Source organism: Xenopus laevis, chromosome 5S (assembly GCF_017654675.1).
Source record: "Xenopus laevis strain J_2021 chromosome 5S, Xenopus_laevis_v10.1, whole genome shotgun sequence".
Taxonomy (NCBI): Eukaryota; Metazoa; Chordata; class Amphibia; order Anura; family Pipidae; genus Xenopus; species Xenopus laevis.
The window spans coordinates 37,635,161-37,779,339 of record NC_054380.1 but is presented as its reverse complement, the minus strand read 5'-3'; the positions used below and the strand labels follow the sequence as shown (position 1 = coordinate 37,779,339).

General features: G+C 38.5%; 1 long non-coding RNA gene and 1 pseudogene across 1 annotated transcript; both read right to left on the bottom strand.

Moving 5' to 3' along the window:
- Nucleotides 1-29,843: 29,843 nt before the first annotated feature.
- Nucleotides 29,844-116,759, bottom strand: LOC108717405 (annotated as a pseudogene).
- Nucleotides 116,760-117,182: 423 nt separating this feature from the next.
- On the bottom strand, nucleotides 117,183-133,315 carry LOC121393098. Its single transcript, XR_005961543.1, has 3 exons — nucleotides 133,167-133,315; nucleotides 132,951-133,078; nucleotides 117,183-117,276 (listed from the first exon to the last, which is right to left on the bottom strand). It is a non-coding gene; the product is annotated as an uncharacterized LOC121393098 (long non-coding RNA).
- Between the last annotated feature and the right edge of the window lie 10,864 nt (nucleotides 133,316-144,179).

Sequence of the window (144,179 nt, the reverse complement as noted above, 5' to 3'; positions counted from 1 at the left end):
AGAGGTCTTAAGTGGTGACACCCCATCTGATCCCAGATTGTCCTTAGACCGTAAACCCAGGGCCTTAAGCAGTTTATAGCCGTTCCAAGGATGGGTTAAGGTGTGCGTTTGGCCTTTGTAGCTAATAATGAGCTTGAAGGGAAATCCCCAGCGATATGGTATTTTACAGTCCCGCAAGATTTGGGTTACAGGCCTTAACTCCCTCCTTTTGGCTAAGGTGACTGGCGACAAGTCAGAATAGATTTGTATCTTGTGATTGCGAAAGTCAACTGAATGGACAGACCTCGTTTTGGACAATATGGTTTCTTTGTTTCATAATAGTGAAAGCGGACAATGATGTCACGTGGAGGTTTAGTAGATGGAGGCTTAGAGGCCAGCGATCTATGTGCTCTGTCCAATTTCCACAAGTCCAATGGAGTATCGGGGCAGAGATGTACAAATAAAGCAATGAGATAGTCATTGATATCAGGGCCCAAAACTTCTTCTGGGATCCCCCTGAATCGCAAATTCTGCCTACGAGACCTATTTTCAAGGTCTTCACAAGTCTCTCTAAGCTGGTCTATTTCCTCTTTAAGATCATGATTATCTTGTTCCAATTTGGCCATTCTCTGGACCATATCATCAGTATAGGTTTCCAACTTGTCAGTGCGATCTCCCAAATCAGTGAGATCCCTTTGTAAGTCCTTTACAGCCGCAGCCACTGCTGTAGCAATGGACTGTGTGAGAGAAGAATTCAGCTGCGTATGTAACAGCGTCAGCTGCTCCTGTAATATTCTAGCAGTAACCGGTGCCTCCTCAGGTGTATGTGTCTGAGAGGGTAAATAAGAAATAGACAGACCTGGGTCATGAACGGGCTCCGTCCTCGCTGGTGATCCGGCCTGCGAAGGTGTCGCAGTTCCTGATGGAGGCGAAGCAGAAGAGACGCTATGCTGACAGGCGCCATCTTGGCTGTCTTCGCAGCTTTCCGCGCCAGCAGTTCTATGAAGGTAAGGAGAGAGCGTAGATTTCTGTTTCTTCTCCTTTTTTTTCCCCATCACCATGTACCAGAAGATGTCTTTGCTCTGCTGACAACCCGAATCTCAAATGTAGGCAGAAGATAGCTTAATCTCGGGTGAAATATAGGCTTTAGTCACGGAGCCTCAATCAGTTGCGTGTGTCTCGTTCCATGGCAAGCCACGCCCACCGATTTTAAATCTTTTAATACAAAGAAAACATAGGTAAAAACTATCACAACAATTTTAGTTATGTCTTGAACATCTGTATTGGAAGGATGTGGAGACTTGTAGTCTTACTGCCTGAATCAGTGAAGGCAAATCACAGTTAAAGATGACCAACCTATGTTAATCAAATGTGGGGAAAAGTTATTTTTCATTGCCTTAAGAATATACAATAGTTTATATCTATGTGTAATAACGTTTAGGAATTTATTGATATTATTATCTATTAGTTTTATAATATAACTTGATATTAAAATGATTTCAGAATCTTCTGCTGCATAAATTCCTAGCATTGAAAAAATATAGTGCCTTTCCCTTTGCATTGTAAACTCCAGCTGTACAGCAGATGTTACAATCTTTTTGCCTCGACAGAGTGGGATTATTATAGTGCTCCAGAAAAAAAAAACTGTCTAGACTTCCAGATATGACACATGTTGCTCAATCATTTGAGCTAATCAAAACAATTCCTTGGTGCAGGACCATATAACATTTAGAAGATGCACTATTTTGAGGCAGAGATGTTACTGTACTAGTCATGCCATTACCTATAGGGGGGGGAATAATGATGAAGGGGGGAATCAATTAGCAAGGAATAGTGATAGGGGAATTGCATCAAAGTCAATAGGCATCAAAACGCGAGCGTCAATTTTTATATACACGATTATTTGGTCCAAATGCATTAGTCGATGGGCGCCTGAGTAATTTTGACATGTGTCAAATTTTGTGTGTGCACCAATTTTAACGAGCGCCAAGTTTTTTTCTTACGCAAATTCATGTCTGGCGAATTTATTCGCCCATCACTAGCTAGGAATTACAACAGAACACATATTAAGGTTTAGCTGCCATATCTGCCAACAGTTTCATGTATGGGACCTGTAATCCAGAATGCTGAGGTTTTTCAAATAAGAGGTCTTTCAGTAATTTGGATCTCCACAACTTAAGGCTACTTAAAAATAATTTAAATTAATTAAACCCAATATAATTGTTTTGCCTTCAATAAGGGTTAATTATATCCTAGAATCAATCAAATACTGTTGCCATTCTGCTTAAGAGATGGTAGCTCAAACTGACGTGAACTTGCTGCTTTCTTTAGACAGAGTAGAATCTGCACACAGACACCATGCTTCTCTTGCTTCAAGAAGACAAAACTTTATTAACACTTCTGCATTAGCAGACAAAGATCATGTGACATGACACTGTCAGTATCAGATTACTATGGGAGCTGTATCAGAGCACACCCATTAATACATATCTTAAATACAATCTGAATTTGAATTGACGATGAATTGATTAAAATGTAGTCTATGGAAGATGGATAACAGGTTTCTGTGTAACGGATTACATACCTGTATTATTTCAGTATAATATTCTAATATGTAAATGTTCAGACAGCCGTTTTTATCTCTTTAGAATTTTAAGATAAGGATTCAATATCAGGTATTGTAAAGCACGTCAGGTGTGTAATACAAATATATATCACTGAAAATCTAACAGGCTGCAGCCAGTACAAATATCTAAAACAGATCCTGCATCAGGATTGATTCATAAATGTTGACATGTAAAGGTAAGGTTGGCATAACCCATTTCTATAAGAATAATATGTTTAATGTCTGTATTGTACAGTCCTGTGTGCATATCGCTAGCTACAAACAAGGATATGCTGACAAATTGAAGAACCAGCATTGGCACTTTAAGCAAAAGGTTTCCTTGGAGGGTGCCCTAATATTTGGCATCCCCCATCGATTGGACCTTTCCTTGTACTTTAAACTAACTTTCAGTATTATTTGAGACAATTGGTCTTTATTTTTTTATTTGTGTTTTTTTAATTATTTAGCATTTCTGTTCAGCAGCTTTACAGTTTGCAAACTCAGCAGAATAAGCAAATAACCCTAGCAACCAAGCATTGGTTGGAATTGTATACTAGGAGATAAATAGGAGAGGGCCTGAATAGAAAGATAATGTCAAACTGAACAATAACAATAGATAAAAACAATAACAAGTTTATGGACTTCTGGGGTCAATGACCCCCATTTAAAAGCTTGAAAGAGTCAGAAGAAGAAGGCATATAATTAAAAAACAATTAAAAATTAAGACTAGTTGAAAAGTTGCTAAGCATTAGCCATTCTATAACATACTAAGGGGGTTATTTATCAAAATCCTAAAAGTTCTCACTATTTTCTGAAAATGACTCAGGAATAGCAGAGTCCAGAAAAACAGGCCAAGTCGAACACAGAAATCAGAAATATCAGGAACAATGTTTAGTGTCTCACCAGGAGCGACGATCACTTGGCAATTGAGTCAGGATCCCGGCCTCCTTTTAAACGCATTGCGGAAAATGCACGGACGTCTGCTCCGTGATGCCTATGACGGACGTCTGCGACGTGACGCCGGAACCAGACACGCCATTCTTAGAAGGGGCAGAGATGGGTCCGGAGGTAAGTTCCTTACCCACACGGGACTTCCCTCCCCCCATTTATCAATAAATTTTCCTTGTGTGGTAAGTCACGATAGAATTGTTAAAAAATCAGTTTTTTCTCAGATTTTGTGCCCGAAAGCTACAATTTTTTTCATAAAATCGATTTTTTTCAACAAAATCTTCCAGTTGTTAACGGGCCATCTGCCACTGACATATATGTGTTCTTGTCTGAGTTGGAGTACTTTTTTCATTGGACTTTTAACACCAAGAGGGGAGATGTAATAAAGTCGCAAAGAGTAGTGATGGGCGAATTTGCGTCGTTTCGCTTCGCCGAAAAATTCCCGAAATTCGCGAAATGGCGAAAAATTCGTGAAACAGCGACGTTGTCTCGTTTTTTACGCCAGCGCCCGGCGATTTTTTTCCGCGAATTTTCGCGGGCCTTTTGCGAATTTATTCACTGGCGGCGAATCGCGCAAATTCGCAGCGAATTCGCGCCTGGCGAATAAATTCGCCCATCACTAGCAAAGAGAAAAACATTTCACACCAATAAGACTAACAATCCACATCTCGCAATGTAATATTTCTCCTTAAACTGTTATTGCATTGCGAATTTTAGTTGCACACTCTTAAGGTGCTTGAAGGTGTCATAATCTTTTGGAGCAAACATAACAAATTATTTAGTAAGAAGTTTTATTACATTTACTGCACATTGGCACAAACTATAAAATTCGCAAACTGTCTTCCATTTTTGGAAGTGGTTGCTATACAGTTTCCACAAAGCAAAATTTGTTTGCGCAAAAGCATAACTATTCGCATTGCGAATAACTTTTCCATTACCGACTTTTCCTATATTACCGCTTTGGACTTTAATAAATCCTGAAAAAGCTTAGGTTTTTTTTTTTCAGACAAAACTGTATTTTCCCCTTAAAAAGTCAGACTGGTTTGAAGGTGAATCACTTTTGTTGAAGGTGAACTAAATTGTTGTTGGCCTTGCAAAAGGAGTGTAACGTTCACAGTGGGAAGCCTCTGTAACAGGAGTAAAGCTGGCCATAGACGCAAAGATCTGATCGTACGAATCAAGGATTTGTATGATTTTCGGACCGTGTGTGGAGAGTCCCGACATTTTTTGTCCAACAGAGATCGGTCGTTTGGTCAATCAGACAGGTTAAAAGATTTCTGTCGGCTGACGATTTTCAGAGGGAGACTGTCGCTAGTTTTTGCCGGACATAACTTTCGTACGATTGCTGAATGGTTAGTGGCAGGTCGGGAGATGGGAAAGTCCGATCGCTCAATGATTCGTACAATTGGATCTTTGCGTCTGTGGCCAGATTAAGTCTCACACTTGGTAGTGGGTGTGGTGGAAGCCCAGGGAAATAGCCATATACAATTGGATCAGGCATAAGGACTTTTCAGGTTTAATGGTAACTGAAAAACAAAGTCATTACCAGGCAGGCGAGGAAAGCTGAAACAAAATCACAGGAACAAGAACTCTGGAACTAGGAACAAGGAACATAGTTTATCCAGGAACAGACAAATTCAATCACAATGACTCATGGTTTATAAAGGGCAGGTGATTAGGAGACACAAAACACATGAGGGTAACAAGAAGGGAGGAGACAAACTAGAAACAGACAGAAATACAGAACAACAATAAGACACGATCAGGACCAGCCCCAAGAGCCACCAGTGGCTCAGTCGGTAAGTGCACCAAATGTGCACCGAATGTCTAGAAACAACAGTCCCAAGAGTTGAAGTCCCAGCTGGTCCTTACAGGGAGCTGCAATGTAATAAAAAATCTCCAAGGATCCCCAGATTCCTATGCAAATTTACCTTTTTCATTTTCTTTATCCTTGCACTGTTTCCACACAATCTGGCATATGCTTTCCATATTCCCACATCGCTAGAATCTTGTGATCAATTCCAACAGTTTTCCTTTCAAGTTACTCATGGGCTCTCCTATGCGGTCCTCTATTCCATCAACAACTGCTCTAACCAAAATCTTAAGGACCTAATTAACAGCATGAAACTGCTCACAGCACAATGTGACTGATGACGAGCAACCAAATACTGGGGGGGACAAAGAATTATTCTGTAACCTTATCCCTTAAAGTTTAAAGCTTGTTGACTATGCCCTGTGCAAACCTCTTTATTTAATATGGCAATTAACAATTCAAAATACTAAACTTGACTAATTACACTAATAAACAGATGCACATGTCATATTACTAATAAAACTGTGCAGGAAACTAATCAATAAAAAGCGGTTAAATACAAACAAACCAACATTAATCAATACCTAGTGGTGCAATTACTTTTTAATGAATAAAAGGTCACTGATCATCCAATTACCAATCACCTCCTTTCTGGATCATAATCCCACACACACAATTATGAGAGTATGCAGCTTATTTTTCTAATTAAAAAGTTATTAAAGGGATATTACATATTGTAAACGTGCTTGGAAATATAGGGCAGAAATGTAATGAAACCATTATTCATCCATTAGCAATTAACGAGTTATGATTTCTCAACACATAAGAAATGCTTCTGCTGATATATATGTAGTAAATGTATTCAGCAGGATCACCCTAAGGCATCAAGGGGGAGGGGGGGCAGGCAGTCTGTAAATTTGCCTGAGGGGGGGGCAGGCATTCTGTAAACTTGCAGGATCTTGGTGTAACTTTGTGCAGAAAAGTAATACAGGTTAAATAAGTATTTATAAATACTAATAAGAACAAGGTCTTTTTTTTCTGGCAAAACAAGCATTAGAATAACAACTTTGTCTAATTATATATATATTATGGGGCACTTTATAAGAGATTGAATATGTAATCCTGGAGATTTCTTGTAGAATTTCTATTCATTCCAGTTTTCTAATTGCAATTGTGATTGAAACAAACAAATTATCATAGTAATTTAATAGAACAGATGCGAACAAGTGATATAACTCAATGATATAATTCAGGCATCGGAGTTTACCGGCACCATCTTCTTCTCTTCGGAAATCTTCGGAATGAGACTGGCATGGCGGCACATGCAGCAATTTTCTGTGCAAACACCAAAACTGTAAACTGAAAATTGTCGAAGCTCTGGTCTCATTTAGAACATTTAGAACATTATTGAAGCGGCTGAAGATGGTGCCTGTGAACTCCGATGCCTGAATCTGCACAGAGGGATAAGTAAAACGTATGGGGGTAATGCTTAGGCTGGGGGGAGGAGGGAAGGTGGTTTATGTAGGGTAGAGGGAGTCTATGTAGGGTAGGGTTTTTTAACTTTAGGGTTGAATTCTCCTTTAAAGACCCGATGAGTGCTATTCTCTGTTTTCTTCTACACTGATTGTTCGTCTGCACCCAGGCATTTGATTTTTAGCGGTGTGTGCTCCTTTCGAGGACAGTGCTTGTGTGCTATCATCTATCTATCTATCTATCTATCTATCTATCTATCTATCTATCTAGCTCTCTCTCTCTCTCTCTCTCTCTCTATATATACAGTATCTATCATCTATATATCTATCTATCAAGTTTTACACTGATCTGGTAGGGCCTTGATTTCTTTACCTGACTATAGCTGGAAAGGGTGGTCACACCCTCATTGCACCCCCGCCTAATGGTTTTAAAAAATAGTGGTGAGCACAACTTTCCCTTGTTTGTTATAGTTATACAGGAGCAGTGACCAGCTCCATGTTGTAGCTCCCACCCTTCCCAGCTATAGTCAGGTGATCCCACTGGTGTCTAATAAAAGGGCAGCCAAGTTTGGGAGTTTTACTTTGAAAGCAGCTAGTAAGTTGCAGGTAAAACTTAGTCCCTTTGTAAAATGTATAATTAAGCAATAGAATTCTTAATGAATCAGATGAAAATTAAGCGTAGGACTGGCCAGATATGGGATGACTTTGACGTATTTGGCCAGCTTAAATATATTGCATGGACAAACAATCCCTGTGTTGTTTAAAGGGTAAGGCATTTTTCAGTAGCAGTATGCACAAAATGTCGCTGTCTTAAATATAATGATAATGGGTTGAGTGCAGAGGACCTCTTGTAGTTGACTATATGTATTTTGTGGTCACACCCTCATTGCACCCCCGCCTAATGGTTTTAAAAAATAGTGGTGAGCACAACTTTCCCTTGTTTGACATAATATTCTTGCTTAAGACTCCGAAAACTATAATTATAAATACATCTATATCTTACATTATTATATAATTGATATCATATCTCCAATATATGTCATTGTTTGAGTTGTGGATAACGGTCATACGTAAAATAGTACACTTTTCACTCAGATTGAGGATTTAATGTACAGCCTCTACTACTGAATACATTAATCAACTTATATTTCCTTATGCTGACAATTCAGTATTTTTAAGTAAACCAGAAACAGCATTGTCTGACATAAGAAAAATTATGCACATTCTTTGCACAAAATACAAACATTTGTTAGAACTTGGCTTTTGAGTGGAGATATCACATTAATGTTATTTGTATATTATTTTAACGGCAGGTGGGGGAGTTGAACAATTACCTTCCTTTTCATGAGTGTTGACCAACAGAATACTGTGTTGCATTGTGACTCTTACTCGCAGCTAGGCCCTCACAAGGTGGTGAAGGAAAGGAATACTCAACGTAACTCTCTATATAAAAGTCCTTTGAGAAATAATTGGGCACCAGTGTTTGTTAAGTAAAAAGATGATTTACTGAACAATAATAAAGTACTTCCTCAGTACAACAAATGGTACGGCAATATGAGAGCATACATGTATAAAAGTTAATTTTCTCCTTTTAGATTGAAAACTTTTTGGAACAGGACTCTCTTCACCCCTTGTATTGGTTATTTTTCATAACAAAAACTCCCAAAGACTGTCATATATTGTATAAAAAAAGTCACATGATTTGAAAAATGTTGCAAGGCCATTGATATCAATGTATTTGATTTGAGTACATTTTTTGCAGTTTTGCAAATTTTCGTCATTCATCATTATCTGTAGGAGATGGTAAGAGTATAAAGGAACATTCTCACCAGTAGAGAAATTTTCAACAATGAAAATATTCCATTTCCAAGCTGTGGAGCCTACACCTATCTGCTAATTTTTATGGTTGCCAAAAACCCACGAGCAGCAAATCTCTCAAAAGATAACTTATTTAAGGGAAAAAAAAAACCAGCAAAATTTTCCCGTGCATATTCTCGCTTAAAAAAATTGCATGCTACTGATAAGTACATTTTCCATTCATTCTCAATGACTCCAGAGAGAATCATATACTGTGTCGCTTGTTTATCCGTTAGCAAATGAACGGTTTGATTTTATTAAATTCTGTTCTGGTGACTTTTTTCAATCTTTTTTGTTGAAAAAATCCTGGCTATTCGAGGTTTTAGAAAATAATTGTGTGTATTTTTCGTGTCCAAAATTTTTTTCTCTCGAATTGAAGCAAAAAAGATGGCTCCTTAGGCAGGTGTTGCATGGGAATAGTAACACACTACTACCCTTGGTGGAACTGCTTTCGCTAAATTGACTTGTCTAACTCACAGCTCCTATGACTGTGCAAGCCACTGTGTTTTCAAAGGGTCCTTTTTTCTGTAACTTCTCTACGGGTGTTAATCTCCTTAGTGTCCCAAGCTTTATACTAGGGCCTTATGCTAAAGGAACCAAGCACATCCACCCCTAGTACTAGGTAATGTTCCAAAAGCATGAGCCATGTGCTCCCCCAGCTTATATTACGTAGAAATAGGAAATGGCCATTAAACCATGGGCAAATATGTAAAACTTACCTCCCACTGGACAGAGATTACAGACGTGGGACCTTTTGAGAAGTAGGGGGAATTAAACCTTTTGGTCACCTGCATTTTTCGGCATCAGTACTAAAGTGAAATTTTCATTTTTGTGTTGAGTACCAGAACTGACAGAAAATATTTCTCAATTAAACAACTGACACAAATATATTCAGCACAAGCTCTATTCATTGTGCTCATGTTGGAAAGGGATGTTGGAATGGCTTGAGAAATAGGTGTTGTTTATTTAAATAAACTCCACATCTGTTTTTTTTAGGGTAATGCAATGAAAGAACATGTTCCATGAGGGTGGGGAGTCACTGATCTCCAAATTTCACTTAAAGTAGACCAAACAACGGAAAGGTCTGGGCACCTCTGTGCTAGACAATGGGCCTTGATCTTTAAAATCAGTTTAAAAATCTGTACTTAAACAAGAAAATCCACATTATCCACAGAATTCCTTGGAATGCTTTTTCCCCTCTATTCCCCAACATTTATCATAACTATAATATGCTAAGCACAACCTACATTCAAATCAGAACTTTTGCATATGCTATTCTGAATACATTGTATTCCAGTGAAGCATCAATTTTATTTCCAGATTTTATGTTTTCCCTCATTTTACAATGTTTTTTTGTGGTCTCACCTATATTGTTTATCCCTTTCTGTTCTCTGAGTGGAATGTAAAGCACTGAAGTGAACACTGAATCTGGGGCCTCATTTACCCCTGAGGCTTTACATAGGGACATTGACAAATGATAAACACTCCTGTGCCTGTGTTTACAAACCCTAAACCTAGTTCTGAGCATTGAAGCACCCAAGAGAATGATCTTGATACATAAATTGAAGTCTACAAATAGAACAATAAGCACCTTTTTTCTCTCTTGATATTGTATTCTTTGTTTTGTCTTCAATTCCCAAGCCCAAAGCATTCTAGCCAACGTAATTAGTCTTCATTATAAATGTATTGTTGGAGACAGTACACATTCATTGATATAAAAAGTGCCATTATAATAACGAAGAACTACATTGCTTTGTCTGGATCAGGCTTGATTAGAGGTCCCAAAGAATGCAATTTGGAAAAAGCAGACAGAGTTCCTGGAATACATAGAAGAAACAGATGCCTGGAGCAAGCTATCCAAAAAATGGAAATATGCATGAACATTAGGGAAACCCTTCCCTTTTGACAGCTAAACAATAACTGCTTCAGAAAATATCCACCACTTGGAATGCCATCAAATTTATTTCAACCATTTTAAGCTGTTTATCAAAATTCTGAACACAAGTTTAAGGAGCACAATGTACCACTTCATAAACGCACTGGCATGCTCAAACGGCTGCTTTTAAGGAACATTATATTGCACTGCTTCCATCTAAAATATGTTACACACATGTTAAGTGTTATATTGTGTGATTCCATCACATATCACATGGAATCTGTAATTTCATATAACTTTTAGACATACAGTACTGTGCAATAGTCTTAGGCAGACAGGTGCAGATTTATCAAAGGTCGAGGTGAAGTTTCGAAGTGAAAAACTTCGAATTTCAAGCTATTTTTTGTGTACTTCGACTAGGAAATAGTCATACTTCGATTCGAAGTTGAAAAAAACTTCGAAATTCGAAGGTCGAATTTTTTTTGAAGTACTGTCACTGTAAAACTTCGACTTCGACCATTCACCACCTAAAGGCTACCGAAGTGCTGTTTTAGAATATGGGGGACCTCCTAGAATATGTATGGAGGCATTTGGGGGAGTTTGGGAGATCGAAAGTCGAAGTTAAAAAAACTTTGAATCAAAGTACGATCTTACTATTCGAAGTACGATCTTACAATTCGAAGTAGGCCGTATTCGACCTTCGACCTCCATTCGATTGGTCTTTTTGAATTCGAAGTTCGAAGTTTTTTTTAACTTCGACCTTTGATAAATATGCCCCTAAGTATTGACAGAACATAACATATGTTCCAAACACTCCTTTTGCAAAAACAAAGAAGTCCAGCACCACTCACACTTTCAGAAACCACTAGGACCCTGGCACACCCATATACAGTCTGAATTTTTTTTTTATCAGTTATGGTCTTCATTGAAGAATTGTGGCCATAGACATTCTTCCAAGGTGGAAGCCAACAACTAAACACAAAAGAAAACACAAAAATACAATGAGCGGGGTGCAGAAAATTGTCTAGTTTAAGAAGATTTGACTCCAGCAAAAGGCAATTTGTTTGCTGATTGGATGGATAATGGTACATGGATGAATGTCTGTGGGCAGCAGGTTTGTGGATGTATTTCAGCAAATGGAATTTGGTGCCAATTTATGTCACACCCACTGCTGAGAAGCAGATATTCATCATTCAGTACCATCACGGAGGCATCTGTTCTGTCCTAAATTCAATGTGTATTCAAAGTAGTAAACCACTAAAGCAAAAACTGTTGTGCAAGAGAATGTATGGCCCTGGTTTCTTCATATCATGGAGCCAGTCTGTGATTACTTGCAGAGAAAGACACAAGACAAGCAAAATGTATGGTTGAAACTGTCACGTTCTCCTCGGTCTTGGAACAACCTACCACAAGTGCAGAAAATGTGCAGTAAAAGTTTTAGCTGTAAAGTGAGAATACTTTCAAAAATAAAAGCTACTCGTGTTATTGTTTTAAAAGCAATTTTGCTTTACAGTGCCCCAGACATTTGCACTTGCACAGTACCTTATGCACTGTTCTATAGCACCGGATATGGTCATGTCATGCGACTTGTGCTCTGAAAAACTTCAATCACTCTTTACTGCTGTACTGCAAGTTGGAGTGATATCACCCCCCTCCCTTTTCCCCCCAGCAGCAAAACAAAACAACAATGAGAAGGTAACTAGATAACAGCTCCCTAACACAAGATAACAGCTACCTGGTAGATCTAAGAACAACACTCAATAGTAAAAACCCATGTCCCACTGAGACACATTCAGTTACATTGAGAAGGAAAAACAGCAGCCTGCCAGAAAGCATTTCTCTCCTAAAGTGCAGGCATAAGTCACATGACCAGAGGCAGCTGGGAAATTGACAAAATGTCTAGCCCCATGTCAGATTTCAAAATTGAATATAAAAAAATCTGTTTGCTCTTTTGAGAAATGGATTTCAGTGCAGAATTCTGCTGGAGTAGCACTATTAACTGATGCTTTTTGAAAAAAAACATGTTTTCCGATGACAGGATCCCTTTAACTTTTACTGCACCAGATCATATTTGTGTTTTTAAAAATTTAAATCTATTGATATACAGTCCAGAAAAAAATGACTCACTTACAAACATTAAAAGGAAGTTTTGGCTGAAGTCTAAAGTGCCTTGAAAGACTTTGCGGTGGTAAAGAACTAACCCTTTACCTATTTCAAGTCTGCATTGATAAATATTACCAAGTACCTTACTGGGATAAAACGTTTGTGTTACAAAATATAAATATATATCCATTTTCCTTCTGGCAAATAAGTTGTTAACATGAAGCATGTGTCTGCAAAGAACCATTAGCAGCAGCAGAAAATTGCACTGCATCCATCGTATTGTACTTGAACCAACTCATTTTACATGTACAAAAGCTATAGCCTCCCTCCTTGTGAAATCTGGAGGAGAATGCAACAGAGATTTGAAAGCTCATTTCAAAACAAAATTTATCATTTTTATGTAGAGTCAGTAAACGCTAGAAAAATTTGCAAGGAAATGAGGAGCCCTCCGACCTACTGCTTAGGTGTAAAATGATAGTTATTGTACTCACTTTGATAAATGATACTGGAATAACAGTTTGGTAGAACTAAATGACCTATCAGCATTGACTGTGCTACTAGAGCAGTGGAAATGCCTGATATTTATTAGCACATAATAGTGTGCTTTGCAGACTTTTCCCATTACAGGCTGTGCAACTCTTAAGTGTGAACAGTGAGAAAGGGCTACGGAGGATAAGGTAGAGCTAGTACTAAAAGAAGTAGCAGTCTGACCTACAGCTCTTTATTAGTTAGATGTGCTGTATAGTGATGGGCGAATTTATTCGCCAGGCGCGAATTCGCTGCGAATTTGCGCGATTCGCCACCAGCGAATAAATTCGCGAAACGCCCACGAAAATTCACGGAAAAAATTCGTCAAAAACGGGCGCCGGCGTCAAAAAACGGGCGCCGGCATCAAAAACAAGACGCCGGCGCCGTTTCGTGAATTTTTCACCGTTTCGCGAATTTCGCTAATTTTTCGGCGAAGCGAAACGGCGCAAATTCGCCCATCACTAGTGCTGTATCTGCTTCTTCCAGAATCACCCAAATTGCTAATAGCTTTTGAGGGAATGTGGGGTGCTGCTTTGTCCCAATGCTAAAACTTAGACGCTTATTTGTATAACATGAGTGGAATACACCTACACTGTTCTGATTTAAAATGGTTAAACATTACTGGTATATTTATTTTCATCATAGTTATACTGATTAAAAAGGGATGCAAAACCTTCCTTAAATGCAATTTTGGGAAATGAAAATATCCACATGGTTTCATAGGAATGGTACAACTAGTGTACTGTACTACGAAACGGCTGCTCTCCTTACACATGAAAATACCAAAAACTGTAGCTCTAAGCCATACAAAATGAACTTAAAGTATTTTCTCATGTTTATGCATTACCATTGTCAGAAGCGTTTGATGTATGATCCCAGCGGGTGCAAGCTAAGGAATGGGTTGTGAAGCATTTCGAATATATGGATGTAAAACTAAAAGTGCATAATACTTTGCATATTTTACTTCTTGTAATCTATAACGGCATATTTCAATTGTACTCTACTGTGTTTTGCAAAACATATGTGGGATCTATTGTTTGCACTGTTTGGCACCTGGGGTTTGGATTTACCATGTTTTAAGGTAACTAAAAATATTTAACTGTTAAAAAACTCTACTGGGGAAGCTTAATAAAGTAGAAAGCAGGTACAATAAACCATGGCAACAATCAACTGCTGACAAATAGGTGATCTGTAAACATGACTTGCTTATAAGTGATGCATTTTTGGTCCACTGACACATACTATTTTCAGGTGAAAACAATATATATATATATATATATATATATATATATATATATATATATATATATATATATATATATATATATATATATATATACACGTATGTATATTAGATTGCAAGCCCTTCTGAGCAGGGACCTTTGTCCTGTATCTTTTAGCAAGTCACTTGATCTTTGTAACTGTATTTATTATAATGTTTATTCTTCCTGTTTGCACTTTTAAGGTATTGTAAAAAATAATAGGGCTCATTCACTTACCCTGATGCAGTGAGCAAAGTGCAGTTTCCGACACAGTCACCATGTTTTTTTCACACAATGCAACGAGCAATGCAGGCATTGAACTGAATACACATGTGTCTGTTTCATCAAAATAGATGCAACTGCGTGTATGCTTAGCAAAAAATAAGACACAGTGTCAGTGAATATATTCAAAATCTGTCTGGCGTAATTTCCGGTGTTCAGAGTGCGAGAGATGTCTGTGCCTGATTCTTTAGGAGCAAGTGTGCTGCGCCTATTGATGTAGGGATCTAAGGGAACCCACCTGGTCAGTAGGTAGGCGCAACTATGTGGAAGTGTGCAGAGCACATTTGGATGGAAAGGTAGTTTTTTGTGCATCTCAATGTGGGGAAAAGTGTTGCCCACCTCATCTGCAGATGTAAATGAGCCCTATTATTTGGGCCAATTTACCTTTCCATGCAATATGCAATAACTATTGGTGGTTGAGTGAGTAACTAAATAATGAAGTTAGAGCTCGCCACAGTCATCTAGAGTGAAATTATGCCACTCTCCTTTCTATGGGATTTTGAAAGGTGTATTTATCAAAGGATGAACTTTTACTTTCACCCTTTGATAAATAAGCCTTTAAGAAATCCCATAGAAATGAATGGAGAGAGGCGGTAATTCACTCTAGTGGACTGTGGTTATCTTTAGAAGACCCGAAGATTACCGAAGCGCTGGAAGATGGCACCCGCGAGCTCCGCTGCGCTGTTCTGCAGGTGCGGGTCAGTGTTCCTAGAGGCGACACATAATCTGCTGTAGCCCTGTGCAAGGGGGTGGCAGGGAGGGAGGCCAGTGGATGGGGGCCAGTGGGGACTTAATGAGGGGTTTAGTTCTCCTTTAAAACCAAATGATCTACACACATAGGGGCCTTCTATCATGCTATGTAAAAAAAATAGTGACCAAATACACTACGCCCCACCAGCTGCCACTGTGTAAAAAAAAAAAACATACATGCCACTCGAATTGTCTCCATTGCCTCCAATGGATTATGCAAGGTTTGAAGTGGTGTAAAATAATAGAGTCAAACCCTGTGATCAGACAAAAAACACGTCTTGATAAATTAGCTTTTTACTTTACACTGCTTTTTATACAATGTTTCTGGTGTCAATTGTTTTACAGAGTTTGCCTTATAATGTTAACTCTCAAAAAACAGAATTCACAGCTCAAAATGGTAAAGGTTTCTATAGGAAGAAAGTTATATTTTCTAACAACCCCTGTATCCACCAACTATTTACAGAACGCCAATATACAGTATATAGATATATATACAAGTTAATACAACAAGCTACCATGTCTACACAAAATGAAATATGTAATTAGTGATGAGCGAATTTATTCGCCAGCCATGGATTCGCAGTGAAATTCCGAATTTTGCCATGTGCGAATTTCTTCGCAAAACTGTGGCGAAAATTCGCCCATAAGAAAATACACCCATTGACTTTAATGCATTAGGACAAAAAAGTTGCCATAAGAAAAAACGCCCATTGACTTTAATGCGTTTCACTGAATTTCGCCATTTCACTGATTTTTCGATTTTATTTCCGCAAAAGCAAAAACAAGACAGATTCGCGCATCACTACATGTAATACAATACTAATGTCTTAAATGTTTTTGATCTAAAAGATATATATTCTGTTATTCAGGTAGCATTTACTGGACAAATGGTTGACAAATGTTGACTATTTGGTTTCTATAGGGGTTATGTAATAAAAGGCACTAAGTTTGCCCTGGGTCAGTAAACCATAGCAACCAATCAGCAGGCAGAATTTACTGGTCACCTGTTTAAAAGCAACCATCTTATTGGTTGCTATGGATTACTGCTCCTGGGCAAACTTAGTGCCTTTTATTACATTTGGGGGTATGTGTTTCTAGATGAGAACAAAGTTAAGACTTTTTATTGCTCTACCAGAACTGATACTGTGAATGGCTTTCATATGTGAGTTTGGATTGGTATTGTACAGTCAGTCTTTGGGCGATTCTGCATAGTAATACACAAGTGCCATATATACAATATATATATATATATATATATATATCTATATATATCTATATATCTATATATCTTACTGGAAACATTTTAAAAACTATTATAATCAGCAACAGATCCATTGCATTAAACTTTTCTGAAAACCGGCTTTGTTTAATTTACACTATTATGATAGGAGGTCTGTGGGGATATTACAATTATGATACCATTTATGTGTTACAGACAATTTAATATATCTACAAATTACACCCTAATTTAAACCAATGTGAAAGTGCTATTATGCTATTCTGATATTAACATTTTGACATTGGTTTTGATTTGTTATCAGTTATCACGGGCAAACAAATAAATATATGGAGAATAGAAACAGACATAATAGTTTGATAATAACACAAACACGTTTTTAATCCATGTGAAGAAAGAGCATTAATCGATCAACATACTCCTTGAGTTTTACAGAATTATTAGGAATGGCTTTGGCTTAGAGACTGTCAACAGCCAGGAAGATATGATTAACCAAACAGAGTTTGGACAAAGATTTGTAATTGTGCTGCTTTCCTCCTCTTACTGATGTTACCATCAGCTTGCAATGCAACCTAGTGCAATATCGGTCGGCTCATGATTCCAGCAAATCTGGTTCCTCTTTGCTGATTTAATGTAGATATTTAAAAATCTCAGTGGTGGACATTTCATCCAAAACATGTGCAGAAGATGTGGTAGGGGCATCTGGCCTAACGTTCATTTTTATGGGAAAAGGGGTAGGAAGATGAACATATCAGGTCTGCTTCATCTACAAGTGAGTAATGGCAAAGCATGTCTCACTTACTTTAACACAAATACCACTTTAATCATGTCATAGTCTAAAGTAAGACCATTAAAAATGTTGTCTCTTGTAAAAACAGTCTTTTCTAGGAAAAGGAACCTCCTAAAATTTTCCAGGTGTAGAAACCTTTTTCAACCTAGGAAAAGCATGTTATACCAGTTATACAGTTCTTTTTATGGCTCCTTCTCTAATTTATTTCCAGGTTAAAAAGTGTTTGGATTAAAGGAAAAAAAACAGCTAAGCTGTCTTCTTATTTCCTGCACGACTGTACTACGTTAAGGTGAAAGGCACATAAGCCCCATCTGCACAGGTGTGTTTTAAAGTAAGTATTCATTAAAGGAAAACTCTATCCACAAACAATGTAGGTCTCCATAAAATACATTGTATTAGCTCACATGTAAAACCCTGCTTCCTCTAAATAAACCTTTTGCATAAAGTATACCTTTTTAGAAGTATGTGCCATTGGGTAATCCTAAACAGAAAATTTCCATTAAAAGTACTAAGGTTCACCCCCCGGGAATCTTATGATTTACAATGCACACAAACTGCAAGGAACTTACCCTGGTGTTCTAGCGGCAGCGGGGTCCACGCCGCGTCCTCGGCGTGGACGCCCGTCGCGTTGCTCCCTGATCCATGCCGGTTCCTGTCCTCTAGGGCACACATGCATTATTTAAAGGCGCAGTCGCGCTGGCGTAACGACGCCAGTGTGTAATTGGCGCGAAATTCAAACAGTTTAAAAGGGGAATTTGGTTTTCAGCAAATTGCCGTTGTTAGGTTCAATTAGCTTGTTCCTGGGTGTTTGTTCTGTGTGATTCCTGTTTGATCTACTGTGTTTGACCCTTGCCTGCCTGCTTACTAATCTGACCTCTCCAATCCTGACCTTGCCTTTCTGAAACTACGTTGTTCTCTCCAATCCTGACCTTGCCTGCTCTCCGACTATTCTACGATCTCTAATCCTGATTCTGGCCTGTCTGACTATTTTAACTGCTTGTGCTGGCCCGGCCTGCCTGTTCCTGGTGGCTTCCTATCTTCCAACATCCTTGTAAACAGTTATGCCCCATTGCCTGCCAGAACTTACGCTTGCACCTCTCGTTAAGTCCAGGTGGCATCTGAATAAGCCAAGGGCTCCTCCCGAGGCCAAAGGAGGTCACTTAACTGGTGAAGTACGAGCCGAGACCAGGGTGCTTGGCATCTGTTCTGGTGTTGGGTGCCGACCGTGACACAAACAAACTAAGGGCACACATATATGTTAGGTCACATGAGCCAATTAACAGACAGAGTTCTGTATTTTACTCCCACACTTCTTCCTGCTACCGTCAGAGCTGCAGTATTTCTGGTCAGGTTATCTCAGCAGCACACAGACCATCACAAAATGGTAGTTCAAGGGAAAAGATGTAAATGGACAATATTTAATGTATTGGTACAATTCTTTAATAGGTCACTTAATATGACATAACTATTAGTGATGGATGAATCTGACCTGTTTCACTGCGCCGAAAATTTGTCAAAGGGCGAAAAATTCACTAAATACATTGAACTCTATGGGCACTCTATGGAACTCTTTTTTTCAACCATTTCTGTCTTTTTCAATTCGAAACCTGCAGAAAATTTTAACTCACCATCAAACTGGTCAAACTGGTGCAGGTTGACTCAGAAGTTATTGTCAACAGCGATGTGCAATATTTTGTCGCTCTAAAAATACATGTTAATAATAATTAACTAAAAACACATCCAATTCATCTGCATTTTAAGCAAATAAATTAGATTTTTTTTTAATGATTCTCTTTTTCTTTGTGACAATACAACTATATTTGTGGCAAAACAATCCCATTCGGTTTAATTAATGCTTAAATGATTTTTAGCAGAGTTTAAGGTATGGAGATCTGAAAGACCCCTTATCTGGAAAACCCCAGTTCCCAAGCATTCCGGATAATATATCCCATACCCAAGCTGGAGAATGAACTAGGACAGACAGTAAAACAACATAATGCCCTTACCTTTTGTAATAGATCAGGCAAGACTGGCATGATTAATAGAAATTATGTTGTGCCTAAGCACTTTTAAAAATGAATTTGTTTAAATTAAAACAATATATTTAATATTTAAAAAAACAGGTGGAGTACCTCTAAACATCCCCCTTCTGTTGAGAAGAAATACATACATTTTTCTCATTTAATGATCTTGTTAACCTTATGATTCTTTGCAGATGTTTGGGGCAATAACTTGTTCTTGGTGTTAATTCCCAGCTGGTTTCACAGGTGCATGCTCCATAACTTAACCCATGACTAAACACTAAAGGATCCTTTTCAGACAACTTAATGATGCATGCAGGCTTTGACTGGTGGTGTATTTCTTACTTAGCATACTGTCAAAATTCTAATTGTCTAGTGAGAAATTAAAAATACCCATGGTTTTAAATTAATTCATAACTAAGGATCTAAGATAAAATTAGGATGCTCCTACTGAATAAACATGTTTCTGGGTTGGGTGTCACAGCTGGGTACTTTGCCTGGGTATGAGAAACCAAATTTTAAATATATATAGTACTACTAGTAGTAAATTATTTGAAAGGTGAATCAAATGTGTATATTACCTTCATACATGTGCAAAATTGTTTTGGACTAACCTAAGAACCCATCAGGCTTTTAAGATTTTGTGTATGTGTGTATGCTAATAATGCTATGGGACCTGCTATTCAGAGTGCTTGTGACCTGAAGTTTTCTAGATAATGGAACTTTCCATAATTTGGATCTTCATACCTTAAGTCTACTAGAAAATGATTTAAACAATAAATAAGTCCAACAGTCAGATTTTTCTTCCAGTAAGAACTAATTATATCTTAGTTTGGATCAATTACAAGGTACTGTTTTATTATTACAGAGAAAAAGGAAATCATTTTTCAAAATTTAGATTATTTGGATAAAATGGAGTCTATTGTGAGATGGCCTTCCTGTAATTTGAAGCTTTCTGAATAACGGGTTTCCAGATAAGGGATCCCATTACAGTACCATATATAATTTTTTTTATTATGCTTTAAATAAAATACATTTAGTAAAAAAATAAAATATCGACGGTGCAATATTGTTTGGGACAGTAATCAAAACACACAGGAGCAGATTTCCTAAAAGGCAAAGTGAAAGTAACGCTGGAGACAATTCGCTAGCATTACCGCTTTCAGGCACTTCACTGATTTACTAAAGGATGCATAATCATAGTGGGAAAAAAAAGTTATATGAATAGTGTGTGAGAATACTTATTTCTTGGTCTAAATCTATTATTTCATCTAAGGACTGGCTCATACAAAATGCATTATGTGTACATTTGGGGGCCCATTTACTTAGCTCGAGTGAAGGAATAGAGGAAAAAAACGTCGAATTTCGAATGTTTTTTTTGGCTACTTCGACCATCGAATGGGCTACTTCGACCTTCGACTTCAAATCGAATCATTCGACCATCCGATAGTCGAAGTACTACCGAAGTCAATGTTAGCCTAGCTTTTTTTGGTCGAACAAAAATCTTTGGAACGATGGATTAAAATCCTTAGAATATAACGATTCGAAGGATTTAATAGTTCGATGGAATGATTTTTCGTTCGATCATTCAATAGAACGATTAGAACGAACGAATAACTCTAAATCCTTCGACTTCGATATTCAAAGTCGAAGGATTTAACTTCGACAGTCGAATATTGAGGATTAATTAATCCTTGATATTCGACCTTAAGTAAATTTGCCCCTTGAACCTGAGCCAAACTAAGATATAATTATATATTTAAATAAATAAATATATATATATTTAATATAAATTAAATATATATAGTGATCCTAGTGGTGATCCTATGCTTTTAAAATTGGGCGTTTGTTTTGGGAATATCTCTCCTTTAAAAGCCTGATTGCTGGCTGGGGAGGATTTAGCCCTCAGTGAAAAAACAGCGTTCAATGGACATTGATTACAGGTAATGCTAAAATGCACATAAAATATAAAACAAGTTAGGGACCGCCATTCGGGGTTTACCTTGACGTGGTATGGTGGCTTATCAATTTTATGATCATAACTTTGTAACAAAATAACCCCTGTTTTGGGTACATATGCAATAGCATTTATTATACTTATATATATACTTTAAAGCCTTTAGAGTGCTCCCACAACCCCCCTGTTTTTATATATATATATATATATATATATATATATATATATATATATATATATATATATATATATATATATATATATATATAAGCAAAACCACCAGCCTATTGGCTTTATTTAATATCTACATGACTTACTAGTAGGCTTAAGGTAATATTCTGGATAACCAGTCCCATAACTGTAACTGTAAGGAAGCAGGGCAGTGCTGTCCTCAATAAAATGTGCCCCAACTCAATCCTATAATGACATTCCAATGCTATATCAAGGTTTAGAACAAGCACTGCTGTCAGATGTTTTCAGTTGTCCCTCTGTTAGGTTATGATTGGAATGTAGGAATGCCAAAGTGAACAGAAAAAAAAAAAACAAACAAACAAAAGCAATAAGCCATTAAACAAATTGGGCTGAGATATATTAAAATGCCAGCAGTGATTAGATGGGATTTGTATTAACTATTCTATTTGCCTTTTATGTCAATACATATTACTGCATCTTGGTGTAAAGCAATCCGAGAGGAAAGGGGAAAAAAAGGTATTTCGCTTTTATCTACACATTGAAATTTGACAATGATTGACATGTCAGACTCACCCTTGACTAGCATTCACAAAAACTGGAAATAATAATATAACTTCCACTGCTTCACTTGACAAAAATGTTGAATATTCTGTTTTCCAGCTTACTTTCTTTGCCTTTCACATCATTTATATGATACCCCTGAAGGAACATCAATAACCTGCTAATGAGTCAGCATAGGAATTGGAATTGAACGGAAAAGTATAAAATAAGGTTGAAAGACATTCACCCTCTATTATGTCATTTTATAAGAATGCTGGAAATAGAACTAGAATCTTTCACGTGGTGTTTCTAAATACAAAAGATTTAAATCGTCTTGACAACACCACCCTCCCCGTTTTCAAAAAAAAAAAAAAAAGATATTGAGGATAATGACTGAGATCAGGTCTGTTCAGATTCCCCCTATTCCTGCAGAAGCCATAGAGGTAAATTATCACAAATTGAGGAATAAGACTGTGGTCAAGGTGGCGGTGAGGAAATTAAAAAAGCTCCAGATTAGATTTATGTCACTTATATTTCTTTGCATTTTGGCCAAAAACCCTTTTACTCAACATCTCTTTCACGCTTTTTTCAGGAAATGTTTAGTAGTCAGACCAAAATAAAGCTTTTGGCCATCGCTTTACCATTTTGCATCTACCATAAGGTTACATGTATTGAAATGTAATTAGGAACACCTCTTACAAACCAATTAATATGAACTTTAACCATGGATGCACCGAATCCCCTATTTTAGGATTTGGCCTAATACGCTTTGAAAGATTTGGCCGAATACCATACTGAATCCTAATACATTAGGGAAATGAAGAGGAAAAAGAACCTTGTGTGGTTAAAACATTTTTGACTTCCTTGTTTGAGTTATGAAAAGTCACAAGATTTTTTTGGATTCAGTTCGGCCAGGCACTTGGATTCAGTCAAATCCAGCCGAAAAAGGCCAAATCTTGGGCAAATCCCAAACTGAATCCTGGATTCAGTGCATCCCTAACTTTAACACTTTTGTGCAAGCACACGTGGCTACGTATCTAGTAATATGTTTTAATTGTATGCAAGATCCTATGCCATTTATTATCTGGGTTCAAGCCATACTGGAATTCTGAATGTCTTAGAAATCGAACTGGATGACATACAATATGCCACAGTGCATCTATCTGTACTGTCCAATAAGTATGTCAATCAATATAAATGCTAACATCCAAACCTTGGTTCAGAAATCTTTGGCTGTCCAAAATACCTCTCAGAAAGTATTAACTAATGCATAACTCATGCAAACTGTCATTCATATTGACTTTTATCAAATATTGCACATTTGGCATTCTTTCTGAAGTCTCTGAAGGTACATATTTTCTTAGTCATACGGGGGAATGTAATTAAAGTCTCAAATTGAATTTGTGGCAAAAAAATTGTGAAACGGTGCTGTCTCGTTTTTGACGCCTGTGTCTGTTTTTGACGCCAGCGCAAATTCGCTGGCAAACATTTTTGCAGCGGTTTCACAAATTTATTCGCCAGCAGCGAATCGTGGGAATTCACCGCGAATTTCATTCACCGCTAATTCGCGCCTGGCAAATAAATTCGCCCATCACTAATTTGCACCAATAAGAATAAAAATGTACATCTAATAGTGTAATATTGTTCCTTAAATGGTTATTACAAATTTTAATTGTGCACTCTTAAGAAGTGCTTGAAGGTGTTGTAATCTGTTGGAGCAAACATAATGACTTTTTCAGTGAGAAGTTTTATTACATTTACTGGGCATTGACGCAAACTATAAAATTCACAAACGATCTACCACTGTCAGAACTGGTCGCTAAACAGTTTCCGGATTCGAAAAAGCTATACCTGTATTAAGTTTATGCAAAGCAAAATTTGTTCGTACAAAGGCAAACTTTTCGCATTACGAATAGTTTTTCCATTAGCGACTTTTATTACATTTCCCCATTGGATTTTTAAGCAATGGCAAATCAATTTAAAACCTTTCATTAGTGGAGTTTTCGTTACATGGACAGCCTAGTAAGTAGAGAACAACACAGTGTTTTACACAGCAGCAGATAAAAATGTTATTCTAATGGGTTCGTCTGAGGAGAACTGATAAAAAAAAGCAATTTAAACAGGCAACTGCAAGTAACAGGTGATATGATGCCCAGAGAAACAACAATTTGCACATATTAAATGTAGAAACAAATCTGCATTTTTGAGAATGCCTTTGTTAGTAAATGAAGTTAAATCGATGATGACAATGCATTAGCCTTTTCCACCTATTTAAAGGTCTATGTTATGTGTGTTCCTTCAATTAATAAACCAGCCTTAAAAACATGTTCCCTACTTTCAAAGAGCCTGTGTTCATTTTAAAAATCTAAGTAACTGAAAAACCACAAATAATAAAAAATTAAAACCAATTGCAACTTGTCTCAGGATATCACTCTCTACATCATACTAAAAGTTAATTCAAAGGTAAACAACCCCTTTAATGCAAATAAGTAACCAGAGTAAGAAGAGACCAAAGATGTACTCAGTATCCTGGCAGCCATTAAGGGCTGTGAGTCTAAATAGAAGCACATTGCAGGAGAAAGGCCTGCTATTAATGATGGTATGTTAAAAGCAAATGAGCAAAGCCAGTGTAAGAGCCTTCAGAATATATACTGCCGTATATGGTTGTGAGAGATTATGTTACAAGAAAGAGTCTGTGGGAGAAGCAATGATCCCTTGCCTGCCCCTGGTGTGTTACTGGTACCTAGAATATTCACAACAGGCCTGTATAACCTAGCTTGAACAAACTCAGAGCTTGGTATATGATGACCAGTGATGGGCGAAATTGGGGCGGAAAATTTTAGAATTTTTGCGCCGGTTTCGAGATTCGCCGGAGTCGAGTTGCGGGAATTCGCCACTAATTCGCGCCTGTCGAATAAATTCGCCCATCACTAATGATGACTGATGATAAGAGTTCTGTGATTCACTTTAGGTAATTGTTTTTTTTTTTTTTGTTTTGTTCTGTCCCTTATATATCCTCAACTTATGTTTGCACTGATAAGTGGGAAAGTTACAGTACTAATGCAAAGGCATTATTAATAAACAATCACAGAATAGCACAATGTATTCATTACCCTAATCAGGTGCTTTACTATAACAATGTATGAAAAACACCCCAAAACATGTAATATGGCAGTTCTCAGTTATGCATGAAAACAAATATGCAGATAAGAAAGCACCGATAAGACTTACACATTTGCCTGCTTCTGTGGAACTATAGGAAAGTTTCGCAAGGGTTCTGTGTTTTAAATAGGGATGTAGCGAACGTCGCGAACCCCATAGACTTCAATGGGAAGGCGAATTTTAAAAGCTAGAAAAGACATTTCTGGCCAGAAAAATTATTTTAAAGTTGTTTAAAGGGTGCAACGACCTGGACAGTGGCATGCCAGAGGGGGATCAAGGGCAAAAATGTTTCTAAAAAATACATTGTTGACACAGCGCTGCGTTTTGTGCTGTAAAGGGCAGAAATCACACTACGTCACTCAGGTGATGTTTCTGGACACGGAATGTGAAAAAGCTCACACAGCTAGGTGGCACTTGGTTAAAGACTGGGCAAACAATGCCTGCAAGGGCAACGTATACAGTAGTGGATACGGAATATATTATTGCTGCTGTAAAAACATCACGCAGGTGATGTTTACGGACACGGAATTATTATTGGATGGAGCAAGCAAGCATATGCTTAAATTATAAGAACATGTACCAAACAAGAGCGATTTTTTTGAAAATGTATCTCTAGCAACAACTTGTAAAGTAAAGAAGTTTCAAAGGTTAAAACATCCCATTTAAACACAATATATAAAAACATTTCTACAGAAGATATTGCAACATTACTTTCTATACTCTGAGAAACAAGCCTGGATAAAAACAGGGCTCCCGGAGGGTGTTATGGACCATATGGGGTGCTAAATACTCCCATTCAGCAGTTTTTATATTTGTTAATGAGTTCCCAAACTTTACTGCACAAATTAGCAACCGTGAAAGAAATTCAACAGTGAAAGAAAACAGCAGACTGAAATCTAAACCAGAATGAATCTACCCAGTGTTGGGGAGCAGCAGAAGCAGAAGTATCTGCTAGTTTGCCACTGTCTCACTGGGGAAATCAGCCTGCAATCGCCTCAAGCATGCATCGGCCAGGTTTTGGGGGGGCAAAAAATGCTTTGGATCACTTCCAGTTAAAGTGTCTCTCAGTTAAGATACTAAACTTGATCTAAGTGATCAAAAAATAGATAATGACATTCAACCTACATTACAATAAAAAAGGCAGCTGCCTTTCCATAAATCATGAACTCTAGGACCCAGTGGCATCCTACCTGGTCTCCCACTAGGATACACCTGTTTGACTGAGGAATAAGTTACCTTGAGGCCACGCCCTCTCTAGGCAGGTAATTTGTGTTTTGGTCTTTATTCCTCTGCACCCTGTGAGTGCCACACCCTCCTCCTCACATCATCAGATCATGTCTTAAATGAGTTTAGTGTGGTTACAGTCAGGAGCAGCAGTGACAGGGTTATAGGCTGCTGCTACTAAAGGCAAGTGTCACCTTTTTCCTAATTAATTTTCCTTGTCTGCAGCTCAATATTTGAGATTCACACACTTCTCATCATCCATCATTTTGGGGCCCTTGCTTCAGCCAATGCCATCAGATCAGCAGGAAAGGTAAGATGGGACCTGTCTAATGCTGGGACCTATAAACTGTGCCATGGTTTAACCCTGTGGTGTCTGGCTGAATTCTACTCTCTTGCTTTGTATGACTCCGGATAGAGATGGATTTTGAGTCTGACATAACAGTGTACAGTTTCCATAGAATAATGAGTTGTTAGTATTGTAGTGCAGGTATGACATGCTGCCTGACACCCGGAATCAGCTGCAACTGTTCTGGATTGTGCCAGTCCTACCAGCATAAAGTGTCCTCTGAATGTTATTTACGCTAATGATAGGCTGTGATAGTAGAACTACAGCTCCCAGCTCTCTCAACTCCTGACACCCATTGGTTTTTAGTAAGAAGATGGGATGGCGTTGTATTTCAACAGCAGCATCAGTCAGAACCGTGACAGTTAAGGTTTGCTGCAGCCTTGATAGACTCATTATTTACAGTAAGGCTAGAATAAAAGGCAAGGGATAATTTATTTATATAAGTAGCTGTGTAAGTTGTTTAAACAATTAAAAAAGAAATATACTGCTGTGGGTTGCATTGTTAGACACTTCATTGGGCATTTTCGTTATAGTTAACAGCCAACAAAAGGGACTGTCATCTTGTTTGGTTTGTGAAGAGCTGGATCTACAGTTGCTTTTCCATGGAGAATTCCATGGAGGGAGCGAACCCAAATTGGCGAACGTCGCGCGACGTTCGCGAACATTCGGCGAACGCGAACAGTCGATGTTCGCGCGAACAAGTTCGCAGGCGAACAGTCCGCGACATCCCTAGTTTTAAATATATCCATTGCAGCTCCAGAGAGCATCCCATTGTCAAGCCCATTCTGGGGAGTTGTAATATACTCTGCCAATTTACCAACTGAATATATACAATACAGCCCCATGTTACTTGAATAATTTGTGAATTGTCCAGCCAGAAAGCTTTGTTATTTTATGATTGAATTGTGTCCTCCCCACTTTTTTGTCTGTTTGTTTTTGCCACTCACAACCTCCTACACTTTAGCAATGTGTTTATTTCAGATTAGCAAAAAAGTGGTCACAGCCTTATGCACCCCTGACTAATGATTTAAAAATTTTGGTGAGCACAACTTTCCCTTTCTTTCTATTGTTTATACAGGAGAAGTGGCCAGCTACCATCCTTCCCAGCTACAGTCAGGTGATCCCAGTGGTGGCCAATAAAAGGACAACAACTTGGGAGTTTTAACCTTGAAAGCAAACAAGTTACCTAAGCCTCTGTGCAAAATGTATAACAAAGCAGTAGAGTTGTTAATCAATCAGAAGAAAGTGAGTGGAGGACTGGCCAGACAAGGACGACTTTATATAGTTGACCAGCTTGAATATATTACAATATATGGACAGACAATCCCTGTTTTGTTTAGTAGTTTAATGCGCAAAATGTCTCAATGTCCTTAATATATTTATAATGAATGGAGTGCAGAGGACCTTATGTATCTGTCTGTATTTATCTCAGATTTCAACCGTTAACTACTAGGAGCTCCAAAGCTTTGGAAATAACTTTGGAAAATTGCTATTTATGATAAACTTAGGCAAATGTATCTATCTCTCACATGTATGGAATTGATTTTGAGAGATTGCTCACACATTGTTTAAATTCCTTGTTGCGGAGATGGAGCAAACCCTTAGAATAATAATAATAATAATAACGCTGAGAACGACCACTTGGACAGCTCTCAAGCTTTGTCATAATACTGATGATCATTTAATATATCCCCAAGAAGGCAGTAGAGATGTGGTGTCTCTTTTTTTCTCTAGTGCTTGTCTCAGAATTTCTTTTCTTAAAATAATTTCTTTAAAATAAAAGAATCCAAATTCATTTGGGGGTTTTGATGACATATAACTAAAACAGATGAGGCACAATGCCCTAACTAATATAAAAAATAAACCACAATTCCTTATTGCACCCTTTTCCACTGTAGAGAAGACGCAACAAGAAACAACTTTCAATTAGTATAATAATAACAATAATAATAATAATTCATAATAATATGCTTGCAGAAATAAATCTGTTGCAAATATGAAATACAACTAAATGGGGGAACATGCATTTTTTATTTAAAATACAATCTATTATTTTCTTCCATTCCAGTTTTTTTTATAGATGGCACAAATTGCATTACAATGTTCCTTGTATTCATTATTTCCTTGTGGACACAAAATGAAAGATATTAGGGAGTCAACTTGCATGAATGCAAAACAGATTACCCAAGCAGCTGCTAACAATAGGCACACAAGCACGCACAGGTGAATTATCTAGTTTAGATTGTTGCTGTTGTTAACTATTTATTATGGACTTTTGTCAAGAAAGTTTTGCCTTTAAAAAAGTGTAAAAGGTACATCATTTAAATATTACAGCCACAGCTATAAAAACAGAAGTTGTAACTATATATTATCTGGAGAGAAGCAGATGGTCTGCCTTAGCCTTCTAGATTTCTAGAACGTCTAGATTCTAGACCTCTAGATTGTCCTTACCTTGCCATGTTGCCCTAATTGCTCATAACAGATCACAACATAAAATCAAACTTTTAAAAAATCGTGAATTATTCGGAATTTATTAAACCCAGAGGATGGAAAAGTCAGAATCAGAAAATCCGGCATCTCAGACCTGTCGAGGTTGCATATAAGTCAATGGGAGAAGTGCCAATGATTTTTTGATGTGCGTTGGGTTTTGTGCAATACCCCAAAGTTTTCGGGTGAAAAAACCAAAAATGGTGAAAATCGGATAAAAATCCCCCAAAAAAACCTGTGAAAATCAGATTTTTTCTGCGAAGCAAATTTTCTGCAAAATGTTATAATAAGTAAGCGTAAAAAACCCAAGCGGACTTGAACGGAGTTTGTAGCAGAAAATATTGAGATAAATTCAGACTTTGATAAACACCCCTCTAAATAAAAAAAATATTATTAGAAGAAGTGTAAGTTTTTAACATTCATAAGGATACGGAGAAAAGGAAACATATTTTATAATTAATGAGCAAAAAAGCAAGACAATGACATTTGTGGGGTATAAGATCATGGCAGGCATTTGTGAACAGTAGAATATTTTCAGCCTTTCTACACAATTTGCCTCTTTTTGTTCAAACTGATCTGTTAGTGCCTAAGCAAACAAATAGAAAAAACAAGAAACAAAGTTAGCATATTTATATACAAAATATGTTGTAATTCAGGCATAATAAGATATTGTCACTACTTCACTTTTTAGCTCCTTACATTTTTATACAATGTTTTTCTACTATTGGTCACCTTTATGTACTCATTTTACCTCAACCTATAAGTTATCATCTCCAACAGCAACGCGCATGTGCATTTTCATTTATGATGAGTTATTATGAAACAGCTAGGAGCTCATCTATTTATTTTTGAGTTGCAATTTTGCTATGGTTTGCAGCAAAATTCAACTGTATGGGTTTTCTTTATTCCCAACTGCATTTTTTTCCTGTAATCTTGGCAATTTTTATGAAGGATTTAGGAAGGATTTTACAGTTCCTATTTGTAGGCTTTTCTGTAGATTATCTTGGCTTTATGTTATAAAAGGCAGTACGTTTACCCAGGAGCAGTAACCCATAGCAACTGATCAGTAGGTAGGATTTACTGGTCACCTGTTTAAAAGCAAGCTTCTAATATGTTCCTAGGAGTTATAGCTCCCGGGCAAACTTAGTGCCTTTTATTACATATGGAGGAATTACTCATTACTGAGTGAATTTATTAATATGCCTTATATTTTAGCTCTACCTTTTTTGTACAAAATACAATCCCTGTTGCAATTTTCAATTATTTTCTCTTGTACTTAGGCTATTTTCTTTTCTTTTTTTTTTTTTTAAGTTTTTTTTTCTTTGACATGGACTACAGTGCTGGGTCGACTGGGTGCCCTAGGCAATCCAGCCGACCACGTCACCCCCCCTCTCACATGCACAGAAAGAGGGAGCGTGAGTGCGCATGCGCAGAAGGAGGAAGTGTGAGTTTCCAGTGAGTGTTGGTAGACATCACAAGAGACAATGAAGCAAGAGTGCGCATGTGCCAAAGAGCGCGCTGATGCAGAGTGAACTGATGCTGCAAGTTCTGCACAAAATGGTCCGAACTAGGGGAAAGCATAAAGAGGTATGTGCCTGGCGCCCCCTGCCTTTGCGCCCTAGGCACGATCTATGATGTCAGCGGTGGTGGTTGCACAGAATTGCTTTGAGAAAGACTGTAGATACAGCTGAAATGTCAACCTAAACCATGTCAGCAGGTTGTGTTTTAGACATTATCTACTGACAAATTAAGCACTTCAACCCTACACAATGAGAATGTTCTGTCAGTTGCAAAGCAACAGCTACAAGTAGTTGATTGAACCTGTAACTAGAATGCTGAATACACAAATGGTTCAGTTGACAGATTTATTGGGTAATAAACTTAAAAAGACAATAGAAGATACCTTCTGGCTAAAGAGGTAAATGGACATAAATTAATTCAATGTAACTAATTAACTAAGGCCAGTGGCGGGCCAAGCCACTGGACGCCCTAGGCAGGTGCCTCTTCTGCCTACCCCTAGTTCTGGCCCTGACTAAGGCTCAACAAAACATGAAGTCAGAAATGTCCCTCCTTATGTTTTGGGCTTCTACATCAGCCCTAGCAGTAGGGATGCACCAAATCCACGTATTTTAGGTTTGGCCGAATCTCAAATCCTCCACCAAAGATTTGCTTGAATATCAAACCAAATCCAAAAGGAATTGTTCAGTGTAAAAATAAAAACTGGGTAAATAGATAGGCTGTGCAAAGTAAAAAATGTTTCTAATATAGTTAGTTAGGCAAAAATGTAATGTATAAAGGCTGGAGTGACCGGATGTCTAACATAACAGAACAGAATACTACTTCCTGCTTGGTATATTTAAAAAACACAGTTCACAGTACAGAGCTGATTCACATTATATAGCAGTGCAGGAAAACCTATTAAATCAGAAATATTAACCTGAGCCATAAGCTTCTATGACAGATGCAGCCTCAATTTCTGATAATGTCTTGATTTATGATGACTCCTAATCGTATATATACACACCAATAAAAGGTAAGCAGTAATTCATTATACAAATGGAATTATCTAAGATTATCTTTCACTCTCATGGATGTTATGCAGGTTTCGATCAATTAAAGTCTGAGACAGTGCTGGCCAAAAGGGCAGGGTACTTTACTGCTGCACCCCACCCCACCCCAACCCCGGGCCCACTTATTGTCACTTCTTCCTCCACTGCACTAATAATGTGCACAACAAATAACCACTGCTGTCCTGCTTCAGAAATAATGACAGATTTAAACAAAGGCTAGTCAGTTAGAATAAGTATGTACCTAGAACCCCCTGTTTCGCTCTAAACATGTGCCTCTTTTTCCTACCCATAGTTCTAGCCCTGCAGAAAAATATAAGCATGCAGTACTTTGAACTGAATTTAATAACACCACATTTATCTTGTCAAAATTGGGCAAAATTATTTTACACTTGTAGATAAACATTCTGGAATGTTTTAAGAATTGTCAGTATTTCACACTAACTACATGCAGTTTATTATAACAAATGGAACTATTACCAACCACGAGCTAAGTAAATGATAAGGGACATATACATTCTTGTATAAGGAATATTTCTGCAAAATCTTTTCTGCTTTTAGTTAGTTACATTGGAAGTGATGTGTTTAATCAGTTTGGCAGACAACAATCAATTTTTGGGTACTTCGACCATCAAATAGGCTTAATTCGACCATTCGACTTCGATTCGAAGTAAAAATCATTCGACCATTCGATAATCGAAGACTGTCTCTTTAAAAAAAACTTCGACTTCATACTTCGCCAAATTAAAGGTACCGAAGTGCAATTTTAGTCTATGGGGACCTTCCAGAGCACTTTTCTACGTTTTTTTTGGTCGAATAGAAATCCTTTGATTCAAATGATTTAATCGTTCGATCGAGCGATTTTTATACGACTGCAGGATTGCCAAATTTGTTGAAAAAACTTAGAATTCGATATTCGAAGTTTTTTATTTCGATGGTCGAATTTCAAAGTTTTTTTGTATTTCGAAATTCGACCTTTATTAAATCTGCCCCCTAATGTCAAAACAAGCTTTTATGAAATCTGCAGTGAATGCCAAAGTCTTTTACATCAGAATATTTTCCCATGGAAGTGATATATTTCTTACATTCTGTACAGTGGATGTGTGTGGATCTTATTGAGTGGGAGGAAAGCCACCCTTTTATTATTTCTCAAACACTTAAACTTTTACTTATAAACTTCCTTCCACAATTCCAAATTCATGATGTGTTGGATCATGCTTTGTGGCGCACTTCACCGGACAAGCTGTAAATTGTTTTCTGGCAGAAATTGTTTTCTTTTGGGACAAATGTTTAAAGTAAATAGGAGTCAAGCTGTTTTTGAAGCCGCAATAACATAAAATGGAACAATAATCGAAATTTTGTATAGGGAGCTGATCTCCTGAACAAACCAGTGTTCTCCAGCTTGTTTGCTCTGAATTATGTGTTTAGTCCAGAAAATGTAAATTTTTGGAACACGTTCGCCACATATCCTACTATAAGTTATGCTTTCAGTCTGGCAAGTGCATGAAAACACTAATGACTTCAGCCCTTTATTATATGGAGAGCCCCTGAAATCAAGGCAGTCAGGAGCAATTGAGCTACAACTGGACTACAAAATGACATGGCCTGGCCAGACTACTCTCAGAATGCCTGGATTTTCTTCAAAGAAACTCACATGAATGAAAGGAAGGTTGCCTGTTCTTGCCACATTTTCCCGCTCAATTTAACAAATACCATATGCTTGCTATACAACACATACTGGCAGTTAAAAATCCATCATAGGAACCATTTTGAAAGGTAATTTATTATTATGCTAGAACTGTCTTACACCAAAAAGCTCTTCTACTAGAATTCAACAAATTATCAATATTTGCTCACTAAGAAGTTTCCTTTATGCTAAAATAACATTCATAAAACAAAGGCATTATTCAAATCATTGCCGGTCCAACATTACAAATTATAAAAGGAAAAAGGGAATGCCTCCAGCCATGTGCAGCAGATTTGTAGCCTCTCTCTTTTATGTCTAATTCAGGAACATTTATGCTGTGTAAAGCCTCAATTGACTAATAGGCAATAAGATACCAAACTGAGAAAGGCCAACATATAATATTAGACTAGCAATTCCATAACCATTTAAAGGAACTTCAGAATGACTTCTTATAGTCTTTATAGTTGTTGGCATTATGATTAGTGATGGGCGAATTTGGGCCGTTTCACATTCGCGAAAAATTTGTGAATTTCCAACGAAATTCGCAAAACGGGAAAAATTTGCGAAACTGCGCCGGCGTCTCATTTTTGATGCCAGCGTCCGCATTCTCTGGCGAAAATGCACCGGCATCCAAAAAACAGACACCAGCGTCCTTTTTTTTTTTGCTGCTGGCGAATTTATTCGCCGGCATCGAATCGAGGGGATTCTCAGCGAATTCGCGCATGCCAAATAAATTCGCCCATCACTAATTATGATTTACAATTGAACAGTACTAGGTTAAAAAAAAAAAAGAATCATAGGATTTATTCCTTATTCTGATTCATAAGAAAACACTAGGGGGGTTATTTACTAAACTCCAAATGCCAAAAACCTTCTAAAAAAAAATTTTTAGTATAAAATCCGGATTTTAGTGAAAAAAAATCACAAATTTTTCGGAATTTATGGAAAAAGTCAATGGGAGAAGTTCCAAAGATTTTTGATCTGCGCTGGTTTTCGTGCATTAATCCGAACTTTTCAGGGTTTTCCATCGGAAATTCCCAAAAATTTGTAAAATTCGTATTTTTCCGGATTTCTTCCCGCAAACAAAGTTTTCGGGAAAGTGTATTAATAAATAAGAGGAAAAAAAACAGTGTGGATTTGGTCAGATTTTTTTCAAAAAATAATGAGATAAATTCGGACTTGATAAATAATCCCCTTGATATTTATCTAGTCTGGTTGTGGATTAAGGCTGTGAACACTTGGGGGCCCATTTATTTAGCTCGAGTGAAGGAATAGAGGAAAAAAAACTTCGAATTTCGAATGGTTTTTTTGGCTACTTCGTCCATCGAATGGGCTACTTCGACCTTCAACTACGACTTTGACTTCGATTCGAACTAAAAATCGTTCTACTATTCGACCATTCGATAGTCGAAGTACTGTCTCTTTTAAAAAAAACTTCGACCCCCTAGTTTGCCACCTAAAACCTACCGAAGTCAATGTCAGCCTATGGGGAAGGTCCCCATAGGCTTAGCTATCTTTTTTTGGTTGAACGAAAATCGTTCGATCGATGGATTAAAATCCTTCGAATAGAGGATTTTCGTTCGATTGTTCGATCGAACGAATAGCGATATATCCTTCGGCTTCGAATATCGAAGTCGAAGGATTTAACTTCGACAGTCGAATATTGAGGGTTAATTAACCCTCGATATTCGTCCATAAGTAAATTTGTCCCTTGAAGAGTAAAACAAGCATTGCCATATGATGCATGTGGCAGACAGAAAAAAAAATATGACAGTTGAGACAGTGAAAATTTTAAAAAAAAAAGATAAAAAAAACATACTGTATCTATGGAAGATGAGCATGCAGATCCACAGCATTGGTTAGGAGAAACTTTTGCAAAGGTCAGTCATGGAATCTATTTTCTGGAATTTTCACACTTTGAATGTCAAATTGCAAATATTTATGCACACACTCTGCATTTAAGTTATGCCACAACTTTGGAGGTGGAGAAAATATTTGCAAAACAGTTTCACAAATTGTGAAATTTTCACACACAACAACCTCACACAGTGGCTGTACTCATGCAAATACCCATCTCATTTGCAAGCCATTTGCGAAAATGTGTGCGCAATGCGAATTTGCAAAAAATAGAAAGACGAGCACAGCAGTGCAAAGTGTTAGAGGCAGATTTACTAAGGGTCGAATATCGAGGGTTAATTAACCCTCGATATTCGACTAGGAACTAAAATCGTTCGACTTCGAATATCGAAGTCGAACGATTTAGCGCTAATCCTACGATCGAACGATCGAAGGATTATTCGTCCGACCGAACGATTAAATCCTTCGAATCGAACGATTCGAAGGATTTTAATACAACGATCGAAGGAATATCCTTCGATCAAAAAAAACGCTGGCAAGCCTATGGGGACCTTCCCCATAGGCTAACATTGATTTCGGTAGCTTTTAGCTGCCGAAGTAGGGGGTCGAAGTTTTTCTTAAAGAGACAGTACTTCGATTATCGAATGGTCGACTAGTCGAACGATTTTTAGTTCGAATCGTTCGATTCGAAGTCGAAGTAGTAGTCGAAGGTCGAAGTAGCCCATTCGATGGTCGAAGTAGCCAAAACAACACTTCGAAATTCGAAGTTTTTTTAATTCGAATCCTTCACTCGAGCTTTGTAAATGTGCCCCTTAGTGTCAGGAAAACATAGCAATTCAACCATCTTTAATATGCACTATGCAAACTTTATAAATGGCCCTCATTATCTTGAGAGCCCCATAGCAGCGAAGTCAGAGGAGGGGCTGCATGACCCAGCTCTGCATGCCAGCGGGTGATAGGCAGAGATTGGAGGGAAAGGGGGGGAAGGGGCATAGCAACAGCCAGAGAGAGGGAAACAAAAGGAGCTGGGTAGGCTGGGCTATCCACCATTTTATGTGGACAGCAAGGAAGAAGGTTGGGAGAGTGCACAGTGAAGGAAAAGTACACTTACCTACCTCAGATGGCAGACAATATGGATGCCCTCTTAGCTCGCATCAGGGCAGAGGCAGAGCGCAGGGGAGATGACTGGCTTCGGCAGCTTCTGCCAGAGGAACAGCCCCAGCAGCCACCGACTTCTGGGATGAGGACCCGCAGATCCAGGCCGCCGACCCGCCTCAGCCCATCACCTCCAACCCAGCGCCGGAGGGTCCCGTTGCGGAGCCCGCAGGCAGTGACCGCCTGTGGTAAGGGGAGCGGGCGGTCCGGAACAACAGGCCGCGACAGCCGCCTGACGGAGGAGCGGCGCACCACCCCCACTGCCGGTCCATCCACGGCGCAGAGGGACAGCAGGAGAAGCCGTCAGCCAGGCCAAAGGGGGAGCGGAGCAACCCGCGGCAACGACGGAGGAGACAGCCGGCATCCCCAGCTAGGTGCGGAGTTCCAGCCCCAGCAACTTACGGAGGAGGAGAGGGAGACGTCCTTTCGCATCGGCGGTCAGGCGAGTAATGAGGGAGATGCGGTAGTTGCCGGCATAGTAAGGGAGCATGCGCAAAGGCAGGAAACCGGCAGATGGACCGTACCAAGTGAGCAGGGGGTGCGCTCATTCTCCAGGGAGGCCCAAAGTGCAAATCAGAGGGGGGAGTTTGTTGGGGGGCCCCAAGCAATGAACACTAGTGTTGGCACAGAACTGAACAGAGCAGGAGAGAGGGGGGGGCTGGATGGCGACCCCCAGACTCCAGAATCTGCCTTCCGGCTATTGCCGGTGCATCCTGAGTCACTGCATAAGTTGGGTTGCCATTTTGAGGGACATTACTATGTTGACAGGAGTCTTCCCATGGGGTGCTCAATTTCCTGCGCATACTTCGAAGCCTTCAGTACATTTCTGGAGTGGGTGGTGCACACCAAGGCAGGCGTGGGGTCAGTCATTCATTATTTGGATGATTTTCTCTGTGTGGGCCCTTCTCAGTCTAATTTGTGCGCAGTGCTCCTCCAGAAATTGCAGGATGTGGCGGCACAGTTTGGGGTCCCCTTAGCGGAGGAAAAAACGGAAGGGCCAACGACATGTTTGAAATTTTTGGGAATAGAGATTGATACCATGCGGCAGGAATGTAGGTTACCAGCAGAAAAGGTGTCCGTGCTGGCCGAGGACATAAGATATGCAAGGAGGGCAAAAAAGGTAACACTAAGACAGCTCCAGTCCCTATTGGGTAAATTGAACTTTGCGTGCAGAATTATTCCCATGGGGAGGGTTTTTTCCAGAGGGTTGGCCTTGGCAACATCAGGTGTCACGCAGCCACACCACTTCATTAGGCTCAATTCGGGGCACAAAGCAGACTTAGCGGTTTGGAGTGATTTCCTTCGAGATTTCAATGGGAAGGCTTATTGGCTTGGAACCACAGTCAAAAATTCGGAAATTGCTCTATTTACGGATGCTTCAGGGTCAATTGGCTTTGGGGCATATTTCCAAGGGAAATGGTGTGCGGGACAATGGCCGTTGGAATGGACAAACAGTAAACTTACCGGCAATTTGGCCTTTTTGGAGCTTTTTCCAATTGTGGTGGCGGTTAGGGATGTAGCGAACCGCCGATAATGTGTTCGCGAACGCCGTTCGCGAACACCGGCAAAAAATGCGAACAGTTCGCGAACTTCGAACATCCGAAAATCGTTCGATTCGAACGATCGAAGGATTTTAATCGTTCGATCGAACGATTTTCGTTCGAATCGAACGAAAATCGTTCGATTTTAGCGATCGAATGGTCGAATGGTCGAACGATTTTGACGCGAACGCCTATTGGCGAACGTCACGCGACGTTCGCGAACTTGCGGCGGACGCGAACAGCCGATGTTCGCGCGAACAAGTTCGCCGCAGAACAGTCCGCGACATCCCTAGTGGCGGTTGAGCTGTGGGGTCGATTGTTAGCGAACAGATCTGTGCTGTTTAGGTCGGACAATACAGCAGCTGTGGCAGCGGTCAATAACTTGACTTCCTCTTCTCGCCCAGTGCTAGCTCTTCTGCGACACATGGTGCTACGGTGTTTGCAACGCAATATACATTTTAGGGCAAAGCACATACCAGGTGAAGTTAATGATATTGCTGATGCTTTGTCTCGCTCACAGTGGATCAGATTTCGGGGGCTGGCGCCCGAGGCGGAGCCGGAGGGAGAGCGATGCCCAGACCGGATTTGGGAGCTGGTGCATCAGGTATGATGGAGTGGGTACGAAGGTCATTAGCGCCGAGCACCTAGAGCAGTTACAATAAAGTGTGGTGTGACTGGGCTCGATTAGAGCAAGAGATGGGGGTGTCGGACAACAGTGATGACAGGCTGGGGCTCCTGGCGTGGCAACTGTCAAAAGATTTTGACAGTAACGTGTCCGTCAGTGTGATTGAAAGGAAGCTATCGGCTTTGGCTTTTCTTTTCAAATTTCGGGGCTGGACGGATGTCACAAAAGATTTTGCTATCAAACAAGCGCTTAAGGGGTTCAAGAAGGGAAGGAGGTCAACAGACATTAGGAGGCCCATCACCCTGAACATTTTGGAGGGAATTTTTAGCCAATTGGGTTACATTGCACAGTCACCATTTGAGCTGTTGTTATTCAGACTGGCGTTTTCATGGGCTTTCTTTGGGGCATTTAGAATATCTGAGCTGGTGAGTTCCAACAGGGCAGGAGTAGGGGGGATTTTGCGAGAGGACATAAGGAGGGAAGAACACAGTTTGTCGATAAGGATTCGTGAGGCGAAAACGGACAAGAGTGGAAAAGGTTTTTTAGTGGAGCTTCATGGGGTAGGGGGATTTGACGCTTGCCCAGTAAAATGTTTTGACGAATACTGTAGGGTCAGGAGGGAACAAATAGGCATTTTTCTCATTCACCAGGATGGTTCGGCCCTATCTAAATTTCAATTTGTAGCGGTGCTGAGGAGGACGCTGGGCGGTTTAAAACTAGCGGCGGCCGAATGCGGGAGTCATTCCTTTAGAATAGGGGCCGCCACAGAAGCGGCCCGATGGGGTTTGGACGAAGCAGTCATTAGACGGATTGGCAGATAGACCAAATAGAGTTGAACGTTAAAATTTAAAAAAAAACAAGAAAAGGAGGGTGGGGGTGTTTGAGGATAATAAAACGGTAGTGACTTGTATCTCTTTCAGGTACCCGGCCCTGCAAGGCGTGGCTTCTGGGACATTCATACATACATTGGGCAGCGCAACGGGCTACGTTTCATCGGGCAGATGGCCAGTTGGGTTTTCAGCAAACGCAGGTGCAGTTGCGGTGGGTCAGCAGGAGGGGGCTTAAATGGGAGGAAATTGTACCCCTGGTCGTGCAAAAAGCGAAAGAATTCGGCCCACCTAACATTATTGTCTTACATGCGGGGGGCAATGATGTAGGACAATGTCCCATGAAATTCCTAATAAAAGACATTAGGAGGGATTGTCTCAGGTTGTGGTCCCTTTTCCCTGGGGTTGTGCTAATATGGTCAGAGATCATCCCTAGAGCTCATTGGAGGGGGGCCCATTCGCATCAAGCGGTAAATAGAGCTAGGGTTAAGATCAACAGGGCTGTCTCCAAATTTGTGCAGGGGAATGGAGGTATAATAGTGAGGCACATGGATCTTGAAAAAGAACGAAGTTATTTTCGACCGGATGGAGTGCATTTGAACGATTTGGGCCTAGACCTATTTAATTTCAGTTTCCAGGAGGCCATTACATTGGCATGGAGGGCATGGCGTTGTATGCGGAGCTGAAGGAGTCCAGCTCGGCATACTGTGGCGGGTCTTTTTTGTCAGTCTACCGGGGAGGTGATCTGTTATGGGAGGACATATCAGGTCAATTGGGTGATTTAACCCCTTAAGGTGGGTGACCACGTGTAACAGATGGAGTACTAAAGGGGGGCAATAGGAAGCCCCAGGAGAGGCGGCAGGGATCCTCTCAGCTAGGGACTGGGCGGCTGGAGGAGATCCTGGGTTACTTTGGAAGGGGTAGACTGACAATGGGCTCAGGCAGACAAGTTTGGGTTACTTATTGTTATTATCTAATGGAATTGTTGCAATGTTATATAAATGGATGTTATGGATAAATTATTCACGATTACATTTGTATTGATGTTATGCATTGTTATGTATTAATAAAAGCTGTGGCCATGATCATTCCAAATAATGATATTTGTCACTGGTTACTATGTGTCAGAGGAGTGAGTGTAGGCGGATGCATGGGTCATGAATCTAATGTGAATTAAACTATCATATATCTAACCAGCTCTTGGCAATACATTTACAGTATGCTTTACAGTACAAAAAGACCATTTAAAAGTAAAAAACACGGAATCATTCTTATTCCATAAATGTAACCAAGCAAAGAGGTGGTAGCCTATACAAAAACGACCAACAATTAGCACTGCTATAGGGGCAAGGTAATGGCAGCAGTTTTATAGTTCCAAGTCTGTGACTGAAACACCTTTTTTAATCCTTTTTGTGTGTGTTTGTCACATTAGTGGTTATATATGTACTGTAGCATTTTTACTATAAATGTGTTGCCGATTGTATTCCTCTTTTATGGTATTAGAACTCTAACTCCCCCTCTTCATTGTGCATTCTCTGCATTCTCTTAATATAAGAACCAGCGATTTTTACTTAAAGGAACAGTAACATCAAAAAATTAAATTGTTTTAAAGTAATAAAAATATAACGCAGTGGTGCCCTGCGCTAGTAAAACTGGTGTGTTTGCTTCAGAAAAACTACTATTGTTTACAAATGGCATGTAGATGTCACTGTGATCAGACTTATCTGTGCATACTTCCTGTCAGCTTAAAAGTGAAAGTTACTGATGTGTAATGGCTGCATGAGTCTCTGCTAATAAAGCACTGTTATACTCTCCTCATCCTCGGCTACCAAAACATAACAGATTGACGACAAGTACCTAGAAAAGGGTCTGAAATGCATTGATTCTGCAGGACTGAAACTGAACCTTTCCAAATGCCACTTCAGACAAACTCAGCTGTCATTTCTGGGTCATATAATTTCACAAGATGGTTTACTTACACAAGCACCTACTCCATCTGATTTCCAGATCTTACAAGCTTTCTTAGGTCTTACTTCATGGTATTCTAAGTTTATTCTCAACTATGTTTCAGTTGTGGATCCACTTAGAGCACTACTACGTCGAACTTTAAGTCTGGTGCGGTCGGAGTCTGCTCAACATAGCTTTGAAATAGTGAAACAGCTAATTGTGAACAGTCCAGCGCTAGCTTTATTTGATCCTGCACTACCCACTATGGTTACTACAGATGCTCAGTCTATGGCGTTGGTGCAGTTCTCACACAGATCCATGTGATCATACAGAGAAAACTGTTGCATTTGCATCCAGAACACTTACAGAGACAGAGCGTAAGTATTCCATTGTTGAAAAAGAAGCTCTAGCATGTGTTTGGGCAACAGAAAAATGGAGAACTTACCTATGGGGTAGAGAATTTACCTTATGCACTGCTCATAGCCCTTGAACTACACTGCTTACAACAAAGGGACTAGGAAGAGCTGGAATGCATATAGCTAGATAGTCGGCAAGGCTATTGATTTTCAATTACAAAATGCAATACAAGATTAGACACAAACTGTCCTTAGAAGATGGCTATGTTGTCCGTGGAGCTCACCGCTTACTGGTACCAGAGATCTTGCGAGAAAAGCTCATGCAACTTGCACATGAGAGTCATCAAGGAATTGTACGTACAAAACAAAGACTACGAGAACTATACTGGTGGCCAGCAATGGATGCCGATGTGGTAACTGCCATTCATTCTTGTTTTACTTGTCAGAATCATGACAAAACAGCTATCACACATACACCACCACTTCAGTCAGTGCCATTCCCTGATTCAGCATGGGAAAAACTTGCTATTGATATTGTCGGTCCTTTTACAGATGCTCCTATAGATTGTAGATTTGCTATAACCTTGATAGACTATTACAGTAAATGGCCTGAAATTGCATTTGTTTCTCATATAACATCAGCTACAGTAATAACATTTCTGTCTTCAGCAGAGAAGGTAATCCAAAGGACCACAGTTTGTCTCATCTGAGTTTGAATCCTTTCTGAGAGAGAGGAATATTGTGCATAGGAAATCTTCAGTGTATTACCCACAAGCAAATGGAGAAATCGAGCGATTCAATAGTCTGAAAGAAGCACTACAGACAGCAAATCTTACTGGGAAATCTTGGAAAGTTTTTACAACAGAGTACCTACATAACTACAGAGCAACACTTACACGTTTCGTGCCAATAGGCACTTAATCATAGGTTGTACCAACACGCGTAAGGATATCTCTTAATCTACTCTGATATCCTAAATAAAGTTCTCAGTTCTTTTATAAGCCTATTTGTGGGATCTGTGAGTTCCTGCCATTTTCTCCTTTGGTTGGAAACTTTATCAATTTCCCCTTCAACAAATGTCAAGTCTTTAAGTAGTGTACATCCATTCCCATTGGACCAAGATCCCAGAGGAACAAATACTGTGTGAAAGAATCCAAAGAATCTACTGTTAACCTTGGCATTAAACCCCAATTCCGAGCTTCTGCTCCTTTCCAATATTTTAGAAAAAAATACCGACCTGTGCACTAAAAAAAATAGGAAAACCTCGAAAAGCTCAAAAAATTCACATTTTTGGGATAATTACGGGTGAAAGAAAAAATTAGAAAACCTCTAAAAACCCGAATGTCTAAAACAGGTCCAATAGGATCATCGAAGTTCCCATTGACTTCTATTGGACCTCGACTGCTTACTTGCTGAAGTAATGTATTTGAATTTTTTGTGTTTTTTACACTTTAGACATTACATATTTTTGGGGTTTTAGAGAGATAAAAAGCATGAATTTTTAGAGAAAGCAATTAGATCTATGAAGAAATAGAAATTTGAATGTTAGTAAATAGGACCCATATTTAAATATTTTTTCAACAATAATAGACAAGGTTTTTTATAAATGTATCTGTAGTAACCTCTTTTTTTTAGAATTGAAGTAGATCAATGGTTTCAAGTTGACAGTTTTCTACAGGTTTTGACAGGATCTTGGCTCACCACGCTCGAAATTGAGTGGAGACCAGGTCAAATTTTATTTCTATCTACTGATTTCTTTGAGAGATGTGGGTCAGTGGGTACAGAACCTATAAAAAATGGTAAGTATGGTAAATGATATAAAAAGAGAGAGAGAGGCACTTGTATAATTTATACTGCAAAAGAGGGTATCAGCGGGCATGGGCAGGGCTAGAGGAATAGGTCTTCATTTACATACCTTTAGCTGTGAGCAGGGTGTCAAGTCATACCTAAAAGGGTATTTGAGACCTTTGTGTATATAAAAATATATTGTTTTACAATAATAAAACTATATCTGTCTCCTGTTTTGCCTCCAAATTGTTCCTTTTCAAATAAAGTCAGTGGGAAAGATCTTTTATGTCTGTGTGTGTAACATTTGTAATATTGATATGTTCATTTGTTCTAATATGTTATTGTTTGAACATTTACAACTACAAAGTTAATTATGGAGAAGCATTGTGTCACCTTACAATTTTCTGCTGTGTTAATAGGTTTCTCAGCTTTAAAATTTGTCTGCACGTATAGGGATTATAAATCTCTTATGGCAGGAAGAGGAACACAAGCAGCAATAAATCAGAAGATTGTTCTTTGCCATATTTCTAGTTTTAACAGCTGAATGCAGCAAGGAGAAAAAATGAGCTTTATGAATGCATTCATGGTCTTCAAAATGAGTTATCATAAAGATCTGAAACAAGATTTTCCTTTTTAGAAAGTATTATTTACATGTCTATAGCCAAGTACCAGATAAAGGAACTTAGTAAAAATTAAAGACCACTGGAATCATAAAGTATAAGTGCAGAAACCCGCAGGGTGACTTAGTAGTTGAATTTCCCATTCAATAAGTTAGATTTTGCCATATACCTAATGAGTATATATATATATATATATATATATATATATATATATATATATATATATATATATATATATATATATATATATATATATATATATATATATATATATATATATATATATATTGGAATTTCCTCTAAAGAACAGACTGGGAATATATGTTTCCAGAAATAGGCTCCATTTTTAGGTTAAATACAGAAACTATGAAACGTAGTATATTAAATTGTCTGCAGCTATTACAGGACTGTTAATATTAATAGCTTGAAAGTCACCAAATGAGCAGGCAAAAGATGTAGAGCATTTTTGCTTCTCCAGTGCTGAGTTTATTCCTTACAGCCAGCTGTACTAAAGCAAGTACAAGCTCTCTTAAAGAGTTGTTCACCTTCCAGCTTCCACTAACTGGCAGTTAGGCAGGTTAAAAATAGTTTAAAATAGTTGGTGGACGTGTGTCTTTTTTTCAACCTAACTTACTATGTTACTTTTCAGTTCAGTTGGTTTCAGATAGTTCTCCAGAAATTAGGGATGCACCGAATCCAGGATTCGGTTCAGGATTCGGCCAGGATTCAGCCTTTTTAAGCAGGATTTGGATTCGGCCGAATCCTTCTGCCCAGCCAAACCGAATCCGAATCCTAATTTGCATATGCAAATTAAGGGCAGGAGGGAAATTGCGTGACTTTTTTCAGAAAACAAGGAAGTAAAAAATGTTTTCCCTTTCCCACCCTAATTTGCATATGCAAATAGCATATGCATATGCAAATTAGGGTTCGGATTCGGTTCGGTATTCGGCCCAATCTTTCGCGAAGGATTCGGGGGTTCAGCCGAATCCAAAAAAGTGGATTCGGTGCATCCCTACCAGAAATAAAGCATTTTTAAAATGACTTTCTATTTACTTTCTCATGTTGCTATTATTGAAGTCTAAAGTTTAATTTTCACCTACTTGGGGGCCCATTTACTTAGCTTGAGTGAAGGAATGAATAAAAAAAACTTTGAATTTCGAATGGTTTTTTTTGCTACTGCGACCATCGAATGGGCTACTTCGACCTTCGACTACGACTTCGAATCGAACGATTCGAACTAAAAATCATTCGAATATTCAACCATTTGATAGTCAAAGTACTGTCTCTTTAAGAAAAAACTTCGACCCGCTAGTTCGCCACCTAAAAGCTAGCGAAGTCAATGTTAACCTATGGGGAAGGTCCCCATAGGCTTAGCTAGTTTTTTTTTTTATCGAAGAAAAATCGTTCGATCGATGGATTAAAATCCTTCGAATCGAACGATATTCGAAGTAGAAGGATTTAACTTCGACAGTTGAATATCGAGGGTTAATTATCCCTCGATATTCGACCTTAAGTAAATTTGCCCCTTAGTCTTAAAGGGATCCTGTCATCGGAAAACATATTTTTTTCAAAACGCATCAGTTAATAGTGCTACTCCAGCAGAATTCTGCACTGAAATCCATTTCTCAAAAGAGCAAACTGATTTTTTTATATTCAGTTTTGAAATCTGACATGGGGCTAGACATTTTGTCAATTTCCCAGCTGCCCCTGGTCATGTGACTTGTGCCTGCACTTTAGGAGAGAAATGCTTTCTGGCAGGCTGCTGTTTTTACTTCTCAATGTACCTGAATGTGTCTCAGTCGGACATGGGTTTTTACTATTGAGTGTTGTTCTTAGATCTACCAGGCAGCTGTTATCTTGTGTAAGGGAGCTGTTATCTGGTTACCTTCCCATTGTTCTTTTGTTAGGCTGCTGGGAGGGAAAAGGAAGGGGGTGATATCACTCCAACTTGCAGTACAGCAGTAAAGAGTGATTGAAGTTTATCAGAGCACAAGTCCCATGACTTGGGGCAGCTGGGAAATTGACAATATGTCTAGCCCCATGTCAGATTTCAAAATTAAATATAAAAATATATATTTGCTCTTTTGAGAAATGGATTTCAGTGCAGAATTCTGCTGGAGCAGCACTATTAACAGATGCATTTTGAGAAAAAAGTTTTTTCCCATGACAGTATCCCTTTAAGCAGATCTGTTTGTTTTAAATTATACATTATTTAAGACATTTCATATATTTGCCCCTGCTGAGCAGAATCCCTGAGTTTCATTAAAAGCAGCTGTTAGAATTGATACAATAGTTGTTAATATTCCAAGGATACTGTTGAGAAATGTATCAACTAATGCAGCAAATTGTAACAGTTCAGAATTGGTACCTGGATCACTGAGCTGTCACACTGAAAAACCAGAGACAGGAACTTTAAACTGGGGAGGCCTATGTATCAACTGTCAAATTATTGTGGTTTTAGAAGTTTTTGAAACTACCATTAAATTCCTTCAAAACGAATGCATGGAATTTATTAAAAGATCTGAATATAAAAGTATGAATGAAAAAAAAATGCTGGAAGATGCTCTAAAAAATATGAAAAAAAAAAAAGCTAAAAACCTATAAAAGCTTGGATTGATTAAAATGCTCCAATAGGATCAGTGCAACACCCCAGTGACTTCTATAGGACCTTTATAGCTTTTACTTTAAGTTTTTTTGGATCGAATAAAAATCATTCGATCGATCACTTAAAATTGTTCGAATCGTTTGTTCGATCATTTTATTCGATCAAACCTTTTGTGCTAAATCGAGGGAATTCGAGGGTTTTTTAACCCTCGAAATTCGACCCTTGATAAATCTGCCCCTAAGGCTTCAATAAATTCAGGGGGTTATTTATTAAAATCTGAAAAGTTTGACGCCTGCAAACCACAAAATCTTTGGATTATTGAACAAAACCCAGCATCAGGATATAAATGGGACATCTGCCATAGACTTCTACAGTACTTTTTAATTCGGAATTTTAACACCATCGGGATTAATAAATAATGAAAACTTTGAGGGTTTTTTTCTACAAAAAAAATCATATTTCCCCTTTAAAAGTCCAACCAGAAAAAATCTGACTTAATAAATAAATAACCCCATGAAACTTAAAAAAATAAAAATGAATAAAAAATAGAAAGTAGCTGAAAGAAGTCTTTTTGATGAACAATCTGAAAACAACTGAACTGAAAAAAAAAGTATTTGGATGGTGAACAACCCCTTTAAGTTGGCCATACAGAAGTCACCCAATGAGTAGATCTTTTACCAAACTGGAGACCACATGATGGGCTAATTCAGGCTGATCAGATTGTTTGGTCCCAGGATGGACTACTGAAACATTTTATACCTACTTGATAGAAATTTGACCAATCCTGGGCCTGGAGTTGGCTGCTAATGTCTTCTTATTTTTGGCCAAGTAATGGAGAGAAAATCTATAAAAAAAAAAAAAACAGAAACTCAAAACACATAGGGGCAGATTTACATATGGTAGAATTTCGAGGGTTAATTTACCCTCGATATTCGACTGCCGAATGTAAATCCTTCGACTAACGAAGTCGAAGGATTTACCGCAAATAGTTTGATCGAACAATCGAACGAAAAATCGTTCGATCGAACGATTAAATCCTTTGAATCGTTCGATTCAAAAGATTTTAATCCATCGATTGAATGATTTTTCTTCGACCAAAAAATTGTTAGAAAGCCTATGGGGACCTTCCCTATAGGCTAACATTGCACCTCGGTAGGTTTTAGGTGGCGAAGTAGAAAATGATGTTGTTGTTATCATCGTCACAAATGTATACAGTGACAATATATTCTTCAGCACTGTACATACAATTACTGACAGGTATAGAAGATAAAGAGAGCCCTGCTCATTAGAGCATACCATTTAAAAAGAGAAGGGGGCTATGAGACATTAATAAATTGTCCCAATAAAATTTGACTTTTGTCGAAGTTTTTTTTAAAGAGACAGTACTTCAAACGATTTTTAGTTCGAATCGTTCGATTCAAAGTAGAAGTCGTAGTCAAAGGTCGAAGTAGCCAATTCGATGGTCGAAGTAGCCAAACAGATCATTCGAAATTCGAAGTTTTTTTTATTCTATTCCTTCACTCAAGCTTAGTAAATGGGCCCCTTATCTCTTACCACTTGATAAAAAATATCTTTGTTTCATTGCAGAAATATAGTGATTAGCATACATACCAAACCAAAAGAACATGCAGGTGCAAAGTACCTCAACTACTATTCTGGCAAAGAAATGTGCTATTCAAAAACAAGGTAACAGAGCACAAAGTATAAAAAGCAATTTTGCAAAAAAATTATTTGGAAAATTAATTTCTGCTTCAACAATGTACTTAAAAGTACACGTTATATAGAGTTGTGTCTGGTGCTGAATATTTCACCGGATTGTCTTATGCATTACCATGACAATATACACTGTAGTATTTAACACAAAAAGTATGAAATGAAAAGACAAACCTTATTGGGTAGTGCTGGTTTGATTTTAATTTCTTGAAACAAAAAAAAAGGAGATGTCATTTGTTACCCTACTTTTTAATCCCCTTCTGCAGTTATTCAAATTTTAAAAGAGAATATTTGTTTTAATTTTAGAGACAAAAAAATAAAGTGATTTAAAAAAACGATACATTTAATAGCTGTGATGCAAACCTTTTAGAACACTGCAGTTCCTTTTCAAGTGGATTCTGATGCAGCCTATAATGGCCTATAGAATTTATACAGACGTTATTGCATTTATCATGAAAAATGTAAAAACAAATACATTCAAAAGCTCAAGAGTAAAAATAGACAAAGCTATGGGCGAGTGGGGTAATTAGAAACATTCAAAAAAAAAAAATCAAGTTAGAATTAAGGTACTTTGTACAGTGTGTAAAGTTGGCCGCAAATGAGAAGATGATGATGGGATTTGTTAACCCGGAAATCAATTATCCAGAAAGCTCCGGATAATAGGCCATCTCCTACAGACTCCATTTTATCCTAACAATTACAATTTTTAAAAATGATTTCCTTTTTCTCTTTAATATTAAAACAATACCTTGAAATTATTTCATGTTTTACATAATTTTCTTGTAGACTTAGGGAAAGGTCACACGGGGCGTTTTTATGTTGCGTTTTTAAAGTCTTGTGGTCGATCATTAATACATGCAAAATTAAGCCTTACTAAAATAATAAGTGATATGCACTATAGCACCTCCCACTGGGTGTTTGTGAGCCAACGCCAGTATTTTCATTTTTCAGCAGAAATGCTGGGGAAACAATATTTACAATACACTGCGTTTCAATACGGTGGCCAAACTCTCGCGGTATGGAATGCACATATACGTATTTGCGGTATTATCTGCTAGTGACATAATTACGCCGCTTGCCTATTTTTCACAAAAGTTTATTCAAATTCTTCTGAGCAGAATTGTGGGGCATGAGAAAAAAACAAAATGCATGTTGGGAAAAGAAAACTACAGGCTGAAAAACTCACATGAGCATGTGCATGTGATTTCATTGGAGTATTTACACTTGACCATGCATTTTTAAAAATGCCCTCTGTGACTTCGCCTTTAGAGCTCTTTCACGCTGAGCACAATTTTTCCGTTCCAAAGACAACCCTCTATTCTATTCATAGCTGAATGCACAGCGCAAGAAAATTCAGCATGCAAATGAGTAAAACGCATCTCAGAACTCTCATGAATAAAGCCTGGCAGAATATTATGGAATCAATTAGCTATTGTGTTTATTTGCACTCAAACCTGCTTTCAACACAGGAAAAAATACCACTTTGGTATTAAGGTATGAAGATACTAACTATAGAAAGATCCATTATACCTGGAAAAACCCAGGTCCCGAGCATCTTCCAACTGATAGACTGAAGTTGTCCAGCCACAAAGCCAGGTCCTCACTGCTGCACTGGCATTAAATAAAGGGATTTGCTACAGTAGTAAAGAGCTCAATCACAATTTATGAATTGAGTAACATTTCTCTATTCTTCAGCAGTATCCTGTGTTTTTACAAGCAAGGGTTTTTTTCTGCACAACAAACCAAATATGTAGTTGCAGTTGCACATAAGGGAAAACCCTATAGTTGGTGACATGTTTAACTGGGCCAGCATAACATAACTAAACAATGTAATTCACAGCTTTCAAAATGACTCAGGTTGCTTGCTGGAGTTCTAACATAAACAAGACAAACCGTCAAAACAATTATCATCATTTGGATATTGCTCAAGGGCAGCCTACACTTGTCAACCTTTTATTCATAACTACTAATATAAAGGGAGCACCTCTAATAACGTTCGGGTTTTTAATACAAATAGATAAAAACATCTGTAATTTCCACTTGTGAACTAATATTTGTAACAAATGGGTTCCTATTGGTTGGTTCGCATGGTATTCCTTTTATCAGTGTCCACATGCTGACATGCTCTATTGTGGCAACGCGGTTTATATACAGGAGGGAGTCAGTGAATGCCATGCAATGGGATATGTATTCAGTTAATTCACAGTTTGCAATATCACAGCACTTGAATTGGATCACTCTCTCTGCTTAGAATGCATCAGTATATGATATACAGTATCTATAAGCCAATCAGTCAGGCTCATTCAAACATATGGCATAGCGCACAGGTAAAACAGTTTGCTGAATATGGTGATACCAGATGTATCGATACATGGGATCTTTTCTCTTCATAGACTGCAGGCATGCTGTAATGATAAAAAGGCTTATGGTCCCTTTCCGTAGGCATCCTCATTTGTGCTTTTAAAGGTTCTATGGATGTTTATATACTACCTGTCATGACGGGATAACAAAGATTCAAAAATATGTAGGAACATTGGACTCATAGTAGAGGCAAATCAAAGATGAACCTTTAGGGTAGGACTACACGGATGATTTTGGAGCGATCTGACGCGCTGTGCAAAAACGCCGGCATCAAATCGGATGGGATGGAAATAAGGTAAGTGAATGCAATGTCGTATAGTGTTGCAGCATTCATCTGATGTGCAGTGTCTGCATCCGACAGTCATGTAGTGTTGGATTAACGATGCGACACTATCCGACATTTGTATATCTTACCTTATTTCAGTAGCATGCAACTTAACGCCCTTGCGTTTTTGCCCAGCACGTCGAATCACGCCGAAAACGCCCGTTTAGTCCTACCCTTAATTTTCACCGCTCCATGGAGAGGAACAGTCTCATAAAGAGATACACCCAGCATCATAATAAACAGCAAACTCTTTCACTTGTGCTATATGCTTGAGTGAGGCACAGAAAACAAGAGACACAAAGGGATACTTTTCATAACATTATATCGGGGGAATGTAATAAAAATCGCTAATGGAAAAACTATTCGCAATGCAAAAAGTTATGCCTTTGCGCGAACAAATTTTGCTTTGTGCGAATTTAATATAGCTTTTGCGAGCCCGGAAACTGTTTAGCGAACCACTTCCGACATTGAAAGATCTTTTGCTAATTTTATAGTTTGCGCCAATGCGCAGTCAATGTAATAAAACTTCTTACTGAAAAAGTCGTTATGTTTGCTCCAAAAGATTACGACACCTTCAAGCACTTCTTATGAGTGCGCAATTAAAATTCGCAATGCGCAATTAAAATTCGCAATGCAATAACAGTTTAAGGAACAATATTACATTGCGAGATGTGGATTTTTAGTCTTATTGGTGCGAATTGTTTTGCTCTTTGCAACTTTTATTACATTCCCCTGTATGTGTTTTAAAATAATGTAATTTTTCTATAAAAGATATGATATAGGGGCAAATTCACTAACCTCTGGAAATTCGCCAGTGATGGCTTTGCTCACATCGGCACACTTCGCCAGGCGATAATTCGTCAGGACAACGCTAATTTACTAATATGCAAAGTTGTGTCCAGGGCGCCGAACAAATGCGAAGTTTCGCCTGCGTAAATTCAACAAGCAAAGCAAAGTTGCGCTAGCATTGGCTAATTTGCATACGGTGGGAAGTTAAAGTTCAATGGACGTATATGTTGCAGCAAATACTTTACACTGCACAAGCCCGGGAAACCTTAATAAAAGAAGATATACAGTTGTTATAATGCCCTGCACATGAGCCCAGTGTATAGTTTATGTGCCATATGAAAGGAAATGTAGGGGGGAAGCCGGGTATCCTAAAAAAAAATTATGATCTTTTGCATCCTATCACCCTGAAACACTGAAAAGTTGCCAGCGTTTTTTGGAACTTATCACATTTTTTTTAGGAACTCCTATCTACTCTATTGCACTTTGCCTGTTCTGAGGTGGCGAAGGCAAGTCTGGCGCAAGAGGTAACATTCATTAAAATCCGCATCTCAGTGAATTTGCGTAGTTACGTCCATTCGCCAGACTGAAAATTCGCCTGGCGTTAAAGTGTGAAGTATCGCTAGAGTCTATCTCTATTTACGCCAGCGCCCATTAGTAAATCGGCAAAGTCCCGAAGTGACGTCATGCTTGCGAATTTTCGCCAGTGTTAGTCACTTTGCCCTTTAGTAAATTTATATTACCCATCCTATATAAAGAACCAGATACAGATACAGAAAAATGGTGGAGTAAAGAGTTGAACCTTGAGATCAAGGAGGAAACGTGGGCTCAAATTTACACATCTCTGCATAAAAGCTCTGTAGCTACCAAAACGCAGGAAACTAATTATAAACTTATTACACGTTGGTACTTCACACCCACGAAACTTAACAAAATGTTTCCAAGTGTTTCTGATAAATGTTGGTGTTGTAACAGGCAGACAGGTACTACTATGCATATATGGTTTGAATGTTGCAAAATTAAAAACTTTTAGAGAGAAATTCTGAATACTATTCAACAAATTACACCTTTACAGGGAAACGTAAAACTGGCCCCTCCAATGATTATGATCCAAGCGGCAAAGGCGCTCATTCCGAAGAGGTGGAAAAACACTCATCCTCAGTCCTTGGCTGAGTGGAAATCCTCTATGGACGAGATTAAAAAATTTGAGGAAATAAGAGCAATAAGACAAGGTACCTTTGACTCATTTAGAAAGGTCTGGTCAAATTGGGATTCCTACACTAAATTACAAGTTGTACCAGTAAATTGAAATTGCTGAACTATCCTTTAAGACAATTCCCCCAAATTTTTCTAGTAGATGTATACCGTTTTTTTTTCACTATACATGACTAATTCTCAAATTATATCTCAGGTCGAAACTGTATCACACTGACTTGCTTGTATTTGTAACAATATATGTAATTGCCAATATTGATGTACTCAACTCTATGTCCCCCCCCCCTTTTCCTTCTTGCTTTCTGTACCCCACCCTACTTTTCCCTTTTTTTTTTTTTTTTTTTTTTTGCGAAAATTGCAATAAAGAATGAATTTACAAAAAAAAAAGAACCAAATACTTTTGTTTTGAGAGCAGTAAAGCTAATGTCACAGTGGTGGGAAAACACCAGGGGAGAAATCAGGGGAGAAAACACCAGTCCACTCTGATCCACACCGGGTTCTGTAGGTACAGACAAGCACAGAATCCTCCTGTTATTCTCACACAGGGCAGAATTCATGCACAAAAATGTAAATGTACATTTTATGTCAGACACTGCACCTAAATTAGTATACATACTGTATGATATATGTGATTTTAGAGGGGTTCACCTTTGAGTTAACTTATAGTATGATGTAGAGAGTGATATTCTGAGACAATTTGCAATTGGTTTTCATTTTTTATGATTTATATTTTTTGTGTTATTTAGCTTTTTATTTAGCAGCTCTTCGATTAGCATGCTAAGCAATCTGGTTGCTAAGGTCCAAATTCCCCTAGCAACCATGTACTGATATGAATAAGTGACTGGAATATGAACAGGAGAGTCCGGATTAGAAAGAGGAGCAATAAAAAGTAACAATAATAATACATTTGTAGCCTTGCAGAGCATTTGCTTTTTAGAAGGGGCCATTGACACCCATTTGAAAGCTGCAAAGTGTCAGAAGAAAAAGCAGTGACGTAACTAGAGGGGGACGGGCCCTGGCGCGGGACGCGCTGCTGGGCCCCCGCCCCCTCCGTACACCCGGAAACGGCCGGGAATCGTGGCGCGTGAGCTGCCGGGGGGCCCCTGAGGGGGTGCGGGCCCTGGCCCAATTGCACCCCCTGCTCCCCCGGTAGTTACGCCACTGAGAAAAAGGCAAATAACTTAAAAAATATAAAAAATGACAACAAAATGAAAAGTTGCTTAAAACTGGCCATTCTATAACATCCAAAAAGTTACCTTAAAGGTGAACCACTCCTTTGATATGGGTAAACTATTAGTATAATAACTTTTTATTATTACCAGCCTTGGGCTGGTACAGAAACCCAAAACATAATGTACAACATTTCTAGCCTACTGCTTTAGTTAAGCTTTAGTTTTTCTTTAAAATAATTGTCTATTCTGCATACCTCAATATGATCTTTTAATATCCCTTTCAAACATTTCCTTTATACCACCGTTAGAATTTAATTCTATATTTAACTACTCCTACCTCTCTGTATTTTCTTACTACATCAGCTAATGATAATGGCAGGCTCAACAATGCACAGAATGTTTACTTAATCACTGGAAGAGGAAACAGGAGGGAAGTGTATGTAATAGTTGGAGCTAGATTGTTAGGTTCCCATAGACAACAGACAAACAAACATCCCAATTCCCAATTGTTAGTATTAACATTGTGTACATTAAAAAGAAGTATGTGTTTTTCTTAATGCGAACGATAATAATGGGAATGGTAGATGCCTCACAAAATTCTCTTGAGATTACAGCAAACTTTTCTTTTAGCTTAACTGTAGCTCTTATGTACAATATTTGCCATACCATGGATAGAGGTTTACTAAACAGATTAAAAAAAAAAGATGTTTGCAAAGGAAGAGCCACCCGACGCACCTGAATTAGATATTCATTGTCCCAAAATCAAAATATTTTCAGACTCCAAAAATTTTCGAGATGTGTTTCTCAAATATATATATTGAAATTACACATCAGGCAGGGTCTTCTATGCCTATCTTTACTCCCCTGTAAATGTATATCTGTTTAAATGGACTTTAAGGACCTTGCACAAGTTTGCCAATAGCGCCATAACCCTCCTATAGGGGCAGATTTACTAAAGGGCGAAGTGGCTTATGCTAGCGACTTTTCGGCAAAAATCCCATCCGCAGGGACTTCGGCAATTCACTAATAAGCACAGACAATATTTCGCTAACGAAAGAGGCAATCGGTAACGTTCGCACACACTCCATCGGCAGGCGACTTTCCTCTCTGGCGAATGGTCGCTGCATCAGCAAATTCACTAAATTGCTGATTTAACAGAACGTTACCTCTTTCGCCAGAATTGCCTTCGCCACCTCAGACCAGGGGAAGTGCTGAAGCAAAGCTACATCTTCCTCAAACTGATGTCATATATATATCCTATACCCCAGAAATGCATAAAAAACGCAGGTGACTTTAAAAGCAGGATTTTTGTGTTTTTAACACATTTGATGTGTCTGCCACATATATTTTAGGATGGGCTCATGTTTAGGGCATTAAAGGAGCTGTTATGTCTTTATTAAGCTCTCTTGGACATTTGTAATAAAAAGTGGCCACTTCAGGCATTTACACAAACATCTCTAAAAAAGACATCTATAAGACTTTTATGTGCCTCCCCTTTGCAAATTGACCTAAGCGAAAGATTACTAGTAAATTTTTGCTAGGCACAAACCGACGCTAGCGAATCTTCACTATGAAATGCTCGCACTGAAGAAGTATTGCTAGCGAAAAGTCACCAGTAGGGATGTAGTGAACGTCGGAAAAAAAGTTTGCGAACATATTCGCGAACTTGCGTCAAAAATGCGAACGGTTCGCGAACGTCGCGAACCCCATAGACTTCAATGGGAAGGCGAATTTTAAAAGCTAGAAAAGACATTTCTGGCCAGAAAAATGATTTTAAAGTTGTTTAAAGGGTGCAACGACCTGGACAGTGGCATGCCAGAGGGGGATCAAGGGCAAAAATGTATCTGAAAAATCCATTGTTGACACAGCGCTGCGTTTTGTGCTGTAAAGGGCAGAAATCACACTACATTTCTAAACTTGTGTAATAAACTGCTTTAAAACGTCCGGCGTCTACATGCCAATCAAGTCGTGTAAAGGTTACAGCCTGTTCACACGCAAAGACGAAACGCGGCGCTTACTGCAACGCAAAAAAACGCAAAGAGCTTTAATGAATGATACCGTCAAGTGAGCAAATATTAGTTGTTAATTACTAGTTGAGCTTGTCACCTCCAGGATGTTCGTCCTGTTGGTGGCAATATTTCTGTAGTGGTGTGTTTAGCAGTCACCGTGCTTGTGCGCACGTGCACGGTCAGGCAGAGGTAATTCAATGTACAGTGAAGCGAACCAAAAAACACAGATTCTGCAGTGTGGGCTCAGTTTTGGTCTACTTTATTGATCACCTGCGGTGACCATAAAAGATGCGATTTTGCCACTGTTGCAGAACCCTGAAAAATTAGGCATGTGTACTTTCCTGAAAAATTATGTTTTTTTTGTCGCAGCCACTGAAGCACAGAGGCCAGAAACAATATGCCATATAAATGCTGAAAATATTAATTTTTTTTTGTCGCAGCCACTGCAGCACAGAGGCCAGAAAAAATATGCCATATAAATGCTGAAAATATTCCTTTTTTTTGTCACAGCCACTGAAGCACAGAGGCCAGAAACAATATGCCATATAAATGCTGAAAATATTCCTTTTTTTTTTTGTCACAGCCACTGAAGCACAGAGGCCAGAAAAAATATGCCATATAAATGCTAACAATAGAAATTTTTTTTGTCGCAGCCACTGAAGCACAGAGGCCAGAAAAAATATGCCATATTAATGCAAACAATATAAATTTTTTTTGTCGCAGCCACTGAAGCACAGAGGCCAGAAACAATATGCCATAAAAATGCTGAAAATATTCATTTTTTTTTTTGTCACAGCCACTGAAGCACAGAGGCCAGAAAAACTCAGGATTTACCTGGATTCAAATTAAACCAGTAGGGTTTGCACCCTAGTTTGTAACGGTGGTGGAGGGAGGAGGACGCTAAAGGACAGCTGTGTGTGGAGTCATGAGGCGTGCAGAGAAGGACAGCTGCATGGGGAGTCAGAATCAGAAACTCAGAACAAGTCTTCCGGCGTGCAGTAACCCTCCGAGATCCACCCCTCATTCATTTTAATAAAGGTCAGGTAATCCACACTTTTGTGACCTAGGCGAGTTCTCTTCTCAGTTACAATCCCTCCTGCTGCACTGAAGGTCCTTTCTGAGAGGACACTTGAGGCGGGGCAAGACAAGAGGTTCATGGCAAATTGTGACAGCTCTGGCCACAGATCAAGCCTGCGCACCCAGTAGTCCAGGGGTTCATCGCTCCTCAGAGTGTCGATATCTGCAGTTAATGCCAGGTAGTCCGCTACCTGCCGGTCGAGGCGTTCTTTGAGGGTGGATCCAGAAGGGTTCTGCCGCTTCCTTGGACAAAAAAACATTTGCATGTCTGACGTTACAGAGTGGCCAAAGTGCTTTGTCCTTGCAGGTGCGCTCATGGCAGGATTACTGGCACCTCTGCCCCTGGAATGTTGATGAGTTCCTGAAGTGACATCACCCTTAAAAGCATTGTACAACATGTTTTGCAGGCTGGTTTGTAAATGCAGCATCCTTTCAGACTTGTGGTATGTTGGTAACATTTCTGCCACTTTATGCTTGTACCGAGGGTCTAGTAGAGTCGCGACCCAGTACAGGTCCTTCTCCTTAAGCCTCTTGATACGGGGGTCCTTCAACAGGCATGACAGCATGAAAGACCCCATTCTCACAAGGTTGGATGCAGAGGTATCCATCTCCGCTTCCTCGTTATCAAGGACTGCATCATCCACGGTCTCCTCCCCCCAGCCACGTACAAGACCAGGGGTCCCCAAAAGGTCACCACTAGCCCCCTGGGAAGCCTGCTCCTGTTGGTCCTCCTCCTCCACAAAGCCACCTTCCTCCTCCCACTTCTGACACCTCTCCCTGCGTTGCAGCAGGTGCCTGGGTTCGTTCTGGTGATTCCGACCAGAAATCGTGCGCTTCCTGCTCCTCGTCACGCTGGTCTACAGCCTCATCTGTCACTCGTCGCACGGCACGCTCCAGGAAGAAAGCAAAGGGTATTAGGTCGCTGATGGTGCCTTCGGTGCGACTGACCATATTTGTAACCTCTTCAAAAGGGCGCATGAGCCTGCAGGCATCGCGCATAAGCACCCAGTAACGGGGTAAAAAAATCCCCAGCTCTGCAGATCCAGTCCTACCACCCAGTTCAAACAGGTATTCGTTGACAGCTCTTTGTTGTTGCAGCAGACGTTCCAACATGAGGAGCGTTGAATTCCAGCGAGTCTGGCTGTCGCAAATCAAACGCCTGACTGGCATGTTGTACCGCTGCTGAATGTCAGCAAGGCATGCCATGGCTGTGTAGGACCGTCTGAAATGGGCCGACACCTTCCTGGACTGCCTGAGAACGTCCTGGAATCCTGGGTACTTCGAGACAAAACGTTGGACTATTAAATTCAGAACATGTGCCATGCAGGGCACATGTGTTAAATTGCCCAGTCTCAGTGCTGCCAACAGATTGCTTCCGTTGTCACACACCACTTTTCCGATCTTCAGTTGGTGTGGGGTCAGCCACCGATCGGCCTGTGACTGGAGAGATGACAGGAGTACAGATCCGGTATGGTTTCTGCTTTCCAGGCACGTCATCCCCAAGACAGCATGACAACGGCGTACCTGGCACGTCGAATAGCCTAGGGGGAGCTGGGGGTGCACAGGTGTGGAGGAGGAGGACCCAGCAGCAGAGGACGAAGAAGAGGAAGAAGACGAGGTAGAGAGCGAAGGAGGAGTAGAGGTGGTGGCAGAACCGCGTGCAATCCGTGGCGGTGACACCAACTCCACTGTTGTTGTTGAGCCACACATTCCCTGCTTCCCAGCCATTACCAAGTTCACCCAGTGGGCAGTGTAGGTGACATACCTGCCCTCACCATGCTTGGAGGACCATGCGTCAGTAGTCATATGGACCTTTGGCCCAACACTAAGTGACAGAGATGCGGTGACTTGGCTCTGCACATGGTGGTACAGGTGTGGTATTCCCTTTTTTGAAAAAAAATTGCGGCTGGGTATCTTCCACTGCGGTGTCCCAATTGCCACCAGCTGGTATGGTAAAAGCTGGCGGGCTAAGAGTGCGGACAAGCCAGCTGTCAGACGCCGGGCAAGGGGGTGACTCGCAGACATTGGCTTCTTACGCTCAAACATGGCCCTCACAGAAACTTGGCTGGGGGCAGATGACTGGGAATGGGAACTGGTGGTCAAGGTGGAAGGCGGAGTGGAGGGTGGTTCAGACGGGTCAAGGACAGCAGAGGTAGAGCAGTAAGATGCTGGACCAGAAGGAGGGTGGCTTTTAGTTTGCCTGTTGCCTTTGAGGTGTTGCTCCCAAAGTGCTTTGTGCTTGCCGTTCATGTGCCTTTGCATAGAAGTTGTACCTATGTGGCTGTTGGGCTTCCCAAGACTCAGTTTCTGACTGCACTCATTGCAAATTACAACGCTTTTGTCAGAGGCACACACATTAAAAAAATCCCACACTGCTGACCTTTTTGATTCTGGCAATCTGGCGGTAACAGTAGAAGTCGGCGGCGTTGGCGGCAATGGCGGGTGCGTTGGCCGGCTGACCACAGGTGCCGATACATGTTGTTGCCCTACTGTTCCCTGCGAGCTGTCCTCCCTGCTTCTTCTAAGTCTTATTCTCCTCCTGCCTCTCTGACTCTCCGTCTCTCCATCTGAACTATCCTCCTCTTGCTCTCTTCTACTGGGCACCCACAAAACATCAATCTCCTCATCCTCATTCTCCTCAGATGCATCAATTTCTTCTGACAGCTCACAGAAGGAAGCAGCAGCGGGGACCTCCTCATCACTCATTATGTCCATCTCTGTTGTGTTCTCTGCCAGAATTAAATCTGGTGTAACGTCCTCATCTCCTTCATCTTCTTCTGCCAATAATGGTTGCGCATCACTCAGTTCAAGAAACTCATGTGAAAATAACTCCTGGATGTTGTGGTAAAGTTAGAAACGGTAGAGGATGGGGTGTGCTGTGTAAGCCAGTCAACTACCTCTTCAGCATTTTGGGAGTTCAGGGTCATTGCCTTTTTAAAACTGGGCAATTTCCTAGGGCCACAGGATAGCATAGCAGCACGGCCCCTAGTGCCTCTGCGTGGCGGCCTGCCTTTGCCTGGCATTTTTTTTAAAACAACAACAACAACTCAGGTGGTGTTTCTGGAGACGGTATTATTATTGATATTTAGACAGAATGTGAACAAGCTCACACAGCTAGATGGGAGTTGTTTGAAGATGAAGAACACACTGGGCAAACAAGGCCTACAAGGTCAACGTATACACTACTACAGCAGTGGATACGGAATATATTATTGCTGCTTGAAAAACGTCACTCAGGTGGTGTTTCTGGAGACGGTATTATTATTGATATTTAGACAGAATGTGAAAAAGCTCACACAGCTAGATGGGAGTTTTTTGAAGATGAAGAACACACTGGGCAAACAATGCCTACAAGGTCAACGTATACACTACTACAGCAGTGGATACGGAATATATTATTGCTGCTTGAAAAACGTCACTCAGGCGGTGTTTCTGGAGACGGTATTATTATTGATATTTAGACAGAATGTGAACAAGCTCACACAGCTAGATGGCCGTTGTTTGAAAATGAAGAACACACTGGGCAAACAATGCCTACAAGGTCAACGTATACACTACTACAGCAGTGGATACGGAATATATTATTGCTGCTTGAAAAACGTCACTCGGGTGGTGTTTCTAGAGACGGTATTATTATTGATATTTAGACAGAATGTGAACAAGCTCACACAGCTAGATGGGAGTTGTTTGAAAATGAAGAACACACTGGGCAAACAAGGCCTACAAGGTCAACGTATACACTTCTACAGCAGTGGATACGGAATATATTATTGCTGCCTGAAAAACGTCACTCGGGTGGTGTTTCTAGAGACGGTATTAGTATTGATATTTAGACAGAATGTGAACAAGCTCACACAGCTAGATGGGAGTTGTTTGAAGATGAAGAACACACTGGGCAAACAAGGCCTACAAGGTCAACGTATACACTACTACAGCAGTGGATACGGAATATATTATTGCTGCCTGAAAAACGTCACTCGGGTGGTGTTTCTAGAGACGGTATTATTATTGATATTTAGACAGAATGTGAACAAGCTCACACAGCTAGATAGGAGTTGTTTGAAGATGAAGAACACACTGGGCAAACAAGGCCTACAAGGTCAACGTATACACTACTACAGCAGTGGATACGGAATATATTATTGCTGCCTGAAAAACGTCACTCGGGTGGTGTTTCTAGAGACGGTATTATTATTGATATTTAGACAGAATGTGAACAAGCTCACACAGCTAGATGGCCGTTGTTTGAAAATGAAGAACACACTGGGCAAACAAGGCCTACAAGGTCAACGTATACACTACTACAGCAGTGGATACGGAATATATTATTGCTGCCTGAAAAACGTCACTCGGGTGGTGTTTCTGGAGACGGTATTATTATTGATATTTAGACAGAATGTGAACAAGCTCACACAGCTAGATGGTTGTTGTTTGAAGAACACACTGGGCAAATAATGCCTGCAAGTGCACTACTATTGGTGCACTACTATGAAGAACAGCAACAGCACTGTACACGTTAAAGAACAGTAAGATAAGTAAAAGAAAAAAAAAATATATGTATATTAAAAAAAAAAAAATTCTTGGGTTGCTGCTGCTGAACTACTAGGAGCAGCACAGCAGCACACCAGTCCCACTCCCCAACACAGCTAGACTAATAGCACTGGGCTGTTAAAGTAGCAAAGTAAAACAACAAAAAAGAAAATAAAAGCAGTCCTTACAAGGACTATTGGGTTATTACAGCAGTCAGCAGATGAGATCAGAAGAGATCAGTGCCCACAGCAGGCAGCTACATACAGAGCACTGCAGTAGAAGGTAGATTACTAGCCAGCAAAGCTAACTAAACTAAAATGTCCCTCAAATCCCTGCAGACTTCTGTCCCTCCAATACAGAGCAGTATCAAGTAGATTACTAGCCAGCAAACTTACTATCAACTGTCCCTCAAAGAAATCAGTGAAATCAGTAACAGCTCTCTCCCTACACTAGCTCTTGCAAGCACACACAGGCAGAATGAAAAAACGCTGCAGGGCTTCAGTTTATATATGGAAGGGGAGTGATCCAGGGGGTGTGGGGGTGGTCCAGGAGGGAGAGCTTCCTGATTGGCTGCCATGTATCTGCAGGTCTGGGGTGAGAGGTCAAAAAAAAGCGCCAGGTAAGGCGAACCCAAAATGGCGAACGTCGCGCAACGTTCGCGAACATTCGGCGAGCGCGAACAGTCGATGTTCGCGCGAACAAGTTCGCCGGCGAACAGTCCGCGACATCCCTAGTCACCAGCGTTGTGCCCAGGACACAACTTCGCATTTTAGTGAATTAGTGTAATGGCAACGAATTTACGAAGTGGTGCGAAGTGTGCGGAGCGGTCTCTGGTGACAATTCACCATTTAGTGAATCTGCCCCTTAGAGGGAACAAATCTACAAGTTTAACAAAGCATTTTGACCTCTACAAATCATAGTGAGAACTGCGGATACTGCATATAGTAATGCAGACAGTAAGAAAAATACTTATTATGCGTTGAATGCATATGATAAGCACTGAGAATGGGAAGTCTGTACTGACATCATACAAAAGACATTCTGTTATAGCACAGGCCCAACTAACAGGTCAAATTCTTTTCCACAGATGCAGAAATAAAGGGGGGTTGTTCGCTTTCCAACTATTTTCTTGCAGGTCAGTTTTTTTCAGATTATTAACCAGAAATAAAGACTTTTAAAAATACTTTCTAATTGTGACTGTTTTTCTAAGAAGGATGTTTAAAGTTTCATATTTCATGTTCTTATGTCTTTCTAAAGTAGCTCTGGGGGGGGGCCTAATGTTATAATTTCATACATAAATTGATACATTTATTATCTTTGTCCCTGCTGAGCAGAATCCAAGAGTTTCATTACAGACAGCTGCTAGAATTGATACAAAAGTTGCTAATATTCCACAGATACTGCTGAAAAATGTATCAACTAATTGTATCAACTTAGGGGGTTATCTACTAAACCTTGGAAAAATCAGCATTTCAGAATTTATTAAACTCCGAAGATAGAAAAGTCTGAATCTGAAAATCCAGCATCTCAGACCTGTTGAGGTTGCATATAAGTCAATGGGAGAAGTCCCAATGATTTTTTGATGTGCGCTGGGTTTCATGCAATACCCTGAAGTTTTCGGGTGAAAATTCCTAAAAAAATCATGAAAATCGGATAGGAAAATCCGAAAAAATTTTGAAAATCTGATTTTTTACCGCACAGCAAATTTTCATTGAAATGTAATAATAAATAAGCGTAAAAAACCCAAGCGGTTTGTAGCAGAAAATATTGAAATAAATTCAGACTTTGATAAATAACCCCCTAAACATAGCAAATTGTAACATTTCAGAATCTGCACCTGGATCACTGAGCTGTCAGAGACACAAACATTGATCTTTAATTTTGGTAAAAACTGTCAAAAATACAAAGCGGAAAACAACTGAAAAAAGGTCTCTATTTATAGTGAATCTGAAACCTCCTAACTAAACAAAGCGTTTGGAGGGTGAACAAATCCTTTAAAGGGGTTGTTCACCTTCCAGACAATAAAGTAATATCGTTCAATTAAACGAATCCATTCCAGTATTTCCCTTTTTATCTACAATATTAAAAAATGTCTTCACATTGCAGGGTTTCCCCAAGCTTCTGTAATGCTGTTTTAATCTATAGTCTTAATCTATAGCTTCAGCTTCTCCCAGAATTCTTATTTCCTTCCAAAGACCTCTTGTCAGTCTTAGATTTATATTGGCATCATTAGGAAGTGGTTATCACCATAGTAGAAACATAACTATAGATAGGTCATTTTCACTTTATATCAGTGGAATAAATAAGGCAAAGTGTCTGTTTGCTTCCCCAGATACTCCTGGAAGCCTAAGCCTTTAATGGGATACTGTCATGGGAAAACATATTTTTTTCAAAGTGCATCCCTTAATAGTTAAAGTCTGCTCCAGCAGACTTCTGTACTCATATCCGTTTTTCAAAAGAGCAAAAGGATTTTATTTATATTTAATTTTAAAATCTGACATGGGACTAGACATATCGTCAGTTTTCCAGGTGCCCCAAGTCATTGGAGTATATTGATCAAAGAGTGAAGTTAGAGATAGCCACAGTCCACTACAGTGAAATTCCGCCATTCTCCGTTTATTTCTATGGGATTTTTTAAAAGAGTATTTATCAATGGGTGAAAGTGAAAATTCTCCCTTTCAAAATCCCATAGAAATGAATGGAGCGTGGCGGAATTTCACTCTAGCGGACAGTGGCAATCTCTAACTTCACTCTTTGATAAATATACCCCATTGTGTCACTCTTTACAGCCGCACTGCAAGTTGGAGTGATATCACCCCCCCTCCCCAGCAGCTCATCAGCAGAACAATGGGAAGTAGGGATGGGCGAATTTGACCCGTTTCGTTTCTCCAAAAATTCGCCGCCGGCAAAATGTCGCCGACGCCAATTAAAGTCTATGGGCGGCAAAAAAAATTTGTCGCGCGGCGAATTTTTTTGATGCGCGTCTTTTTTATTTTGACGCACAGCGTCATATAAATCTATAGGCATCATTTTTTCGGCAAAAAAATCGCCCATCCTTAATGGGAAGGGAACATGATAACAGCTTCCTTGTAGATATAAGAACAGAACTCACTAGTAAAAATCCATGTCCCACTGTAATTCCTTCAGTTACATTGAGTAGAAGAAACAAGAGCCTGTCAGAAAGCAGTTCCATAGTGCAGCAATTGCTCTTTCTGAAAGCACAAGATCAGGCTGCCTACACTTGTTGGGTTAGGAATTACATTTTCCATGGGAGAGTGAATTATTTGCAGTGTAAACAGTGTAATTTAGAAATAAAAACTACACCATAAAAATCATGAACAGAATCGCTTTAAATAAATTAGGGTAAAATTTAGGATGAACATTTAATTGTCCGCCTGGTTAAATGGCTGATACTGCAAATGTGCTCATACCTGAGTTACCGGGATTTGATGTATAAGGAGCCCAAACATATGATGGAAGTTGAAAAACACAGAATACTACAGATTATGCCTTTATTCAGATTTTGTTTTAAGATTTTTGAAAGTGATTTTATTATTAAAGCAATAGTCAGGCTTTTGCTCATTCTTAGGCTTATCTAATATGAGTCTTCAATATACTGTACATATCTTCCATAGTTCATCCTCCATCCATCCAGTTCATGGACTCCAAAATTGTACTTACTTGCATTAGGAAATGCATAAGGCTTTTCATGCTTTCAGCATGCATATTCAACTGTTAATATTTAAAAGCCCTGAGAATCAGCTCTTTTTTTAATGCATTTAAATAAAAATAGTGCGGCATGGAACAGATCAGCAGATGCCAACATCAAGAAAATTCATTCTGATGTTCAGTTGCTTATTCATTTATTCTTGGTCTAATGAAAACTGAAAAGTCTATAAACAGCTTTCTGAAGCAGAAACAATCGCCAGTATTTAACTGTCAACCACCAATGCTTGATTAAACGCACTATGAAGTTACATACTTAAGTGGTTTATTAAAGAAACGTGCCTCTGCATTTTTCCTTGAAATTCATAACGATTGCCTATATGGAAGTTTGCTGATGAGTAGGTTACCATTGGATAAAAAAATGAATGACGTGACCTGGAGAGATTGAGACGTCTTTTCACCAAGATGCAGATCTAAACGTTGCTCATTTGTTTTTGGTCACTGGTTTATGTGACGCTAATTGTCTTTCCTGTTTGTCTTCCTTCTTTATGCAAACGTGATTCAAATCTGTAGAGTAACATGTTGTGCGTCTGAGCTCTGACAGTCATAAGAACATTTTTGCCAATCAACCAGGCAGACTGTACTATTGAGTTAAATAGGAAATGAAGCTGCTGAAGTCTGATTACACATTGCTGCTACGGCTTTCAGGGTTTGAAACAATATAGATAAACACCCCTAGCTATAACTTTTCAATGCTGAGGTAAGAAGGGAGAGAATGAATCACAGATAATTTGAATAAAACCACACAAATATGGAAAAGTAAGTTTAAAGGGATACTGTCATGGGAAAAAAATTTTTTTTCAAAATGAATCAGTTAATAGTGCTGCTCCAGCAGAATTCTGCACTGAAATCCATTTCTCAAAAGAGCAAACAGATTTTTTTATATTCAATTTTGAAATCTGACATGGAGCTAGACATTTTGTCAATTTCCCAGCTGCCCCTGGTCATGTGACTATCCCTTTAAGAATTGACTTTACAATGCAACCTGAGCATTATGCTTCCCGTAACATATTCTGTAAAAATTTTGTTAAATCAAATGAACAAGTCACGGAGATTGATAATTAAATCTAAGTTCTGGAAGCTTTAAAAGGTTGTTCAGATATGTACAGTGTGTACCTGTTTTCACATTTATGCAACTGAATACACAATGGTTTGCATTTTAAATTCATGTTCCTAGTCTTGCCTGGACCCACCTGCAGTGGAAGTACCGTTCAGGAGCCACATTACGGTACAAGAGGAAAGAAGACAATACAGTACATATACTGCAGCAAGGTAGCATAAGACAATGTATGAATGCAGATTTATTAGCAAAGGAAGCTCACATCATTTGTGTAATTATTTTTCAATAGTAAATGCTGTAATCTCAACATGCATAAAGTGTAAACATGCATAAAGTGAGGACATCTTAAATCCAATATGTAATATTGTGCCCTGCATTATTTATAGGAGCATTTCGCCTTAGAGGAGATGGATATGGCAAGAATAGCGACGGGCGAATTTATCCCGAAACTGTAAAAAAAATTACAAAACTCGAATTTTGACGCATGCGTCAATTTTGATGCCAGCGTTAAAGTTAATGGGCATCCGTTTGACGCACTACAGTTTTGACTCAAGCGACTTTTCCGGCGTACGTTAAAATATTTTGGATGCTGGCGAATGTTTGCTGGAGTTTCGCCAATTTATTCGCTGGCGGCGAAACACAGAAATTTGCCGGAAATTCGTGCCTTGTGAATTTATTAACCAATCACTAGACAAGAGTACTAGCTGCCCACTTTTATGCAGGTCATAGAAATCTGCAGGAAGCTTTGATGCCCCTTATAATATTTAGTAGGTGTAATTCTCCCTTAGACAAAGAAGACACTCTGACGTTCATGAACAAAACTATAATAAACCGTTATCCGGAATCCGATTACCCAGATAGCCGTTTCCTATAGACTCCGTTTTAATCAAATGATGTAATAGTAAAACAGTGCAGCATACATAGCAACATTTTGGAAATAGAAAGAGTGTCAAAAAACACATTTCTGTGGTTTTTATGTGTTATAACAGTTTTGCTAATGAAGATGAATTGCCTTTTAAGCTGCAAGTCACAGTTTTCCCAAGAGACCTGCTGATCTTACATTGTTACAATTGTTTCTTTGCTTATCTTATATTGTTACAAAAGTACCTAAGTACACCTGCCACGTATTCTGGGATGTCTGCCAAACGTTTTAGAAATTTTGTATCTTTTTCTGACGTCAGTGCAGGAGATCAAAGAGAAAGTTGGGACATTTCAGTAAGAATCGGGGACTGTGGGTTGAGCTGTCAAAATCAGTCCTCCGAAAAACTGAACAGTAGGAGGTATAGTACAGGTGATCTGTTATCCAGAAACCAGTTATCCAGAAAGCTCCATATTATGGAACGGCCGTCTCCCATAGACTTCATTTTATTAAATAATTCCAATTTTTAAAAATGATTTCCTTTTTCTCTGGATTAATATCCATAATCAGATACTATACAAATGAAAAAAGAAACACAAAGGGTTATATAATCCAACCATAACTGGGAGAATGCACGATACATATGTAAGGCTTAGCTACATTGCCGAGGCATACTTATCGAAAAATGAGCAATGCAATACACATCACAGAATAATAAAGAGTGCAGAGATCTAGCTGGAGTGGCCAAGATTAAACAGACTAGAATACTGAACACTTGCAGCGCATACCTCTATTTAAGATTAAAATATAATATATGTTTCAAATATCTATAGTTAAACAAAGCAAACCCAATGCTAGTTTTGGCACACACTTTTGATTCTTGTAATTCAATTAACAAGCTGTTATGCAAGGTATGATCCATTTGTATTCTTCTTGTGGCAAGCACTAGACATTTACATGAACCAGAGCAGTCAGCAGTTGAAAACGAGTTTCAAGAGAGACATGATTATCGATTGCAACTTAAACCAAATGTTAATGCGTGCAATTGTATGACAAAAGTGCCCTGTCTATTTCAGGCTATATGCTCAAATGTTATAGATGGCTAAACTTCTTCCATGTAAAAAACAAAAAGGGGGGGGTTAACAAACACATTCCCCTAAGAGGATGATTGATCACAGACAGCTTCTATGTTAAATACCCTGTACCAACCAGTGGTCATTGAACTTCCAAAAATATAGGAATAATAAATTCTAGTTGCAAGTCAAAATGGCCCACCGCCCACTCTTGATCAATAGAAACCATATATGAGGTCATGACCAAATGATTATAATGTTCCATTAGTATAAATTCAAAGATGTCTGGACAAAAAAAAAAAAAGATTCATAATTTAGTATCAATTGATCTTGTAGTATCTATATTTGGATCCACATGTGTCAAAGCTAAATTGATTTAAAAAGTAACTGTCATGTAAAAAAAAAATCCTTCAGTGCAGTGGATTGGTTTGATATTTTATTAATATTTACTGTATCTCCCATGTGCAATAAAGGAGAACTAAAGCCTGAACAATAACCATGAATCTTTGAAAGCCCTATCTCTCAGTGCCGTATACAATAATTCTCACCACCGCACACCTGTTAGTTTACTCCTCTGCTTCCAGTGGTGCTGGTTCTCCGTGGACCAGGCAAGGTCCCTTATGCAAAGATACAGAAAAATACGGATCAGCACACACTTTATCATCAAGCCCCCCGAAACGTTGATCTTGTTGGTGGTACAATAAATTTGGGGTAATCCCCATCTGCTTGATGATAAAGTGTGTGCGGATCCGTATTTTTCTGTATCTATCTCTCAGTGCACCATTGGGGATCCCCCTAAATATGGTTGTTGGCTGCTTTAAAAGGCAGTGTGGGACTGGGGGGTCTGGGCCCACAGGGGCTGCCACATCAGTCCCCAATGTGATAGAGTGAGTGCGGGGAGGTGGGTTTAGGAGCGTAGCCAACTGCTGGTTGTGTGGAGTGAGTCTGGGCCGGCTGGGCCCAGATGGGCTTGGGCCCATTGGGTTTTTTCCCGGTGTCATGGATTCAAGGAAGCTTTTAAAATACCACAAACCTTAAGGTGGTGGTACTTTAAAGGCTCCCCTCCTTTGTTGCACCTACACACACACTGTAGCTACAATGAGACAATTTAGCACACTTCAAAGTTTGTTCTAAATTTTTATATGAATGTGATCTAAAACATCATCTGATTTTCAAACAAGACCTAAAAGTAGATGAAAAAAACCTATTTAAACAAAGGAAACAATTGTTGATACATTTGGTCATGTATCAACATATCTGCATGTGGTAAAAGTGTCAGGGGGCCTATCGGCTCCCAGTGGGGGAGTCAGGACCAAGGAGGACGCCCTTAGGGTAAAAGTTCAGGCACAAAGTGAGTAATTACAAATCCCGAATTCAATTCAAAGGGTTACAGGGCAAACCGAATCTGGCACTGGTTCACAAAACCACGACAGGCTTGGGGATCACCACTGTAGAGAGGCGGTGCCGGAATACATGGACCAGTAGTGGAAGACTGTGGGGCCGCGGCGGCAGCAACAGGAACAGGCGCTGATGTAGTTGGCGTAAGAATGGATAGTTTTTCCAGGATCACCTCCAGCGTTTGTCCGACATAGGATTGCCGTGCTTCGTATGCCTCCATGAGAGAATGCAGTCCACAAAAAGCCCTTCCAAAATCAGGCTGAGCTTCCTCAATGGGGTCCATGGCCCAATTATAATGTCAGGGGGCCTATTGGCTCCAAGTGGGGGAGTCAGGACCAAGGAGGAAGCCCTTAGGGTAAAAGTTCAGGCACAAAGTACAGGCAAGGGTTAAAGCAGGTTTGAGGTCAAAGTCCAGGCAAAGGTTCAATGGCAGGCAGAAAGGCACAGAATCAAAAGTCCAGGCAGGGGGTCAAAGTCCAAGATAAACCACAAAAAAGCACCCAGGAACACTAAATAACTGATCCTATAATTGGGCAGCGTCTAGATGGCCAGCGCGCCCTTTTATTTACAAATTTGACACCAGTGGTGACATCACTGCGTCAGCGTTGATGCGTCGGCGTCCGTGCCGACGTCGTCACGCTGACGTCATTGCGCCGGCACCGCTACACCACGTAACGCTCCTCATTTAAGCCAAAATGTTCTTCCATTCTTCCGGGAATCTTCTGGTTTGTCTACATGATCTTGAGGTGTTGAAAGAGCTGTTCATACAACATTTCACTGGGGAATTAACACCAACATATATGCTACACTGAGCTATACTGTTTATTTATATGGTCATCTGCACTGCTTGAGAAGTTAACACTATCTATACACTTTTCCAGTGATTAAGTATATTCAGTTGGTGTAAAAGTAACAAATGTGCAACCAGCCTTGGTTGGTATTTTACAGGCTTGGCAAACTTAAACAAAGTGACAAAGTGTTCAGCCGTTCGTTCTAATTTCTGCACTGTACTTATGGGTTAACAGGAGGGAGCCTGGCACTGACAGTTTAGCTGAGAGTTGTTCATGAATGAAACGCCAGGTGAGGAGTTTGTCAAAGATCTGGGGTGTCAGACTAGGAGGTGACAGAAGAGGTACGTGCATTGCACCTCCCAACAGTTGAGTTCTAGGCATGTGCCTCTTCTGCTTACCCCTAGTTCCGGCCCTTGTTAGAAGTCACATATGAATTCCAGCATCTACAAAAATGCATTAGCCCCCAATACCTATTCGACGTCCAATTCTGGCGAGCCGCGTTAATTGGTCGCCCAGTTCAAGACTGGCCGCATCCCGGTATTGGGGACCCCTGGTTTAATACACTGTTTTCAAGACTTACAGTATTTAGCGCTGCGCCAAAAAATATAATATGTTTTGTATCTATAAATAGATCATTTTATCGTTTTACTAAATTATTTAAGAATGTAAGCTATGAAATCAGAATACATTTCGTTTTTGTTTTGGAAAAAAAAATGCAAGGATGAAGTTGGCTTAGTTCCTGGATTTCTGTTCCCTGGATACTGCACTTAACCCTCATCCACCACTAGAACAGACAGATTAGTAAGTATTACCAGAACAAGGATACAAGATAAATATATGTAAGCAGAAGTAAATAAAATAAAGAGGGTTGTGGAATGTAAAGGATAAATGGAAGCAGGGCCGACTGGCACTCAAAACAGATCCACAGGACCAGAGAAGATTAGTTAAAAATACATTTTATATAACATATTATCCAAAGTTAAAAACAGTGTATCATCTCCATCTGCCCCACGCGTTTCGCACCCACTTAGGGCTCTTAGTCATGGGCTTCTTCTCTGGTCCTGTGGATCAGTTTGAGTGCCGGTCAGCCCTGCTTCCATTTATCCTTGCTGTACTGTTCCCTAAAGCTGGGGGTCTGGGGCTGGAGCACCCGTACCACATTCACTATTTGGTGAGTCATTTACTAATCATTCAGGAGCACCATTTTTCTCCTAACTATTGTGGAATGTAAGCCAGTTGTTTCTTGCCTATGTAGGCAGACAAAATGATATTTTTATTTACACAGCTGTGCCTTTTCCTTAACACTGACAATGTACCTATTCTGACTTGGCAAACCTTTTTCTTGTGACACTTGAGAAAGTGAACTCCTTCAACTATATTTATTGCTTTTCATCCTATGTAGGGAAAGTAAACATACAAAGATTCTAGGCACATGGTCTTCAGCACACTATTTTTTATATTTCAATTTCCAGCTGGGCATGGCTGCAGTTCCTGACTTTGGCTATAGTTCGACAAATAGATCAACCACGGTGTCACCGAAAATGAGTTTATCACAATGCGCAATTAAAGAACAGCTACTTTTCAATGATAATTTTTGTATGATTGTTGTCTATTCAGTCAAACTATCTTGTCTTGGTCTACACCTGTGTATCCAAACTTCAGTAAGATTAAAAATAATAAACAAATTGTCCAAATTAGGAAAGAATTCAAAAACATGCAGGAAAAAAAAAAGTCCCATGAATTGATGTATATAAAAGACTAAAATGTCTGCATTTATCAAGCCAAGAGATAGCAATTTGTATAGGTTTTGCTCAGTTTACATTAGTACTTAATCAGACACAATATTCTTAATAATAATTATTATTAAGACCCTTTAGAAATGTGTTCCCAGGAACTTCTGTCAGGATCTGCCTGTATACATGGATAAAGATACCAACTTTCCCTGCATGTTCACCCATTCTTTTAAGTACAGCAAAATACTTTGCTCTGCAAAATACATCCTGTGCTTGTACTAATGGCAAAATCTACATTGTTCCAGGGAAACAAAGCTCAAAACAAAGGAAACTGTTTACAATACAGTCGTATATGCTCCTTTTGATCTAGATAAAAGTAATACAGGCACGGAAGGCATTAATTGGCCTATAAATATTTTCCATGCAGCCAAACTCACATGATCTAAATACAGAAAAATCGTTTCTAGGCAGTTATTAATTCATGGAAAATGTTTCCTTGAAAACTGAAACAAGTCAGATAAGATAGTTAATGAAACAATCATTATAGATACTATATTTAATTTAACCCAAGTAAGGTAATAACTTCTGCACTCTGTGGCAGTAGCTGGACAATTTGGTTAAATACAGTGGTAGAAATTGGTCAGTACAGAGCTCTGACATGATTGTTGAGCCCATAAATTAATCTGGTTAACCATGTACATCATGATTCCACATGAAGAAGCCATAATCGAAAGTCGCAATGATATTTGCTGGAGTTGTATTATGCCAGGTATTGGAGCTGCTGGATAGTTCCAAAATTATAAGCTGAATTGTAGCTCACCGGCAAAATTGCTTTTGTTCTACACTAAAGCTGCCCATAGATGCAAAGATCCGATCTTTTGAATCCTCGAATGATCGGACTTCCCTTTCTCCCGACCTGCCACTAACCATTCAGATCAAATGAAGTAGTTAAAGAACAGATCAGTCGATGTTCTGGCCCTAGGCGTTTCGACCACATAAGTGGTGTTCATCAGGTGCAAAGTCCATAAGTTATAGAAAAAGAATAAAAAAGGCAGACCCTGATGAAGACCACTTATGTGATCGAAATGCGTAGGGCCAAAGCTAATATGTAAGTGTGTATTTTTGATGAAATTATTTTTTGCCTTTTTATAATTGGGTGTGCAATACTTATATTCGATATTTGATCTATGTTTAAGGAGGCTACATTTGGGCAGTCTCCATGGGATGAGCACCCCACAATTAATATAGGGTGTGTGCATTCTAAATTGTATTTTTTGATGTTCTGCCTCTGACAGCAATCGCACGAAAGTTATGTCCGACAAAGTTAGTGACAATCTCCCACTGAAAATCGTCCGATTGGCAATACATGCAGAGAAATTATCGGCAGCCGACAGAAATCTTTTAAATCTTTTGACTCTCTTCACATGGTCAGAAAATCGTATGAATCGAGGATTTTTTACGATCCTATCTTTGCGTCTATGGCCAGCTTTAGATGTTTCTACACATAAATCAACTGGTTTGGACTTTAAAGGACAATGGTGTAGTATAACCTGTGTTTCACCTTGTATTCCAATCACAATTGGTTAATTGGTTAATGAGTACCACAAGGACTCACCCAGAATGCACCCTGTTGGGTGAAAGGTCATTGAAGGTTTAAATGTTCTTCCTTTGTTTGTTCCTGCACACTTAATAAAGGGCCTTGCCTGAAACATGTAGTGTGATTTTGGATATTCACTCCCCAATAAAAGAATGTTTTTCTGTTCTGGTCTGCTTTCTGACATAGTATAGTAGCTTCTTAACTAAAATATAGTGACTGGGCTAAAGTACTATGATGGGTAGTCATTGACATGATTCTGAAGAATACAGAATGCTCCCAAAGTGAAGTTATGTCTTAAAAATACCTGGCTGTAAGCCTCGTTTCTTGTCTTAGCATAAAAAGAATCCTTGCCCGAAACGGAAAAATCAATAATAGCCTACTTGGCAGACCCACAAGACTTAGTTGTTTTAATGTGCCCCCCTCAACTCTTTTTCTCTGCACCTAACAATAAGTTCTTTTTAACTCTTGCCATAAAATGGCAAAAAAAAAAAAGCTCTGAACGTTCCAGCATTGATTTAGCCAAGGTTATGCCTGTTTGGGGAACTTAAATGAAATCATGAGAAATTGAAGAGCTTCTTTAAAGGATGGCTGGACAAAGAACACTTGATTTGGGCAATAAATTAGGTAGCTGGGAAAAACTGATGCTAAAAGTTCATTTCCAGTCCACAGCCAAATTACTTTAAAGGGAAGGACTTCAAAACTCGCACTAATATGAATGGGCATTTTATCAGAATGAATTGTTTTAATATAGCAGGACTTAAACAAATGTAAATGTTTTTTGTTTACCTTTTATTTAATGATTTTCTAACTAGTAAGTACACAGCTTAAAGAAAACCAACTGCACTCCATTATATATTATTATTATATATTTTATTTCAAAGAGATGTAAACACCATTAATAACATATAATATCTTAGCAAAACATAGAGATATCACTTTAATTTAAATATAAGCCTAAGAATTAAGCAGCTTCTCAATATGCTTCGTAGCTATTGCATATCTGTCATACAAATGGACATACAAATTTTATACCACAGCACATACACAAATTTGGTATACACAATTTTGTATGAAAATGCAACCCACTTCCCTACACACACATAAATGATGAGTCCCAAAGTCTATACTGGGTGGATGGTCAAATAATTATGAATAAGCACCTTCATAAAAAATCTATGTAAGTGAGAAACAAGATGTGGCCTTAGCTCTGATGGGATTTTTAACTTGCTTGATCAATATCTGTATGGGTTTTAGACAGCTTTTTGTTGGGCAGGCACATCAGAGGGCGCCATAATAAGCTAGAAGGACCAAATGAACATATAAAATAAAAAGGATTTTCACCATGGCTACTAGTCACTATTTGCAAACAAGCTACATCTAACTCATCATTTAAAGGGACCAATAAGGATTTCAGAGCAGTAAACTATTGCCCTTACTTTCCAGTTTAAGATTCTTGACTTTTGCCTTTTACTTATCAAGCATATACATGTAGTGGCATGATGAAATGTTAACTGTACACTCTGCTTATTTATTTACAGACAAAAGCAGAGGTGTTGGAAATCAGATCAATAACTGGCAGGCACTCAAAGACACACAATGCCAATATTTTTATATCATGTAAAGCAAGGCACTCCCAGGACTTTAAAATATGGTGAAAAAGAGATAAAGTTTATTTATTATTCAAACGTTTCCTTGAGAACTTTGTCAAGGTATATATATTCAGGAAAAGGGTGGCAGTAGCAAATAACCTCATAATTAAATGCTATAATAAAATGTTTTCACCCTGTTTATGCTTAAACTTTCTTAAAAGTACTATATGCTTTTGTGTAGATGCCAGTTAGCATACACATATATCTCATTAATAGAGCATTATTCTAAAATTATTATTCTAAAATTCATTTTATGATCTGTTTTTATTTATAATTCTAAAAAAAATTTAATTTGGTCAGAAGAGAGGCGTCACAACACAAACAAATGAAAAAGTATTCTCCTTTAAACCAAGGTTAAAAAAAAGTCCCTCTGGTGTTATCTACAGAGTCCAAAAAAAAAGGTGTTTAATAGGATACATTTGGCTTTAGTGACTGCTTGTGTAACTCGAATAAGCCTTAAAGAGCACCTGTTGCCACAATATATTATCCTTAACCAACTATGCAGACTAATAGAGCCCGTACTCCGGTTGGTTAGTTTTTTCTTTTTAAAAATCAGTGGTAGGACACTCTCCAAGGGAGGGAGCTCCCGATGCGAGCGGCCATGTCGATCAGAACGCATGCGCATGGCCTCTCGAATAAGAAGCTCCCTCCCTAGCACTGGTCGGAGGCATTTAAAAAAAAAACTACTGTTACCTCCAGCGGAGTGCAGGCTCTCTTAGCCTGCACCTTTGGTTGGGGATTACATATTTTGGCAACAGGTGCCCTTTAATGCAGAAACCCAATAGCAAGAATTTGAGTCAATGGAGAGCTTTCATTTGACATCGACAGAAAAAAATGATACGATGCTGGGCCACCACCTTCTCCCCACATTTTTAATTATGAACCTGAAGTCATATTTGACAGCTATTAGAAACCATCACAAGTGGGATAATAGAAGGTAGGCAGCATAAACGAGCTGCTTATGCTGACATTATATTGCTTTTTATCACAAATCATGTTATCTCTATCACAAACTTAAATAGAGTTCTAGCAAAATATAGAGATGTCAGCAAGTTTAAGGTCAATTATAATAAGGGGCATATTTATGATCCATTGAGGACAGTGGTTGGCCAAAACAAAGGCAGAAAACTAAAGCAACTTCCTGAACTCAACTTTGCTGCAACTGTTTGCTTTTATTTAACCCCAATCCTATTTGGGGATGGGTGTATTTTTTAAGCAAAGTCCTATCCATGGAGGTACTAAATGTTAGGGTACCCCTTAAGTATTGTAGTGACTTACCTGATACCCCAGGCTGGTGCTTCTGTTAGCAGAAAACTGCACTGGCCTGGGTTATTTGCGAGTGGGTCATACTCTTCCTCCCTTTTTTCTTTCATCAAGATCCAGCAGGCGATGCATGCACAGAAGAGAGAAAAAGACGTCTTTTAACTCTATTCCGTATGAGCGCCATCGCAAAGAAAGAAGGAAGGAAGGAAAAGGATTGCTTTCTTGCAAATATCCCTGGTTGGTGCCTGGGGTATCAGTTAAGTCATGGCACAGAAATTAGTCCAGCACCCACAGTTTTCGATAAAACGGCCTTTATTGGACCAAGGGCATTACAGCAACGTTGCAGACCAAATGGTCTTTTATCAAGCTTGATAAAAGACCATTTGGTCTGAAACGTTGCTGTAATGCCCTTGGTCCAATAAAGGCCGTTTTATCGAAAACTGTGGGTGCTGGACTAATTTCTGTGCCAGTATTGCCAGTGGAAAGTGGCCATTGGAGGACGTGCACCCAGCCAAAGAAGGGAGTGGAAGTCGTGCTGACTACTAATCTGCTAATTATCAGTTAAGTCATTACAATCCTTGGTGGGGGGTGGGGGTGACCTACTATTTTACAGCCCCATTGAAGGATCCAGAGATTTTCATTAGGAGAAAATATCCCCTATGATCCATCCTTAGCTTGTAGATATTTACTTTTGATTATGCAGGCCATAAACCCCTTGAGTCACATATATTAAAGGGGAACTTTAATAGTGGACCTCTGGAGCTGCTGACAGTCTCCATCTGTGCTGATCCCACATTTGGTAAGCGATTTATAAAGGAATCATTTTTTAATTAATTGTGATGGGAAAAATTCTTCTTTAAGTAAAGAGATTGCCACATGCACACCCCAGCCTCTATGTTCTCCACTTGGCGCTACAGTAATTAGGGAGGTGGCATGTATCCCATTAGGTATAGAGAATTCCCAGCACACAACGTGCTTCTTCCTATTTGGAAGTGTTCTTTAAAAATTCTTATTTTGCAAACTATTCATTCCAACTGAAAAAGTTTTGAACCCTTTAAACAAAAACATGAATTTCAAAAGTTAAAGTGGAACTATTGTGAAAATGAAAATGTAATATTAGCTTCAGCATACTGAAATAAGAAACTTTCTAAATGCTTTCTCAATTAAACATTCTGTGCTGTTTCTGAAATAATCAAGTTTATCTTCACTTTTCCTCTCAGCATCTGTTTCTCCTCCTTCATTCAGGAGTTGGGTGTCAAATGAATGATCCAATATATCTTATAGGGGGGCTCCTTTTGCTAGAAGATGTATTAGAGCTCACTAGATTACCAGAAATCCTGTCTCTCTACATGCAGAATTTGTGCAAAAGGCAGTTATTCTGTTAGACTGAAATCAGTTATTTGAGTGAGCTCTAATACATCTGCTAGGAAAGGGAGCCCTCCCTATAAGATATATTGGATCATTCATCTGACACCCAACTGCTGCAAGAAGATGGAATAGTAGGGATGTAGCGAACGGCGGAAAAAATGTTCGCGAACATATTCGCGAACTTGCGTCAAAAATGCGAACGGTTCGCGAACGTCGCGAACCCCATAGACTTCAATGGGAAGGCGGATTTTAAAAGCTAGAAAAGACATTTCTGGCCAGAAAAATGATTTTAAAGTTGTTTAAAGGGTGCAACGACCTGGGCAGTGGCATGCCAGAGGGGGATCAAGGGCAAAAATGTATCTGAAAAATACATTGTTGACACAGCGCTGCGTTTTGTGCTGTAAAGGGCAGAAATCACACTACGTCACTCAGGTGATGTTTCTGGACACGGAATGTGAAAAAGCTCACACAGCTAGGTGGCACTTGGTTAAAGACTGGGCAAACAATGCCTGCAAGGGCAACGTATACAGTAGTGGGTACGGAATATATTATTGCTGCTGTAAAAACATCACTCAGGTGATGTTTACGGACACGGAATTATTATTGTTATTTAGACAGAATGTGAAAAAGCTCACACAGCTAGGTGGCACTTGCATACCTCCCAACTGTCCCTCTTTTGACCACTCAACCCCCTGTCCCTCTTTTGTACTGGAAAGTCCCTCTTTTCTCTGAACTGAACAGCCAGAAAAAAAACAGTTTCTAACTTAATTAGCTTTTGGCAGAGAGCTCAGAACAGCTAACAGGTGCAAATAAGATACTTTGTAACAATTTTGACTCTGGTTGGTGCTGGTAGTGGTGAACTACTAGGAGGAGCAGCACACCAGTCCCACTCCCCAACACAGCTAGACTAATAGCACTGGGCTCTTATAGTAGCAAAGTAAAAAAACAAAAAAGAAAATAAAAGCAGTCCTTACAAGGACTATTGGGTTATTACAGCAGTCAGCAGATGAGATCAGAAGCAGTGCCCACAGCAGCTACATACAGAGCACTGCAGTAGAAGGTAGATTACTAGTCAGCAAAGCTAACTAACCTAAACTCACTGTCCCTCAAATCCCTGCAGAGTTCTGTCCCTACAATACAGAGCAGTATCAAGTAGATTACTAGCCAGCAAAGTTACTATCAACTGTCCCTCAAATCACTAAACAGCTCTCTCCCTACACTAGCTCTTCCAAGCACACACAGGCAGAATGAAAAAACGCTGCAGGGCTTCAGTTTATATATGGAAGGGGAGTGGTCCAGGGGGTGTGGGGGTGGTCCAGGAGGGAGAGCTTCCTCATTGGCTGCCATGTATCTGCTGCTCTGGGGTGAGAGGGCGACGTTCACGAACATTCGGCGGACGCGAACGGTCGATGTTCGCGCGAATTAGTTCGCGGGCGAACAGTCCACGACATCCCTATGGAATAGTGAAGATAAACTTGATTATTTCAGAAGCGAGGCAGAATATTTAATTGTTTGCATTTAGAAAGTTTTTTATTTCAGTATGATGATATTAAATTTTCATTTTCGCGATAGTTCCCCTTTAATATTGCCAGATTTGATGAACTTTCTGCCAAAAACCGATAAACAGGTGCAGAATTATATGACAGCATGTGTTCGTATTTAAAAACTTGGATACCTAATAACCAGGGCCGGAACTAGGGGTAGGCAGAGTAGGCACGTGCCTAGGGCGCAAAGCTGAGGGGGCGCCAGGCACGTACCTGCTCTGTCCCCGTGCTCTCCCCGACTGCTACTGGCTTGCGCTTCTGCGCATGCGCGCTGCAGCGAAATTTTGCGGATGCGCGCTGGCAAAAAAAAACGCGCATGCGCGCTGGCAAAAAATTGCGCATGCGCAGTCAAGCACGCACAGAGCCGGCGCCGTGGCCCGCCAGGTTGCCTAGGGCGCCTGGCCGGGTTGGCCCGACTCTGCTAATAACAATCCATATTGTAAGGACATAATGTCACTTTGAGATACTTGACAAAGGGAGGGCCTGTCTGCCAAGACAACATTATATTTGTTAGCTCCTATGAAATTCAGTGCAGGGTCTTTTGAAATACTGCAATCTATCAATATATTGTTATCTTACTGGTGTCTAGTTGGAATTGTATCTTTGTTTAACTGAAGTTCCAGTAGAAGCAGTTCTGATTTTTATTGTTAGTGTTATTTATTATATAGTCAAGCTATATCTTTGCAACATGGGCATACCAAGTAATTAGTTCACATGCACATGTTTTCCTGTTTTTGTGTGCATATTTCAGTTTGGATGTCAGCTCCAACTTCTACTGCTCAAAGGATCTGGGTGTAATTATGCATACAAGGAAAGCAGTCCAACACAGGAAGGAACATGGCATCAACACTTAACCAATAAAACTAAGCGTTAGGCACCATGCCAAAAGTACCATATAAAACACACCTCTACAAATTATGCAGTTCATATAACAAACTAGTTGATTTATATTACGGTAATCGCTTGTGCAAGGAGACCTCCACAGGCATTCCTGATACCAGTATAAAAATATGCAGTAATATGATCATTCTCTAAATTTAAAAGGGGGACTCATTTATCTTCTCAAAACACAGAGAAGTAGACGTATACATGCAGAGACAATTAACACAATAGCTTAGCCGCTGGCATTTAACAGAAGAAAAACAACCTTGGAACAATGGGAGGCTTTCAATTCACACTGAATTTTAGCCAAATGTTTCTAGTGTATGAGCTATGCTATGAGCTATGCAAAATGGCAATGAATACTTATATTATATGCAGACCACTGTACACTTGCGAACAATAATATCTCCAGACAAAACATCATACTTAAAAATCAAAACAGACTGTTTACCACAGACCAGCTGGACTTACGGTAAGCTTAATAATACAGAGGCATATTTTCAAGTAAGGTAGTACGCCCTAGAATTGTAATTGCAGATGCCGTCCTCCAAACCTACAAGTACATTAAATACAGAACGATTTTATGGCTGCAGAGTTAAAATAGCAATATTTCCTGGGCTCACCAAGGTACTACTTAAAGTCAGATATGAAAATCAACCTCATAAGTATCTGATTCTCCATTCTCTCTAAAAATAGAAACCTACAAGATTCCCCTGATAGCTTTAAATGCCTGTGCATTGAATCTTTTATTTAAATAAAAATGTATTATTAAAGAAGACTATGAGGGCAAATTCACTAAAGCACGAAGCGGCTAACGCTAGCGCAAATTCGCCAGCGTGACGTCATTTCGTTACTTCGCCGATTTACTAATGGGCACTGGCATAAATTCACTAGCGAAGTGGACCTACTCTAGTGCTACTTTGCACCCTTACGCCAGACGAAGTTGCGCTATGGCGAATGGGACGTAACTATGCTAATTCCCTAACTTGCGCATTTTACTGAACGTTACCTCTTGCGCCAGACTTGCCTTTGCCATCTGAGACCGGGCGAAGTGCAATAGAGTAGATAGGGCTTGCTTCAAAAAAAATTTCTAAAGTCCCAAAAAACGCTGGAGTCTTTTCCTTTTTTAAGGGTGATAGGCTGAAAAAGATCGTACCCTCTTTCCCCCCTACATTTCCTAACATATGGCACCTAAACTATACATATGGCACATGTATAGGGCAAAATAACAACTCTATTTTATTTTATGAAGCTTTCCCAGTTTGAGTAGTTTAATGTATTTGGTGCTACATATACGTCCATTGTACTTTAACTTGGCGCCGTATGCAAATTAGGCATCATTTAACTTCGCTTTGCTTGACGAATTAACGCTAGCGCAACTTCGCTACTGTTCTCCCCCCTGAGCGCAACTTCGCATTTTAGTGAATTTGCGTAGTGCTGGCGAAACTACGCCTGGTGAAGTGCAGCGGAGTGTGGCGAAGCTGTCGCCGGCTCAAATTCGGATCTTAGTGAGTTTGCCCCTATAGGTCCATAAAAAGAAAGCCAACTGAAAACTGATAAATATTGTAAGTATAAGTTGTGTTTTAATCACCTTTAGGGTGAAGTCGTTTTTGGTAATCCATTAGAATATCATCTCTATGCTGTAATAATTGATGCTCAACCGATGGAACCTTTCTGGTCACAGATTTAAGAAAGGTATTGTATAACAGAAAGCTGTGGGGGGTGATCCAAGAAAGTTCATTATGGGGCCAATATATCATAATATCAACTTTTTCGGTTCAGGCTTTTTGTCACCAAAAACCACAAAAAAATGCAGTGGAAAAAAATTGATTTTTTTTCGGGGAGTTATTATAAGACAAAACTCGGTATATACAAAAATAATTGCAGCTAAAACCTGTTGAAATCATGTAGAAGTCAATGGGCAGATGTCCCTTTTACAACTGGAAGATCTTTCTTTGATTTGGGGTTTTTGAGGTTTTTGGATGTTTTTAAGTGACAATAGTAAAATGTCTTAGGTGTTGTGCGACAAGTTAAAAAAGTTGCAATTTTCGCAACTTTTCTGAAAGTTTTTCCCACTTGTATTTTTTCCCGTTCATGGTTTTTCCATTCGGATCTTGTGGGGGCACATTTACTTAGGGACGAATATCGAGGGTTAATTAACGATCGAAGGATTTTAATCCATCGATCGAACGATTTTTAGTTTGAATCGTTAGATTCAAAGTTGAAGTCGTAGTCGAAGTAGCCATTTCGATGGTCGAAGTAGCCAAAGAAATACTTTGAAATTTGAAGAATTTTTTATTCTATTCCTTCACTCGAGCTAAGTAAATGTACCCCTTAATAACCTTTATGACATTCACGGTTTTAGAGAAAGTGAGTTTATTTGTGGTTTTAAAAAAAACCTCTAAAATCACTAAAATTCAACCTTTGATAAATGGGCCTCCCTGTGTTTTCTTCAAATTTTTTTTTCTAAAACTTTCTTGAGCAGGATTTCTTTCGACAATGTTTTTTTTTTCCTCCAAAAAACCTGGCCTAAATTACTATATTCACTTGCTTTGTGTGAAGATTTTGGCCAGATTTATTAAAATAAGGAAAGTCAGGAAAGTGTTTAAAAACTGGCACATGTATCAATGCATTCAAAGCAATGCGTTTGCATAAATGTGTTGTGGTAACTATAATTATGGTAAAGATTTGGAAATGACTGCCCACAGGTGTTTTTGCTATTTGCCTGAATTAGTAGTCAGGAGCTCTGCTGCCGTGAGGCGAGTTGATAGGCGGTAGCAGCCGGCAGGGGTGGCAAAAAGTCACTTCTGGTAAATTAAAGAGGCGAAATTCAGATTTTTATATCTGAATTTTGACTCTTCTAGTGCAGAGAGCGCAATTGCACGAGCGATGCGGCTCCCCCTCCCACACCTGCTCCGGCACATGGAAAGGTAAGCTCCAGGTGCAAGGGGGGCGTCATCTAAAAAGCCGCCCCTGTTAGACTTGAATTAAAAGTCAAGGACATGTTTCATTCTGTTGCAGAACACATAACTCTTGACCTATCAAATTTTAAAGGTGGTCTAGTCTGATAATAGAAATGGTCTTTTCACCTTGTTTTCTGTTAAATTTTGAGGTTTGAATCAGTGGAAAACAATAGCAAAGGAAAGGCTATACCGATCATGGCAAGGACTACCTAATCTTTAATTCTGTAATAAATAATAAAAATCAACAGAAGTGTTCGGTTCTCTGCAGTGCACCCTGCATATTTCCACTCGATGCATAACGTGACTCTTTTAATGATAAACACAATGAAACGAAAGAAACGTTGACAAATATAATGAATTCTAAATGTTGTTCTAAAATAGGACTTTAAATAATAATATCATAATTATATGTAATATAATTGTATTGTTATACAGGTATGGGACCTGTTATCCAGAATGCTCAGGACCTGGGGTTTTCCGGATAACGGATCTTTCCGTAATTTGGGTCTTCTTACCATATGTCTATTAGAAATTCATTGAAACATTAAATAAACCCATTAGGCTGGGTTTGCTTCCAATAAGGATTAATTATATCTTTTGGGATCAAGTACAAGCTACTGTTTTATTATTACAGAGTAAAAGGAAATAATTTTTAAAAATTTGGATTATTTGGATAAAATGGAGTCTATGGGAGACAGCCATTCGGTAATTCGGAGCTTTCTGGATATCGGGTTTCCAGATAAGGGATCCTATACCTGTACTAATATTTATATGTTTTTATACAACTGGCAAATTTTCAGTAAAAAAAAATACTGTTTGTTTCAGTTTCCGATATTCCAGTATTGATTCCCAAGCTACTATACTACACATATGTAACACCAGTGAAGTGCCCCTTGGTAGCCTACTCTTTGCAATCCATATACAAATGTAAAAAACAAAAAATAGCAATAAAGGTAATTCCTTTTGATAGTTGTCCTAATTTGTTACAGGTGCATTCATTTTCTTAAATATACTTCTACAAAATGTGACTAGGCCACACATTCATATTTATAGTAATAGTAAAGCAAATGCTTATGAAAATAAAATAGGCACATTTGTACTGGCATTTAGGCACAGACTTGTTACATGACATTATATGAAATAACACCACTATATACATTTACAGAACAGGCCAGACTTACCTGAGTTTGCATCATAGCTCGTTCTACACGTTGAGCACTTCCTTTTTCAAGTTTGGTTATTATGAGAAGGGTGGTAGTGTGTAGAGCCCAAAACTTGGGTTGGGATTAAGCAAACACTGCAGACAGAAGATTGTATTAGTATTTAAACACTCTCTATAGAACTCCAACTACCAATACTTTTGAAAGACTGAGCACTAAATAAATGTTTACCTGGGTGCTGATTTGACCTAATGCTGGTTAACGCCATACTTTGCCACAAATGTCAGTATTTAGCTGAGAAATAAAAGTTAGTATTATCAAAAGCATGGACTGTGGGGTTTAGCTTTAATACAATGTTTAAACACTGTTTATTATATAAATAAATCAGTTTTACGCAGTGCAGGATGTGCACATTAATCTGTACCGTGAAACATATGCACATTATATCAAACACACTACAGAGACCATACGTATATAAATAAGGATGGAATCAAAGGACTTGTGGTTTCATAGGTCTGAAAGCTTCAGAGTTCTGTGTAATGTCATTTACCTTTGATATAGCCCCAAATGATGCAGTTTAGTTGTGTTTCTTAAGTGTTCCAGGTTTTCCATTACTATTCTTTTAAATGATTTGATTTAGGTTACTGTTCTTGATTCTTTGACCCTAAGATTTATCAATTGAATGTACTGTATAACTATACAGCACTATTGTAAACATAGTTATGCTGTTGTCTTCCATATACTGAGCTACATACAGTTCCAAGCAGGACTGAAGTCTCTAACTCATTATTTATGGGGGCATACGGCTATATACACACACACATATATATATATATATATATATATATGTATGTGACTGGCTTGGATCACATTATGGCTTCCCTTTCATGTGCACTTTATACTTAGATACTGATTCACTGAATATGTAACCCCTGTTCGACATCAACCTGTGCTAACTATTAACTACATTTATATGAAGAACATACTTCTATATGGACAAAGAGTGTTAAATTACACTTCCAAATAGGAAGGCACTGAATTCACTATTCTGGGATTCGGCCGAATCCTGAAATTAATTTCCATATGCATATTGAAATTAGGGACAGGAAGGGTTAAAAATTTTTGACCATCTTGTTTGTATGACGAAATGTTACATGATTTTGAGGATTTGGATTTGGTTTGGCCAGGCACTTGGATTCGCCCAATCCTACCAAATACCAAAACCGAACCCTGGATTCGATGCATCCCTACTTCCACACTGTGGTCCAAAGGTTCCATGTTAATTATGCTTTCCCTGATGCACAATGCAAGATATCACTACAGGTCAGCTGTATTAATGGTTGAATTGTGAATTCAAATTTTTTTTTTTGGAATTACTATTAAAATCTTTATTGTGAATTATCCGAACTCGATTCGAATGTTAATTAGAATTCATATTTCGAGGTTTATCAAACTCTGGCTCTTTAAAAATTCAAATCAGTCTATTCACAACCTTAAATCTGCCGAGTTGATATATAAGTCAAAGGAAGAGGTCCAGGGACCAATTTGGACATGTTACTAGCCTAACTGGCATCCAAGTATTTTTTGGGAGAAAAGTTTAGTCTAATTCGATTCAAATTCTATTCGAGTTTTCGAGTAGGTAAAATTTGTGCGAGTTTTATATACTCGATTTTTTATTAAATAATATATATATATATATATATATATATATATATATATATATACAGGGCCGCCATCAGGGGGGTACAGGGGGGACTGTTGTCCCGGGCCCTGGTGGTTTGGGGAGTTAAGGGGGGCCCGGCCGTGCTGCATTTACTTGCACTTACTTGCATTTACTTGCACAGCCGGGCCCCTGCATCAGAGCTCCGATGACTGGCTTCTTGTGTTCTGATTCGCCATTAACTGTAAGTCCCGGTAAAGCCACATGCGGATTGGTTGGGAGAAGTTTGAACCTCCCCTCTACTTTAACCAATCACCATGCGGGTTTACCGGGACTTACATTTCACTGGCGAATCAGAGCACAAGAAACTGAAGATACCGGCATCTGAACTCCCTGGCTAAGGTACGTGCAGTTTTTTTTTCTTTTAACTTGTGGGGGCCCTGACCAATTGTTTATTTTTTTTTTAAATGTAAGGGGGCCCTGGCTGATAGTTTTTTTTAAATGTGTGGGGGGCCTTTGCTATTTTTTTTTAAATGTGTGTTTTTTTTAAATGTATGGGGGCCCTGGCTGATAGTTTTTTTTAAATGTGTGGGGGGCCTTTGATATTTTTTTTTTTATTTTTTTTTAAATTTGTGTTTTTTTTAAATGTATGGGGGCCCTGGCTAATAGTTTTTTTTAAATGTGTGGGGGGCCTTTGCTATTTTTTTTTTTTTTAATGTGTGGGGGCCCTGGCTAATTGGTTTTTTTTAAAATGTGTGGGGGCCCTTTGCTAGTTTTTTTAAAGATGCGTGGGGGCCCTGGCTAATTGTTGTTTTTTAAAAAAAAGTGTGGTGGCCGTGGCTAATTTTTTTTTTTAAATGTGTGGGGGCCCTGGCTCATTGTTTATCTTTAAAATGTGTGGGGGCCTGGCTCATTGTTTATCTTTAAAATGTGTGGGGGCCTGGCTCATTGTTTATTTTTTAAATGTGTGGGGGCCCTTTGCAAGTTTTTTTTTAAAGATGTGTGGGGGCCCTGGCTAATTGTTGTTTTTTTAAAAAAAGTGTGGTGGCCCTGGCTAATTTTTTTTATTTTATTTTTTTAAATGTGTGGGGGCCCTGGCTCATTGTTTATTTTTAAAATGTGTGGGGGGCCCTGGCTAATTGTTTTTTTTTTTTTTTAAATCTGTGGGGGCCCTGGCTAATTGTTTTTTTTTTAAAAATCTGTGGGGGCCCTGGCTAATTGTTTTTTTTTAAATGTGTGGGGGCCCTTTGCTAGTTTTTTTTAAAGATGCGTGGGTGCCCTGGCTAATTGTTGTTTTTAAAAAAAAGTGTGGTGGCCGTGGCTAATTTTTTTTTTTTAAAATGTGTGGGGGCCCCTGGCTCATTGTTTATCTTTAAAATGTGTGGGGGCCTGGCTAATTGTTTTTTTTTAAAAAATGTGTGGGGGCCCTGGCTCATTGTTTATTTTTTAAATGTGTGGGGGCCCTTTGCAAGTTTTTTTTTAAAGATGTGTGGGGGCGCTGGCTAATTGTTGTTTTTTAAAAAAAGTGTGGTGGCCCTGGCTAATTTTTTTTATTTTATTTTTTAAATGTGTGGGGGCCCTGGCTCATTGTTTATTTTTAAAATGTGTGGGGGGCCCTGGCTAATTGTTTTTTTTTTTTTAAATCTGTGGGGGCCCTGGCTAATTGTTTTTTTTTTTAAAAATCTGTGGGGGCCCTGGCTAATTGTTTTTTTTAAAATGTGTGGGGGCCCTTTGCTAGTTTTTTTTAAAGATGCGTGGGGGCCCTGGCTAATTGTTGTTTTTTAAAAAAAAGTGTGGTGGCCGTGGCTAATTTTTTTTTTTTTTAAATGTGTGGGGGCCCTGGCTCATTGTTTATTTTTAAAATGTGTGGGGGCCTGGCTAATTGTTTTTTTTAAATGTGTGGGGGCCCTGGCTCATTGTTTATTTTTTAAATGTTTGGGGCCCTGGGTAATTGTTTTTTTTTAAATGTGTGGGGGCCCTTTGCTAGTTTTTTTAAAGATGTGTGGGGGCCCTGGCTAATTGTTGTTTATTTAAAAAAAGTGTGGTGGCCCTGGCTATTTTTTTTTTTTTAAATGTGTGGGGGCCCTGGCTCATTGTTTATTTTTAAAATGTGTGGGGGCCCTGGCTCATTGTTTATTTTTTAAATGTGTGGGGGCCCTGGCCACAAATGTTTTTTTTCTTTAACCTGACACCAAAACTTGTAGGAGGGGCCTGGGCACCAAAGTTATTTTTTTAACTTGTAGGGGGGCACTTAATGTTTTAATGCCTGTTTCTTGTGTGGCCTTCATACTTAGGGAAGGGGGGCGAGGGGGGCCCAGAAAATTTTGTTGTGCGGGGCCCCGTGATTTCTGATGGCAGCCCTGTATATATATATATATATATATATATATATATATATATATATATATATATATATATATATATATATATATATATATATATATAATATCAATGTTATAATAAAAGGCACTCCTAATGAAAACCAAGATGGTGACCCCCGTGCATAATTTTAAGGCCTCAATCATTATAGATTGTTATAGAGAGTCTGAGATTTTAGCCTGGTGCAGTAAGTTCAGTGTATATAAAATACGGCGTTTCTGCCCATATTTGTTTTTAGAGTTTAGTTCTCCTTTAATACATAGAATAAAACTTTGATAAGGTCATTAAAAAAATGCTGTAAGGCTTGCAACCAGAGGAAACCTGGCAATTACATTTTATATTGGATTTCAAGTTAATGCAGCTCTTTAAACTGAATTACAAAGTATTGATTTAAATTATCGTGCTATAAATATGCTGTGAACTCCGACATTGTAGGAAGGCCAATGAATTCAGTGGTGTGCTTAGCCAATGCTGTGCAGATATTAACAATAAAGAATGTGATGTCATTTATTGGTTCTGGTGACAGACCAGAGGTCGAATTCTTATTCTGTGATTTAAAATTCAGCTCTGTAAATCACAACGTATCGCCTTTATTCTCTGAAGGCTCATCAAACAAAAGCATGAAATGGAAATGTCCATGCAAAAACCTGAAGATTCACAGGTTCTTTCTTGTCTTGTGGCTGCATATAAACATCTATTGCAATGCAGGATAAGGGCAGAGACACACGCTCAGATTCTGGGAGATTTAGTCGCCCGGTGACAAATCACATCTTCTTCGGGGCGACTAATCTCTGTGAACTGCCACCTGCCAGCTAGAATCTAAATCACTGGCGGGGTGTCACTCGGAGCAATTCGTTTTCCGAAGTCGCCCCAGAGTTTCCTCCGGAGGCAACTTCGAGCAAATCTGGGCCGACTAATCTCCCCAAATCTGCGCGTGTGTCTCTGCCCTTAAACAGAACACTATTCCCTATCTTTCATGTAATGACATCTTTGTCATGAAGAAAAAGTTACTGTTATCTGTAGTAACAAATTAGAAATACAGCAGAAGGTTAGAACAGGTCCCAGGACAAATAAATATTAATGTAAAGGATACCTGCATAAGCACAGATGTATGTGTCAGTATGATAGATTCCTCTGTGCTAATGACAATGCTACCTCTTCTAATTTAAATGGTTGATGGGCAATACTAAATGCACTTCACAACCTACATGCAAATTATTTTTTTTATCATAGATTTCCTTTGCTAGCCTCAAGAATGGTACAATATAATCAAGCAGTCACAACTCCTTAAAGGAAAACTATACCCCCCAAACAATGTAGGTCTCTATAAAAAGATATTGCATAAAACAGCTCATATGTAAAATCCTGCTTCATGTAAATAAACCATTTTCATAATAATATACTTTTCTAGTAGTATGTGCCATTGGGTAATCATAAATAGAAAATTGCCATTTTAAAAAATAAGGGCCGCCCCCTGGGATCGTAGGATTCACTGTGCACACTAACATACCAACAAACCATACATGTTAGGTCACATGAGCCAATTAACAGACAGAGTTGTGTCTTTTGCTTTAATACTTCTTCCTGTAACAGTTAGAGTTGAAGTATTTCTGGTCAGGTGATCTCTGAGGCAGCACACAGACCATCACGAAATGGTGGCTCAAGGCAAGAGATGTAAAAGGGCAAGATTTACTTAAATATATATTCCAGTTTGGTAAGATTCTTTAATATGCCACTTAATATGATGTAAACTATCTGTTGCTTAAGTGTTCATTTTGGGGGTATAGTTTTCCTTTAACCCAGCCTGTGGCATTTCAGCACTACAGAACTTCCAACATCTTCTTGCTTGTTATTTAGTACAAAAACAACAAGCTACAGATTGAAGCACCAGAACAGATCCACTATTTACTTGTGAATACTTCACAAAATAGACGGCCCAAATACTGAACCAAATCCACATTTGCATATGCAAATTAGGGAAATGAGAGACAAAAGAGAGCTGCACAGCAAACATGTTTTTTTTATACTTTCTTGTTTATGTGACAAAAAGTCACATGATTTTTAGGATTCGGTTCAGTGTAATAACTAAATGTTACTGGGCCCCACAGCAAATTAATTTTAGGGACCCCATCATATCTAAAGTTTGTCCTGTTTTACCTATTTATATTGATTTGCTCATTAGGGCCTCATGGGGCCCCCTTTACCCCCTGCAGCCGCAGGGTCTGCGTCTTCTGTAGATACGCCCCTGATTTGGTTACAGTTCGAGCAGACACTTGGATCTGGCCAAATCCTGCTGAAAACGCTGAATCCAGCCTAATCCTGGATTCGAAGCATCCCTATTTTCATGCAAATGAATTAAAATAAAGTTTAGCCTCTTTTAGGTGAAAACCCATAAGCTTGAAAGTTAATATAATTTTTAAAAAATGAGATATATTTGCCTGAACATATCATTATGCTCTTAATCAGAAGCCAGTGTATACTTTGTTTTATTAGTGAGGTTTGTACTTTTTCTGACACATGCATTGCAGCATCTCCTGCTTATTCTACATATAGCCTTTCTAACTGCGAAAATATTACACTCCAATTGCTCTGGCTTCACTTTTTGGGAAGACTGCTATATCCCTAAAGCGTATGGTACACAGAGCATATTCTCCTCTGGCATTTTTTATTAGGGAAACACTGGAATAAGGCTTATTCATCCTGATTTGGCCAGAAACAGACATTTGAATTTGCTTTTTTCAACATATTATGCACAGAAAAAGAATATGCAATATATGTGCAATAGGTCTAAGAGCTCAAATATTTCTTATTTGAAACAAGGGTTAAATGGCCAGATCATCAGTGACCATCTGATTAGTCTACAACTGCCATGCATGACCATCTTAAGGAAAGTAGGCAGATACTTTAAAGAATAACCAGTACCATGATAACAAGTCTGTGTCTTGCATATGATCACATGATCAAGTTTATGGTCCAAAAGTGTTTCTTAGCATTCTATGGTCATTGTGAATGATGGTCCAGATGTTTTAGTGTCTGATCATCTATTTGGATTCTTGTCTCATGTCAACATATCTTAAACCCCAAGGGTGCTTGAACTTGATGAAATCATTTATGTACTTGGTATGCTTAAAAAATGCATTTGTTTTCACAACAATTCCCACAGACAAGTGCCATTAACTTCTGGTTCCTAGAATAGAATTGCAATAATAAAAATAAGGAATCATTTATATTGATCTTCTGTATTTAAACTTATATTAGAAGTGCAAGTAAAGCATTTCACTCGGGATACACACGGCAAGCCGAAACTACCGCTGATTAACCCATTTCAGTTGAAAAGATATAGACAAACTTAATATGCAGTACAAACAAAGCAGAATGAACAGATCACATGAATCCTAATTATTTAGGACATGTCACCAAGGAAAAACTCTAATGTCACCAATAACTAATTCTTTTCAACATCTGTTTAGAATGACAGGGCCTTTTTATACTACTCCTTTACTCTACAAGGCTCGCTAGTTAGTTTATTGCAAGATTACTTTTAATTTTATATATATATATATATATATATATATATATATATATATATATATATATATATATATATATATATTGTAACGTGCTATGGAATTGGTTGCAGCTACATAAATAAACAATAATGTTGATGTGAGGAGAGCCAAAAGCACGAGCATTTTGTTAGATCAACCTAGCTGTGCTGACAGATATTAATGTTTAGTATCTATGCAAGATTCTGGTTTCTGTGGGCAAAACGACAAATAAAACAGATTATAGGCACAAAATCCACTTTCAATTGGCTTTAAAATGATAAAAAATAGATGCAAACAAAATATGAAGCAAATAATACATTCTGTACACAAAAAATTAGTACTACTTAAACTCAAAATAATTTCCCTTTCTTTTACTTTTACTCAAATCTGGAATTATCTTTAATTTCACAAGGCAGAAGCAGTGAGAGACTCATTGGTTAATTCAGAAGTGTTGAGTTATTTTTAAACACACTAGATAACAGAGAAACAAAATGTCCCAAATTTACATCTGAAACTACATCAGGTTCAAGAATTATTCTTGAAAATTAAAACGCAGCCCCCTAGTGTTCATAGATGCTCAGACACAAATATAAAATTATAAAACAATAATAATAATCAGACAAAACGAAACTAAAACCATAGTCCAGACAGCAAATGAAAAGAGAAAATTAAGAGGCAGATTTATCAAAGGTCGAGGTGAATTTTCAAATGAAAAAAATTAGAATTTCGAGCTATTTTTTGTGTACTTCTACTAGGCAATATTCCAAATTTGATTTGAATTTGAAACAAATTCGAAAATTCGAATATCGAAATTTATCATGTAGGGGCGGATTTATCAAGGGTCGAATTTTGAAGTTAAAAATACTTCGAAATTCGACCATCGAATTGAAATACTTCGAATTCGAATAGCGAAGTCGAAGTTTTTTTCATCCAATTTGGGTATCCTGCGGTTGAAGTAAAATCGTTTGATCGAACTTAGAAAAATGCTCTAGAAGGTCCCCATAAGCTAACATAGCACTTCGGCAGGTTTAATTTGGTGAAGTATTGAAGTCGACAGACAGTACTTTGATTATCGAATGGTTGAAGTCGTAGTATCCAATTTGATGGTCGAAGTATCCAAAAAATTCCCTCTAATTCACTTCGACCCTTGATAAATCTGCCCCTCTCTCTTTAAAAATTCAACTTCGACCATTCGCCATCTAAAACCTACCGAATTTCTGTTTTAGCCGATGGGGGGACTTCCTAGAACCTATTTGGAGTCAATTGGTGGACTTTGAAAAATCTAATTTTTTTTGGGAAAAACTTTGAATTGAATTTGATTGAATACGCTATTACTTTGATTCGAACTATTTCAATTCGGCCCATTACGGACCTATTAGATCGAAAACTGACCCACTTGACCAAAAATATAACTTCGATTCAATTTCGGTTGTTTTTTTTAAATTCGAATTTCAAAGTTTTTTCAATTTGAAATTCTACCCTTGATAAATATGCCCCTAAGAGTCATGCGCACAAATAGTACACTATTAGATGTAAAACAGATTTGCCATTGATGAGGCGGCCTCTCTAGTAAAAAGCTCAGGTAGTTGCTTATGTGATTAGTAATATAATTATTAATAAAAAAAATCAAAATTTGAATGGAGAAAAAATCCGAAAGAGTTACTGGGATTATTCATGGTCTATCAATAAAATAATCCCTGTAAACGGATTTGTGGAAAGGCCTAGGGCAGCAGGATTTTAGGGGGTGGCCCAGTAGCTACTTATCTAAGTAATACACCAAATAGATCACACCAGAACTCAGGACAATAAATAAAACACATTGTAAGTATAAAGGAAGACCAAAGATTAATTCGCACCAACAATTTTTGTCTGATAAAAAGGAGCACTTTCTAAGGAGAACCTGTTCAAAAACAGGGAAGGCTGACCAGCAAAATATATTTCAAAAGTTTGGTATAAATAATTATTTTTGAAAATAACAAGTAATGTATTATATAATCAGTAAAGTATTTTTATTCATATTGCCAAGTAGTTGCATGGTAGCCTAATAAACAAGTACAATGAAGCTAAAAATAATAAGATTTTCTGTTTCTGTTTCAGTCATTTAATGGAGACTATGAAGACATGAAGCAACTTCTGTTTAACATCTATTTATTTCATTGTTTAAAATAGATATATAAAAAAAATCATTCCATTATGATGTAATGCAAACGGTCCGTCCATGTGCCAAAATACTTGAGTCATATGAAATGATTGTTTTCCCCTTTTTCAACATTATAACATTTTGTACTAGGGAAAAAAAATACCCAGATGTGGTTGAATGTGAAGTGTTATTTGAAGGATTTAAAAAACTTTTCTTAAAGTGGAAATTTAAGAAGCATTTAAATATGATGAGCTTCAACTCACAAAAATAGTAAACACTGTAAATACTGGTACAGGTATGGGATCCGTTATCTGGAAATCCATTATCCAAAAAATTCTGACCTACCGTAAGTCCATGTCCCACAGACGACATTTTATAAAATGATTTCCTCTGGAATAATAAAACAGTAGCTTGTACTTGATCCTAACTAAGACGTGTATCCTTATTGGTGGAAAAACAATCATATTGGTTTTATTAATGTCTACATGTTTTCTAACAGACTTAAGTTTTGGAGATCCAAAATATGGAAAGATCCCTTATCTAGAAAACCTCAGGTCCTAAGCTTTCCTGATAATAGATCCTATAACTGTATAGGATCTTTTCTCTGGAATGTTGTGGTACTGTTGTTTTCCAGATAAGGGGTATTTCTATAATTTCGAGCACTATGCCTTAAGGCTACTACAAACTTAAAAATAAAAACAAACTGCTTTGCAATCAACATGTATTTATGCAGCTTAGTCACCATTAAGTACATGGTACGGTGTAATCATTGCAGAGAAACAACAAATCATTCAAAACTTGTAAGCTCTATGGGGCAGGGACCTCCATCCTTTTGTCTGCTTAAAGGAAAACTAAAAATATACTGCATAAAACAGCTCATATGTAAAACCCAGCTTCATGTAAATAAACCATTTTCTTAATAATATACTTTTTTAGTAGTATGTGCCATTGAGTAATCCTAAATAGAAAATTGCCATTGTAAAAAATAAGGGCCGCCCCCTGGGATCATTGGATTCACAGTGCACATAAACAAACCACACATGTTAGGTCACATGAGCCAATTAACAGTCAGAGTTCTGTCTTTTGCTTCCATGCTTCTTCCTGTTACAGTTAGAGCTGCAGAATTTCTGGTCAGGTGATCTCGGAGGCAGCAAATGTAATGTCCCCCTGTTTCTTATACTAATTTATTTTTTATGCTGTACAGTGCTTTGCCCTCAAGGAGGGCAATACAAATAAAATAAACATACATACATTAATACAAAAATAAAGAACTGCTTCTTTAAAAAACCTTATTGGGACATGTAATTTACATCATATATTTAAAAATTCAAATTACACTTCATTATCCCCCTTTCAACAATCTTTTGTTACATGCAGCTTTGTGTGAGAGAGGAAATATATCCTAACATTAGAAGAAGAGGGCTTATGTTAAACATACTCTTTGCTATTGTTTTAAGAAAGGAATTTATACGTTTTCTCTCATCTTGAATTAAATACTGTAACATTTGACATGGAAAGTAAAGTCACACTCTACTTTCTACTTGTAGGAATACAATAAAAAAAAATTCACTGAAAAGAATCTGTATAAACAAACCCCTCCCTTCCACCAGCTAAAGCCTGTTTGGTTGTAAGATAAGAAGTCTATCGAATATTCCCCTAGACTTTGCTTTCACACTCAGTGAGAATTACACGCAGGTTAATGATATCATAATGAAATTGTTTCTAGTGTGTTGGTGTCTGTGATAGGATCTTAAGACTATAAGCTCCACTGGGGTACGGGCTGATGTGAATGATTTACTAAATTTTGCATGACTATAGGTTCCATGCAGGATGCTGCCATTTTGCAGAGCGATTTGACTGGAAACTGGAAAATGAGGTTCAATGTTGATAAATGCAAGTTTATGCACTTTGGCAAAAATAATATAAATGCAAGTTATACATTAAATAACAGTGTTTTGTGAGTTTCCTTACTTGAGAAGGCTCTAGGATTTTGTGTGGATAACAAGTTGTCTAATTCTGGGCAGTGTCATTCTGTGGCAAGTTCTGTCTTGCATAGAAAAGGGCATAAAGTCAAGGGATGAAAATATCATTTTGCCCCTTTATACGGAGGTCCCTGGTAAGGCCTCATCTGGAGTATTTGGTGCAGTTTTGGGCTCAAGTCCTATTCCAGTATATTAGATAACATTATAGACAAATAGCAGGGGACCTTTTTACCTATAAAGAGGATCACTGCATCAGAGGCCACCCCTTCAGACTAGAGAAAAAGAACTTCCTTTGAAGCAACGTAGGTGGTTCTTCACAGTGAGGACGATGAGGTTGTGGAATGTACCGCCGGGTGATATTGTGAAGGCTGATTCTGTTAATGCCTTTAAGAGTGGCTTGGATGATTTCTTGGATAAGCATTATATCCAAGGCTATTGTGATGCTAAAATATATGATTAGTGTATGAGATTATATAGTTTATGTGAGTGTATGTAGAGGTTAGGGTTAGTGTGTGTATGTATGGATTCTGGCGAGGTTGCACTTGATGGACTTTGGGGTTTTTTCAACCCGATCTAACTATGAAACTATGTAACAATCTCTCTAAAGCTGTAAATAAATGTGTTGGTGCTATATAAATGCTTATTATAAACCTATTACCTGCCTCCTTAGAAAGCTTCCAGACTCCTGATAGGAAGAAGTCCATTAACAGCTCAGCAACTGCAAGATAACTGATTGGACAAGATTGTTAAAGACTGTTACCTATTAAAATACCCACAATATAAAATAGGACTGGTTTTGCCATTAAAAATTTTATTTGCAAATGCTGGAGAAATAGGGGTTGACATGGAAAGCCTTCCGAGTCAAACAGAAAAAGTCTGCTCCATCTGAAAATTGAGATGAACTTCTAGGGGCACAGTTACTTAGCTCGAGTGAAGGATTAGAATGAAAAATACTGTGAAGTTCGAAGTTTTTTTTTGGCTACTTCAACCATCGAATTGGCTACTTCGACCTTCGACTATGACTTTGAATCGAACGATTCAAACTAAAAATCGTTTGACTATTCGACCATTCGATAGTCGAAGTACTGTCTCTTTAAAAAAAACTTCAACCACCTATTTCGCCACCTAAAACCTACTGAGCACCAATGTTAGCCTATGGGGAAGGTCCCCAGAAGCTTTCATTGCTTTTTTTGATCGAAGGAAAATCGTTAGATCGATGGATTAAAATCCTTCGAATTGTTCGATTCGAAGGATTTAATCGATCGTTCAGTCAAACGAAAGGCGGTAAATCCTTCGATATTCAAAGTCGAAGGATTTAATTTCGATGGTCGAATATCGAGGGTTAATTAACCCTCGATATTCGACCCATAGTAAATGTGCCCCCTAGTGTCTCTAAGCAGTGAATAATTAACAAAAAAAAAGAAAAAGATAAAATATGTGCAACCTTCTAACAACACAAGTCAAAACAATTTAATGAATAGATTATTCTAAATCTAAAATATCTACAGATGGATTTAACTAATCTGATGTAAATGGGGATGAATAAGGATGGCTTTCCTATTGTGAATGGTCAATACACACCAACTATTTCTTACACTCTAAAACAAACCATATGTTCCACCATAAGAATGTAGGCGTGAAATTTCAGACATTTCTGAGCACCTGACATCAGTCTGTCAGACTGGAACAGCTTTAAAAAAGTTTCATGAAGCCTTGCATGAAATATTAAAGAAGTATAAAAGAGGGGGTTATTTACTATAAAATCAGACTTTTAAAAAATCACTAATTTTTTGGAATTTATTAAACTTTGAGGATGGAAAAGTCTGAATCTGACCTGTCAAGATTTCATATAAGTCGATGGGAGAAGTCGCAATAATTTTTTAATGTGCGTTGGGTTTCGTGCAATACCCCAAAGTTTTCAGAGGTTTCGGGTGAAATTTCGAAATATAGTGAAATTCGTACATTCGGGAAAATGTATTAATAAATAATTATACATTATCCCGACAACGTGCTTTGCGGGAAAAATCTGATTTTCACGATTTTTTCATTTTTATTTTAATCCGATTTTCATGAATTTTTTCGGAATTTTCGCCCGAAACCTCTGAAAACTTCAGGGTAACGCATGAAACCCAACACACATCAAAAAATCATTGGGACTTCTCCCATTGACTTATATGCAACCTTCACAGTTCTGAAATGTCGGATTTTCAGATTCCATACTCAGGGTTTAATAAATTCCGAAAAATTCGTGATTTTTTAAAAGTGTGATTTTATAAAAAAAAATAGTTTATTTTTACGTGATTCTTGCATTTGTTGTTTAGTAAATAACCCCCTTATTGTACTTGATATTTCAGTTGTGAAGCTCTGCTTAAAGGGGACCTGTCACCCAAAAGAATTATTCCAAATCCTATTTTATCACGTTAGTCAAGCAAAATGAACTTTAATTACACTGTGTAAATTATTTGAATCTTGTTTCCATCAGTCTGGGAATTCATAATTATAACAAGCAGACAGGAGCCATTTTGTGGACACTGTTATTAAGACAAGCCTTACATCCAGGGCCGGAACTAGGGGTAGGCAGAGTAGGCACGTGCCTAGGGCGCAAAGCTGAGGGGGCGCCAGGCACGTACCTGCTCTGTCGCCTACCCGGTGTCCGGTCCTGTGTCTCCGTGACTGGCGTCGGTAATTTCTGTTTTAAATGCGCTTGACCGCATATGCGTAGTTTCGCGCATGCGCGCCGGAGCATAGTTTTGCGCATGCGCGCCAGTGCATATTTTCACGCATGCGTGCCGGTGCATATTTTCGCGCACACTAAGCCAGCGCCGTGCCCAGCCAGGTTGCCTAGGGCGCCTGGCCGGGTTGGCCCGGCTCTGCTTACATCATCTCAAAATCTTGTTTGTGCACCAGAATGGGGGACCTGATGTCCATCCCCATGCACTGGCTTCCCAATTAAATGATGATGAGAGTGGGGGAATGTGGGGAGAGCAGTGACATCTAGGAAGTGCTGAATGGAAAGTGAAAGTAATTGCCTGCCCCGCCTCTATGCCCAGGGCATAGAGGAGGGGAAGACAATATTTGATTGACAGCTGAGATTTTTAAATGAGCTTACAACAGCTATGAATGCTTTAAAAAAAACCAGAAACTGGATTTCATGTTTAATTTGAAAATGACTTTTATTATACAGATTTTTGTGTCTGTGCACTACTGCCTGGTGAGCAGACAACTGAGTTGTATATTACTGGTTCTATCATGTACTGCTTAGAGCCTTTGATGTCAGGAAAGGGCCTCAACTTCCATTTTGCATAATATTTTACAATACATAAAATCTTAGGGCCTGTGTCACAAGTAAGTATGTAAGTAGCAGAGTAATGAGAAACATACAGACTAAGAAGTGTTTTTTAATCTGCTACTGGAATTTTAGATTTTTACTGAATAGCTAACCAATTAGTGTACAACTGCTTAAAGGGGAAAGTGGAGGATAATGCCCCCCACCCCAAAAACATTTTGCACAATGAAAAAAAATGTAATGCAGTAAAACTTTACACATTATATCACTATATCACTGGATATTATGGATCCGAGCGCCCAGCAGGTGTTCCAGACTGGACCAAGCAGCCAAAATAAAACTGGATTTTAAAACAAAATTAAATAGAAATGGGTCCCTGATCACACTGTTCCCTTAGGCTATAACCTAGGGTAGCCTATTTATTAATCCGTCCTTGGCTGTGTCCGGTATTACAAGTTTCCAAGCAAAATACTTTAGTCTCTGTCATTACATTGAGTTAGGCTCCCAATATGGCCAATCCCTTCAGGACCACTTTCTCCTGATTCCCTTGGCCCTGCCCCTGATCAGCTCCCAAAACCATGCTGCCTTATGTCCCCATTTAACAATCTTCACCCACTACACCTATTGTTTTGGCAACCCTATGCAAGAAATGATTTCAATGAAATATACAGTGCAAAGAATATACAGAATGATTGAAAATTCTTTATTAATGTATACTGGACAGTTGTTGATAATTTGCTTTCACTATGCAAAATCAATATTTTTTATTTATTTTTTAGTGTTTAGCTGGAGTTTCCCTTTGACCTTTAGTTATCCTGGCACTTCCAAATAAGAGTCTGAGTATCCTCTAATGTCCATATTAACGGAGGATAATTTACACTACATAAAGTTTGTTGGAAAGCAATTAGGCAGTGTTTTTAGTATGACCATGCCATTTTCATTTTTGTATGTAGTTTTCCTACATACATACACACTGATGACCTGTATTATTTTGAACCATATATAGAAACCCTTAGGGGCAGATTTATCAAGGGTCGAATTTCGAGGGGTTCAAACCCTGGAAATCCGACCATCAAATTGAAATCCTTCGAATTCGAATATCGAATTTGAAGGATTTAGCACTAAAATAGCATTCGATCGATAGAATAAAAATTGAACTATTAAATCGTTCAAATCGAACGATTTTTAGCGACCGATCGAAGGATTTTTATTCGACGCCAAAAACTTTAAAAAATGCACTGGAAGGTCCCCGTAGGCCATATAGCAATTCGGTAGCTTTAATTTGGCGAAGTATTGAAATTGAAGGATTTTTAAAGAGACAGTACTTCGACTATCGAATGGTCGAATATTCAAACGATTTTTACTTTGAATCAAAGTTGAAGTAAATTCGAAGTCGTAGTATCCTATTCGATGGTCGACGTATCCAAAAAATTACTTCGAAATTCTAACTTTTTGGACTTAGAAGAAAATTCACTTGAGCTTAGTAAATCTGCCCCTTAGTGTATAGTAAAACACTCTAGAATGATGATACAGCCAGAGAAATTTCCAAATGCTGCTTTGCCTTTTTCATCAGACACTGCTAGACACAAGTGCGCTGCATGCTACTTTCAACATAATCTTTTGAAAAACAGCACACACACACACACTTTGATTTAAGCCCTTACAAAGAGCTTTGAATGTTTTACATATTCATCTCCATTACTAGAACTTAGACTTTCATACAAGATGAGCCTTATTTTAGTGTTAACATTCCTTTCATGGCCGCTGTGTGGGTGGACAAGCAGCTGGGGAGTGCCTACTAATATTTCAGACTGCTGAATGCTGGAATGCCGAGCATGAAGTCAAGAGTCCATGCAAAACATAATCAAACTTGTAAAAATATGACATCACCTCTGTGGGCTCTGTATCTATTTCTGTACCATTTCATTGCTAGGGTTTTAATTAATAATCATTCTGTTTTTCCAAAACAGAGCAGAATTTAAAGCATAAACATTTTAATTTAAGCATCAGTCCAACTCATATGTTACGATAACCTTTCCTGACAATGCCTCACATTGAATAATGTATTGGCATTGCCTTCAACGTACTATAAGAAGTTTTCCAAATCTTTCAGCCTGTAAAAGATCTCTTAAAACTCATTTCTTTAGAGATGCGTGTTTCATTGAGCATAGCATTCCTTCATGATGCAATATATGGCTAAGCGCAGTACTCAATGCCACTCTTTCAGTCTCTTGATCTTGCCCATCCACTCACAAAGTATCTCATACTCATTCTTCTTTTATATTGTAAGCTCTAATGAGCAGACCCTTCTATGTTCATGCACCGTGTTCAGCAGGTATAAGCAGGTGCACTTGTGGCCACCTGAAAACCTGTACCACCTGCTTTAACAAAAAGGTATTTTCTGTTTCAGCATAATAACCCAGAATGCACACTTGATAAAGAGCTAGTCTCGAAACATGTAGTGTGAAATAAAGCACAACCAATTTTGCAGCATATTACTGCGTTTGATTGAAGTTCTTCACAACCCTCATTTTTGCACATAGCAAGGTCAGCACAGAATTTGTTTATTTATATGGGAGCAGGGCTTGCTTAACCTGCACAAAGCCCTGACCTCAAGCCAATGAAACACCTGCAGGATTAATTGGAGTGCTAAGGTTGGACAACCTCAGTGCCTAACTACACTAGAGCTAGTTCCTAGTTTCTCAGTCTGAGTCTATCCACAGACTGAGAAACTATTAGATCCTCCGGCACACAGGCTGATTCAGTGCCTGTTTGGCCAGACAGTTGTGTGAACTGAGCCGTCAGATTGCCTGTTTCTCGGCCTGCATTTATACATAGGCCACCAAACTGCCCAGTGAGACACTAGCCTAGAGCTCTTAATGGAAGTCAATCCCATCATCAATATTCCTGCAGCTACAGGCAAGCCTTTGAAGAAGAGTAGCAACTGTTATAACAGCAAGGGAGATTTTTTAAATATAATGTTATATCATTACCATTGGGTTCTTAATGATATTGTTTATAGGTTTTATAATCAGATAGATACTTTGGTTCTATATGGTGTCTTAAGTTCCCAGGGAGAATAACGGTCATAGATTCACATTTACATGCTATTTTATACATATATATCAATTAGGCAATTTGTGTGCATATTCGTGATGAAGGAAGACTAACTAACGCGGCACAAGTGTTTTTCGCATACAGTACTTGCAGTTCACACATATCCATGCGTGACACTGTAGGATTCCATTTTAAATTGTCCAAATGAAAATCGAACGCCCTGTCATGGTGCAGAAACCAAAAGATTGGTGCATCTACCCTTAAAATAATGGCATCAGATAAGATAGGAAATGAAAATGTTGCTGTAGGCAAGCACATTAGTTCAATCAAAATTGAATACCCAAACACTTTACTAATTTAACTTTATACTGATATTATATTTCATTAAACACATGCTTCACTCTACCCTGTGCCCCTAGAAATAACCTATGCAATGTTTCCCATTTTTGCAGATATAAAATGAATGTATGACAACCATCTAACCAGCCTGCAGATTTGGCAATCTACATGTAGGCTGATAAGATGCCTGCTCACACACCCACATAGCTTAAGTAGTAGACCCTATGCATCTAGGATTCCCTAACCCCCTGCAGAAGGCAATATCCTATACTGCTTTCAAAACCCCTTCTCAGAAACAATAGCCCAAAAGATGAGTCACAGCAGAATGAAATGCCATGTCTTACTCCTCTCTTTTAAAGACTGTAAGCTCTTCAAGTCAGGAACTATTTTCAGTTGTACTGTGATTTTTTTCAGCACATAAAATCTACTAGTTTATAAGTCTAGTGATAGCAAATTTCTTTCATTGTGTTCCAAAGGAAACCTCTAAAAATGGTTCAAAACGTCATTTCAAAAAAAAAAAAAAAAAGTAGACTTTTTATTAATCCCCAGGGAAGTTATTATTTACTCAAAGTAATAATATTGTCAATATTATTATTGCTGTTGCTGACATTTCATATACAGCACATATTTTACAAAAGCCACATGAAACCTCAGGTTTTCATTTTTCCTCATAATGGCTTGAATAAAAACTAATAATACAAATATTTTATTTATTAAGACAGCATGATATTAACTACCAATATGCCAATGCAAATTTACTCATTTACTGATTTATAAGCAATTTTAAATTAACCAGAGCAAAGTATTCCCTATGTCAAATTCCCAATTCTGTCTTAAAAAAAGTTCTGCATTGATTTAAGAAACAATGTCAAAAGGCAAAAACAACACAAAAGGCTGCAGCACAGCTGCCCAAATAATGGTATGTGGCTGTTTTTTTTTTTTAACTTTGATCAGGTTCAACTGTCAGACATCAAACATACATTTTAAGTTTACTGTATTTCTAGCATTTTGATCCAGGTAGAAAATATCCAAGAAAACCAACCAGATGAAGGGAAACCTGCAGGTCACTGATGTCATCAATCTGTGCAAAACTGTAAAAGCATATTAAAAAATAAGGCAACCTGCCCAGTATAGCGAAATGTAAAAGAAGAATTTGTTTATGATGCATTTTGGCCAAAACTCAGCGCGGACCATGATATTGAAATGGGACCTTTGCCATCGACTTCTACAGGACCCCGACAGCTTGGAGATGGCGGATTTTTGGATTCTAACTTTTTTCAGCCTCGGGGGATAATAAATTTCCGAAAATATTGGATTTTTTTTTTTGTCAAAAAAATCCAATATTGTTTCGTGATTTTTGTATTTGGAGTTTGATAAATAACCCCCCTAGTATGTTATAGAATGTCCTGAACTTTTCAAATGTTTTTCATTATTTATTATGTATAGTTTTAGAATTATTTGCCTTCTTCTTCTGACTCTTTCCAACCTTTTTACTCTTTCCAACCTTTTTACAAATTCTCTGTAAGGCTTCATATTTCATGTCATTATTATTTTGTATTACTTGTCTTTCTATCCTATCAGTCTCCTATTCATATTCCCATCCATCATTCAAATCAATACATGGTTGCTACATAAATTTAAACACTAGCAACCAGACCACTGAAATTGCAAACTGGAGAGCTGCAGAATAAAAAATGAAATAACCCTAAACCCACAAATAATATCAAATGAAAACCAATTGCAAATTGTCTCAGAATATCACTCTCTATATAATAAGAAAAGGCTGTTGACCAAGTTTACATACCATTCTGGCTGATAACATGTTCTAATATCATGTTCCCACATCTTGCATTCCGATTACAAAATAACCATCTTAGATATACTGTAACAGGCAAACTAAATGGTTTAAAAAGTGTAGCAGTCAGATACTGCAAACAAATGGGTATCATCATCATTGTGCCATTGCTTATAGTCCGCTTATAACCTCTGGGGAAGTTACTTTGAAGCACATGTAAGGGTATTACACAAGAGATCTTTGAATAAGAGTTATTAAAGTATGAGTATGTAAATTGCTTGCATTACAAAAAACTTACAAACTGAAGCAACTTAGTTGAGTGCATGAAACATTATATTTAATAACCATTGCAAAGAATTTGTTTTTTAAACCTGTACAGCAATTACTGAAAGGGGACACTTTATCAGCAATAATTTCTGCCTAACCAGAAAAACTCAACTTGTAAATAAAACTGAAACAAACTCCTGTCCTAGAAAATGAATGAAAATCAGTGTCATGCCCCACGGATGGAATTCTAAGATGTAAAATATTATAGTGCTTGGGGCTAACTATGGTTATGAAAAAAATTTATATAATGTGTTTCTCACCTGGAATACATTATGTCATAACTTAACCAATGGTGTACCGACATAAACATTTCATGCAGTTAAAGGGGCCATCCACTACAAAACAGATTATCAGTAGTGATGGGCGGATTTATTCGCTAGGTGCAAATTCACAGTGAATTACCGTGAAAAAGGCGCAAAAATTTGCCGGCGTCAAAAAAAATTGGACGCCGGCGTCTGTTTTTTTGACGCTGGCGCATTTTCACTGATGAATATGCGCTGGCGTCCAAAAAAAACGCATTTTTTGCTGTTTTGCGAAATTCCCACATTTTTCATCTAAACAGCCCAAATTCACCCATCACTAATTTTATCAGTGGTGTAACAATAGTGGGAGCAGAGAAGGAACCAGTAAGTAATAATAAACTCTACCTGCATTACTAAATGCATTAGCTGGAGAGTCTGAGGGGAGAATGCAGATCATGCAATGGGTTCCCAAAAATGTTCTTTTTTGCCTTTATACAGCCGTTTTACTTACTGCTACATAAAACCAACCTGTTACAGTATTTTGTGTCTGTAAATCATCTTAAGTTATATACCTTCAAAAATAAACTGGGTTTGATATATGGGTGTAATTTCTTGCATTGTGATGAAGCCAGACAAGTAAAAAAAACGAAAATAATTGCAAAGAACAGGAAAAAGCATAATAGGATCAATGTCTAGGTTTGCTCTTAGCTTTATGCAAAACCACAAAACGTTGCACAAAGTATGTCATCTTCTGTATTAAAGGGCATGTAAAGGCAAAAAAATAAAATCCCACTTTTACTTTCTTTAATGAAAAATAAACCTATCTCCAATATACTCCCATAGGAATTGTCAAACGGTCCCTAACGCTGGGCAGGGAAACAATCATACTTATGAACAGCAGGGGGAGCTTTGCTTTTCTCCCTGTAGAGCAGTCGGCGACTGTGTAGAGATTTGTATTGGATTTTATTTTTTGCCTTTACATCCCCTTTACTGTTTCCAACATGGAGCCAGATTTAAACAGATAAACTGGGATTCTATTTGGAGGATTATTTTGCTGCAGGCACTGGTTCTGCAGAGTTGGAGAAAGTTTGCATTAAACAATACAAAAACTATACAATCCACATTATATTACATGACAACACAGGACCCAGTGCAGTCTGCATATTCTGCATTAATCAGTTTTGCTGTATCGGCTTCTGGCAGATATTATTTGACTTGTGCTGTTTTAATCATTTATGATGATCACTAAGCAGCCCAGACCATACTGAGCATGTGCACAGTCTTGGTCTTGCAAAGATGCTTAACAAAGTTACAAGCTGGTGACTCCCTGTAGCCAACTTTGAAAGCATAAATCATTTGTTTAATTAGGCTTGTGGTGCAGTAAGGTCATGTTTATGTTTAGTATACAAAATACAGCATTTCTAGCCTTATTCTATTTTAGACTTTACTTACCCTTTAAGCACAATTAAGCTTTTAAGATAAATATATTTTTTATTGGGACAATTCATTAATGTCTCATAGCCCCCTTCTCTTTTTAAATGGTATGCTCTAATGAGCAGGGCTCTCTTTATCTTCTATACCTGTCAGTAATTGTACCGTATGTACAGTGCTGAAGAATATATTGTCACTGTATACATTTGTGACGATAACAACATCATCTTCTTGTTAACAACCAGCACAGAGCTAAGATATGTGACAGTTTCAATTATTTATGACTGAGGGATGTGTAACTGATAAACACCAATAAGGATGTGAATAAATTAGTTTGTATGTTATTGCAGGTCATTTTACTTGTAAGCAAGAAGTTTACTGGTATAAAATGTACAGTAAATAACAATATGGTGGTATTCTATACTCACAGAAGAAAATATAGCCCTTTCATTCCTGCAAGAAATTTGGCCTATAAGGAATCAATGGTGCATTAATCTTTTAGGGGCAGATTTATCAAAGGTTGTGTTCAGTTTTCGAATGAAAAAAAATTCGAATTCTGAGCTATTTTTTTGTGTACTAATGACTAGGGAATAGTCCAAATTCTATTCGAATTTGAAAAAAAATGTAAAAATCCAAATATCGAAATTTATCATGTACAGTCTCTTTAAAAATTGGACTTCGACCATTCGCCACCTAAAACCTGCCGAATTGCTGTTTTAGCCTATGGGGGACCTCCTAGAACCCACTTGGAGTCAATTGGTGGACTTTGAAAAAACTTTGAATCGAATTAGATTGAATGCGCTATTACTTTAATTCTTACGATTCAAATTCAGCCGAATATGGACCTATTCAATCGAAAACAGACCTATTCCACCAAAAAAAAAAACTTCGACTTAATTTCGGTTGCTCTTTTTGAATTCGAATTTCGAAGTTTTTTCATTTCGAAATTCGACCCTTGATCATCATCATCATCATTTATTTATATAGCGCTGTCAAGATACGCAGTGCTTTACTGCAGTTATAGCAAACAGGGAATAAATGGTGGATAACAGACAAGGATTACAGAGTACAATAGGGTTTACAAACTAAAAGGTTAGGGTACAATTGAGACATTAGGATTGTATAAACACTGTCATTTTTGATACAGCAATGATTAATTAAGGTACATCGAATAGGCCTCTTTAAACAGATGGGTCTTTAAGGAGCGCTTGAAAGTTTGGAAGGAAGGAGAAAGTCTGACAGCTTGTGGCAGAGAGTTCCAGAGAAAAGCAGAAGCCCGAGAGAAGTCTTGTAGACGAGAATGGGCAGAAGTGACCAGAGGAGAAGTGAGGCGAAGATCAGAAGCAGAGCGTAGGTTTCGTGAAGGAGTGTATTTGGAGATTAGAGATGAAATATAGGGAGGGGTTTCATTATTAAGGGCCTTGAATGTGAGTGTAAGTAATTTGAATTTGATTCTAGAAGAGATTGGGAGCCAGTGAAGGGACATACAAATGGGAGCAGCTGATGTTGAGCGGTGAGCTAGATGAATGAGTCTAGTGGCCGCGTTTAGAACAGATTGGAGTTGTGAAAGGTGACTTGTTGGAATACCTGTGAGGAGTAAGTTGCAGTAATCAAGGCGGGAGATGATGAGAGACTGAATCAGTGTTTTAGTTGATTCTGAACTGAGATAGGGTCGTATTCGAGCAATGTTGCGCATTTGAATACGGCAAGATTTTGCAAGTGTTTGAATGTGTGGTGAAAAAGACAGATGAGAGTCTAAGATGACTCCTAGGCAGTGTGCCTGTGTGGTGGAATGAAAGGTGGTGTTGTTTACGGTGAGTGATATCTGAGGGACAGGGGAAGATCTTGGAGGAAATATAATGAGTTCTGTTTTAGAAAGTTTCAGTTTCAGGTGGTGCTGTGACATCCAGGAGGAGACAGCAGAGAGACAGTCTGTGACTTGGGAAAGGACAGAATTAGAAAGATCAGGAGTAGACAAGTAGAGTTGGGTGTCATCAGCATAAAGGTGATACTGAAGTCCAAATGACTGAATAAGTTTTCCTAGTGAAGTTGTATAGAGCGAGAACAGCAGGGGGCCAAGAACAGAGCCTTGAGGAACTCCAACAGAGAGTGGGAAAGTAGTAGAAGTAGAGTTAGAGAAGGAAACTTTAAAGGAATGGTCAGACAGATAAGATGTAAACCATGAAAGAGCAGTGTCCCGAATGCCAGATGAGTGTAGAATGTCAAGGAGGAGTGTGTGGTCAACTGTGTCAAAGTCTGCAGAGAGATCTAGAAGGATTAGAATGGAATAATGACCTTTAGACTTTGCCAATAGAAGATCATTGGTTACTTTGGTGAGTGCAGTTTCAGTCGAGTGTGATGGGCGGAAGCCAGATTGCAAGGGGTCGAAGAAGGAGTTGTGAGTGAGATGCTGGTTCAGGCGTTTGTAAACAAGCCTTTCTAGTAATTTGGATGCGAATGGAAGAAGGGAGACCGGTCGATAGTTAGTGGGAGAGCTGGGATCAAGGGAAGGTTTTTTGAGGATAGGAGTGATTAGTGCTTGTTTGTATAATGATGGAAAGGTACCAGTAGAGAGTGAAAGATTGAATAGGTGGGTAAGTGCAGGAGAGAGTGTATCAGAGATTGGGTGGAGAAGGCGAGAGGGTATGGGGTCAGGTGGTGGGTTTTGAGCTGGCTAGAAGTTTGCTAACTTCATCTAGAGTTGCAGGGGTGAAGGAGTGCAAAGTAGATGTGAGTGGACTGCACGTTGGTCTGAGATTGTTGTCGGACGGTATGCTCAGCCTAGTGAGATCGATTTTTTCATTAAAGAAATGAGCAAGGTCTTGGGTGGTAACATTAATAGGTGGAGGAGGTGGAGGGGGGCATAGGAGTGAGTTAAATGTGGCAAACAGCTGCTGTGGTTTGGAGGACATAGTAGATATTAGATAAGAGAAGTATTGTTCTTTGGCTAATGATAGAGCTTGGTTATAGCAGGAGAGCATGAATATGAAGTGGATGAAGTCAGGATCAGTTCGTGACTTTCTCCACCGTCGCTCAGCTGATCTACTACATCTTCTGAGGTACCGTGTTACACTAGTGTGCCAGGGTTGGGGTTTAGCTGGCCGGCTGTGACGGGTGGTAAAAGGTGCAAGGGAGTCAAGTGCTGTTGAAAGGGCATCGTTGTAGAGAGAAGCTGCCATATTGGGACAGGAGAGAGTATTAATATGAAATATGGATTGTGCTGATACTGTTGATAATTGTTGTGGTTCAAAGGCATTAAGGTTTCTGTACAGACGATTTCTCCAGTTGTAAGATGCAATTTCTGACATTCCAGTCGACGAATGGTCATTTTTCTTTCTTTCTTTCTTTCTTTCTTTCTTTCTTTCTTTCTTTCTTTCTTTCTTTCTTTCAATATGTACACATCCACTGGTTTAGTTTAGTTAATTTTATTTAATTTCAATTCATTGTTGTCAGTCTCTTTAAATGATATGTAGTCTTTAATAATACTATGTCATTGTATCGATTTCAGCATTTCTGTCTTCATCTGCAAAATATTTGTTGCTATACTGTTATCGCTTGTTTAATATGAAAATCTAATAAAATATTTTCAAAATAAATAAGGTTTCTGTACGTGTGGGTAGAGAGAGATGGTTGTGAAGGTGCAGGTAAAAGCAGTATATGAAAGGAGAGTAGATGATGGTCAGACAGAGGGTAGGGAGAGTTTATTAAGTTGGATGGGCAGCATGAGTGGCAGAATATAAGGTCAAGAGCATGACCCTCGATGTGGGTAGGTGAGTCGGTCCACTGAGAGAGACCAAATGAAGCTGTTAGAGAGAGAAGTTTAGAGGTGGCAGCAGAAGCAGAGTTGTCAATGGGGATGTTGAAGTCCCCTAAAATGAGATAAATATGATAAATATGATTATGCCCCTGAGTATCTGGCATTTTTCTTGAGCTTTTCATTTTCTAAACTTCTTCTTTTTTATAATTCACTGCAGAACATGAAAAGTACAAAATATATTGTCCCACATTTTGAACAGACCTAACTAAAACTGTACAGAAATGGGATCCGTTATCAGAAAAAACCCATTACCCAGTACGTTCTGAATTACGGAAAGGCTGTCTCCCATGGACTCCATTTTACCCAATTTACTTCTTTTTTTCCCCTCTGTAATAATAAAACAGGACATTGTACTTGATTCTAACTAAGATATAATTAATCCTTATTGGAAGCAAAACCAGCCTATTAGGTTTATTTAATGTTTACTTGATTTTCAAGCAGACTTAAAGTAAAGATCCATATTACGGAAAGATCCATTATCCGGGAAAACCCCAGGTTCCAAGGATTCTGGATAATAGGTCCCATAACTGTATATTTACATAACTTTACTTCTTAGATTTTCATATATTTAAAAAAAAAACATGTTTTTGTATAGCTGCCTTGAGCATAAAGAATCCAGATTAAAAAAAAACTGTGATGCAGTGGGAACACGTCATCACATGGTCCTTTACAGCTGAACGGGATCAACTAATAAAGTTGCTTAACTACATAATGATATTGATATTCATAACAATAGCCTAAAAGCAAGGTTACTTCCAGCGGCACAGGCGTTTATTGCTTTAGGAGAAGCTGTGTGCAGTAAGCCTCTCCTGATCAAGGAAAGTTAAACCAAAGAAGTTGGCTGGAAATGTTGTACATATTTTGTGCTTCTGTACCAGCTCAAGGCAACCACAGCCCTTTAGCAGTAAAGATCTGTGTCTCCAAAGATGCCCCAGTAGCTCGCCATATTCTTTTCTGCTGATTCACTGCACATACTGAGCTTAGGGACCCACTCACAATATACAGTTTACATAAAATATAAATGTCACAATATAAGGCTGATTAGTAATTAACATGGATAATACTACATGGCAGTACAGAAACCAGTGCAACTAGCATCAGAATTTAATAATCAGTCCTATAGCATCAGCTTATATTACAGGCCAACCTCATTTTCTGTTTGATCATTTGCAACGACCCCTAAGCTTAGCTTCTCAACAACTGTTCAGAGCCCACTGAGCATGTGAGTGTCACAGACACTTTCCAAGATGGTGACCTCCTGTGACAAGTGTGAAGTACTGCATCATTGCTGCTATTGAGAAGCTGAAACTTTATGCTGGTACAATAAGTTCTTATATAAAACATGGTATTTTTAACCCTATTCCTTTTTAGGGTTTACTTCTCCTTTAACTGCCATACAGTATATCATGGCTTTCATTGCACTTGTAGTTAGGTACATGATTTTCAAATGCTGTAGTGGTTCTGGGTTTCTGGGTTTGCTGGTAACTGCCGGAAAAATGTAAATGCAGTGATTTTGAGACTTTTTATGGCCCCTTTTGCGGTCCTAACTTTCTGTCATAAACCTTTACCTCTTGGCAGGGTAGGTAAAAACAAATGAAGACAATCCAATGGTCCCAAAGCAATGCAGTAGATATTTCCTGCATTCATTCCAATTCACAGTATGTCTTCCATAATAACTTGAATATACAGGGATGGGATCCGTTATCCAGAAAACTCTGAATTACAGAAAGAATGTAAACCATAGGGGCAAATTTACTAAAGGGTGAAGTGTCTAACGCTGGCGAAAATTTGCCAACATGACGTCATTTCGTCACTTCGCCAATTTACTAACGGTCGCTGGCGTAATTTCGCTGGTGAAGGAGATAGACTCTGGTGCAACTTCGCACTCTAACGCCAGGCGAATTTTTGCTCTGGCAAAAGAGCGTTACTACGCAAAATCACTATGTTTTTGATTTTACTGACCGTTACCTCTATGGCCAGACTTGCCTTCGCCACCTCAGACCAGGTGAAGTGCAATGGAGTAGATAGGACTTACTTGAAATTTTGTTGAATATTTTTATAGTCCCAAAAAATGCTGACGTCCTTTTTTCAGGGTGATAGGCTGCAAAAGATCGTAATTTTTTTTAGGTTACCCGGCTTTCCCCCTACATTTCCTTACATATGGCACATAAACTATACACTGGGCATGTGTAGGGCATTACAACAACTTTATTTTATTAAGGTTTCCCTGGGCTTGTGAAATGTAATGTATTTGCTGCAACATATACATCCATTGAAATTTAACTTCCCGCCGTATGCAAATTAGACAACACTAGCGCAACTTCGCTTTGCTTGCCGAATTAACGTTAGTGCAACTTTGCAACTTAGTAAATTAGCATTGCCTGAGCGACTTTTCGCCTGGCGAAGTGTGGCAATGGTGGCAAAGCTTCCTGCTTCTTCTTTCTTCTCGCGGCAGTGCATTCCAATGCAAAACCGAACTTTAATGAAAAAGTTGGCAATTTTGTTCTACTGTGCATGGGTCTTCCCAGGGTCCAACTGGGGGGCCCGGGGCTGCAGTTTCAGGCCCCCCCTCCAGACCGGACCTCCCCACCCCTGTTACAACGTGGGTTGGTGCATGCACATACAAGGGATGTCGCGCCAGGAGTAAATGAACTTGCACAGGGTGCGGATCTGGGCTGGCGGGGCCCACAAGAGCCGGGGGCTCACTGGGTTTGTTCCCGGTGTCCTGCCAGCCCAGCCCGTCCCTGGGTCTGCCCCAGGAAGTTTGAAGAAAGAAGAAGCTGGAAGAGGATCGGTCCATGGTGCTCAATGGAATAACACCGGGATGGTGCAGTTTTCTGCTGATAGAAGCACCGGCCCGGGGTTTCAGGTAAGTAAACAGATCAAGGGAGGGCAGTCCAAAAATTTAGAAATTTAGAATGGCATGGATAAGAGGTGCAAAATAAACCAATACTCCCTACAGAGTAACCAAACTACACAATATTACAGCTATTGGGTTTGCATACTCACAAAAAACTGCAAATACACAGTGTATGAAATATATACACTTATCAATCAATACATTGCACAAACAAGTCTCTCATTCATCTATCAAAGATGAATATATACCGTATATACTCGCGTATAAGCCGAGTTTTTCAGCTCCCAAAATAAGCTGAAAAATGCTGCCTCGGCTTATACGCGGGTCAGTTAAAAAAAATTACCTATTTGACTGATGCGCGTGCCTCTTCCGTGCTGATGGCTGCGCCTGCGCCTTCCCTCTCTTGCTGACTGCTGCCTGGCTGCCGCCCCTGACTCCCATGCTAGGGAGTGTGTGTGCCCGCGGTGCGCTGGCCCAGTCCTGTTGCCTGCGCTGATCCTCTTGCCGCAAGTCGCGACAAATACAAGATGCGAGCCCGCACTTGTGCACCGGCGGAGGCGGGGTGCGACTCCGCAGCAGGGAGACGCTGGGCCCTACAGTCCGACCCTGGAAGCGCACCATTAAGTGATTGGTAGTGGGCCCACTGCCGCCAGCTGCACGTCGCATCCGTCTCTGTGTGTTCCACTGCCTGCCAGTACCAGGAGGACTCGTAATGGAGGTTGGAGCCAGACTGCCGAGGACCCTGTTCATGTTGCGATTGGCCTGCACGTAAGATCTACACACTTAACACGTTCCTGCATGCGCACTTCTATAAGGTGCGGGAGTGTAATGACTCTATTCTTACACTTCATTTTTGCAAAAGAGAAGTTTTTATATATAAAATAAGAATAAAAAAGTTATTTCAAAATTTGTGTAAATGTTCTTTATGTCACTGTTACTGGCTTGGGATAAGTAGACAAAAAGTTGTCCAACATATATTTCAACAGTGTTGCAAGTTTTTTTTAACCTCTTAAGGAGTAGTAGTTAACTTTTATTATTTTATTAGATAACCAATTACTAGCAACTTTTCACTTGGTCTTCATTTCATTTTTAATTTTATATAGTTTTCAAATTATTTGCCTTCTTCTGACTCAAACCAACGCCTGTTTGCCAGGGTAATTTAGACCCTAGCAACCAGATCAGTGCTGAAATTCAAAACTGGACAGCTGAATAAGATGCTAAAAATTTGAAAATGAAGACCAATTGCAAGTATCTTAATATGGTTTATGTATGAACAAAAGTGTGGAGGAGTGACATGATTATTGAAACTTACCAGTAGCTGCTGCATTTCTCACCCTAGGCTTATACGCGAGTCAATAAGTTTTCCCAGTTTTTGTAGGTAAAATTAGGTACCTCGGCTTATACACGGGTCGGCTTATACACGAGTATATACGGTACATATACAGCAATGTGATCAAGTAAAGATACATACCACAATTTGTGTGAAATCAAGGCAAAAAAAAGAAACCACAAGTAACGGATACATTTGCCAGCAATAAGAATTAACCCCAACGTTTCGGTGCAACAGCCTTTGGCTTGAATTCCCCTTGACAAAGGCTGTTGCGCCGAAACTTGTGTATAAGCAGTTTTTTGTGAGTGTGCAAACCCAATAGTTGTAATATTGTGTTTTCAGGTAAGTAAAGACATTCACTTGGAGGTTCCTAACATTTCCCACCCCCAAGTGGGATATGACTTTCCTTCTCCTTTAAAGGGGTCTGCTCTAAAGCAGCAGATTCATGTCTCTGAGCTCTTTGCTGCTTTGAACATGTGCACAACAAAGTCAAGCAAATGAGGAAAGCAATGTATCAGAAATGTGGGCAAAACAGACATGACGGGTAGATATGTAATAGGGCACATTTGTAGACTGGGAGATTGCAGCAGAAAAAGGTGCAGATTTCCAGGAATAAAAGTTGCAGCAAAAAGATAATACATGGGGCTGGCATGAACTTTTTGGTAAAGTTAAAGGTGTGGATGATAGGAAAAAAGTCTTTTGTTTTCTATTAAAGAAGGGAATAGAATTTACTCACTGAGATGAAACCCAGCAATTCATCTTCTGTTAACTTGTGACCTGGGTTGTTCTTCTGAAAATCTATACTGTAAAGAATTTCAAGAATTGGTTAACAATAAGCATTTAAAGAACTGGTTAAAAATTAGTTTTATGTGAAAGATTTTAACATTTTTTCACATGTAACAGAGCAAAAAACACAGACTTACCACAATACTCATGAGTTTGATAAAGTGGAGCAACATGAGCTAAGTTTCTGAATGTCTATGGATGTTCATGGACATGTGTAATCAGGATGCCTTTAAAATGGATATATCACAATAATTTAAATTTAATATAAAATTCATCTCACTAAAATAAAACTGTCTAAATATAATCAATTAAAAATTCTGTGCAGTTTCTGAAAAAAAAGTTATTCTTCACTATTTCAGCAACGTGTCTCTCTTATTCTCCCTTCATGCAGGAGTCATGAAGGGGGAGAGATGAGGTCCAGTCCAGTGTGAAGGGCAGCACCAGAGCAAAACCTGAAAATCTGACTCTACTGCACATACATAAGTCAGAGATACCTAGGAGTTAAAATGGTGACTAGCATGGGGCTCTTTTTTTCCAAAAATAAACTGTGCTGGGGAAAAAAACAAAATTTAATTCACTGAAAAGATGCCTAACATTTTCCCACCCGCAGTGAATTAGCTTTTCCTTGACCTTCACAGTAGTCAAGTGAATTAAAAAAAAAATCAAATTACTCAATTCACACTACAACTTCATTCAGCCAATTTTTTTTATAAAATCCTGCTATTTTAACCTAAATTGACATGTTGAAAAGTATATAAAAATATTGTGAGTTATTCTTTTACCGGTGGCCTTTTCCCTAACATTCCATTCTATTGAATTCATAACAATCTTTGCAGACCCAAAACAACATTGTGAAGACAAAACTATAAGAATAGCAATTAAATAGTCAAATTAGCATTCAGCAGAGCATGATGTAATGTGGTTAAAGCAGACATACCTAAAAGCATGCTGGAGAATAGCCATTTCATTCTGAATTCAAGGCAAGCTTTGCTTCAGTAAAGCCGAACATTCTGCAAATGAGCACCCATTTACAAGATCTCCAGCGATAACATTTTCCAGAAATTAAAACAGTATGGAAAGAAGGGGGTTTATAAAAGTCAGCTTCAATTTATTTTGTAAAACCTTTAAACATCAAAATACCAGTCTAGGAATATATATACACAATGGAGGGGTAGCCAACATCTTATAAATAAAAATTGTTGACAGTTAAAGGAGAAATCTGTCCAGACTGTTTTTGTATAATGCAAGAAAATTCTTAAAGACACTATTTGAATAAATTGGTTTGCCACTTTGTGAACTGCTGGTTCTGACTTTGGAATCATTGGAATCATTGTAGATACCAGCTCTCCTCCAGACTCCAGTTCCCACAATGCTTTACACGCTTCCTTACAGGTCTGTTTATCAGCCAGCAATCAGAAAAAACACTTAGGGGGAAATGTAATAAAAAGTCAGTAACGGAAAAATTATTCAAAAAAGCTAGCATTTATGCCTTTGCGTGAACAAATTTTCCCTTGTGTAAATTTAATATAGCTTTTGCAAACCCCAGAAACTGGTTATTCAGAACAAGTGCTAAGCTCCCTGGTCAAGGCTGAACCTTCCGCCTGTAGCAGCTGCCTTTGGCCTTGGGAGGAGCCCTCAGCTACTCAGATGCTGCCAGGTCTTGAGAGGAGCATTTCCAAGGTTTTGGATGGCAGGCAATAGTTCAGGGAATAGATGAAAAGTGTAGTCAGGCAGGCCGGGGTCAGTACAAGCAGAGTTCAGGCAGGGTCAGACAGGCAGTGGTCGGTTCAGACGGAGTTCACGCAAGGTCAATCAGGCCAGGGTCAGTACAGCATTCAAAGAATAGTCAGGCAGGCAAGGGTCAAAACTGGAATGAAGCAAGACAGAAATCACATCCAGGATACTAACAAGTTAGACCTAACAATGGCCAATGAGTTTAAGTTCAAAACCCTTTAAATATTCGAATTTCGTGTGTGATGACATCACGTGCACGGCAAACAAAACCTGGAAGTGTGCGCCGCAAGCGCCATAGGAGAACCAGTACTAAGAAGTGGAGGAAGCCTGCAGCGGGCGCCCCCACCAAGATCGTGGCGGGCGTCCCCGTCGGCCCAATGGACCACCAGGGTAAGATGTTACATAACAAAGCTAAACTGTAGCAGAGCAATGGAATCCATTATTTTTCCAGACAGAACAAGCAACATCTCTTATGCAAGCTCAAAAAATTGTAATCACAAATAAAGCCAGAACGTAAACCATCATTTACTTCAACCATGAGTTAAAGTATAATAATGGAGAACTGTACCCACCATTACGCTCTAAAATTAGTGACACGGTCTATATTTAATCTAGCAGGCATCAATAAAAATGTTTTGTACATATGTTATTGATAGCATTTCTTTAACAGACAGTTGTTCTAAAATCTTTGTTCAGGATCTGTAAGTAGTATAAATCCTCACTTTTTTAGATATAGAAGCATTAAACAAGTTGCATTAGTCCCATGGAAGTAACACACTGGAATGTTTTTATGGTATCTTCAAAAACGGAATAGGTATAGTGAAACACAGAGAAACATTTTAAAGGAATTGTTCAGTGTAAAAATAAAAACTGGGTAAATAGATAGGCTGTGCAAAATAAAAAATGTTTCTAATATAGTTAGTTAGCCAAAAATGTAATGTATAAAGGCTGGAGTGATTTGATGTATAACTTGTCAGTCAGAACCCAACTTCCTGCTTTTCAGCTCTCTTGGTTTACACTGACTGGTTACCCTGGCTACCAGGCAATAACCAATCAGAGACTTGAGGGGGGGCCACATGGGTCATATCTGTTGCTTTTGAATCTGAGCTGAATGCTGAGGATCAATTACAAACTCACTGAACAGAAATGTACCATGTGGTCCCCCTTCAAGTCGCTGACTAACTCAGAGTTATAGAGCTGAAAAGCAGGAAGTTGAATTCTGGCTGTTTAATTAGACATCTGTTCACTCCAGCCTTTATACATTACATTTTTTGCTAACTAACTATATTAGAAACATGTTTTATTTTGCACAGCCTATCTATTTACAAAGTTTTTATTTTCACACTGAACTATTCCTTTAAAGCTCTCCAGTGCAATGATACTGAAAACATTTAATATATCAGGGACTTATATTGCATAAGAGAATGATTTGCCATAAGTGATGCAATGAGAATTCCATTACAGGGGGCCAATATTTCGTTTTGGCAGAATTAGCAAAACAAGAACTAGAATGGGCTGGTAAGAAGAAAAAGTGCTCAATTCCGTGTATTAAGTATCACAGAGCTGCCTGCTCTGTTTTTCCTGCTGTCACAAGATAAATTCCAAAACAAGTTATTATGAGTAATCCTAATCATCAGTCCTTGGAAATGTAGTCATTTACTGTTTTATAACACTGGCCCAGCCCTGGCCTCTGCATATGTTTGAGATTAAAAGGATACCAGTCTCGGAAGCCTGAAAACACAACAGTTTATTCACCACATTAGCCTCACAGGACACTCAGGATGGTTAGAGCCCACTTTGATCCTTGCAGTTGTTGACCAATATTATTAACAGAAAGTGTCAGCAGATGTTTAGTCATTCTGAGGTCATTAGCTAAGTTTAATATGAATTTGTTTTGTTCCTTATTGGTCTAATTTTACTTTAGCACCCAAACACAGTTCTTCTTGATGTTTAGCAATCAGGTCAAACATTTCTTTAAATACATGGTCAGCTCAGATTTTTTATTTGCTATGGCATTTTGTTAGCTACTTACTCCTCCCAACTAGAGTCCTGGGGGCAAATTCACTAAGCAGCGAAAATGTGCTAGCGACGCCTTTGCCGTACTTCGCCAGGCGAATTTTCGCCAGGGTGCCGCTAATTCACTAAAATCCGATGCAAACGGTAGCGAATTTGCGAAAGCGTTAATTCGTCAAGCAAAGCAAAGTTACGCTACCGATGCCTAATTTGCATACGGCGCCAAGTTAAAGTACAATGGAAGTATATGTAGCAGCAAATACATTACACTACACAAGCCTGGGAAAACCTTCATAAAATAAAATAGAGTTGTTATTTTGCCCTACACATGTGCCCACTGTATAGTTTAGGTGCCATATGTTAGGAAATGTAGGGGGGAAGTGTACCCCCAAAAAAATTTACGATCTTTTTCAGCCTATCACCCTAAAAAAAGAAAAAAAAGGCCAGCGTTTTTTGGGTCTTAGAAAGAATTTCAACTATTTTTGAAGCAATCCCTATCTACTCTATTGCACTTCACCTGGTCTGAGGTGGCGAAGGCAAGTCTGGCGCAAGAGGTAACGTTCAGTAAAATGCGCAAGTTAGTGAATTAGCATAGTTACATCCCATTCCCCATAGCGCAACTTCGTCTGGCATAAGGCTGCGAAGTAGCGTTAGAGTAGGTCCACTTCGCTAGCGAATTTACGCCAGCACCCCTTAGTGAATTGGCGAAGTTACAAAATGACATCACGCTGGCGTTAGTCACTTCACCCTTTAGTGAATCTGCCCCCTGGTCTCCTAAATGACTTCCAGTCCAATCTTTTGCCACTATGGATCTTTGTCTTCTCTCCAAAGTATTCAACAATTTTATCCTGGGCCTATAATATAGAATTTGCAGGATGTGACAGGTTTGGTAAAAATCTTATCTGACATTCTTCAACAAGGCAAAGGGAAGGAGTCATTTACATCCTCCAATGTCCATGTAGTAAGATTAATTCAGGGAAACCCAGTCATACAACAACATATCTTGGAACCTGTGTCCAGTTTTAATAATGCTCCAAAACTGAAAAAAAATAAACTAAACCTATAAGTTGACAGCTCTTGAAATTACATAACAGGAGGTGTGTCAACGGTTTTTACACTGCTTTCTGCTGCAAGGAAAGTGAATAGATTTTTCTCCTCAATCCCGTAAAAACTCAGGGGGCCTTAATGAGAGTATAGTATTAAACACTTTGTTTCTGACACCCTCTTTCCCTTTCTTCATGGGTTGGGGATAATGAACACTTGGGACTCAGCTGCTATTTAAAACAATGTCTTCAGTTCACTTCTATTTGGTAATACCATTCCTTTGGCTGGGATATTAATGTTAGGGCCAAATTGGGCAGTTTAAATCAGCCAATGCAGAGGAAGCAATTGCATATACACAGAGCGCTCCTTATGTTGTGATAAATTCTTGAGGCAAATGTGTATACATGGAAAAGCACACAAGAGACATAAGTGCAATTCCTGGGTATGAACATGTGTACATTAAACGATACCTCCTGCAAACCTCCACAACTGATTATTTTGAAAGGAAGGGGATGGTAAGCATCTATAAATATGTCCTTCCAGTCAACTTATATCCTTGTCTTTGATAAAGATTAAGCGATTATGTGTCAAGCACAATTTTAGACTCAAAGACAGGCTTCAAAATTATTGGGGTTGGTAAGTCTGCAATACTAATGAGCATCAGATGATAAAAGAGGCTGGGGCAGTAGAAGCCAGTGAAAATGTTCCCTGCTTATCGTGAAAATGAACAACTTCAGTCAGGGTCACTCCACCAATGAGGAGAGTTGAGCTACTCACCTCAGGCAGCAGCGCCCCCCTGCCGCTCCTGGTAACTAAGAGACGAATTTCCAGGTTTCAACCTGAAAATTCAGCTCTTTTAGTGCAGAGAGGACAATTGCTTTCTCTGCACTAAGCGACATGGACCGCCCCTACCCTCTCCGGCGCTCTAAAGGTGAGGGCGGGGGTGGCAAAAGAAGGCCGCCTCGGGTGGCATAATGGCTAGAATCGCCCCTGACTTCAGTGTAGTGTTAGGGAGATTTATGCAAAGAATTACTTGTGGTACTTTAGGACCCAATGATACTTTGCATTAACTGTTTGGGAAATCCATGAAACATTGCTCCAACTTAACTCCTAATAACAGGAAGCCCTGTGCGCCCATCAAGCTCTGAACTACAAAACATTCACGTTCACTTAGACACTTGTGTTTTACTCTTTCCATTTGAATTACTTTTCCCATTTTTTCTTTTAATTATACCTTAAAAAAGTTATGAGTAATTGGGAACTTTTTTTAAAAAAATATTCCCATTCATATAAATGGAGAGTTGCTGTATAATGGGTCCCCAGTGGAATTCTTTTTTCTTGGTTTCTTAATTTGCCCACTTTAGAAACGTATAGTAGACCTAAGTCACTTGTGCTACCTGACCCTTTTTTTCCGAGCTCTTCAGTGAATAAATCCACATTTCCCATTCTATCTCTATCTGAAAGCATATATTTGGTTTTAGTGAAGTTCATCTTCATTACCATCTCTGCATCATATCTCCATAGTCTCCTGAGATCTATCTCAAGGTCTTGCAGCCTTAAAAGGTATCTTATCAGAATTATCAGCATAAGATTGAATAGCATGGAACCGGGGTTATTATTAGCTAACGCTGTTATGAGTTTTTCTAAACAAAAATAATGACATAATCCTTTCAATAAAGAATTGATGTGCATTATTATTCTGCTCATTGCACTTTTATAAACCTTGCAGCTATCAAGCCATTTTGATATTCCAATATTTTTCCCACATGTGATTCAAGTCCCTTGGCCTTAATTGTGGTAAAAATATAACAATGATTTTTACAATCTGCATTAGAATTCTACCCCACTTTTACATCTACAATATAAATGTCAATATACTGCTCTTATTTAATTTTTGTCATTTTTGTCATGTACCAGCATTATCAGTTCAGTTTTCTTTGTTCTTTAGCATGTAACATATTGTTTTATGAGATCAGGTTGTTAGATCCATTACTAACCCCCCGAGAAAGCAGGTCATTTGATTTTGGAGATACCAATCAATTTCACCATAGCATACAGAGCCTAATCCACTCATGATTTTACATCAGAATTCCCTTCTTAAGCCTTTGGGGAACCTTCACATTTCAAACCAAGGTAGAATAAGTCTGTGACTATTTCCAATAATGTATTTATTGGTTTTTATCATCAAGCAAAAAAAAGAAAAAAAGAAGAAAAAAGGAAATCAAAGTTACAGAAAATGGTTTTGTTGGTGACATAGTATATTAAATAAGTATAAAGAGACAGTTTGACAGCGTTCACAGGGGTGGTTCACCTTTGAGTTAATTTTTAGTACGTTATGAAATGGCCAATTCTAAGCAACTTTTTAATTGGTCTTTATTATTTCATATTTTATAGTTTTTTAATTGTTTGCCTTTTTCTTTTGACTCTTTCCAGCTTTCAAATGGGGGTCATTGACCACATCTAAACACATATTTATGGTTATTGTTACTTTTTATTATGTATTTTACAGCCTGTAGCTTTGGCTAAGCTTCTTGTGGCTTGTAGCACCCCCCATACCCACCCCTATTAATTAATAGTGGCCCTATGCTTTTAACTGCACCATATTTATACATTTTTGTCAAAAATGGGCGTTGGTTTGGGCAATCACTCTCTCTTAAAAGCTGCAATTCAGCAGCGGGGGAGGATTTAGCCCTCCAGAAACCAAGGTTCAGCAGACTTTTACTTTTTACTTTACTATTGCTATTATGCAGAGAGACACAGGATCCTCAATACTATGACTGGTAGGTAAACAAGTTAGGGACCGCCATATGGGGTTTACCTTGACGTGGTATGGTGGCTTTTCAACTTTATGATCATAACTTTGCAACTAAAAACCCCTGTCTTTGTTAACACATGCATTTGCATATCTACTGAATTACTTAGACAGGGGCCCAGGGAATGTGCACTGACCCATTTGGATATGCCAGTAGCACTTCCCTTATACTTATATATATTTTTACTTAGCAATGCGGGTGCTCCCACAACCCCCCTTGTGTATTTGCTTTGCCTACTTAAACCCTCTTCTATTCAAATCAGTGCATGGTTGCTAGGGTAACTGGACCCTAGCAACCAGACTGGTGAGATTGCAAACTGGAGAGTTACTGGATAAAAAGCTAAATAACTCAAAAACTGTGAGTAATAAAATGAATAAAAACCAATTGCAAATTGTTTCAGAATATCACTCTCTACATGAGCAACATTCAGATGTAAAAGGAGTTGGGAATCAACGCAAGCATGGAAAATATTCCTGGGGGTGCCAAATAACTACTGTGATTGGACTTTGTAGTAGTCCCTATGTGCAGGGCTGGATTTAAATAGCGGAAAGTAACGAAATATCCAAAAAAAAGATCACATACTTTGTGACTTTCGGGTGGTGTAACAAGTTAGGGGCATTTGCCCGGGGGGCAAGTAGGCCAGTGGGGGGAGGAGGGAGGGGGGCCTACACAGGGGAGGGGTTTCCCCGTACAGGTTGACTTCTCCTTTAAGATATGAAGATCCAAATATCTGGAAGCCCCCAAGTCCTGAGAATTCTGGATAACAGATTTCATACCTGAAATAACATCTCACATATTATACAGGAGTAGTGATAATATAGCATTGTTCCAACCAGTGTATAAAATATAGTTTATACTGTGACTCCTGGGGGGTGATCTCTGTATTTGTCCATTCCCTCGAGAAAGTTGTTATATATATTGATCCATTTCCTGAACTTTTGAATTGTACAGAAGGAATTCTGTGTTGTACTGGATCGTGTGTCTAACGGGGGGAATGTAATATGTTTTATGTGTAAAAAAAACATTTGCAAATGTTAGCGACCCTGTTTGCATCCTTTTTGACCAATTACAGAGCTCAGAAACTTCCTCGCAAAGTTTGCAACCATATGGCTTTTGTGTATGTAATAAAATCGCAAAGGATATGTTGCAACAAAACTCCAGAGAAGGTGTTAACACAACAGCGAATGATTCTACATTGCGAGCAGCACTAAACATTGTCAAAAACACAATTTTAAATAACACTTGTGATTTATAATTACATTCTCCTTTAAGTATGCGCATTGTTAGAAATATGGGTGGTGCCTATCTCATGATGGCATTTGCTTGCTTGTTTCAACTTTTCCTATGTGTATATGAGTTTGTTTGATCAAAGTGTAATCATGCCACTGGTCACTTCCCATGAAGCCCTGCCTCAGTCAGGGACTTCTTATTTGGACTCCTATCACATGTGTAGGCCATTCCAATATCCGTCACCTGTGGATCCATCTCATAGGTGAGACTTGCCCTAAGTATGTTTAGTTTAAGGACAAGGAAAGGTAGATTCACTTGGGAATGCCAATATGTTAGAAAACAAAATTCTGGCCCTGTAAAAAAGAAAATAACGCAGTACAGAGTGGCCATTTTACTTACAAAACTTGTACATTGGATCAGCAACTCCAAAGTTCCATCACAATCAAAGGTGTATAAGTGTATTTTTACAAAATCAAAGGCCCCTAAGCGCCTGGAAAAATTTCTGATGATAATAATAAATTATTGACCTACAGTATAAGGATCCCAACACAACACAAATGGAAGTGAATTTCCCAGTCTGAAGAAGCTAACAATGGCTAAACAAATGCAGAGGTGGAACTATACATTCAGCACTCGAGACAATGTAAAGCAGTTCCTTGTTAGTTGGGAGGCCATGTTATGATTAAAGGCTTGCTTTCCCATTTTACTGAATATGCTAAATCACTGTTACAATTACAGATCACTGTGGGAGGGGAATACATATTGGTATTGCTCCCAATTCCATTAAAATAAATAGAGGTTTCCACAAGCAGTAATATTCATTTTTCAACTTCAAGGACATGTCACATTTGCTTATCTCAGTCGTATGTTAAAACAACTCTCAATCTTTAGCCAATTCATTACAATCACTCTTTGGCTGCATTGAGTGCTTGACAAAGATGTCATGTTGACTTGGGAATGTCAGGGATCACTTATGCAGGGATCAGATCTCATATGGCTTCTATCTTAATGATTAATGTGTAAGTAATGCACTTAGTTTATGCACAGACACCCTAATAACATTCAGTCACATACACATACCAGCTACATACACTATATACAGTAATGTTCATATATATATATATATATATATATATATATATATATATATATATATATATATATATATATATATATATATATATATATTATACACAGTAGAAGGCTTAGGTGCACACTTATAGAAACACAACCCTGGGTGCAATTCAGAAAAAAAATACACATTCAGAAAAATGCTGATGCACACCAGGATTTCACGTAATATTAACGTATTTATTGGATCGACGTTTTGGTCAATACAAGTTATTTTTACTTGAAATCCTGGTGTGAATATTTATATACGAATACATTTTGTGTACACAAATGTTTAGTCAAGGGTAGGGTCAAGGGTAGGGTAATTAAGACAGAATTAAGATAGGATAAGCCAGGTTTGCCTTTAATCTTGTCTTTCATCTTGATATGTTGCAGGGGAGAAAATCTTCCAAAAAAGCAGTTATTTCTACATCTCATTCATGTTGTTTGCACCTTTCCTTCATCATTAGGAATGTAGTGGGACTTTTTTTCTCCTCGAACCTCCTTAATTCATTTATCATATGCAATTTCTTTGTGTATATTATTTCTCCAGTCAGGGGAGAATAGGTTACAGAAGCGATATCTTAATATCTAATGTGAACTTGACATACAAATAATCCAAAAACTCTCTGCCTGCAAAGAAAACCGCATAATATATTTCTGCGCATGTGCAAGGATATTATTAGAAAAAAACATAGAGCATACTTTAAAAGACAATAGACAGAGAGAGCTGTTTTGGCATCGTGGCTACAGGTTCTACCTCTAGAGCAGTGGTCCCCAACCTTTTTTACTAGTGAGCCATGTCTTAATGTAAAAAACCGTTGGGGAGCAATGCAAGTATGAAAAAGTCTCTGGGGATGCCAAATAAGGGCATTTTGGGATTGGGTATTTTGGTATCCCCCTACATGGACTGGCATTCCACAGGAGGCTCTGTTTGGCAGTACACATGGTTTTTATGCAAACAAAACTTGCCTACAAACCAGGAATTCAAAAATAAGCACCTGCTTTGAGGCCACGGGATCAACATTCAAGGGTTTGATGAGCAACATGTTGCTCGCAAACCACTGTTTGGGGATCACTGCTATAGAACACTTCCATTTAGCTAGACAAAGCACCTAGAGCTCTGTAAAGGCCCCTGCTTGGAGTTATACTGTAGAAACTTTGGAGAATTCTAAGCTGCACTATGCTTGTCCAGCCTGGAAGAGAAAGCTCACTAACAGAACAGAATATTTATAAAAGTACATCTGCTGTTGTAGCAAGCTGTAATACTACATGAGGTGGGGCAGGTGACAAGGGGATGAAGGCCCCATCAGAAGTTTCAACCCTGGTTCTGAAAATTGATGGCGAACTGGTAGCCAAGTGGCAAGAAAAGTTTTTGCATTGGTTTTGCAAGCAATTAAGTGTTGCTGCAAAATAAAAACAGATCCAACTGAGCACTGAAAATGTACACGCACGCAGACTTATACTCATACTGGCCCAACATTATATACTGGTAAGGGAATTATACAAAAAGCTAGGATCACCTCTAAACTGAGCACTGAGTGTGCCCTGATAAAAGCACAAAGATTAGATAGATAGCAAACAGAAAGATAAGTACGTAGATAAGAATTAAGCAGTAACTTTCTTGGAGCCGACAAAAAACACTGTCAAGTTATTTGCTCGAGGCTAAAACTAAATTCCTTTAAATACAGGGCTGCAAGTCCAATTTTGCACCTGTAATAGAAGAAAGAACCAAGAGCAAAAAAGGTGGGGGGGGGGCAACAGCTGTTACTAAGTTAAAATGTTGTACTTTGTTTTCTCTGGAAACTAGACAAAGGCCAGGGACAGAGGGGGACATTATGTTTATGTTTAGTTTATGGCCAGATGGCAAGATTTGTTTTATTTCCATTTTGTTTGTTTGCTGCATACAAACATAAAGCCACCTGTTGCGCACCTGCAGGAATACATTTGCTTTCTTTCTGTACAAATATAAGACTACTTTCTGGTGCTGTTTAATGTACTGCCATGCTGGACAGTTTGCTGGGCTTTCCACATAATGGGTCTTTCCGTAATTTGGATCTTCACTCCTTAACACTACTAGAAAATCATGTAAACGTTAAATTGACCCAATATGCTGGTTTTGCTTCCAATAAGGAATAATTATATCTTAGTTTGGATCAAGTACAAACTACTGTTTTATTATAACAGAGAAAAAGGAAATAATTTTTAAAAATATGGATCATTTGATTATAATGGAGTCTATGGGAGATTGTCTTTATGTAATTCGGAACTTTCTGGATAACGGGGTTCTGGATAACGGATCCTATACCTGTACTACCTGTACACTGACACCAATTTATGTGAATTTCTCTGAAACAGGCTAGTCAGATACGAATGAATTAATGAGTTGTACCATTAAAATGAACATTGTCCAAGGCACAAAAATAAAAGAATCCTGTTTTTATTTTGTGGTAAGAAAAAAAGAAAAGAAAGTTTTTAAATACTGCATAAGCGCTTCAAGGTTTAGACAAGGATGCACCAAATCCACCAAATCATCCTCAAAAGATTGAATTGATTGCCTCAAATTGCCTCAAATATAAATATATGTATATATTGATTATATAGATTATATAGTTTTGCTTGCTATTAATTTATTTTAGATTTGGATCAAGTACAAGATATTGTTTTATTACCATAGAGAAAAAGGAAATCGTTTTTAAAATTTTGGATTATTTGATTATAATCATATATATGGGAGCAGGCCTTTCTGGATAACGGGTTTCCGGATAACGTATCCCATACCTGTACAGGCTGTAGATTAAGGGGCAGACTTATCAAAGGTCGAAGTGAATTTTCAAATGAAAAAATTTAAAATTTTGAGCTATTTTTTGTGTACTTCGACTAGGGAATAGTCCAAATTGTGAAAATTTGATTGTGGCTGCAGCAATAGTTGGCTCCCAGCAAGCAACATCAGGGGTGTGGGCCCTGGTGCAGTTGCACCCCACTGCTCCACTGAAGATAATAAACAAACATACAAAATTTAGATTTGACAAACAGGAAATCTATAGTGGGCCACAAATACACTGCTCAGTATTATTAGAGTCAGCAACACATTTTCCCTCATTTAAAGCAATACTGGCATGTTCCAGGTTTTTACAAATACTTTTCAATGCGAGTCAGCAGCACAGCTTCTCAAACCATGTCAGTTTTTTGTAGGGATGCACCTAATCCAGGATTCAGCATCTTTCAGCAATATTTGGCCAAATACAAGTGCCTGGCTGAACCGAATCAAAAAAAATTCACAAGACTTTTTTGTCACAACATGCGTGCGTGCACAGTTCTTTTCCCCTCGCTTATCCTAATTTACTAATGCAAATTAGGATTTGGATTCCTGTTTCTGTTGAATCCTAAAATAGTGGATTAAGTGCAACTCTAGTTTTTTGGCAGGGTAGAAACCAGATTGGCTTGACGCCTTCTGAGCACAATGGCGCCTTCTGAGACAATGCAGAGGCCAACACTGGTAACTGGGGTCTTGGGGGAGGCAGCAGGCAAAGTATATCATATGAAAGTAGATTTTATTGGAATAAAGAGCATTCCTATTATCATCTGTAACATGTTTGCATTGCTTTCAAGAGAAGTAATTTGCAGAGTTTCTGAAAAGCACATATTACTGTTTGACTCAGTTGCCTCGCTTATGCCTAATTTGCTATTTGACATGGTCCACTGCATTCATTAGAAACTAGGGGAAAACAATTAGAATCACATTATGTGGGCTGTGAGTACAGCTACTCAGCATCCCAGGTGAGCCTGTGCATGAATATACTGTACATAAGAAAGAGTTTACAAAATTTGAGGTTAGTGGACTTTGGTTATTATTTTTTTTACCATGTTTTTTTTTAAATATTCATTTTTATTGAATTATCATAAGCACAAGGACAAGCAATATCATATTGGATTACAGGTAATATTGAGTAGTGGACGGGTCAACCAAGCTGAACACCAGTTAGAGTTGAGTCTGAATGGCTATTTTATGGATACACCCAATACTATAAGGTCATGGTTCAAATAATGTTTTAGAGTATTTTTTATGGACAGTCAACCCCCACTGAAGTATATTACCTCTTTAGTTTGAAGTGATCCTGGAATATCAAAATAAATGTAATGCAATGCACAGGGATCCTCTGCTTCCATAATATTCCTATGGGCGTCCTACCTAGTGTGGCCTGAGCTGGTCAGGTGATGCCCCCACCCAAAAAAAAGGAAGGACTGCCAAATGCTACCAACACTGCAAACAAACTCGATGCAGATCTTTCAGCTCCAGTGCAAAAAGATATGCCTTTAGGCACCATATGTTTATATATATATATATATATATATATATATATATATATATATATATATATACACACACACACACACACACACACACACACACACACACACACACACACACACACACACACACACACACACACACACACATATGGTGCCTAAAGGCATATGTGTATATTTACATATATATGCATATTTTTTGCTGCTCTATAGTGGTAAAACTTGTTGTGTGTCAAAAATTTGTTGCGTGTAAAAAAATATTTTGTCACCCACAGACTTTAATGTGTTTCGGCAAATTTTTGGCGAAGCGAAACAGGTCAGATTCGCCATTGCTAACCATATGCAAATAGCAGAGGTGACAAAGTGCAAAATACATGGTGCACTGCTCTCTGCTGGCAAAGAGTTCTTATATATGCTCAAACCCCACTAACAAAAAAACAATCAATGACTATAAAAGCAATAGAAGTAGGCAATATTGATAATTCTTCATGATATCAAAATGGTTTTGTATGAGAGCAATGGGGCACATAGCTATTTAAGGCATTTGGCCACCTGGGTTATTAATATGTTGGTCGGTGAGTGACAAAAACAACAAGATTCACACTTGAAGAACAGTCATCTGAAATTCATGTTGTATCCACATGTCAGGCAACTGTGCTTAGAAACACGTCAGTCAGTTTTTCTGAGCAACAACTGCCTGGTAAGCAACATTTCAGGCAAATTGTCATGTGTGCCATTACCCTTATTGTCTTCTTATAATTAGCAGCATAACAACTTCATAACTGGCGCACTTAATAAAAAGTTTAATCTACAAGTAAAGCTAAGCACATACGTTGCCAAGCAACATCAGCATCTTCACTAAAGCTAAATTATCAGAGCACAGCATTACGAAAAAGGCATTGTAGATGTATTTGGCATACACTCAAAGCCACAGCATGCCTGTAATCAACTAAACTGACACGCAATTCACACATATATTTTCAATGAATTTCACCCTTTCATCGCTATAAAACATTAATGTGCTAAAATCATACATTCGACAACGTATATAATGCCCTAATAAATAAACTTTAAACCAGTGATCCCCAAGCAGTAAGTCATGAGCAACATGTTGCTCTCCAACCCCTTGGATGTTGCTCTTGGTGTCCTCAAAGCAGGTGCTTATTTTTGAATTCCAGGCTTGCAAGTTTAATTGCATAAAAACTAGTATAAGTAAAGTATATTGCCAAGTAGAGTCTCCTATAGGCTGCTATTCCACATAGGGGCTACCAAATATCCAATCACAGCCCTTATTTGACACCCAAGGGACTTTCTTCATGCTTGTGTTGCTCCCCAACTCTTTTTACATTTGAATGTGGCTCATGGGTAAAAAAGGTTGGGGATCCCTGCTTTAAACTATAACTCTCAACATTCTTGGAAAGGTGTTGCAGATTGCAGATCTATTTACAATGCCAATTATTTATATATTATATATATATTTAAGAGGACATAACATATAATTTGGTCCGGCTTCTTAAAGATTTTCAGCAGTCTTAACCAACCATACCCTGAAGCTTCACCACAAGTATATTCTATGCCTCCCCCCCCCCAACATCAAATCTGCTAATTAATTTAATTACTGTTTATTTATACAAAATGTAGAACTTTTATTTTTATTATCAGCATATTATTCAGACAATTACCATATTGGATAGCAGCTGTCAGTGTTTTAAAGGACATTTCGCCACTGTAATTTGTTTCTTCATATTTTTTTGGAAATTGTTACAATACCCCATTGTCTAGAAGTCATATACTCTGCTGCAGATTTCTTTGCAAACATTTGTTTGTCAATAACAGCCCCATTATACGTATATACCAAGCTCAGTCGATTTTATTAAAGTTTAATGGGTTAAGGATCAAGTTTTATCTCATTGTCTGTCCTTTGCCAGACACAATGTTGTCACCATAACACAAATCATTGCAAGAATGAAACCATCTGTTAACCCTTCAACATCATAAGGATTGTTCATATAGTATAGGTATGGGATCCATTATCCGGAAACGCATTATCTGGAAAGCTCTGAATTACAGCATGGTTGTCTCCCATAGAATCCATTTTTTCAAAATTTGTAAAAAAGATTTCCTTTTACTCTATAATAATAAAACAGTAACGTGTACTTGATCCCAACTAAGATATAATTAATCCTTATTGGAAGCAAAACCAGCCTATAGGATTTATTTAATGTTTCAATTATTTTCTAATAGACTTAAGGTATGAAGATGCAAATTACTGAAAGATCAGGTCCAGAGCATTTTGGATAACAGGTCCCATACCTGTTCAAGAGATTATAAAAGTGCTTAAATTCAGAGATGCTGGTGGAGAAATTAATGAGGATAGGATACAGTATGTGACTGCATTTGAATGGAAAAAGAGAGGTTAATACAGGCAGAAGCAGAGCAGAGATCTCTGAGCTTACCTTCGGTAAGTTCTCTACTGAGGTTGGGGCTGGTGTCAGTCCATAGCGGAGGTCCTCTTTTCTCTGCACATCTAAAATAAGCTGGGCCACATTATTTTCCTGAAACCATGTCCGTTTTCCTAAAGCACCTGGAGGAAATGAAGACACGTTTCAGATTAATTTAATGGCTGTCAGTGAGCGGTCCTGCTCTGGGCTTTCTGGAAAAAGAAAATCTACCTCAGACAACAGCTGCTAGTAAGACTGTTAACCTTTCCTTCACCAGTAGAAGAGAAGCCGAGATGCATCCTGATGGGTTCTAAGCATCCGTAGACATTGTTTGATAGAAATCAACGTGCTTTTCTATAGCAACTCTGCTGCATGCTACTGTGCCGATAGCTCACCAGTTCACTAATACTCCCCGGAGTTCCCATCACGCCTTAGTCTTACAAACTCAGTATTCTTATAATAAAAATGCTCAGTTAATGTGTAGACATATTTTTGAATGCATCTCTCATCTCTGTATGCATTAAACAGACATAGAAGACTTCTTGCATTTGTCTATGTGAATTTTGTGGTCACAACCTCATTGCGCCCCCCTGCTTAATGTTTTCAGAAATTAGTGGTGAGCACAACTTTCCCCTTGTTTGTTATAATTTATACAGGAGCAGTGGACAGCTCCATGTTGTAGCTCCCACCCTTCCCAGCTATAGTCGGGTGATCCCACTGGTGGCCAATAAAAGGACAACTAAGTTTGGGAGTTTTACTTTGAAAGCAGCAAGTAAGCTGCAGGTAAAACTTAGTCCCTTTATACAATATATAATGTAGCAATTGAATTTTTAATGAATCAGAGGAGTGTAGGACTGGCCATGCTTAAGCTTTTTAGTAGCTTTTTTATTTGGACTGTTGCAAATTTTCACATACTGTATCAAGTATCCATATGGCTGCCACATACCTCCCAACACTTGAAAAAAGTAAAGAAGGACAAAAACATTAGCCGTGCATATAGTGCGGCAAAATTTGTTGACCACGCCCATGTCATGACCACGCCCCCTCATTACCATGTCTATTTTACAAAATTTGACAGGATGTGAACATTTGAACACAGTCATGTTTTATATGTCTTAACAGTTTTGCTAGTGAAGCTGAAATTGCCCTTTAAGCGAGTCACAGTTTCCCCAAGAGACCTGCTTATCTTGAATTGTCGCAATTATCAAATTGCATCTTAAATTATCAAAGTGCAGCTGCACAGTGTTCTGGGCTATATGCCAAAAAGCCTCTTATTTTAATTAAGTTTGAGAAACTTTGCATCTTTTTCTGGGGTTTGTGCAGGAGGTCAAAAAGAAACTCAGGACATTTCAGTAAGAAACCCGGGACTGCGGGCTGAGCTGTGAAAATAGGGACTGTCGGTACGGTTGGGAGGTGTGCTGTCAAAACACCATCTTACACACCTGTTCATAGTACAAGTAAAGCTATGGGACCTATTAGTCAGAATGCTCAGGACCGGGATATGGAGTCCATAATTTGGATCATCATACTTCTACTAATATATCAATGAAACATTAAATAAACCCAAAAGGATTGCTTTGCCTCCAGTAAGGAGTACATCTAAGTATACCTTAGACGAGATCAAGTATAAGGTACTGTTTTAATATTACAGAGAAAAAGGAAATTAAAACTATTTTGAATTATTTGATTATAATGAGTCTATGAGATATTTACAGATAATGGATCTTATACCTGTATTTTGTGTCTTCATCTAAGAAAGTGACTGTAAACCCCTATGTTACATTACATTTGCAAAGAATTCAATTTATATTTAATAGCGAAAAGTGCAGACTGTCTGTATGTCTGTATGCTGCCATCTATGATATAGACCTGACAACTTATTGGGCTACTAAGGGGATCTGAACTTAACTAGCATAGAAAATGTGCTGCCACACTGGTAATTTGGCCAAAAATGTGGGGATTTACTCTGAGTGATTGGTATAGGTATGGGACCTATTATCCAGAATGCTCGGGACCTGGGGCTTTCCGGATAATGGGTCTTTCTGTAATGTGGATCTTCATATCTTAAGTCTACTAGAAAATCATGTAAACATTAAATAAACCCAATAGCCTGGTTTTGCTTTCAATAAGGATTAATTATATCTTAGTTTGGATCAAGTACAAGCTACTGTTTTATTACTTCAGAGAAAAAGGAAATCATTTTTAAAATTATATAATTATTTCATTATAATGGAGTCTATGGGAGGTGGCCTTTTTGTAATTTGGGACTTCTGGATAATGGATTTCCGTAAATTGGATCCCATACCTGTATTGGTACAGTTCAGATTTTAACGTAGAACAAGAAAACTCTAGAAAAAGGCAGCTATTATTTTTAATTGTATAGCAGTATTCTTAATTTTATAGAAAAATAAAAAAGTAAAACCATCAGAGACGTTGAGGTTAAATAATGCATCATTCTGTATCAAAGATAAAAACGAAAGTTAGGCACTCAACTCTAAACACTAACACACCTGTAATAATAATAAATTCAAACTAGCTTTAAATGTATATATCGATGACAAGCTGTAAAACGACTGTTATCGATTTGATTGAAACATTCAGAAATGTGGTGCAGGAAGTAAAACTCAACTGTGTCACAAATGACAATCTAATCAGAAATGCCCTATATCATGAGGAATATGGCAATGTTAACGCTCTGCTGTCCCTCTGCGTATGTTATTTTTAAACTCCATAAATCTTCATCTGCCCACAATGAAAATTAAATAAGCGGAACATGCATACTCAGCTGAATGTACAGTTTGTTTTGACTAATCACAATCAGGCAGGTGCAAACAATTTGTGACAGTGAAATGCACAACAAATACATTACCAAGCCAGACTAAGACAACCATAACGGCTGTGGAAGTCAATCAGAATAGCAGATTTCCTAGCAGTATGCAGATATATGGACAAGTTGTACATGTGATCAAAGATAGAGGACTGACGCAATATATTTTATTTTTATAAGACTTTTCTACTTCTAAGTGATTTATACTAACAGAATGTGGTAAATGGTGATATAATAAGTAATTCAACCCACAGGCTTTTACTGCACATTTCCCAGTCATTACATTATTACTATTTACTTCTAACTCTTCCACATGCAAACCTATGCTATTCACCTCCTAAAGTTCCTCTTGTTCCATTGTGTCACTGCTGATATGCCTGGAAGCCCGAGTGTTGTTAGTGGCAGTGGAATAGGAAATCTATCAATATAGAACAACCATGACATCGGAAAGACTGCCAAAGCAATCTGCTCTCCTGGGATCTGCAAATGTGTTAACAGGACAACAAACTGCTTATTGCTATATGAATAATTGCATATTATAATTATAATATTATAGTCAATATTCAGTAATGCAACAATAGGGATATGATTTTGATACATCTAGAAACAACATCGTAAGCTGGGGATGGAATAGAACTTTAATTAAAGTTAGTCAGTATTAAATGGATTTGGCCTGTTTTAGCAGGATTTGGCCGAACTGGATCAGAATCGACTTGTAACACAAACAACCTTTACTTTTATTTAAATGACTTTTTAACCATGCACATAGCATACATTTCTCTTTAACGCTTCCGTGCCTAAATTTACATATCCAAATTAGGTTTTGGATATGGCTAAATCCCAAAATAGCGGATTCAGCACATCCCTAGTTTGAAGTCGTTTCTGGAAGTCTAATAGTATTTTTTGATTTTCTGCCCTGCCTTTTGACTTAGTTTCATCTGCATCTTAAACTGTGCCACTCCTTTTCTTGTTTATTCCTAGACATTTGCTTTTATTTTGTAGGCTTCCATTATTAGTGTCACTCTTCACTTTACTGCTGCACTGCAAGTTTGAGTGATATCACCCCTCATTTTCCCCCAAGCAGCCTATCAGAACAATGGGATTTTCAGTAATGTAACTACCCCTCCGGTGGAGCGCGGGTGCCCTCCTTGGCTATACACTAATATTACAGCTAAAAAAATACACTTGTTGGTTCAGGAATAAAATGTTAAATCAAAGAGTAAATTATTTGTAATGTAAAGAGTGTAATTCCTTTAGAGACATCACAATAAGAATGTTACTAATTGCAAAAGACCTTAAGTCATGTAACTGCTTCAAATTAAGCTTTGGACAAGCCCCCTAATTAAAAACGTGGAAACTTTTAAGGATTTGTGAAAGTCTTCCCAGAATTGCAGCTGAGCATTGCTTAGCTAACTATTAGTAAAACATTGGGCCTGCAAAAATGTTTTAGGTAGAATGTAATGTACATACATTGTAACAAAGGCACAATTGGTATCTGCATTCTTGTAAGGAACTAAAATATGCAGTACAGTAAGGGGCAGATTTATCAAGGGTCGAAGTGAATTCGAGGGAATTTTCCAAGTAAAAATTTCGAAATCCAAAGTAATTTTTTGGATACTTCGACCATCGAATAGGATACTTAGACTTCGAATTTACTTCGAATTCGATTTGAAGTAAAATAGTTTGAATATTCGACTATTTGATAATCGAAGTACTGTCTCTTTAAAAAGAAACTTTGACTTCAATACTTCGCCAAATGAAACCTGCCAAAGTGCTATGTTAGCCTAGTGGGGACCTTCTAGACCATTTTTCTAAGTCTTCACACATCGAAGTAAAATAGTTCGATAGTACTCTAAAATCGTTCTGACGTTTCAGCCCCCATTGGGGCCTTTTTCATTCTTGACACAAAATGGAGTGCGGGTCTTCTCAATAATCCTGCATACAATACTTTGGACCCTGAACCCAAATTCAGCTGAAAGTTTCCGGATTTGAGTGCGGTTGCTACAAATTGACTATATATATGTATATATATACACAAACAAGGGAAAGTCGTGCTCACCACTAATTTTTAAAACCATTAGGCGGGGGGCAATGAGGCTGTGACCACAAAATACATATAGACAAATACAAGAGTCCTCTGCACAGAGACATTTTGTGCATACTGCTACTGAAAAATGCATATATTGATAATGGGTTGAGTGCAGAGGACTCTTGTATTTGTCTATATGTATATATATATAATACAAGTCAAGATGTCATCAGTTATAAACGGTGAGTTCTGATGTAATTTCTGTCACATGACTCACTGAAACTTGTGTATTATAATGACCTGTATAAAAACACCCAGTTTTTGGCCTCGTGTTTTTATATGGTCATGAAACTCCTCGGTAACTTATAATATCCTTATATTTTACAAGAGGGGCTACTTTATTCACTATATATATACATATATATATATATATATATATATATATATATATATATATATATATATATATATATATATATATATATATATATATATATATATATATATAAAACACAATAAAATGCAGCTCATCCCTTACCTTATTGGGTGCACGTGGTCAGGCTTGATATACAAATTACACACTTTACCACAGCACTCCAACATATAGCCCCCTGGGAAAACTTAAAGTTGCACGACTCAACTTTAACTCTAATAAAAAAGACACTTTTAGTTATGCATACTTTGACACTTGTACAAAATATGCATAAGCTGACGTGCCCCGTCAAGGCAGTGTCCATGCGTCAGTCCTATCTAAGTGAAAAAAGTATTATCTTTGGGCAGAGAAAGACCATACCTGCTTTTCTCTTTATTTAGCATGATCTCTTCCAAAGACACCATTCAGCGAGGGTATATATATATATATATATATATATATATATATATATATATATATATATATATATATATATATATATATATATATATATATATCAAAACAGGGGGGTTGTGGGAGCACTCTAAAGGCTTTAAAGTATATATATAAGTATAATAAATGCTATTGCATATGTACCCAAATAGGGGTTATTTTGTTACAAAGTTATGATCATAAAATTGATAAGCCACCATACCACGTCAAGGTAAACCCCGAATGGCGGTCCCTAACTTGTTTTATATTTTATGTGCATTTTAGCATTACCTGTAATCAATGTCCGTTGAACGCTGTTTTTTCAGTGAGGGCTAAATCCTCCCCAGCCAGCAATCAGGCTTTTAAAGGAGAGATATTCCCAAAACAAACGCCCAATTTTAAAAGCATAGGAACACCACTAGTTTAAAGGGGGGGGTATGGGGTGCTACAACCACTGAAGCTATGCCACAGCTCCTGGCTAAATATACAATATCAAAACAGGGGGGTTGTGGGAGCACTCTAAAGGCTTTAAAGTATATATATAAGTATAATAAATGCTATTGCATATGTACCCAAGTAGGGGTTATTTTGTTACAAAGTTATGATCATAAAATTGATAAGCCACCATACCACGTCAAGGTAAACCCCGAATGGCGGTCCCTAACTTGTTTTATATTTTATGTGCATTTTAGCATTACCTGTAATCAATGTCCGTTGAACGCTGTTTTTTCAGTGAGGGCTAAATCCTCCCCAGCCAGCAATCAGGCTTTTAAAGCCCCATTCGGGGTTTACCTTGACGTGGTATGGTGGCTTATCAATTTTATGATCATAACTTTGTAACAAAATAACCCCTATTTGGGTACATATGCAATAGCATTTATTATACTTATATATATACTTTAAAGCCTTTAGAGTGCTCCCACAACCCCCCTGTTTTGATATTATATATATATATATATATAAAACCATGTAAACATTAATTAAACCCAATAGGCCGTTTTTGCTTGATTAATTATATCTTAGTTGGGATGAAGTACAAGGTACTGTTTTATTCGAACAGACGCTGTTGCACAAACAAGTCATGGGCAGATTCTTCCAAAAGCAATTTCTTATATTTCTGAATTTGTACCTGGATAGAGAACTGGCTAAAAGATAGACTACAAAGAGTGGTGGTAAATGGAACATTTTCTAATTGGACCAGTGTTGTTAGTGGAGTACCGCAGGGCTCTGTACTAGGTCCCTTGCTTTTCAACTTGTTTATTAATGACCTAGAGGTTGGCATTGAAAGTACTGTTTATATTTTGGCAGATGATACTAAATTGTGCAGAACTATAGGTTCCATGTAGGATGCTGCCACTTTGCAGAGTGATTTGTCTAAAACTGGGCAGCAAACTGGAAAATGAGGTTCAATGTTGATAAATGCAAGGTTATGGCAAAAATAATATGAATGCAAGTTATACACTAAATGGCAGTGTGTTTGGAGTTTCCTTAAATGAGAAGGATCTAGGGGTCTTTGTAGATAACAAGTTGTCTAATTCTGGGCAGTGTCATTCTGTGGCTACTAAAGCAAATAAAGTTCTGTCTTGCATAAAAAAGGGCATTAAAAGGGATGAAAACATAATTATGCCTCTTTATAGGTCCTGGTAAGGCAGTACAAAAAGGTTTTCTCAGTGATCCTCCAGCAGTTTTCAAGTAATCAGACTCTTCCACAGACCAATGGAGTAGCCATCTCCAACTCATTAACATAAGTAAACAAGGAAGTCTGGAGAGTCTTTGAAAGGTGTGTAGTTTTTATTATCGCACTACATGTTTCGGACCCAATAGGTCCTTCCTCTGGTGCATGCACCAGAGGAAGGACCTATTGGGTCCGAAACATGTAGTGCGATAATAAAAACTATGGTCCTGGTAAGGCCTCATCTAGAGTATGCAGTGCAGTTTTGGACTCCAGTCCTTAAGACGGATATAAATGAGCTGGAGAGAGTGCAGAGACATGCAACTAAATTGGTTAGAGGGAAGGAAGACTTAAATTATGAGGGTAGACTGTCAAGGTTGGGGTTGTTTTCTCTGGGAAACAGGCACTTGCGAGGGGACATGATTACACTTTACAAGTATATTAGAGGACAAATAGCAGGGGACCTTTTTACCCATAAAGAGGATCACCCCTTTAGACTAGAAGAAAAGAACTTTCATTTGAAGCAACGTAGGGGGTTCTTCACAGTCAGGACAGTGAGGTTGTGGAATGCACTGCCGGGTGATGTTGTGATGGCTGATTCAGTTAATGCCTTTAAGAATGGCTTGGATGATTTTTTGGACAGACATAATATCAAAGGCTATTGTGATACTAAGCTCTATAGTTAGTATAGGTATGGGTATATAGAATGTAATTAAAAGTAGGGAGGGGTGTGTGTATGGATGCTGGGTTTTCATTTGGAGGGGTTGAATTTGATGGACTTTGTCTTTTTTTAACCCAATTTAACTATGTAACTATGTACTACAGAAAAATGGGGGAAAAACAAAAGAAATGCAAATCATAATCTCATTATTCTAGTGACTAAATTGAAAACACATGGAATGTTATCCATGAACTCAAAACATAATTTCTTTACTTAGTCAAGTCTAATCTTGGTCTATAAACCTACAAATGAACGCACAAAAAAGTGAAACAATAACTTTTCATTATTTAGACAATGTTCCTATATACAATTCCTATTGTTTCCTTCTGACATAGAACCAAAACATTGTCCTACCCTTAAGATATCAATGCTCTACCCAATGGGTATGCACCCATCACTGTTCTGGGGGTCAAGTAATGCATCAGTCTGATTTGGCCCACTGTGTGTTAATAAAAACACTTATTCACTGAACATGCTCTGTGCTGCTGTCACTTACTGAGTTTAGGGACTGACTCACAATACACAGTACACATAGAATATAAATTTCACAATATAAGGTTGATTAGTAATTAATACAGATAATTACTACATGGCAGCACAGAAACCAGTGCTACAAGCATCAGAATTTAATAATCAGCCCTGTAGTATCATCTTATATTACAGACAAACCTCATTTTCTGCTGAATAATTTGTGACGACTCCTAAGCTTATCTTCTCAACAGCTGCTCAGAGCCCACTTAGCATGTGAGTGTCACAAACACTTTCCAAGATGGTGACCCCCTGTGACAAGTTTGAAGTCCTGGATCATTGCTGCTATTGAGAAGCTGAAAATCTAGGCTGGTGCAATAAGTTCAGTATATAAAATATGGGCTTTTTAGCCATGTTCATTTTTAGGGTTTAGTTCTCCTTTAAGCAAATATTAAGATGCACAGACAAACATATATTGATCTACCACATACAAACAAATGTTTTTTGAACAATGAGTTAAGTTTTTTGCAGCAAGCTTTTTGCTGTAGATATATGATATCCGAACTAACGTAGGGGAAAAGGACAGAAAAATAAGAACAGAAGAAGAAATGTGAAGTACAGGCACCATTTTCCTTCTGGAATTAATTTAGTCTATGGATGAATCTGAACAATAAAGATATAATAAGAACCAGACTTGCAGATGTGCTATGAAGTCAGATATTTAGGTGTAAGAACCTGGTGTTGAAATACACCAAACATCTTAAAGACCATGATAGTATAAAATCAAATGTAGTTATAAGCTTTATAATTATCTTATGTGAATATAATGTTAAGATTGTGGTGGAGATAGAGGTGTTCTCGTAAAAAAAAGCTGCTTGTAACAGGATCGAACTGGAGCCTTGGGCGCCCACCCGGGTTGCAAATGAAGGGCCCTCCTGGCAGTCTCTGGGGGCCCCCTCCCGACCTCCAATTCCCAAACCGGCGCACACATGCTCGAGCTCCACAGGTTCAGCTCTGGGCTGGTGGGGCCCATGAGGGCCGAGGCCCACCAAGGTTTTTCCCGGTGTCCCGATGGCCCAGTCCGACCATGCTTATAAGCCCAAATTGAGTGTTGCTGCGTTTTACACCATATTTAATGCCCAACAGAATTTGTCTGTTATATTCAATTAATTAATTAAATCAGACAATGACAGACAGTGTGCTTGGTCTGCCTGTCCACGTATGTTGGAATCCCTGCGTGTAAAGCACTTTACATGCAGTGTCTGATCCCAGGTAATCATCCAAAATGTGGAGAAGTCTTTTTCAAACTATAAAAAGCTTACATGTCTGACTGCTACTATTCCTGAGAAACCAAACTCCATGAAATTAAATAACCTAAATGGTAAGATAAAGAAAATGCCTTAAAGAAAGTATTTATACATTTAAAGGACTGAAAACATATGAAGTCAAATTATTGTTCTTATTCTTGGAGTAACTATTTAACCCTTTAGTGCCCAAATGAAAAGACCATAATGCCATAGATGCTATATTTCCGTTTGGCTCTTTGATTAGTTACACCTTTTGTTTTCAATGATTTGTTATTTTCATTCCCTTTATTGTTACAGCATAAAACATTGTAGTTTCAACCCCCATTATCCAGGACAGACAGGACAGTCCCATGAGAGAAGACAGGCAACCATAGGTTAGAAATTGTGAGTGTTAGCAACAGTGACAGACAGGCAAACTGAATTACAGCATCTGAGACTCTGAGTGATGTATTTTTTACCTAATATATGCAGCGTTCATTGTCGGTCATTGTCACCGATACGGTACTTCCAGCCGCACATGACTTTAGGTGTGGCTATCAGGGATCACTCACTCAATGGGGTGACTGGGGGCAGCTGGGAAACTGACAATATGTCTAGCCCCATGTCAGATTTCAAAATTTAATATAAAAAATCTGTTTGCTCTTTTGAGAAATGAATTTCAGTACAGAAGTTTGCTGGAGCAGCACTATTAACTGCGTTTTGAAAAAACATGTTTTCCCATGACAATATCCCTTTAATATATTCCAGCTGTGCTCTGTTCAGCTGAAATGAACAGCAGGTGATACTGTTGCTTCTAATTCATTATATTGCAATCAAAGAAAGCTAAAATCTTGAAAACAAAAAAAAAGTACTCTAAACTGAAACTCAAAAGATCACACTTTAGATATGAAGGTTAAATTTCTTTTATATAGAGGAGAGAGAGAATATGGACAATAACAGATATATTTGATGGCTGTCACTTTTTAATGGGACTGAAAAGTTTACTTTGAGACAATTGTATATATCTGTTAATTGTAATGATGTCCTAAATCCAGTATTTTAGACCAAAAAAGGCATGGTTTCAGCGCTTAATAAAAATGTTTAAAGTTTATATTCACACGCGTTCACTCTTTCTTCAGTGACAACAGCTTCCATCCACTTAAACCCTCTGGCAAAAAATATAAGTAGAGAGAAAGATTATATAGTGTAGTAACTAGTGTAAAGTGCAGACACTTTCAATGCATTATGTAAAAGCATGAAGGGATCCTCTATTTTGTTTGGGGATCAGAAAAATCCAAAAAGGCTTTGCAACTCTTTACTTTCTAGATGGTTTATGGGTAGGAGGTGTGCCTGGAGCTCCCTTCTCCGACAAACTTCCCCTATCAAACCCTGTTGCC